Consider the following 126,728-nt stretch of genomic DNA (forward strand, 5'->3'; position numbering starts at 1 on the left):
CTACAAGTGCAGAGCACAGCACTGTATGGGTTACAGCAGGGAAAGTTAACTCCGTCTCAGCCAGACCCAGTACAATCTGAAACTCCATGTATCACTGGAACAAAAATAGCGAGTTTATTCTTGATTTGTTTATCAACATAACAGATGTGACATGGGAACACGCTTTTCCTTCCTTGGCTTAGATTACTTTCTCTTTCTTAGTATTGGCCACTCAAGCTAAGAATCATGGTCTATTTTATTCGAAGTAACAACTTGCATGACCACAATGAGGACTTAAGTGTATATTCATTGTGCATGAAAATTATATGTAGTCACATAAGCCAAAATGAAGTTTTACAGTTGCAAATTCTTAAGAATGTTTTTTATACTTCAAGTTCTATACAAGCACCACCACCCTCCCCACAAAATTATTAAATAAATAAATAAATAAATAAATAATAAAAAACAATCTGCTCCTTTAAATCACTTACATTGGTAAAAAAATATTAGCAAGGATATCTGCAATTACATAAAAGATAAAAGTACATACATCTCTTCCCTCCCACACCCATTATAAATGATGTTCCTGAGCAGTCAAAGCCTCTTCACAAGAAGTGGTAGAAAAGCTACACTTTCAATAGTCTTCTAGCAAGATCCAGTGAACAGAGAATTCCTGGAAAGACCATCTTGATTGGTCAGTTCTAAGTCCTGAGCTAGCTGGGGAAAAAAAATGGATAACTTTTTTCCTCCTATTCCAAATTCTACAACAAGTACAATTCAGCTAATATGAGAGCCTGTCCAAAAAAGAAAAGACAAATGTATTTTTAAATACAATTCTTTTTGACAAACAGACAGAGTTTGTCAGAGAAAATATCTTTTTTGTACAAGACCTTCCTTAATTCAAAATCAGCATCGTGCTTAATGCTTTCTAGACTTTTAAAAACTGAAATGATATATAATAATGAGAAAGACTACGGATCTCTGTGCGACATATAAAAATGTCAAAGCTGATATTTTGGTTTTGAAATAACAGCATGGTATCTTAGCATAAAGTTGGTGAGTCATCCACATGCTAAACATTTGGAAAGTCCAGATGCTCTTAGGATATTTGTTTTTAATAACAAGAAAGATTTGTTTTTCTTTAATTTTTGTTAGAAGAGGAGATGAGAATGATTCCTGCAGGTTCTGAACCTTGTTCACTGAGTTGTTAAGTATTTTTGAAGATATCCTGGGCACCTTTCATCATGACTTAAGCATGAGCTGAAGTCATGCTGAAGTCTGCATCCCAAGTGGATTTTTTTCACATTTGTTTTGACAGGAATGACATCAGCAGCCAGGTTGAAATAAAACAATTATTTTGCTGTACTTCCAATAGTATTGCTGCTTAATAATAGGGAGTTGTAACAATACCATTGTCCCTGGGGAGTGAATCTTCCGGTGTTACCTGCTACACTCTCACTTCAGTAGTCTGATTGATGATTTACTGCACACCTTTCACATTGGCAAAAGTATAATTGAAATATTGCGGGACTCATAGGTGTTAAGTTATTCAATTCTTGTTTTCACAGTTTACGCAATTAATATCAGAGATGCACAGATAATGAATGGTAAGGAATAAGATAAACTTGTTAACCTCGGTCCCCACACTGTACTTCTGTTACATTCATCATTAATTATTTCAGCCTTCATTAATTAGTTACTTGAAGCAGAAACATAACGTACAGTATTTCGAGTGTGCAGACTCAATACAAGTAGGCACAGCCTCATAGGACTGCACGCAAGGCATTACACAACCATTGCATGGCCTCCTCCAGCAACTCCAGGTCTACAGCTACGAATGTCATTATATTATGTTACATGGCTGGTATGTGACTAGCAATGCCAGGAAGATAAATAAATTTGTAACTGAAAGGATTATTTTTTTTTTGGTATTGTATTTACCATGGAAACTGTATTGCCTGTATAGTAAACCATTTCTTAGATTACAAGAAAGTAGAAAATAATCCAGGAGGAGGCATATTTTTGGTCGTATGGAAGCAGGACACAAGCTATCTAGCTTAATTATTCAGATGTGTTTTTCTCTCACTCATAGTTAAGCCTTGATTAACATTAACTTTTAAAATGGATGAAGGATGCTTTGTAATCATATCCTGGAGAAACACTTCAAATGGTATTTCAGGATTTACAGGTATTTTATACTATTTGGAGGACAAACTTACAGCACATTATGAGCTTGTTCGAATCCATTTCAAAAAATATAATGTACAAGTCTTTCAAACAACCTTCAGACTTTCTCAGATTACAAACAACTATTTTGGTTAACTCTCCAGGAGTTAACTCAGTCACCTATTTATTAGGAAGCCAAGCCAATGTTTTTTAAACTTACAGGAGATAAATTAACCATTTTTAGAAGCTTATCACCACTCACCTTTTGCATTACCAAATTAGCATTTTGGAAATCAATGCAGAAGAGATCACCACTTTTATATAGTATCATTAGACTCGACTCTTTGAATGCCAAAGATGAAATTGAAACCTTATCTGCCAGAATACAGTGTAAGTGATATCAGTATCTCCTCAGTACCCTTAGGATACAGTTAGAGGAAATTGTTTTCTCTGTTAAGTATGAAACACAGTAAAGGTTAAATTGGTTAGTGGCTTGAGGTGACACATTTTTCAGACGTTCTGGATGAGATCGCCCCTGAAATTCTATTCTAGAGGTCAAAGTCCTTCTTTTTTTTCCCTATGGTAAATAGGCAATGACTAACTGAAGCGCAAGGAGAACATACAGGTTTATTAGGTGTTTCACAACTATTTGGAAAATGTTAACAGTTCTACTTTAAGTGAGTTTGACTGTGGTTGAAGCCCATGAACAAACAGAGCCTGTAGTAATGCAGAGTGTGCTGTGAATGAATGCACTGAGGGGAGAACAGCGCTGGCTAAAACATAAGTGAACGTTTGTGATTCCAGCAGAGGAACTGCAGTCATCATTTAGTCAATGATGTTTATTATTAACTGCGAAGAATAAGCTTCAGGCAGCAGAGTGGGAAATCACTGTGGGTGCAGTAGAAGTAAATGAAGATTTTTGTCTGCTCAAGAGACCTTCTTATCTATTCAAAATAGATATTGATTTTTATCCTGAGTAGAATAAATTATATTAAATTCACTTTGGTTTCCTATAAACAACATAGCTGCTATGTAGTTCTATTCCTGTTCTGTATCAGCTTTTTATTACTCACAAACCGATATGCAAAATATCATTGATATAGGAAGTATAGAAATTATGAAAAAAAGAAAAAGAAAAAAAAATCCTGTTACTGCTAACAAAAGAAGATAAAAAATGGCCTGTCTTATGATGACACTGTCAAGAATTAACCACAATAGAAAGAAGTTGTGGGATGGTATCTTTTTGGGGTTTTTTTTTGCATCTTTGCTATGCCATCTGCAATTTATGTCCAGTCCATTCCACTAAGTCTTGGAGGGCTCCCCAAACAATTCTGTGGAGTAAAAGCAAACCTACAACAGCAATGGTTCACACTTTCCTTTAGTCTCTGTCCTTAGGAAGCATGAAAGTCAACTTGTGCCTGTACCTGGTTCAGAATCATTTTTCTTTTATGCTCCATTGTACTCTGAACAATTTCAGTTATAATATGATACATTTGCTCAAAGTCAAGGTGACATAAAACAGTAAGCTTGTTTCGTAACAGATAAATCTTGTCCACTGTAATGTCATATTAAAATTTTGGTCATCTACCTAAAGTTCAGGGACCTATTTAAATTGAAATGAACCACCTAATGAGACATTAATCTGTGGAGAATATCTATCAGGATCAAATATCATTCGAATGATTTTTTTGTTGTTGTTGTTATAGCAGCATTATTATTATAATGCTTTTACTACAAAGGTGATAGCATTATAGTTCAGCTTCACATTGACTAAGACAGCAGATATCAAAAAGTTGCACAAAAAAACACAGAAATGCAAAAAATGGTAAAGGTCAGCCTTAATTATCCTAAATATCTTAATTATGCATCTGAAATTTAAAGTGACCCGAAGTTGTAGGTTTATGTAAACAAATGTTTCACTGACAGGAGCCACAGTTTGCCACAGAGCGCATTAAGCATACCTTAAAGCAGATGGCTTTTCTAACTTGCACCCAGAATCATATGAGTCCTCACGCTGGCATGTGGTTCTCTCACAAAAGAATAAAGCTGGATATTTATACAAAACTTGGGAATTTCTTGCTGCCTACAGTCTCAGAACTCACAAGCTTTAGCAAGTCTTAATCTTTATACCAAACACATGATGACAATAAAAATATATCAGATGTTTCTTAAGCACGTGTTTGACAGGCACCATATGGGAAGTGGGCTCACCCATGTTCTCATTAACTTCAATGGGCGTTTTGGCCCTTGATTTCAATTGCAGCAGGACAGCCTGCCCTAACAAACGTGAGGAGTGCAGACACAGCACGTCCTTGGGACTTTGCTTGTTGGCGTAGACTGGTGCTAGGAAACAGTGACCTGCAAGTGATGTCAAAAGCAGAAACTGGAGGTTTCTAAGTCACTGCAGCTGCTAATGAAGAACCATTGAGCAGATACCAAGAGTAAGCAGTGTTAGCCTTCTGCAGACCCATCACACCTCACACAACGTGCCAGACTGGCAGCCGACTCCTGCCTGGTGATGAAATCTGCTGTGTCCCAGTTATGCAGCACAAAGCCAAGGTCTCCATTCCACTCTGACACACTGTGCCACTGCTGATCAGCTTGGTCTGTGGCTTGCTGACCAGCTGCTGGTTTCACAGAGCAGAAGTATAAGATATGTTAACCAGAAATGTGCCCGTGCACAAGGAATAGTCCTTGGAGTCACATGCAATGTCACATAGACCAAAAAGACCATGTGTACTGCAAATCACACAACCCATTCCTATGTTATCTCCCTCAGATGACAGAAAATTCAAACGGTCCTTTTTTCTCCTGAAACAGAAGTACAAAAGCTTGAGAAATTAGTATGCATAAAAAAGCATATCCCAGTTGTCTTTTGCCTAAAGGATATGTGGACAAGGATTTCAGTAAGAGAAAGGACAGAGGGCCAGGGAGCCCTTTTAACTCTGGGAAACCAAGACAGTCAAAACCTAAAGACACTAGAGATGTGTCCAAAAGTCTTCTGAGAGGTATCCCTTCATCCTTAGAATAACAGATTTGTTTCTCGGGCATAGAAAGGTGTCTTGCAATTCAAAGAGGACACTCTACCCTATCTAGTACACACCTGGACACTTGGACAGAGTGCCTGGCAGGCAGGTGGCTGTGTGGATGCCACCTCATCTGGAGCCACCCATTAAATACAACTGAGGTTTTCATGTTATTGAAGCAGAACTTTTTTTCTTTTTTTCCTTTTTTTTTTTTCTTTTTTTCAGGATGCACCAGTGTGCCAAGAACTCTGGATGCAAACATTCAAAATGTGCCTTTAAATGCCAGCTTTCATTCCATCCATCAAAACATTGCATATAAACAACTTCATGTTTTTTCAAGATGTATAGCTGCAGTAAGCAGAACTTATACAGTATGCCAGAAACAGCTCAAAGCAATGAGAACAAATGTGACAAAATATGTTTGGCATGAAAAACAAAGTCAAAGACTAGAGACCCTAACAGACCTACTCCTCTTACTAAGTGATTGTAGAACATAATTGCCTTATTTTATAAATTCTTCCAGGTATCAGAAACCTTCTTCCTTTCCAGCAATAGTGCTGTTGAGCATATAGCTGCTAAGCATGTCTTTGCCTTTAGTTTAGATTCTGAGAATTATTGCTCTAAATATGTTGGCTAAACTAAAAAGACTGTCATTTGTATAGGTACCTAGTTTTTCCTTACAGCTCCTAAAGAACAGTTCATTGAAAATATATTGGGATTCATTTTATCTTGAATTTCATGTGCTTAATCCTTGTGCTTAAACATTGTGTGCATATGATTGTATGGGAAGCTTAGCTTTTACTGAGGTCTGGAACTGGCCATGAAACAGTCATGTTTTGTTGTTGTTTTTTAAAGAAAAAAATGATTTTTTCCACTGCTGCTTATGTATTCCTGGGATTATACGAAACAGACAAGTCAACTGTATGGTCTCTAGCCAGTTCTGTGCAGGAAATATATTGGTGCAACAGAGGCAGAAGGGTTAGTAACAAAGGAACAGAATCTATAGCATTTTGAGAGAGCTGAGACAGCCACATTGACTTTCTGATACCTCCACTGGCTAGTTTATTTCCAGCTTCACCAGCTCAGGTTCTTAAAAGTTCAGCTTCTGCAACTAACTCCCCTCAACTTCCTGGCCTGTCCTTCTACAGTCCCCTGTTCTCAGTCCCATGTGAGAGTGATAGCTGGTGGGGGAAATTCTGGTCCACAGGCCGTTTAAGTCCTGCTGTATTGAACTCGCGTGATCCAAGGCACATGGGCCAGACTGGAACCATACTACGTTCTAGCCAGGTCTGCATTTTGAACAGTCATGGAGTAGCACACTGAGGGCAAGACACAGCAAACACAGCTTCTGCACATGTATGGTTGTCTGTGTCATGTGGCTTCAAGTCTGCAGCAGCAGAAAAGAAGAAAATCTTCAGCCGGATGGCAAACTTAGTGGGTAGCAGACAGGCAGTTACAGTGCAAAGGAGGTTTCTGGAAGGCTGCCAGCAAAATAACTCTGAGACTTCTTCCTGTGCATGTGCTCCGATTTGCTTCCCACAAGGCAGTACAAGCAGGGCTGGATTAAGAATGAGCAACAGTGAGTCACTAATCATTGCCAATTCACTGATAGTCATCAGAGCACCACTCCACGAGGACAACCTGGCACTGCCATTGATGCCTTTCTGTTGATGAGGGGATCCTTCACAGGATTGCAGGCAACTTCACTGCAAAAATCAGGTAGCTTTCCTTCAATGATGAAAGAGAGAAAGAAATAGAAAGAGCAAAAGAAAGAGCAAGAGTGAAAGAGTGGAAGAGGGAGAGAGAAAGAAAAAACAAATTAAGAGAGAAAGAAAAAACAAATAAAGAGAGAAAGAAAGAAAAAGGACTGGAGCTTTTTCTAGCCAAATACAATCCAATTATAACGAGTTCACTTTGTGTACCATCGATAAGGGAAGGAACAGTCTGTAATGTAACACATGCTGTATCTACTACTTAACAGCTCAAGATTTCTGGTTAGAGAGTCTTCTGATTTTTTGGGGGGAGGGGGTTGCTTTTCTTTTACTATAAGTGCATGATGAAAATACCTCAATTAAGTACTTTTTAACAGCCCCACAAAGAATTAACCACTCTTTTGAAACTGGTTTCCTGGGATCCTAGCCTTTTTCCGTGTTGAATTTAACATAAACTCTAGTCTCTCTGATGTCATCTACTAAACAGTGTCAGGCTGGGTCAATGCTTTAGTGAGAAACTTCCAAGAAAAATCTAAGAGCTGCAGTGACTCATTCTCTTCCCTCTGACTCAGTACTAAATTGCTCTCCCAGGATGCTCCTGGATGTGTTATCTTTCAGATGAGATACGAAACTCGGGTCCTGACCACATACAGGAAGAGGAGGAGATGTATGCTGCTTTTTTGCTACATACCCCATAGGCTTTGAACAGATATTCACTTTGAAAGAGGCTGGAGCAGATAAGACATTATCACTTCTACCTCAGCTGTTTGTTCCCACCTCTGCTGGAGGGTTTGCAGACAGAGGGATAGTGCAAATGGTCCTTAATCTACTTCAGCCAGAATGAGTTTAAAAAAAAAAAAAAAAAAAACAGGAGTAGATGGATCTTAGCTATCCCAGCTGACTTTGGCTAAGTCAGATAGAGAGAGCACTCGCAGTTCCTCCCACCAAGGGAGTCGAGGGCAGGATGACCGCCAGTGCTCCTGGGCTTTGATAACAGTGCAGAGCAGTGAAAGAGATGCTGAGAGGCATGTGTCTCTGGAGTCTCCTGGCTGCATCCCAGGAGAAAGATTCTATCATTTGCATTTATTTGCAATCTGCATCATGCCATTTGTGTCATTCCTTTGTGTGGCCAATCAGTGAGCAAGGAGTTGCCCTATCAACTAAATCAGTCTGTAACTAAATGGATCTAATTTTTGACTTGTCAGCCCATATGCCTTTCTACCCTACCATTTCTAATTTGTTTTTAACCTTCTTGTCTGTTGAGCCCTCACAACAAGTTTTGCTACAAACCTGACTTCCAGCTCAGACCTAGTGAGCATGATCACGGAACAACGTGGAGCTGGAGTCCAGTGAAGCTTCCACTTCACGTTTCCATATCTTTTCCTTAGAAACAAATAAGCAAATAAAAGAGCAATTCTTTCTCTCCAATGATCCCAGAGAAACTCAATAAACCTTTGGCCTTCAGAATTATGGAAAAATCCTCACAGTCATTTTACAAGTTAACTGATACCTTTAATCGCTGATAATTGGCTGGGGAAAAAAAAAATGGAATGTACTACCCAAGCCATGACAATAAGGTGGTGATGATAACAACGACTTTTCAACCTTTGTTAACTAATCATTGTACAGTGCTGCATATGGGAAGAAGGAAAAAAATCTAGCACATTCCAGAAGTTTTTTTCTGCTTGGGCAAGAATTATAATTCTTTTTGCCTCCTTAAAGTTTTACCAGGAACAGCAGTGCAAGGGGGACACCTTGGTTCCTAAAGGCTGCAGCGCTTTCCAGAGAAAAATGGATGAGATGAAAAGACACTTTTCTCAACAGTACATCTGAGACCAGTCTCTGCCCCACGAAGAAGCCAGAGTATCTATATACCCTGCCTTGTGTGACTCCTCAAGTAAGAAGAAAATAGACAGCAAGCCAATTTTTTGCAGGGTAACAATGCCTTTTGCACCTCTCCCAGCTCAAGCTTGGTACCTTTGGATGCTGCATTACTGCAATGAGTAATAAAGACTGTGTACTGCACATGATGATTCATTTCTTAAAGTCTGCCTGGAGCATTGAAATCTTTCATTAACTATGTGATATGCATTCAACAGATTAGCTAAATGATCTAAATATTATGTAATTAATCAGCAGAGTGCAGGATACCCCATTTGACGTTTCACTAGAAGCATTTAGGTGCTTGTACTTTATGGTCTTCTACAGGCAACCCAAAGCAAATATTCACAAAGTGAATAAAATATCTTGCTTAATTAAAACAGCTCTGATAAAACTCCTCATGTATCACATTACATCGGTTTGATGTCAAACAAAAGGCTGATGTGATATAATGGTATGCCACAGAAAACCATAGGTGCAAAATAATTGATCGTATCCAACGTAGAGTAATAGAAATATGTTTAGTTAAATACAGCTATACTATGTGGGTAGGCAGAGCCTTACTTCAGCTCAGTATTAAAGTAAGCTAATAGTGGCTTCACTGGTCTCCAAGGAGCTCAGGAAAAAAAAAAAAATAAAAAGAGTTTCATCTGTCTCTACTTTTTCTGAGTACACTTTTATGAATAATAGCCATTTAGGTTTGTTGAAAAAGATTGGTTCAGAAACCAAACATTTTTTTTTTCATTTTATGTTTTGCGAATCTTAAAAAAATAAACACACACACACACAAAACACTCAGACTAAAAATTAGATGTCTTTACATATTGAAGAAAAATATTTTGGCCCTTTTCATCTAATCTTTTGCTGAGATGATTCAGTGAATTTGACCAATTTTACTCTCACAGAAATTACCGTAGATGTTTTGTGTTACACACACACACAGATTAGTAGTACTTCCTCTCCTGCGTTGTGTTTGAGTGGTCTACTGCTACTTCAAAAAAAGGATAAAATTCCAAATGGTCATCATTATACAAGATTCAGACACTTTTTTTTTTTTTAAATAAAAAAGAGAAACAACATGAAAGATTTACTTTTCTCAAGGAGCAAGTGGTAGCCAGAATTTGCTGTTCCTATAACCCCCTGAGCCATGACCCACCACTCTGATATTAGTTATTTAAATGGCAGGAAGACCTGTAAATAGATTTTAGTTTCCAAAGGGAAGCAAATTCCTTCACAGTATTTTGTCCCCTTCATTACTGAAAGAGGAAAACACTTGCCTGCACTATCTTGTACTGGTGAGTACTTATGACAGCTTTTCAAATAACTGGCAACTAAAACATGCAGCTGGACAGATGACCAAGGAAAGAGGACTTATCCCTGAGAACACCTGAAGTCTTTGAGCCAAAGCCAGCTCACATAACAGTGACCAGAAGAAGTGATCAGCAAAAGAAGTAGAAAGGCCACAGGCTCCATGCGTCACTTCACTGTGCCAGAGGCCTGGAAGTCATACTGCCTGTGGCAGCCAAAAGAGGTGTCAGAGCCTGTGGTGTGGCAAGGATAGCCAAGAGGAGTGAGGTGGCAAAAGCAATAAGCCCATTTCACTAGATTTTCCATCCTTGCCTTGCTCCTTCCTCTGCTGAACACCCCAGTCTGATTGTCCTTCCTACTCACAGCATTTTTCAAACTTGCCTCAAACTCAGAAGCCATGACCAAGCCTGGGATGTGCGGTAGGAGCCATGGATGGGCATGTGTTCAATGAAGCCTTTCTGAAGGTGCATTTTCTGAACACATTTACAGACCCAACACCAAGAAAAGGACTCGGTTGCCAAAATGTAGATATCTATACTGTAAACATCCTAAACTGAGCTTTCAGTCTAGATGATCTTTTGAGTCAAGAGGGAGAAACAAGCACTTGCAGAGTGCAATTTATCTCATCTGAGAGGAAATAAGTAAAATAGGACACTTCCTTCCCTTGACTATAAAATGAGTAACATGTTTTGTTCAGAGTTGTCTACAATGTGGTTGTTTACAGTTAGGTGAGATGTTTCATACCGCCATTTAAGAAAGGAAGATAGCAGAGTCACATCGATTTCGGTTGTTGCATGTTGTAAAAATCATTGATGCTCATATTCTCTTTCCATCTGAATGACTACAATAGCATTTCTAAATGTTTTCTTGATCCTGTCCAATCTAAAACTTTCCACAGACAATTCACAATGGAGAGAACAAGACTGTAACTGCTAACATAGACAGGAAACTTGGCCATCAAACAATCAAAATATTCTCTGACATTTCTCCACCCATTTAAAGAAAAGTTACTTTCTAAATTTTCAGAATTGTTTTGTTTTGTTTTAAGCGTTTCTTAATGTCATATGTCTTTTTAAACTTTAACCTGATTATTCAATATTAGTTTATCACTTGGATCATCAGTCCATTAAGGTCATAACTTACTGCATTGGAATAATTCTTTTCACTCAATTTCATTATAATATTTAAGCTTTTGTTAAACAAGTACACTTTATAATGAAGAGAGTTGGTTGGCAGCTTGCAGGAGGCAATGAAATAGCAGGATTTTGCTGAAATATTATTTATAGTAAGTATTCTGGTGTTCCTTTGCTTTGTTCTTATCAGTAGGAACTACCAAAGACTATCTCTCATTACGAAAAGGCACATCTTTATGATAGTGCACTAAATTTAAATGTTTTTCTTATTATGATAATGCCTGAGGACAAAATAAGATTGGGTCCCCATTATTTGTATAGTGTCTAGCTAAATGGAGTGCTCAGAGTTTACAGTTCAAGCAGAAAATAAAAAAGAGAGGAAAAGTGTGTATTATGCAAGCACAGTCAGCAGCAATAGCAAACATCACGTTTTTCTTTCCTGCCTTCCTTCCTGCCTGCCTGCCTGCCTTCCTTCCTTGCTTCCTTCCATCTGTAGTAATAATAAAAGAAAATAAATGGAAATGCTGAAGGAAAGAAACAAAGGGGATATAGCATGTCAAGAAGGTAAAAGTGAGGTAAGGACTGGGAAGACAATAGAAGGGAAGTATGGATCATGTCACCAATCAGCAGGATGAGATCTCAGCAAGCATTTAATTTCTTTCTTCAGCTACTCCTAGAGCATGTTGTCGTATCTATGGTCCCCTGCCTTCATATTTCCATCAGAGGCTTTAGTGGGAGGGGAGGTTGTGAAGGCACCCCCCAAAACCCCACTGCCTCAGGTCCTGAAAGGAGTGCAAGTGGGTAACACTGCTCCTTTCCCACCTAATGGAGCAGTTGCTGATTTAATTGCTTCTGAGCAATTTCAGCAGGTTAAACGTAGGTATTTAACCAGGTGCCCGTTTGCAGGTTTGAGTACTTCAGCAAGCATAAATTAGCATATCTTTACTGACATTAATACTGACATTAACAAGATGGGACTGATTTACAGTCACTAAGCAGCTGCAGCTTTGTCTCCAAGTAGCCAGTAACACTCCCCTTTCTGTAGAATGAGGAAGCTTCTCTGCAAGAACTCATTCCGACGGCATTTGACAGGAAAGAATTGCTTTGGATGTTAACGGTTCTGGTTTGCATTCAGAGCTGCAGGAAGGCATGATTAAGCAAAGAGATATAGGATTTTTTCTATCCTTGATGTTCTACTGACTCTGTATGAAAGATGTAGGTGATGGGGTTACAATGTCCTCATTGTCATGCTAGTTCAAATTAATGAGATTTCAACTTTTTTCAGAGCATATGTCTCTTTTTTTTTTTCCCACACACATTATAGAAACAATAGCAATTCTCTTCTTCCACTTACCTCTCACCCTTCTTTTAGCACAGAAAAGAGTTGCAGCATCTCCCCACCCTCACGCTTATTCCAAAAGGTGAGGTATAATAACTGGCAGATTGCACAGAAAAATTGTCATTGTCAGAAAAAATGAAATGTTTTCAGAAACATTAGATGGTGAACCCCCAAAAGCAGCAAGCCACTTTTATTACAGTACGAGTGCAGCTTTTACAAGCATCTCCATGCTAATCTGCAGAGGTTGCTCAACATGGACCATGCAGCAATGCCTCTGGAAGGAGGTGAACACTGTTAGGCAAAGATTCTGTTCTTTTTATTATTATTATTATTATTATTTTATGGTGCAGGTATAAAGGTGTCTTATCTCTACATTACGGTAAAAACAAGGAATAATAAAGTTGTCTGGATGTGGAGATAAGACTATTAATATATGTATTACACTAACAGTAGCCCAACATGTTCCAGCAAATAATGATCTTTGTTCTTCCATAGCAGGAAAAAAAAAATGCAGAGCGGTCTCATACAGATATTATATTGCGTAGACAAACACGGTAACTTATTAAAAAAGACACGTCACCCATTGCTGTTGGTACTACACACACAAAAGCAACATGTAGAGACATTAAAGTTTTAAAACTCAAACACTCAAGGAGTCAGAAGGCAGAATAGTGATCCCTGAGAACCCCATCTCTGGAGGTGTTCAAGACCAGGTTAGATGAGGCCCTGAGCAACCTGATCTAGTGCATAGTATCCTTGCCTATGGCAGGGGGGGTGGAGTTAGATGGTCTTTAAGGTCCCTTTCAAGGGGGATCCTATTTTAAGGTCCCTGTGATTCTATGACGGGATCACACAGCATCTCTTGTTCTTCACACCTTGGAAGTATGTATACCACTCAGTACTTTTTGCAAGTCCTAGAGATAAGCTCAGGCCTGGCAGCATTAAAATCTGTGTCACTGTGTTTATTAAGCCACAGCAGTTTCCTCTCTCTCTGTACATTAACAGTTAGCATTTGGAAAACTCTTGACCACTGAGACCGTGTGTGAATCTGAAGAGAAATAAACTGAGGACTGCCACTGACAGCCTCTAATTCCTCTTTATTCATGACAATCATTGAGTTGTCATGCTTATGGAGAAGAGAGGTCTAACTATGAGTAAGTCAGAATCCACCTTACCCCTTTGTGCTGTCAGTTATCAGTCTAGTCCTTAATCATTTGGCACTTTTATCACAGCAGACATGAGTTCCTCTCACTTTGGAGTCCATTCAAGTTATCCAAGGGGGCTCAGTGCTATGGATGCACATGTGCTTCTCAGTCTCATATTGCTCCAGCTTTATCTCTGGTACTTGCAGACACATTCCATATGTGTGCACAAAGCAGGTCAGAGCAGACCTGTAACTGAAAACATTCAGTGTTTCACACATACCTCAAGCAGATCACTGCTTAGAGGTCTTGGCAGCCAGCCTGCTCTTTCCATGTCAGTCACACATCACACAGCTGCCTACGCTGCTGACATCTGCCACTCAGAAGTTGTCTTATCTCACTTCTGTGAGCTTGGCCAGTCACTGCAGAGCCTTAGCAAAGAGTGCTGCTTGAGCGAAGGCATTTGTGTTAATAGAAAATTCATGTATGGAGAAGTATTGTTCCCATACCAAGCTTTCATCATTAACGAGACAACATGACATTTCACAGCCTGTAACAAAATAGGTGCATAAGCATTTTGTTTTGTGGTCATTTCCTACAGCAATGTTGGAAAGCTCCATCAGTTCATTCAAAGGCTTTGCAAAATATTCCCCTATTGATTTAATCACAAAAAGGAAAGAGTTTTCTTTGAACACAAGTACCATTATCGTTGCCACTTTTTCAGCTATGATGAGCATTTGCTATTTGTATATATGTGTGCATGTTTATATATATATGTATGTATATATATATATATAAATTTGCTCCCTACATTTAGAATAAATCATTCCTGTAAGCTTGCATTCCTAAAGGGCATTTTTGCATATTTTAGGACACTTCTGCAATTAAAACTCCTGAATCATATAGAAATTATTGCTAGGATGCTGCAATTCATCAGTCAGTACTCACTCAACTGCATCCAGCATGCAAAGTGTTTGTGTTTTCTTGCTTAAATCATTGCATTATTTGGAATTTTTACAGCCCACATTAATCAAATCAACCTGTGCTCCCACAGAGTTTGAAACTGGACAGGACACTTCTATTAAGGACTGCCATTGCATTTAACTAATTGGGGTAAACAATGGAAACCTTTTATCACTATATAGTAATGTTTTCAAAGTACAATAAATGGATAGCATTATACAGCCACACCTAATTAGCAAGTACCAGCAGAGAATGAGACTGATGGTTTATAACAGACCACAACATTTTGCTTCATTAGAGGATCCTTGACTACCCAGCCCCGAGTGACAGGTGTTGAAGAATTAGTTTGTCCATCTGCACATCATTATTTTTTTAAGTGTTCATTACGGGGAAAAGAGCTTTCAGTGACCTGAAATATTATAAGCAGAGTTCTCACCTATCACTTTGCTAAGACCAAAGGGAAAATACTTATCTTCCAGGCTATCAGGGTGCGGTGTGATTACAGTTCAGACAATTCCATGGCATTATCAACAATGATGTCTCCTAATCTAGTAGTCTTAAGTCTCTCCCATGTACTTTATCTACCCCAGTGAAAAGTCAGTCTGTGATATTCCTTACCAACCACATCCGTATAGCCTGGCAGAGTGGAAGGGTTCCCTCTACTCAGGATGAATAAGCTGGGAAGTAGCTTCCCATTGGAATGAGACATGGAGGAGTCAGTTTGTAGAGCTTCATGGGCAGCCTTTGGAACTTTCTTCATGAAAGTTTACCAACTTTATTTTCAAATAGTATAAAATAATTCTTCCAAACACTAAGTGCAAGTTAAATCCTTTAAAATCATTTCCATCCATTACTGGAAGTGGTGGGGAAAATGACAACTGAGGATAAGGAAAAGGCTCAGATTCTCAATGCGTTCTCTATGTTTCTTTTTAATAGTCAGACCAGTTATCCTCAGGGCACTCAACCTTCTGAACTGGAAGCCTGGGATGGGGAGCAGAAGAAACTCCCACAGTTCAGGTGGAAACAGTTAGAGACCTGCTGCTCCACCTGGACTGTCACAAGTCCATGGGGCCAGATGGAATCCACCCGAGGGTGCTGAGGGAGTTGGCAGATGTGATTGCTGGGCCGCTTTCCATCATCTATCATCAGTCATGGTCATCCAGAAAGATCCCGGATGACTGGAGACTTGCTAATGTGACGCCCATCTATAAGAAGGGTTGTAAGGAAGACCAGGGGAACTACAGACCTGTCAGCCTGACCTTGGTGCCAGGGAAGGTTACGGAACAGATCACCTTGAGTGCAACCACACAGCATGTGCAAGACAACAAGGCCCAGCCAGCATGGGTTCATGAAAGGCAAGTCCTGCCTGACCAACCTCATCTCCTTCTATGACCAGGTGACCCCAGACTGGTGAATGAGGGAAAGGCTGTTGACGTAGTCTACCTAGACTTCAGCAAAGTCTTTGACAAGGTTTCTCATAGTATTCTCCTGGAGAAACTTGCAGCCCATGGCTTGGACAGGTATACCCTTTGCTGGGTTAAAAACTGTCTGGACGGCCGGACCCAGAGAGTGGTGGTGAATGAAGTGAAATCCAGCTGGCGACCAGTCACCAGTGGTGTTCCCCAGAGGTTGGTGTTGGGGCCCATCCTCTTTAATATCTTTATTGATGATTTGGATGAGTGAATTGAGTTCACCCTCAGTAAGTTTGCAGACGACACCAAGTTGGGGGGAAGTGTCGATCTGCCGGAAGATAAGAAGGCCCTGCAGAGGAACCTGGACAGTTTGGATCGATGGGCAGAGGCCAATGGGATGAGGTTCAACATGGCTAAGTGCCGGGTCCTGCACTTTGTCCACAACAACCCCATGCAACACTACAGGCTTGGGGCAGAGTGGCTGGAAAGCTGTGAAGAGGAAAAGGATCTGGGGGTGCTGATTGATGGCACACAATAGTGTGGCCAGCAGGACCAGGGAGGTGATCGTTCTGTTTTCTGCTCTGGTGAGGCCGCACCTCAAGTACTGTGTTCAGGTTTGGTCCCCTCAGTGCAAGAAAGACATCAAGGCCCTGGAGTGTGTCCAGAGAAGGGCTACGAAGCTGGTGAAGGGCTTGGAATACAAGTCCTATAAGGATCGGCTGAGGGAGCTGGGGTTGTTTAGTCTGGAGAAAAGGAGGCTCAGGGTAGACCTCATTGCTCTCTACAACTACCTGAAAGGAAGGTGTGTGGAGCTGAGAGTTGGCCTCTTCTTACAGATAACTAGTGATAGGACAAGAGAGAATGGCCTCAAGTTGCACCAGGAGACCAGGTTGGAAATTCGGAGAAATTTCTTCTCAGAAAGAGTGATTAGGCATTGGAATGAGTTGCCCAGGTGGAGTCACCGTCCCTGGGGATGTTTAATGAAAGGTTGGAAGTGGTACTCAGAGACATGGTTTAGTGGGTAATATTGGTGGTAGGGGTATGGTTGGGCCAGATGATCTTGGAAGTCTTTTCCAACCTTAATCATTCTATGACAAATGACTCCTGCTTTTTAGATCTATTTTAGATTCACTTACGGGACAAGACATAAAGCTAATGAATACCAGGCTGCTCTAGATCAGTACAGATGTGGAAATCCTGGGATGTCATCCAACCTCCCACTAGATCAGGTTGCCCAAAGCCCCATCCAGCCTGGCCTTGAACACCTCCAGAGATAGGGCATCCAAAGCTTCTCTGGGCAACCTGCTCCAATGCTTCACCACCCTCTTAGTAAAGAATTTCTTATTTTCTAATCTATATCTACTGTCTTTTAGTTTCAAATCATTTCTCCTTGTCCTATCACTACACTCCCTGACAAACACTCCCTCTCCAGTTTTCCCATAGGCCCCCTTTAGGTACTGGAATACCGCTGTAAGGTCTCCTCTAAGCCTTCTCTTCTCCAGGCTGAACAACACCAGCTCCCTTAGTTTCTCTTTACAGGAGAGGTGCGCCATGCCCCTGATCATCTTTGTGGCCCTCCTCTGGACTCGTTCTAACAGGTCCGTGTACTTCTTGGGATTGGGGCCCCAGGGCTGAACACAATACTTCAGGTAGAGTTTCATGAGAGCAGAGTAGATGGGGAGAATCACCTCCCTCAACCTGTTGACCATGTTTCTTTTGATGCAGCCCAGGACACGGTTGGCTTTCTGGTCTGCCAGTGCACATTGCTTGCTCATGTTGAGCTTCTTGTCAACTAACACCCCCAGGCCCTTCTCCTCAGGGCTGCTCTCAATCCATTCACCCCCCAGCCTGTATTTGTACTTGGGACTGTCCTGACACTGATGTAAGACCTTGCACTTGGCCTTGTTGAACCTCAAGAGGTTCGCACAGGCCCACATCTCAAGCCTGTCTAAGTCTGTCTGGATGACATCCCTTCCCTCCAGTGTGTTGACCACACCACACAGCTTGGTGTCATCGGCAAACTTGCTGAGACTGCACTCAATGTCACTGTCCATGTAACCAACAAAGATGTTAAACAGCACTGATCCCTGAGGGCCACCACACATTATTGATATCCACCTGGACATTGAGCCGTTGACTTCAACACTTTGAGTGTGATCATCCAGCCAATTCCTTACCCACTGAGCAGTCCATCCACTAAATCCATGCCTCTCCAATTTAGAAGCAAGGGTATCATGTGGGACAGTCATATGCTTTGAAGATAGCTTTATATAAGTACCAGGTATTATGCTTTTAGTTAATAGACAACTTGTATAACAGGTAACTGTGTTAAGCAAAAGAAACAAAATTAATTATTCTTTTTATTAAACCACCTTACTGAAAAACTTGACAAACCACATTTTATTAATATGACTATAAGAAATCTAAAATTCAACTGCAAAAATAATTGCTTTAGTGATATCAGCCATCTCAAAAACACAGGGCTATTTAAATCATCTAATCATCTTGTCATACTTTTCAAACTGGAGCATTAGTAGCTTGATCAAGAGTTTGAATGCAGCTGAGACCTTCAGCCCTGATTTAATCTGACTCCCTGATGACATTGAATGGAAACACATAAATCTTATTAGGCTTACAGTGATTTCCTTCAGTCATGAATTTAATAAAGCTGGTTGGTTTCTTTCAGTGTGCCAAAACCTGTAAAGTTCTAAAAGCTAAATAGCTTTCTATTAAGTAAACAGAAAGTCAGTATGAAGGAGTATTAAAGTACATTAAACAACACCAAGACTGGAACTTGAGGGATCATTTGCAAAACCCTGAACCCATTATGAAGTTCACTTTTTTGAAGGGAAATACTTATGTGTTGGCAATAATGTCCTGTTATCATAACTGAAAAGATATTTTGTATTAACTGTGCAAAGTTTGTTTAAGATTAGACTGTAGACCAACCAACACAATTGTGCACACCATTAGGAGAACAGACACACATATTATGTAGCCATCTGTGTTGCAGAAAATAGAAGAGGTAGTGCATTCAGTGATCCTGATTCATTCCAGTATAATGTGGGATGAGGTTTCCTTAGCTCCAGGTCCCTAGTGTCCATGTCTGCATAACTTAGAAGGCCTTGCAGAGATGCAAAATGCTAGCTCCAGCTGAGCTGAAATTTCATCATCTAAGGAAAACCATAGCTACCCTTTATGCAAGCATAGCAGTTAGGAGATAGAGAAGCTACATTTAAAATTATTTTCCCCTTAACCTTAGCAGAGAGTTGCTATGCATGTATCTGTGACCACTATATCAAGTAACAAAAGAAACTGATGCCTTTCTGCTGCTTTATCTGCTACTATCAAGGGTTCTGCTCTGGGACTTTCAACTGCAACTTAGGATTATAGTTGAGGTTACTTTCTGGAAAAAAAAATAAAAAAAAATACAGTAGCACAGGTTAAAGTTAAGGTTAAAGTTAATCTAAAATTCCTCACAAGAAATTATTGGAGGACTCATTTAATCCTCAGGTACCTCTTTGGAATCTCCACTGAAATCAGTCAAAGTGGTATGTCTGTCCTATAGTAGAGCTATATTCTTAGCTAAATACTGCTTTTATTTCCCAGAAGGGCAGCCACAAGGAAAAAATCCTTCAAAGTTCATGACCTCAGAAAAAAATGCCCGAGTCTGATAGATTTGCCATAGAAATATCTGACTCATTTGAATGGATGTTTTAGAGGAAGTTTTACCAAATCAGACACAGGATGCCCTGTGCAGTTTTCTTCACCACAAGTTGCTGGAGCCACTGTGGATCTAAGTGGGTAAATCCTATGATGTCTGTGATATTAGTCATACTAGAACATCCCTTCTGGACTTGGAATCTAGGAATTTCTTGTACTGCCATATGCCATATCCTATATTTTTTACACATTCACATGTAAATCTTTAATCAGATACCAGTTCTGTCCCTTTTCATGAAATGATAAAGAAGACACTGGAAAAATATAAGAGATGGTGTGCAACTTGCAAAGATGGACAAGAACCTGTCCCAGCCTAAAGCTATTTGAGCAGCAAATTTGTTTGCATTCTCACAGAAGGAAACAGAGCAAGTAGGAAATGAGGAGATGAAAGACAAGAATGTAAACAGACAGACCCATCCTAAACATTCAATATTTTCTTATCAACTATCTTAGAAGACAATTTCATTAGCAAACGTAAGTGAAAATATTCCTGTTATGAACAAAGCACTGCAAAAAATCCCTGTACTCTTAAGGAAGAAGATAAATTTGTGGGTGATAAAGATTTGAATTCAATAAAGAGTGCATTATATATGAATTTAAAATGACTGCTTATTTTGGAACATGGTTTATGAAATGTTGCAGACACCGAAGTGTATATAAAAGCATGGCTCCATTGGGGATACATGTTTTTGATGACCAGTGAATTTACTTTTTTTTTTTTTTTTTTTTCAAGTGAGGAAAAAAGACATGGCAAAAGCTGTCTACTAATATGGGTAAGATCTGATGAAAAATGTTGGCTGAAAAAATAAATGGAATTTTTTGAATGTCTAAACATTTTTAAAATTTTCATTCTGGTAAGTCTAAAATCTTTAATTTCTACACTTTCAAAATAATAAAAAGAAAAAACACATTAGATTAAAATAAGGAAAGAAATGTTAAAAGCCTTAAATAGCCCACAACTAAATGTCATTTTATTTCAGATTAAGCATTTTCTTTTCTTGGACTGATATGAAAATGAAGCAGCATAAGATTTTTTATTTATTTTTTTAATTCTGCAGAAATCAGAATTTCTCCTCGTGCAAAATTTCACTCTTCTCGTGCAAAATTTGTTTTGATTTGAACTGGCCTATTTTTATTTTTCAGTTATGGGGGTTCAATGTCTATAATAATTCATGACAGTAATTCTTATCACAAAATTGGCATTACAAGACAACAATAATTGAATAGCAAATTCAATATCTTTGAGTGTCTAAAGATTTAGGAAACTATATATTCTGTTCTCTCTTTCCTACTGAATGTTTTTCATGAAATGTAGAGATTTATTTGTTTTATTTACTGTTGTATAACATAAATGGGAAATGAGTAGCTCAGAAACTTCTTCAGACTCTTATCCTTTTTTAAAATATATGTATGTACTAGTTTCCATGATATGTTAAGCCCACTGCAATCATCCAGAACTAGTTGAATACTATTCCAAGATGCTCACAGTATAACTACCAAGAAGATGAGAATGAAAGGGAGGTGGAAAGAAGTGTGGCTTTAATGGGAAATTTAGTGATCATATAAAAATGAAAATATGTTTAAGTTACAGCGATATTGCATGGCCTACTTCACCATGTATATGTGTCTCAACATCTAGAATCAGTAAACAAGCATCGCTGACACACAGACATCAAAGAATGCAAGATGATATATAGGCAAATGTGTCTTCAAGTTAGTGCAAAGGAAATAAGAAAAATCTCATTTACTTATCTGCTGCGAGGATTATATGTGTTGTGCTGTTATATTAGAGAGCTATAGCCAGACTCAGGCCCACAGCTTCTCTGACACAGGTACAGTTTGACATACTGAGAAAAAAAAAATAGCCAGTAACTTAAATGGGAGATGCAATTTGGAACATGAACAGATACAGTGTCTCAGTGATTAACAGTTTACACCATATGCACATTATACACACACACACCATGTAAGCCTAAGGCCAGATCCTACTGCAGCAGCCGTGTGCATACCATCAGTCACCACACCATTTTATTCCCAAGGCATTTCACAAACTGTGCCCATCAGATCTGTGTGGGTAGTCCATGTGGAGGTGGTTCTTTTTCTTCCTAGTTATTGGTATGGCAACAGTTAGTTACATCTTAGTTGCATTCAGAAAAAAAAATGATAGAAATTCTTTGGCTGCATCACAAACAGGCAAAAAATGTAACAAATGTTAAAAAGTGTTTTTATCAGACCATTTTTAATTGGATAATAGCCTACTGCATTATGGCAGAGAACTATGTTTTTTCTTCTCAAATAGGTTTAACTGCTTGTTGACTATTGCCATCCACGCGACAGCAAAACAAATGTCAGCTTTGTACTACTGGATTTAGAGCTCCTGTTTGATAGATGAGGTTTACTTCACATGGATTGTTTCTTTAAGATTTATAGAAAAAGAAAATTAGAAAACTTCTCCCCCTTGAACTTTGACTCTTCTTGGAAACCATGGAAGAGAGCACCCAAGTCAACTAAAAGCCAAATTTCTGTTTCCTTCCCTCTTCAAGCACTGGTGATGGTGTATTAGGGCACATCGAAGAATTCCAATGGTATAAGAGGCAGAACACTTTTTGTTGGCTAGCAGTATCATAAAATCCTCACAAAGTCATAGCAGATATATGGTTCATTAGTAAGGTCTCAGAAAGAAGTGTGTTGTATGTCTCATTTCCTGTGCTCCTCAGAGATCTGTTCTCAAGCAGTCTTCTGGCTGTCCCAGTCTGAGACAACAAATTTAAACACAAGACCGCCATTAATTGTGATGGGACTGAAACAAACATCCGCAAACTCAGTAGAGCATTATACATCTGTGGAGATACAAATGTTATTATTGAGAGACAGCAATGCTAATTGTTTTCCAGTTATGCACTGATATCCACATGTTTAGTTTCCTTTCCTCGCCCAACTGGGTTTATCTACTTCCATCGAATAACACTTAGGAAAAACTGTCTGTTTTCCATTGATTACATCCTGAATCTTGAGATATATCTAAGAAGCATAAGCATGTATGTGTGTGTAAGACATTTAATTTAAGTCCCACAAGCTGTTCTCAAATTCCTTTCTTAAGAGCATTTCTATCTGCAAGTAACTGCCTTACTCTCTGATTCATTCTGTTAAACACATGTTGGCTAATCAAACTGTTGACTTTTATGATATGATTAAGGAAGCGGTTCCTTGTTATTTATGCCTAATAGCAATCTTTTTAGATGATACTGTAAAGTCTCCCCTCAGAATGAATCAGGATAGAGTGAGAAAAACACATATCTTCTGCAATGAAAATTCTTGTTCTGGAACAAGCTGTTTATAGTGCTATACTTCTTTTTAACTGTATGGCCTCCAGAAACAAAGACAAATTTATTGTCTTCTTCAGTAACATCCAATACTCCACATCACTGGGTATATTCCAGGCTAACTGATACTGTTCCTAGCATGACTTCTGTGTTGGAAAAGATATTTGATAGATGTTATTTCCTTGAAACGGTGCCAATCTGTTGCAGTCAAAATCATAATCAATAACATAATTAGTGTAATTCCCAAATTTTTCTAGCTAATCTTTCCAACCTATGTGAAAAAAATAATAATTTTTAGAGATATGTTCTTCAGCAGATCTGGAGTCTCAGAACATAAAAGCTCAAGTAAAGAATAATCTCGTATTTTTGTAAGGTGGGTATTGAAGCCTAGATAGGAGCAAACAGAGTAAATACAGACTAAATAAAGCTATGTTCAGAGAATACTTTATTTCTTACAGAACTCTTGATAATCTGTAGTTATAATAATAATTTCACTGATCATCTGTGGTGTTCTTCAAGCACGGTTTATATCATATTTGTTGAATATATCGTCGTTAATAGAAGACAGCAAAGAGAGTGGTTGGGGAGTGAACCAAAGAAGGCACTTACTCAGATGAGTGGAAATCAAAGGGGGATGACACTTCAGGTACGATTTTTCAGATTGTTAGATCCTTTACTACACATGGTAACATGCATATAATTTCATGGAATAAGAAAAAGCAATTGGGCCAAAAGGCATTGGTCATACAGGATGATGTCCATTGGGAAAAGTAAAGTGTTGGTAAGGTCTTTACATCCTTTTCACTCGGAAAAAAATGTCCCCTGTTTTCATGAACTTTAGTGACAGACCTGAGGAAGGTTTCTAAAGTGATTCAGAAAAGATGGTTGCTGAAATTCTTGTTTATGCAACCCAAAGGAAAATCTAAAACAGATTCACGTCTTATGTTGTTTATAAAGGTACTCTGAGGAGCTCTACATCTGATAATGGTATCATTTTCTTATGAGCTGTTTGAAAACAGCTTGAGATAGACATGAATCTGTTTTAGATATATATAGATTTATAAAATATTACTCCCTTATTCCTATTGAAACTATTCACTGATTGGTTTCTTGTAGATCTACCTGGGAAGCAAAATTTTGCTCCATGCAAAATTAATTTCTACTTCAAAGCAGGATGAAAAATTGGAGTATCAAAAAAAGTAGGACAAAAAACAATGGGAAGTGTCAAAATAAAATTGTCACACTGAAAAATTACCACACCTGTGATTGGAACAAGAGTTCCTGGGTAATTTGAGTTCTTTCTTGCTTGCTTTTTTTTTTTTTTCCTTGCTTGCTTTCTTTTTTAATTCAAATAATTATTTGGAACTGAAAAGTATCTTTATTTCAAACTGTCACCTTGAAATGAAGGGGACTTTGTTTTGATTACCCCAACTGAAAAGTAAAAAGTACACATTAAAATTGACATTTTCTCACAGACGGTTCTTATTTCAGCAAAACCACATTTTCCAAGAGGAAAATTGTTCATGTAAAAATATTTCAACCTGCTTTACTTACTTGCCAGGAAATATGAAGCTGTCTATAACCAGCATCTTACTAAATTTTTTCCAACATTAAAGTTATTACAGTTTTTCAGTCAAAGCTTTTAAATATTCTATTGACAAAGAGAATTTGGCCACAGAGCAGAGCAGTGCTTATTATAACACCAATGCACAGAAGTCAGCTAGCACACTCCATGGCTATTACATGTTCAATTACAGTGGCAAGTTCTAAGCATGAGTCAAACACAAATAAACCCAAGAGTTTAAATTTCTGCTTCTTTAAACATTCCAGATATAAAAGCATAATTTTCCATTTACTTCACCTCAGTCAACTGAGTTGAATGTGGTGGGATAATTAATCCACTCAAGGGTTTTACAAATATTTCAGTTGAGATATGGCTTTACTTCTTTGTGAATGCTGACTTACTTTCTAACAAAGATACAAGAAAAAAAGCAATTATAATCCAGTTGGCAGATGAGAATTAATATTTTTTAACAAAAATAAATAAACTAAAAATCGGAATGTAAATAACATACTTTACAAATGTTTAGTGTTACTTTATCAAGAAATGATACATGAACAACATGAACAAGATTGTTACACAGCCTTATTTGCAATAATTTTCTGGACACTTATTCTAATTGAGCAGAAATTGATGCTTTGGAATAGCTTCATATCCACACTGAGAAATTTTACAGATGTTAGTTTTCCATAAAGTGAAGTGAAGATCTTCTCTCTCTCTTTCTCTCCATCCCTCTTTCCCTCCCTCCCTCTCTCTTTCTCTCTCAAAACTCACCAATCTTTTCTAACCTGTACAGGATAGAAATACACATTTCAAAACCAAACTCTGACTTTTCTGGATAGAAATTCAAGTGTATTCTAGATTAAAAAGCTGCCATTTTTATATTTACATACAAAGTACATTTATATATGTTACTTACATACAACATACATTTATATTTACATACAACATTAAGCAAGGGCATCTCTCATAGTCCTTTTACATGTTTCATGCAGTCAGCATAATCACAATTAATGGGTCAATCAGTTATTCCTAGGAACAATATGTATGATGAAGTGAGGTCCTGCCTCAGGGAACATCTTAAAACATGTATTTTATGCAGAATAGGATATGAGGAAATGTTTTTCTCTCCAGAGAAACTAACTCTGAACCAATTCTTCCCACACATCTATCTAAATTCTCTCTCTGCTATGAAGTTATTAGTCTAACCTTTACAATGTGAATAGAGGAAGAGGTGATCTTTGTTGGACACCAATAATCAGCACAGACCTTTAATTTAAATTATGTGGAGACAAGCATAGAAATGGAGGCGTGAAGCAACATTAGAGGGTTAAGGTCAGTTAGTATCAACAGCATTCAATTTCTGCTTTTTATGAACTTCAAAAAATTGTGAACTTCACTGGTAAAAGGCTGGAAAAGCAATAGCAAGAAGTAAAGCATACGGGGGGGGGGGGGGGGGGGGGTTGCTGACTGGTTTCTTAATTGGAATAGAAATGCTTAGAACCCCAGAGTCTGGATCTTCAGTGGCACAACAACCAACGTAAATTTTAGATACAGGTGAAAGAATAAGTTGTCCATTATAATAGAGTCAGGCACAGTAAAATTGTTATTCAAGTTGTAGAAAGTCAGGTCTGCAGCTGCTACTAACAAGGAAGAGTCAGAGCGTGATCATCAACTGTGGCTGCAAACTTGAAAGAGCAGGAGAACCAGCAATAAGAAGTATTAATGGCATCTTTTCCAGGGAAAGCCAGACACCAGCAGAACAGACACTTTTTAACACTCCTTGTGTTACGAAAGGCACACTGACTTCTCCAGAGCTCTCCCCTGGCACCTTGCCTTCACTGCTTCACTGATAAGAAATGTCCATGTTTGGACATTCCCAAGGGCCACAACTCAGATTTTTGGCTTACACAGGAATGGCCTCTAAATATCCTTTTTGGTCTCCCTCAGTCTCAGACCATTTGGGGATTAACATCTCTGAAATAAATGTTTGCCCAAGGCTCCATAGGCTCTCAGAGGCAACAGACCCAGAAAGACACCTCTGCCTGTCTAGAATCAGAAGAGTGCATAAGGCTGTGTCTCAGTTTTCTTCATAACCCAACTCTCCAATTAAAATAGTTTCCTTAGGCAGAATCATGGGAACACGTGCTGTAGAAGCTGTCTATTCCTAATTTAACATTGCTTGGCTGTAAGGGGAATGGATTATAAATCTCTAATAACAGAGATTTGATTGTACTAAGAGCAGATTCCTAGCTGCCTTACACTGCTTGCAGAGTTTGGTGTGACTGGACATGAGGCCAGGGACCTGACCTTGGAGCAAACTGGAATATCATATAATCACCACTCTGTGTAGGTTCACTGCTTCTCTTCTGCCAGCTGTTTCACAAGCTTGACTGACTAAGGAGGTACTTTGTGATATAATATATTTTAAGGATATTGTACTCTGTCTTTCAAAGAATTTCATTGAATCACTTAGACTAACTCATATTTATATTACATATTTACAGGTCCCAGGCTATCATCTATCTGCCAACCAGTCTTCTTTTTAGAGATCACACTTTTCCTGTTGGAGTATAAACTGGTTTGCAGTTAATAAATAATGATTATTTTATAATAGAATTATTTACATAAATAGTTGTACAAAATATTTTTTTTAATATCTCAGACTTTCTTAGCTTTGAGCAACTAACTGAATATACCAAAGTAGAGTTTATCCACAACAAAAAGACAATCCTGGAAAAAAAAAAAAAAAAAAAAAAAAGATTACTCCAAAAAGCACACATGAACAACTCCAAAACATTCAGAAATATATTCAGAAATTAACAGCTTACAAAATTAACAGCTTAACAAAGTAGAATCAAATTAAATTTGCATTTCTTCCTACAATAAATAAATAAATTTTATTTTTTTAACTTCAAATTTTAATTTTAATATTCAAAGGTAATGAAGAAAAAGAAAAAAAATAAGATGAACCAAGATTATTATTAAGAATCATGCAGCATCAAAATTCAGTGTATTGCCACCTCAGTGGTTTATGATAAGGAATATTTTCTCTAGCAGCAATAGCAAAGGACCAAATAAAGTAGTTGTAGTTTGGATCTCATCATTAATTCCTCTGATTGTTAATTAAGTGTGCATAGACCATTTAAGTCTCTAGAAATCCCACTTATCTGAGGAGATGAAAGGACTTTATTGGACTTTATGAAAAGCCCACTTTCCTAACAACTGACTTGTTGCAAAATTACTAAAAATTGTTATGAAGCCTTTGCTTTAATTTATGAGCCCTTTATGCAAGCCCCTGCTTTAATTTATGAGACTAAGTTGAAGCACAAGAAGCAAACAGACAATGAACAATTGTGGACCTAGTCAAACTTAATGAACGTTGCAAGTCCTAGTTAAAATCATCAGTATTAAGAAGGACAGGATGTAGTGGAAGGAAATAAGGAGTGCATAAACTGAAGGAATCTCATTCTTCTATTAGCATTCATCATTTTCCTCTCACTATTATCAGCTACTTGTAGCCTCAAAATGGTTTATTATTATTATTGTTATTATTATTATTATTATTGGCAATTTAATGCCCTTCCCCAGGCACTAAAAAGAAATCAGAAATCTTAAGTGATTTCAGGACTAAACACTATGTGTTGAGCCACAGAGATGTCCTCCTCATGCAATCTGAGCTGTGTCACCTCTGCTGTTTTCCATATTCTCCAAAAGTGAAGCACAGATAGTAATGCCTGGAGTACCTGGGTCAATGTATTACTTAAGGGTGTTGTTGGCAGCCTCACACACGAAATTTATGAATCAGTTCTCTCTCCAAAAATCATGCTGTATTATTTTTTAATTATATATTTGCATTCTTCTTTCCCTCTCTTTCTGAGCCTTCAGGGTGAAACCATGGCTTGTTTTCAAATTTCTTTTTGAAAGAAGAAGGCTAGGAAGATTTGTTGTTCTTGTTGTTCTAAGAAAAGTTGAATATCCCAGTCATTCATTTTCAAGAATGACACTTCTAAGAAAACACATCCAATGTCACTCAGACCCATGATGAAATATTTACAATTGCCTTTGCTTTTACAGTAACACTAATTAGCTTCTGATGTCTCTTCTCACTTAGTCTTCCATTTCATTACCCCTGTGAGCTGAGATAGAGCTAGGAATAGGATTAAAATCCCTCTCTGTCCCCACATATCTCCTTTGTATAATTAGAAGGTATGCAGAGTAGAAATGACACATCAGTCAGCTAACTGTAATGACCGATATCTCTGATCACCAGTAGGCTACTGGACTTTCCCCAAATGATTCCTACTTGAATTACAGTATGTTGTTTCAAAAATAAAAAATATTTTAAAAATCTATAGAATATTTAAACATTTCTGATGAAGAATCCACCTTGATAAATGATTCTCATATCTAATTACCTTATAACATTTTTTATTATAAAAAAAATAAAATAATAAAATAATTCAAGATTGAATTTGTTCTACTTTAAATGTAGACAACGCATCTGCTAGACTGAAGACTGTTTTATTACCATATTTCTCTTTCTTCTAATCCTTTCACCCATTCTCAGTTTTCAGTACTTTTATTGAACTCTTGACACGTGAAATAGACACACTTTCAGTAGAGGTTGCCTTCATAAACACAGAGATGATAGAGTCTTCATGCTCATAAGCTTTGTTTCTACAGTTAAGACCTGTATCAGTGCTTTTATCTACTCTGTCACACTGGGAGTTCATCTTCGATGTATAGTTTTCCACTCAAGCAAAGGCTCCCCAAGGAGATCAAAGTCATCTCCAGTCATTCTAATCATTTCTGCTACTTTCAGTGCTCTTAAACACAATATGTTTCTACTAGAAATTATCTTTACTTTGAACAAAAGAATCAAAAGCAACAAAATCATGACAACAAAAGGTATCCTGTGGTGAAAAAGTGCATATACATAAAAAAAGCTTCTAAATTTTAAGTGTTATTTTGTCCAAACACTCATTTGCATAAGTGGTTAATCTAATCAATCAGTTTGTACATGCAATTGTAACCATGAACTTAGGTTGCACTGAATGCACATTTAAAAGGACATGGTGAAAATCTTCTGCATAGTTCTCCATAACAACTTTATTCATTTTTAAGGAAGAAGCCACAAAATGCTGTAACAAATGCAATTTTGTTACATTTCTATTCGGTTTGGGTAGCAGTCATTCTTCAAGCTGGGAAAGAAAAGATCACATTTTTTTGAATGCTTTGAATATTGAATGACATGACATATATCAGTAGAGAAACTCTACTGCACTGTAAAAACATATTAAGTAAGCATTTACCTACTACCTTGCTTAGATGCCAGTAGTCACATCAGTAGAGTAGCACAGAGCTCAACAAGTGACTCTTGACAAGATAATTAGATTATTCTGAGCTGTGCTTTAATGATTGGGTTTAAAAGAATAGGAGCAAATACTTCCTGAGGCAGATAGAAGAAAACCCATTCCATGACAATGTAGCAATTCACAGGACAACAAAATCGAAGGTGTTATAGATCAGCAGTAACGAGAAGTAGAAACTCAACTACAAACTAGGGTTTACTTAATCTCAGCAGGCCAACCGTTTGGGAAGAAGAGGATCTCCATATTACAGGTGGAAAAGAAATGGTCAACATGCATACTATCTTCTGTTTCCTTGATGAAAGTACGATGGACAGGAATGCAGAAAAGTTGTCAGGTTATCAACCCCTAACGTGGACAGCTGAAAGAGGAATTAAATGACTCCATGCTACAATGGGTAAATTCTTTTAGATATAGCTTTAAGAGGGTGAGAGGTGAAAAGGTTTTTTTTCAATGAGTTTTGAAACCAGAAGTTAGCATGTATGAACCCAAAGTACTCTAATGTAAATCCACATCTAAGGAATGGATTAAAAACCCTAAATTCAACTCTAGATATCATGTGTGTCTATGATAAATAGACATCTAGTTAATCATGAAAACTCTTTATAGGCAAAACAATCATTTCTATGCGTTTCTATATAGAATGAGGCACCATTTCTCCTTCAAGTGCACATAATATTGTAATACTAAGCATAAATAGGTATGATTCTCATCCAGAACTAGAGTAATTTAAAAGCAATGTTTTCATGGTAGGGCTATAACAAATGAAAACCTATGAATGATTAGCACAAGTTCTAAAAATGAATATGGTTTGATCAGCAAGGAAATTTCTATTGCAGATTCAATCTATGCATTTTGACTTTATAAAATAATGGAATTGAAACCTTTTCTATTAAAACAACAGATTTAGTTAAAGATTTTTTTTATAGTATAGAAACAGAGAATTCACAACCTGTGAGTCCAGAGTCTTCACAGCTAAACTGAAAACAGACTTGGGGGCCAAGCGGTCTGAACTATCTCACTATGCCACAAATTCATTGTGCAACCTTGAGCGTTTACTCTTTACGTTACTCTTAATGTTACTCTTACTTTTCTCAGTAGTGCAACTACCACATAAATATAGATGCTTGATCAGAGAGAAATTTCCTCCAAGAGAAAAAATAAAAAAGGTACAAATGAGTAAGGTTAGTTTTTGGTTTGGTTGTTGCTTTTTTCCTAAGAAAATTGGGGCATTCCACATGCTTATATGCCTTACATTTCTCAGTTGCCAGAGCGATCTGTGATTGAAGTGGTAACACAAGTAAATCAGAAGGGCTCTTAGAAGGTTTTGGAGTCTGGGAGCCATGAAGAAGGTCATGAGCAAATGAAAATTAAGCAACGTTGAATATCTTCTGTGCATTCATTGATTCCAGAACATCACTCTTCAAGACACCTTATTTTATTCCAAAATTACATGTCCAGATTGGTATAATTCTTCTGCTATGAACAGGGAGTTCCAGACTAGCTCCAGTGAAATACAAATAAATAAATAAATAAATAAATAAATAAAAAGTTCATGTTTGGTAAAGAGAACAGTAACTTTGCTGTTTTACCAGTTGTACTGGGTCTGGCTGAGATGGAGTTAACTTTCCCTGCTGCAACCCATACAGTGCTGTGCTCTGCACTTGTAGCTAGAACAGCATAAGTATCATACAAGTGTTTTGTCTACTGCTAAGCAGTGATGGCACAGCATCAGGACTCCCTCCAACCCTGCCAAAAGTCAGCAGGCTGGGGGTGGGCAAGAGGTTGAGAGGGGACACATACCTAAACCAGCCAAAGGGATATCCCATACCATGTGGTGTCACACTCAACAATAAAAGGTATTAAAAGGGAAGGAGCAGGGAGGGCTGGGTTCTCAGTATGAAAACCTCTGTCCTCCCAAACAACAGCTATGTGTATTGAGGTCCTGCTTCAGACCTGTGAGATCAGAGATGTGGTCAAGCATCACTCCTTGGTGGGAAGAAGGGAGTAATTTCTTTCCTCTCTGTCTGTGCTTCCACACAGATTTTGCTTGGTACCCCCCTCCTCCTTTTCTTTTCACTTTAGTTAAATTATTTAATTTTCCCTTAATAATAATTTTACCTCAATAATTATTTATCCTTTAATTAAATTATCCTTATCTAACCTGTGAATTGTTTTTTTCTTTCTTCTTCCCCTCCTCTTCTGAGGAAGGGGAGTGAGGGAGTGGTTGTGGTGGAGTTCAGCTGCCTAGCAAGGTAAAACAACCACACCAGTCTTTGCCTCTCTAATTTTATGTTTCCCAACTACTAGTAAATATCAGGAAATTTAACACATCACATATAATATTCATGAAAGTTCTCTGTGCATACTTATGCAATTAGTCTGTTCTCATACAAAGTCTTTTATGCACATGCAGTAAATGTGCATTTGCTCCATATCACATCTGCTGAACTCTCAAGAAATCCTTAAGAAAATGGGATCTGGTTTGTAAGGATGAGATTTTCCAAAATTAACTTTAATTGAAATGCACTTTTTTTTTAGCTTCATAATCACAGCTATAGCACAAATAATAGCAGAAGAGTCTCCCATTTTTCTTTTGCTTAAATAGGCCTGAATTTAAAGCTCAAGACAGTAAGTATGTTCATCCACAGAGAGTCATAAAATCACAAAATCACAGAACAATTCAAGTTGGAAAGGACCTCAGGAAGTCTTTAGTCCAATTTCTCTCTTAAACCAGAGACAGCTTTAAGATCAGACCAGATTGCTCAGAGCCTTATCCACCTGCGTCTTGGAAAGCTCTAAGCATGGAAACTACAACTTCTCTGGCCAGCCACTGCTTGACTGTCCTTATGGTATGGTATATGGAGAAAGTATTTATCAGGTAGGAGCCCCTCTTGTTTCAGTTTGTCCCCACGGTTTCTTGTCTACCCTTCTTCATACCTTATAGGTACTGGACAGCATGAGCGTGGAGGGCAGCTATTAGGTCCCCCTGAAACCTTCTTTTTCCCAGGCTGAAGCAGACTCAGTCTCTCAGTCTCCTCTCACAAGACAAGTGTACCAGCCCCAAATAACTTGGCACTGCTCTGCTGTTCTTGCTTAATTCACTGATGTTTTTCTTGTACTGGGAGGCCCCAAACTGGATGCAATATCTAGATGTGGTCTCATGAGTCTCAAGTGAAGGGGGATAATCAGTCTATTGATCTACTGTCCATACTTCTGTTAGCACAACCCAGGATGCTGCTGGTCCTCCTTGCAGCCAGGGCACACTGTTAGCTCATGTTCAACCCTCAACGGATTGAAGTTGCTGCATACATTTTAATGTCAGGCTGATATGTCTTCTTATATATGCCAAAATATATATGTAACTATGAAAATAAGTATGCATGCATAAGGTTTAAGGCACAGTTTTCCACCTTTCTGGTACTTGCAATATTCCTGCTTTTACCAGCATGAGCAGAGACAGTTCAGGTTCATGTAAAGCTAGGGACACACATGTAATAGGAAAGAGTTTCTGGTTGCATATCTTAACTAGCTGATATGAAACAGGATGGAGTTAGCAAATAAAACCAACTGTTCTTAGGCATGGGTAAGGGAGAAGGTAATTTCATCAGTAATAGGATTTTATTATTCCATTGGCTAGCAACAGATATCATCAACCAAGCTGGAAGCGATGAAAGCAAACATGATTTGGTGAAACCAGTGTCCATCTACCCCCTGTAGTTACAGTGTCAATCAGAGAATGGTTTTGTTGACCTTTCCTGTTGACCACTTAACATCCGATCACTCGCTGTTAACCCAGCCAAGTGATAACTTATCACAACATTTCTTTGTTCCTCTGGACTTGTACTTTAAGCAGGAGTGGTCAGATTCCCTTTTGGCACAGTTCCAATGAAATCAGCTATTAAGTGGGCTGAGGAATTTCTGTTTGCGTATTTAAGAGTAGTTGACATTTCTTAATAGCTCAAAATGCCGATCACTGGAGAAAGAAAGAAGAAAATCAGAAATGGGAATTATAGCTTTATATGAAACTCTAGTGCTCACACCTGTCTAGCACGGACAATATTAATGATGTTAACAGAAAAAAATAAACAAGGAAATCAGCATGAGAATCAGAGAAGAGAATGCTGGCTAAGAACAAGACAAGTATTGAACTACTGTTTATACATAGGCCATATGGTGTGGACATAAACAGTGCAAGCTTACTTTACTAGCATTATGCAGTCTGCAACCTCTTTCAGATAACTCCTGTCTGCCAAATGTGTTTCTTGTCTTTAGTACTGTACATTCTATAGACATGAAGCCTGCGTGCTTATATATACCGGAGTGAGATTCAGTAGACAGACTTTTCTTAACCATGCCCATTTTATGTGAGGAGTATCAGGAATATCTGAATTGTCTTAAAACAAAAACAAAAAACTCTTGCCACTTTTTTTTTAAATAAAAAATATACTTTTACTGAACTGTAATGTGTATTAAAGGCATAGATTTTATTCGGAAAAACAAACAAACAAACAAACAAACAAATAAGCCAAACAAACAAACAAAAAAAGCCCTGCAATTACAATGTAATCATTGCCAGACCTGATGCTTGCCATGGAATACAACTGCAGGGACACATTAAGATTTTTATCCGGTATTACTATACCTATGGATTTGAAAGTCTATGCCCAGCTATTTGGCAGCCTATCTTTGATCTCTAGACTTTTGTTACTAATTGGTTTTAATGGCTTCAGAAGACTCAAGGACTGCAGAATACTTTCAGGAGCAAATTACATGCCATCTCAGTCAAAATGTTGATAAATGTATAGATGATGATGAAATATCAATTGTTCTTAATGTAGCAAGCACCTGGCTTTAATTCTGCCATCTAATATATCTTTTTTGTCATTAGCCCATCTTTTACAGCTCGTTTTAACAGCATATTGATACTTTGTAAAATTAACATAATTTTAAGATGTTATTTTTTTCATTGGGTTGCTTGTACTATTTTCCAAGAGCTCTAGAAGCAGTGCAGATTTCTGCAAGAAGCCTTTTTTTTTTTTCTTTTTTTTTCAAATGACAACTCCTCTATAAATTCAACCTGTTTCTATTTCAGTCAATGAGTGTTATGCAAAGTTGCGCGGTTAAGGCCCTGTTGCAAAAATATGCTTTTTAGGCTGTCAGAGAGAGGTCCTATCCTCTGTTTACTGTGCTGGTCCCCATTAAGAATGAGAGGATAGTTCTAGCAGAGTGCCATATTACTCTCCCCACTGACAGGTTGACTAGATGCCTTCATCCTGGCTCTAGTAGTTGTACACTTGAAGGTGCCATGACAATCGGGTTTTCTCTGCTAGCAAGCAAATATTGAGGATCTAGTGAGGTTTTGTTCAGGCCAAACCCCCATAAATCAAAGCCAGTGTAGAAATACAGTTCTGTGAGACGAGCCCAGTACATACACACCCAAACCACTTCTATTCAGCCTTCTGGGAACAACCAACAAAGTTGTTAGTGACTTCAATGAGCATAAGAACAATCTGTGAATACTATTAGGATTTCCACAACGGCCTGTGACATTTTGTCCTGTTTCCTCATTTCCATTCCAGCTCCTGCCCCATTTGTTTCTAAATCACCAGCACATTGTTTGAAGAATTGTTATATCATCTGTTTCCAGGAAACTTTCTGAATTTTACATTACTTTTTACTCCTGTAATACACCATGGAGGGAGCTGAAATTCCTCCTTACAAGATACAGCCTTAACCACTAAACAGATGGTGAGGCACTTGTGCCAGAAAACTTAGGTTCCTCATAGTTTGAGGACCTCATCCACGTTATCCAGGTATACTCTTGTATTACTTATTTCATTCTGCTTTAAAGAATGCATGCCTTAGTATAGAGATTTAAGTCTACACTACATTTTAAGAGAGAAATTTCAAGATACATTTCTATTTCTTATATTGCTCCTTGTCCCCGTTATTTAAAGGTGGTGTCTTTATTTTCAGGTAGAGAAATGCTTGTAAGCAGCTGTATTATACTTACTGCCTAAAAGTACAAGTATGCTCTAAAGATGTAGTGACTCTTCCTGGTAAATAAGCTCCCAGATACTAACAGTATTCAGGGACAATTCTATACAGTTTACATTCTGTGATTGCAATTGTAAAGCATCTTTAGTCCCCTTTTCTGCTTAAAAATGCAGGGCCAAATCCTATTAATTCTCCAATAAAAGTACAGTAAGAGGTAAATGTTATTCTCATTTTCAGCATGTAGAACTCTACTTGTTATTATTCCAGTAGTTTAATCTCCTTTTTGACCCAAATCAGCAGTTATTCATTAAAACATTGGTTGTTTATGCCTCTGTTGATCTATACAACAGTTTCTGGTGCTGTACATAGAAACAACCTCACAAAACATTTGAGTTGATAATAACATAAATCCATATGCCCTAACAGACATTATATACTTGCAGCCTGTAACCAACGCAACAGAGTAAGTGCTGTCAGTTTCTAACCACAAGTCTTCATTTATATTTTTAGCTTTTTTTAGAAGACAGGAAAGGTGTGGCCAAAACTGATCAAACAGCATTTTATAGAAAAGAGTTCACACATCTGCAAAATGAATTCTCCGTCAGTGTGTGTTTTCTCTATTTTCTCCAGCACCAGAGCTCAAGAGTAAAGAAGCTATTAAAACTCCTGCGTTCTTTGTATCTTGATTTTCTTTTTCCTATCAGGATGCAATGCAGCCTTGTTTTCACGGTGTTCCTCCCACATAGAAACTCAGTTTCCTCTCCCCTCCTCCATTCTGCCCTGGTGAAGGCCATAACTCGTGGAATTTATGGCCGATGTTAGACATCACAGATCTCATTAAAATCAAGAAACTGTCCTAGGTTAAATATGACTTATTGTATACTGTTGTAGACAAAGGCATATTGGACTTTAAGAGGCCACTCAAACTCACTAATCTATATTAGATCTAGTCTCATTTCTTTCTTCATAGCTTTTATGATGACAAGTAAATCATGCCAGAGAAGAGAGTAATGCTCCCCCCAGTACAGATCAATTAGAAAGAGTTTATGCCAGTGAAATGTAACTGCTATAAATATAGTTTTCACATTCTTTTAACTCCAGCACTTTTTTCTGACCACTCTTTCCTCTGAAGTCTAAACAAAATGATATGATCTCTTCAGAAATGCACACAGTAATCAGAATTCCCCTTGCTATCACAATACATGGCTTACGATGTAACTCTGAGACCAGAGAAATAAAAAAGCAATTAATAAGATATTAGATCCCCAGAACTAACATGGAATAATGTGTGCTGGCTACAACATTTGAAAGATTCTCTGATTTATTTGTTTTCCCCAAACCTATCATTATTTAATTTGGCAATATGAGACAGTGTAAATCCAGTTTAATCAGCCAGTTTCCTATTGCTGAAAAGTAGCAGTTGGGCTGCTACATTAATTTCCATACCTTACTGCAGTCAGGGTGGTACAATTCACCTGCACACAAAAATGTTTTAACTCACCATTAATACTGGGGGGAAGGGTGGGGGGAGGGGGGAGTTTTCTTTTTCTTTTCTTTTTTTTTTTCCCCAATCAGCTGAAGAGAAACTAGAACTTCTCACCCCGTCATTGCAGAGGTATGAGTGCTGCTGTCAGACGTTTCAGGAAAGCATGAGAGGAAGAAAAGCTGAGCTGCTGAGTCTGCATGTTACAGGCAGTCAGAGAGGGTTAGCTCACCATGAAACTGCTCATTTTAAGAAACAGGCAAAAGATATCTCCCAGAAGTGTTAAACAAATAAACAAAAAGACATAATTAATGAACCAAGTGCTGAAAGACTAACAAACAAGCAAAGTAGGCACAAAAGGATGTTGGACAAAATAGATAGCTGGCTCAGTGTATGATACTTCAGGTCTCGTCCTGCCTTTCCATTTCCCCCTTCAAACACACACACCGAGTGGAAATAATGGTAGTGCTCTGCAGGGCATTAACTGCATCAGTTATTTAGTCCAGTGGAAAGACTGACCCAACAATCAATTCCCTCTTTGTCTGGATGCCCGGTTTTCTGCGTCTCTTGTGAAGGTTAATTCATTTATTGCCCATTTTTCCTGGCACAGAAAACCAAGGCTTCACTCAGCGTGACCTCTTCCTTTCCCTTCATTTTCTCAGGTCTGTTTACTGACACTATTGGCATTCAAACGCTGGGCTTCTCCTAGCACTGATTAACTGACTGGGGCCCTGGTGATGGATCCCAAAGCACGTGCTTTGATTCAGAGGCTGGAGGAACCCACTGGCAGCTCGGCGTCCCCGTATGCCTCCAGGAGTGAGGGCAGTGCAGGCGAGGCTCAGCCTTGCACAGTGGGAGGCTCACCCATCCACCCGGCAGCTGAACCTGGCAACCCTGGGCCGCTGCAGAGTCTGTTTTACAGCTCCTCGTTACACCCTCGATTTTTATGTATGGGCATAAAAGGCACAATGGAAAAACTCGCTCATGGAAAATTATGAAATAATTGCCTCACTCCATAGCCAGTCATTACCATGATAAACAAAATGAGCTGGAGATAGTAACTCACCTTTACTCTTTGTTTGATATACTAATATTCCATATGCCTTCTTTTCTTTGGAAACAGTATATACGATTTGCTTCTGATTCACTGCTAACCGATGCCAACTTACATCAGAATAGCTCCACTGACTTCAGGGTTGTTTTTCCAGTTTGCATCTGTACTTAGGTTTATTTTCTTTAAATTATTCTGATGCCTATCTATTCTTTGCAGCTAGTTATAAGAAGATTATTGCATGGATTCTGCCTGCAAAACAAATATATTTCCAGTGATAATCTAGGCCATTGTTTTTAATCCAGCTAGTTTCTGCCTGAAGCCTCTAACTTCTATCTGAACTCTAGTATCCCTATGAAAGAGAAAATCAATCTCCTTTGGTAAAATATTCTAATAGTTCATCAGGCTTGCTTAATGCCTATTTCTAGCTCAGATCTCTCTATCCTGGACACACTTATGTTTCTAGCCCCTTTTTCCTAGTTTATTTTACATCTGTTTTGAGGGTCACCAATAACAGCACAAGGGTGCTGCTGCAAATCCAGCCCAGAAGCACACAGATGCCGGACCAGCGCCTCAGCAATCTTGAGTGCCATCTGAAAAGGAGGATGGCAGAGAGGCTATGGTTATATAATTCTCAGTAACATGAGACTGAATCAGATTCAAACAGCATCCTTTTAGCAAGCAGATGATATCTGCCAGGACCGTTCATAGATAAGAGGTGGTTATATGCGATATGGCCATAATGTAGAATAGGTGTCTCCCTCCAGTGCTACAGGTGGTGTTTGATGGGCCAAAATCACCCTAGGCAAGGAGTGGAAGCAAGAAGAGTTCTGAGCAGGTGGCTACTGGAAGGTGCAAGACAGAGCCACCCTATGGTGTCTATCATACTTTTTTGGTATCATCTGGCATTGCCTTCATAGTAGATGTGTCTGGTGCCACCCCACACCCTCACTCCTCTGCGTGGCAGCTGGGACCACTTCAGCCTCGGCTGATGAGCAAAGTGTAGGCTTTATGTCTGCGCTGCGTCCACCGCCTGCTGAATCGCTGACTTGGCGTGTATCATGAAGTTTCCATTCCCATGAACTCGCAGGGTACCGATATCACTGAGAAGTGAAAAAGTGCTGATTTAATTCTCTCTCTTGTGATTTCATTAGAAGAAATGGGGAAGTAAGAGGGAGGCAGCCCCTCCCCTTTCCGCTGTCCTCCAGCAAGACCTGCTTGCCGGAGTGCTCCAAGCCACCCAACCGACCGGCAGTTGTGCCATTGTGCAAGCCCTGAGCTTCCAGCCAAGCAGCAGCAGTAGCCAGCAGCAACCTTGTGTCGCTCACTCTGTTGTAATGACCACAAGGAAGGATCTGACCCTGATTTGGGAACGTGAACGTGCAAGCAGGTCTTGCTCATGCTCACAATATTTCAAAATTTCAGCTCTAGGCAGCTTTAAGTTGTTCCTTCTCAGCATCCCTTCTGTGTCTCCCTAAACCCTGAGACAAATTAAAAGGTACTGATTTACTGAAAACAGGAAAATCGACCTAAAGAACTACACACACAAGTATTTTTCTCATTTAAATCACCAGAGTATGTTTCACCAGAGAACAAATTCAATGCAAACATTCAGAATAAGGCAGATTAAATGAGCTTCAAATGTTGATATCCTTAATGTTTACTATTAACACCTTAGTCCGTTGACCAGACCTAACATGATACTTGCACAGATTATTTATCAGACTATAACTGATTTAATTGAAAGCATTCACTGAGATCACTGGAGTCAGAAATCTGATATCACAAAACCCACGGCTTTTAAGCATCATTCACAATATCTGAATATATGTGTATTGTTCACATACACACAGATATACTCTTATCACACATCAATAAGTATTAAAGCTGTTACGAACTCCCGACTTCAACACTATGTGCAAAAAACCCACCTTGTTTAAAACCTAGAGGAAGCAGCATGCAGTGTAAACAAAGATGATGTTTAAGTATCAATATTTAATGAAAATGTAAAACCCGCCAAGCCAAGTCTCAGATCAATGTATTTTTTTCCAGCTAAAAGGGAGTTGCTATTCAGGTGCTGAGTAGCAAGTCTCAGATCTCAATCTTGTTCATTTTGGCTTCATGAACACATGGAAAAAAAGTGTTTTTAAGGTCTCTTCCACTATCATAATAGGGGAAAAAATAGGAATAAAATTGGCACTGACTAGTGAATTTAAACACATATATGAAAAAATTAATGTTTACGACATAGTTTCAAAAGAGAAGAGAAATCCTCTAATAAGTTAGATAACTGAAGAGATGGAGACAAAAAAAAAGGTCAAATAGAACTAGAAAACTTGAAGTGACCCTTTGTGTCTCTACACTCAATTTTCTTTTCTTTCCCTTCCTTCCTTCCTTCCTTCCTTCCTTCCTTCCTTCCTTCCTTCCTTCCTTCCTTCCTTCCTTCCTTCCTTCCTTCCTTTCTTTCTTTCTGCCTCTTTCTGCCTCTTTCAACTTTTGCATTCTTTAATGTCATTTCCTATGTTTGGAATCTTCCCACTCATTGTCAGCCAAGCATCTTTCTTTGCTTTCAAGCTCTTATTTAAAACCCACTACCTCACTGCACCTTTACTAAGTTACTCAGTTTTTGTTCACGCTTTCTGTTTCGTGAACTCTTTTCATGTTTTATGTTGTCCATAGCTGAACAAGGTTTCATTTTATTTATCTATTTATTTATTTTGCAAAGCATGGAAGAGCAAACCAGTTATTCTAGCTTCAGCCTTCTGTGATGCTTTGAGGATTTCTTGTGGAAGAATTCTGCACTCCTCACAGTAACTTCCTGGGTTACACCATCATGGCAATAAGGTAAGAAGGGAAGTGAACCAGTGCAAATTTTGACAGGTGCACCATTCATTCATCTAGACCTACTAGCAACCTTTTTTTTCCCCACTTCTTTTCCATTGTTTTCCAACAAGTCTGTTCCAGGATGGGCAAACTGACAGCTACCCTGTGGTCTTACCAAAGCCTTCACACAAGCTGTAAAAGGGATGGTTTTTGTTCTCTCCACACCCTTGTCTGTCTTCTACAACCATGTAAGGGAGAGCAAGATTTGCCTCTTTCTCTTCTTCCTTCCTCCTATCCATATTAAGTATTTTTACAACACAGCTGAGAAAATACCTACAATATGTTGCCAGAAATTAAATACTACTTTAGGATCCCACAAAGCATGCTTAGAACTTTTCTGTTTTCAATCACTCCACTAAATCTAGTCAGAAGACAAAAATACATAGAATAAGTGAAACAATGACACCATATATGGTGGTGGGAAGTTAGCAACAAATACAACTTGAAGAAAATTATTAAAAAAAAAAAGGAAGGAAAAAAGTCTACAGTACTTTGAACTTGGCAGAATAGCAACAGAAAAGGTCAGTGACAAATAATTTCTCTGTAGACTGCATCTCCATTTTTAGGAATGTTATACTAAAACTTGAAGAGAAATGCCAGTTGAAATGAACTGAGAGTTTCCCCAAGAATATCACTCAACAAGCAAAAATGAAGTCTAGTCGTGTCTACACTCTGATAATTCTATGGCAAAATATAGTTAGAAATGCATGGAAATAATTTACAGGAAACTAAAACTTAAAATAACATCAACAGATACATAGGTATTTAAAAATATGAAATATTCAGTAAAGGCAAGACAAAAACAAAGCAAACAGCAAAATAGACAGGCAATGTGTCACCAAAATAGCCAAGGGCCTTCATCAAGCTTTCTGTCCTTATCATTCTATGTTCAAATACATTTTTATGTCATGTAAGGTACAATGAAATACACCGTTAAGTTTTTTTTTCTTCAGTCTAGGAGAAGCAGAGTGGACCCACTGCACTCTGGCAGCGGTCTTAAATATATATAAGGCTGTATACCACTGGCAATACCTAAAATCTTGACTGACTCATCTCCCCTACTATCAGTAAAGTTGGGAGCCATAGCATAAACAGAGCACAGAAGGCCTCTAATGTTTTAAGCAGCGTTGATTAGGCCTGCGTAGACAACAATGTTTAAGATGCTGCTTGCTTTGTTTACCCCAAGGTTCTAAGTGAACAGCACCTGACCAGCAAACCAACTGTTAGCAGTAGTGGGACAGGTTTGCAGCATTATCCTGTGCAGATGAGACTTAGATCTCTAGAAATGTTTGACCTGTCTCACACGAGAAACGTCTGCTACAAAACTGGAGAAGAGTTAACAGATCTTTCCTTTATATCAGACTGCATCTTCTCTCAGTTTCATTTTGCTTTTGAATTAAGCAACTGAAAACCTATTTGTATAAACAGCACTGAAACGACCAACCCATCCCAAATAGTAGTTACTTAGTAGAATACTTATAAATAAATAAATAATAAAAGATCCTCTCCTATTTACAAGAACAGAAGAAAGCCAGTTCCACTTCTGGGAAATAAGGAACAAGGAAAATCTCATGTTCTTGGTGAGAAGAACTGATGAGTTAAAGAATTGACATAGACCAAGCAGAAGAAGACCTCCTGAGAGAAGAGTCACAATGAATGTTCAAGTATTCACTGAAGCTGATGGCATCTTGGATGTTTTCTCACTGTGCTTCCACAAAATGACCTTTTTTTTTTTTCTTCTTCTTCTTTTTTCATCAGAAGAGACTGCAAGAGTTCATTCAACCCAGAGCATCCTATTGATTATCCTCAGACTTTCACCAGGAAGTTGCAGGTTGAAAACCCCTACAGAAGGAAAACAGATTCATGTGTTCCATCTACCAGGTGAGAGATTTCACCATCAGGTTGATAGTTAAAGAGGGTTATTCCAGCAACACAGAGTTTGGGGTGGGTTTCCTCCAGCTGGCCGCAGCTGGAGAAAGAAAAATGTCACAAAACTCCTAAGCAAAAAAAAATTAAAGAGTGATGCAGTCACATAATCAAGACATAGATGCCTAATTAAAACATGTTCATATAACAAGACCTGAATATTAAGACTAGTTTTAAGTCCAATATGCTCTGCAAGAACAGGCCCGTAACAGAGGCATTTTCCACAGCTGAGGTGGATGGGTCCTGGCCCCATATATTTTGTCAGCCACCAAACCCTGTGAAGAACAGCAAACAAAGCTTCACGCTGTCCTTACCTAACCTAGAAAATCCATTTAAGTCAAGTTTCATTTTCTTTGCACTTCTATACTTGTCCTATTCAGTGATCTCAGCTATTGTGTTCATTCTGCCTCAAAGTTGTAAATACGGAGTATGTCCTCCCCCTCCAATATGTTCTCTCAGGCAAACCTTCATTTGGGAGTTCTTCCTCAACTTTCTTCTTCTGGATCCAGGCTTTAGGCTTTTTCTTTCCCACCATTAAATATGTATGTTACAGATATTTAACTTGAACCGGCATTGATCTGAAAGTAAGTTGTATCACACAGATGGATATAACATTGAAGAAACATACAGTTATCGTTAGATTTTTTTTACAATGTGACAAAGCTGTTGTTATTTTGTTATTGTATGTCCCATTTTACATATCAATTGATTTTTTACTGAATTTCATGTTCAAAGGAGCATTAGATTTGCTTTACCCTCCTGTGACTGGAGGAGGCTATGCAGTATGGGTGTATTGGCCCCAAACCTCTAAGGCTATTTTTCATGTTTAAGTGTTTGCATGTTTGAATTCTGACAACTTTCTTAAAGTTTTGTAAGACATTTCTTAAGGCACTTAACCTGCTGATATATTTCTTCTTGGGAATGATTCACAAGCAGACTTCAGGAATATGTCCTTGCCAGAGAAGACAGCCCAAGAACATAATCATTATTTTTCACCATCATAACCACTAATAAAGCGCTCAGCCTCGCACACTATCATGTAATCATGAGGAGATGCCATTGCCAACTTCCACATTGAGACCTCCATCATCTGGACAGAACCCAAGTGCTACTTTTCAGTTCGAGTGTTACTCAAATTACTGATAGAATATAGACCAACTATCTAACATTTGTCCTAAGAGTCAAACCTACGGTCCAGCTGTGTGTATGTAGGAACCAGTTCCATCCGCCACCATAATTTAGACATACCCTTTCTCAGAAAGAAATACACAATAAGTATGAGCAACTGCACTTCTGCATGACCTTTTCAAGCATACAGTTTCATTTACTCAAAGGAGGAAACAGAGATAGCCAGAGGTTGCTTTATAAGCAGCAGATCTAAATACAGGACTCCTAAGCCTATTCATCTTGAAAGCCCTGAGGGTCCAGCAGTCAGCAAGAAGATAGGAATATTTCCTCTTCCTTCAAGCAGCTCATGTAGACAATTTCCCCTTAACTAAGCTGTCAAAAATGAAAAATTGTACATATTTACTTTAGCTCCTTCTGTTCCAAACCTTTCAGTCCGTCTGTCAGACAATCTCCATCAGAAGACCACAAAACCCTGCTGGACAAATCTGTTGACCAAGTAATCTGTACAGTTCTACTTAATTTCATATCAGCTAACTCCTACTTCTATGACTATGATATTGCAGTCAGCTAAACAAACAAACCTATCCAGATAATTCCACTGAAATTTTAGTTCACAAAAAGAGTAGAACACCATGGGAAAACAATTTATGACTATACAACCATTACAGACAAAAATGGAGTTGTAGTCTGCAGCTGACTTGTATTTATTATATACCTTCTAACAGCAACAATATCAATCAACTACATATACCTAAATACCAAAATCATCACAAATATGAGTTCACATATTTGCACTTGAAAAACAAAGGCAGGGAAAAACAAACGAACAAACAAAAAAAAAACAATGCACACAGATATGCACACAAAAACAAGCAAACAAAAACCCAGGGACGTATATGACTATTGGAGACACTAACATAAAACGGGGATCCCAAAGGGAATTTCATAAGCCTGCAGATAGAGGAAGCAGCATATATGGTGCAGTGACAGTTCTCACAAAGGAGCACTGCTTATCCAATTTAGCTGTTCTATTGTACCTTGTAGGAAAACTGCCAATCAACCTTTCTTGCAAAATTGTAGGAAAGGTAGGAGAAGACACCCTTTTCCTGCAAAAGTAAAGAATGTGCACATCCAAGAGCTGCTTGCTCTTTTCCCAGAGAATTGATCCTAGTATGGCTGTGAAATAGCAACAATGTAGACAAATTTGGGAAGTGGCTAAAAACCAAGCACACAAGGTATCTTACTTTGCTTTGTAATCCCTGTATCCATATCAATAAGAATATATAATTTCAGAATAGGTTTAAAAAAGCATGTTTGCAAATACAGAGGTATCCTATTCAAGAATTAGGGATGCAAAACTCAGAATGAACCATATAATCCTCCAGATGAAAAATACAATGGTTTTGCCTCCCATGCTATCAATAAAAAAATGTTCAATTTTGTAAAATTATGTGTGAAGTTATTTTTAGCACATTGTGGTGAGAAATATTTTTCATTGTCACTGAACTATTGTTTCCATGGAAATTTTCCCACTAAACTCCTGTTTTATTTGCCCTTACACTGAAGGACATTTCTTATAATGTCTAGTTATGTAGTTCCAATGAATTCAGGAATCTCACTGAGTTCCCCAGTGGTTCCATGGACAGAGAAGGACAGAAGAAGCAAAAGAAAGTAGGAAGTGTAGGAGGATGGGCAGAAGGGAGAAAAGCAGGTAGAGAAGAAGAAAGGGAGGGAAAAAGGCCTTCTACTTCTGTACACATCTGATTAAACTCCATCTTTCCACCTCAGGAAAAAAAAAAAAAAAGTGAGCAGGGCACATGGGCAGTGGCTGAAAGAAAGCTCAGAACAAAGTAAGCAATGAGATCCTGAGATTCAATAAAATGCATAAATTAAAAGTGAAGCCTTAAAGACAGGGAGGGCACAGACAGATAGGATATATCGAGCAGTCCTTTACATAAAGGCTTGCACCCTTTCCTCCTTTATCTGTTTTTGTTTACTGAGCTTGTAGAATCACACAGGTTAACAACATCCTAAGTCTATGGGTTTCGCGTACCTGCTATGCCTTGAAGTGCTGTAGAGCAGAGAATGGTACTAGCGTGATTCAACAGCCTCAACACAGAGTCACGGCAAACAGAAGTCACGGATTCGTTTGTCATACTCCTTCCAAAAGTCAGGAGAAAAAAAAAATAATCCTTATCACAGCCTGAACTGTGTGGTAAGCATCCAAAAACCTGGCATTCACCAGGCTAAAAGAGGGGACTGCTGCTGGGGCATTGGAGTCTTTGCATGTCCAGGTCCATTGTCAGCCTGCACCTCCTGCAACTGAGATGCTGGGGCAAAGGCTGAAGCTGGTAGCTGGGAACATTTGTAATGCCTTAAAGCACTGGAATGTTAAACAGAAAACAACTGTATCAGGCCAGAGATACATCAGCTATGAAAGGATATATTTCCACATTTCTCTGTCTGCAAGTTGCTATTTTTTCAAGTGTTAAAAGCACCTCAGTCATTCAAACAGTGGCTTTCTTTCTTTTTATTTTTCAACCTGGGACCACTCAACAGACAAGACACTTAACTTAAGAAAAGTAATCTAAAAGGGTTCCCAATAAGTCATACAAGAACTTAGGCAGTTCAGAAAAATGACTGAGAAGGTATGTTTTTTTTTTTTTAATTAACAAGGAAATTAAATTAATCCAAGACAGTGTATCATAAAACAAATTATTTGAGAAGGGCTGTTTAAACTGGTAGTAGTATTTCACCAGTAAACAGTAAGTGCCATAAACTGCATTCAGTATAAATACTGAAGTCTCTTGAACAAGACTTTTTTTTTTCTTTTCTTTTCTCTATTTTAAATATATGATGAAAAGCAACAAGGACATTATTTGTGAGGAAATTATAATGTGTGCTGATTAGTTAAGCATGTAATAATGAGGCTATGAATTCCCAATATGCTGACAGAAATTTAGGTGTCTGAAAAAATATTGCAAAGATGTGGTTATGAGCTTTTCCTTCAGCTTCTTCTTTAATTTATTTTTTCCTATGATAACTGAACATATGGAGATTAATTTAAGTGTGGGAGTGACAGTGTGGTTGTCTAATTAATTGCCCTAGAAAATAAAAAATGTTTCTGCCTTACTCATAGGGGCCATTTGGCTGAAGTACTGCCTTGCATTACCAAAATCTGGATGTAATATTCAGTATTTGATGTAAAAAATGAACAAAAGGCAGAAAAACTTAGTTTAGAACCTGGCTTAGTCATTAGCCAGGATTCCATGCTGGAGCAGGTAAGCTGTGCTGTCACGTGTGTTGGTTACTGCTTGTCAGCTGCTAAAAACAATGAATGTGAATAGGGACAAGTGAAAGAATGACAAATTTATAAAAAAGCCAGTTGGTATGGTGAAATAGACATACAGGCAGCTTTCCTTCTGACCTTCAGCAGAGGAAGTTTTCAGTGTAGATAAGGCTATGGTTTGTTCCTCTTATATGCCTGAAATAGATACTGGATTCACATTTCAAAGATTTTGGGCTTTATGCTTTCTTAATTCTTATTTTTCCCTATCATCAATTTCCTAATAGCACAAACAATCTGGCAGATCTCTTTTATAGTTATCCTGCAGAGGCATAATTCTCATAGGTTTCTAATGGCTATGAAAGACAATTTCCCATTCAAGTCTTCAGAGGCAACACAATTTTTTCTTATGTGTTCGCTTTTTCCAACAGAATCACCCAAGAAATCAAATGTTTTGAAAGCTACAAGCCTGACATCAAACATCCAGAGTTCAAGAGAACACATATATGTGCATTGAATAAGAGCACAAAAGATTGCGATGAAAAAGCAAATAGTTTCACCTAAGAATTGGCAGCAATTCAGTGGACAAAAATAAAAGGATATAAGATAGCATAGAAACATTTTGTATGGGTAAAACATATTGTTTAATTGCAAGGTATTACTATCATTAAATAGGAAGTAGCAATTATATTAAACTATATTCATAAAATATATATCCCTGTTATTATCTTGTAGAATAAGATTTAATGAATGAACAATGTATGAAACGTGGAGTGTACTAAAGTATAATAAATATTTCTTTGTAGACTAGATTTATCTTTAAAAACAACGATTGTAAACTTTATTAAGGAAATCAGAATTTTAAATTTTAGACAACAAATTGATCTTATACATTGCTGATATACATTTTCTTTCACGATTTCATCTATTTCTCAAAGCAATATTAAACACATTGTTGGGATAAATATTAACTATGAAGGAAAGCAAATATCAGATAAGACAAGAATAAAATGCAGTTATATTTACCTCAGCTGTTTTCTGTAGACTATTAGAAGCTTGACTCTTCATCTTTATTCTGGATGAATAGTGCTTTATTAGACATCTACTAAGCCAGTACTACCCAGCACTTAGTGAATTACATTTTCTAAAAGTTGTTGCATTGACAGCCCATTAGAAGACCATCCCCTTTGTAGCCACTTTTTAGTTAACTTTTAAAAGTTAACATATTGTCTTATCAGTGTCATGTTATCAGTGAATGTTATTATCAGTGAATGTTATTTTAACTCATCTGTATTCTCATGAACCTTCAATATGTCTTCCACGATTTACACAAATACCACCTTTAACTCCTTGCACTTGATTTTAAAAACATGAAACTTGTCCTTTCTCAAGCAAACCTGATTATATTTCAAAATTATTTTGTCTTTTCAATCAGATAAATAACAATTAATGCATTGCATGTATCATACCATAGGAGAAGAATATAACGGAAACACCAACTGCTATAAATTATGCATCCTGTATTTAAATACATAAATAAAAATAGTATATAGGATCTTAATATCTTAACTGTTCTAAAATGGCTGTATTAATTAAACATATCCTGCAGCCATCAGCTGCAGTATTATGAACATTTGTTCATAATCTAGAGATAACGATGGAAAAGCAATCCAAAAATAGAGAATAAATAGACATTACCAGGAAGGAAGAAGTATTGTATAAGAAACATAGAGAAACCTCCTGAGTCACGTTTCAAAAATAAATAAATAAATAACTCCTTGGCTAAAGCCAAGCGGAAACAGACCATGTCACTGATGTTTATGTAGATTATGGTATAAAAATGCAAGATCTGTCCTAAACACTTAAAAAATAATTAAAAAAATCATAATTTAGATAAAATTAGATTTGTTGCACCTCTTATTTCACTGATGGTTCAAAACACAGGTAGTGGGAATACAGGTGAAAGCATCTTATATGATTAATTATTTGTGGTTTTGTGCTCAAATAGTTCTTGATTCCTGTAGACCAGTACAGTACACCTAAAGACATCCCTGAAAAACAGGAGAAGGGTAAGTTGCACCAGCCCATGAAAGAATACCTACAGAGGCTTATGTTTGAGATCAATTCCTTCTCTGATTTCTCCTTACTCTGAGCAATTCAAAAATGTCTACTATAATAAGCCAACATATACTGTGTGGGAGGGATGTGGGGAACCGGGACCTTTTTGACTTTTTTCCTTTCTTTCTTCTTCCCTCCTATCACCTCTTGAAAGAGGTAAACAATAAGCACAGTACTTTGTCCTTTCCTCACGGTTGCCACAGGTAAAATCTGGGAAGGCTGAACAACAAAATAATTTGGACCTGCCCAGTGATTTCTATTGCAAAAATACTTGCTGATTCTTGTAACCCTGCTGAAAATGCCACACATTATGAAGCTTCAGATCAGATATTTCTCTGATGTATTTCAGGAGTGCAATAAAGTTGAAATATATTAAGAAAAAAACATTCCTTAGTCTTATAACAATGGAAAATAAGTGCACATGTTTAAATTTTCAAGGGAACAGGCTGGAGTTCTGGCAAATGCTTTTTAATATTGCAAATGGAAAACAATGACTATACTGAGATACAGAAACTCCCTCATACAATGCAAGCAATATATTTCCTTTTCATGAGTTCCTTTAGGCAATTTGTGTCCTAAACCTGCAAAGGCATGCACAAGTTTAACGTAATCTACATACACGTTTCTATTTGGAACTTGCAAAATAAATTAAGAATCCTCATCTATTATAGGTAGGATATTTATATTATATTCACTGTTCCCTCTCACATTATTTTACTTACTTTTGTATAGTCTCAACCATAAAAACAAATATAAGAATTGGTGGAACACACTGAAGGAGGAAATAGGACTGTTGTAGTACGCTATTAAAAACACCTACCCCTCAACCACAAAGCAAAAAAAAATTTGAGAAAAAGCTAAAAATGAGCTGTGTTCTTTCCTATCTCGGTATTATGTCAACAAAGAAAACCCCCACACACCAAAAGTGTTGCACTATGGGATAAGAGTAATGTAGCTCCCTTTCTGAATTTTCTGGCATTATGGGCTTAAGAGAGGTACTTTATCTTAGCTTTACTTGTCTGCCAACTTAATGTTTCATGTAGCTTTTTTATCTAATTTAGAGAAGAGGAAAAGACCGGGGTCAAAAAATAAAACAAAACACCTTCTCTGTATAACAATACCTGTTTTTTAGTTTTTTTTTCTTTTTTTTTTAGAGGCCTTAATTAACTTTTCATGTTTTTATTTCTCATGTTTTTATGTTTTATGTCCATTATTTTCCACTTGAGTTGTTTTTTTTTGTTTGTTTGTTTTTTAAAGAACAAAGTTTTACATGGTTCTCATATAATGTCCTCATATAGACCCCTGCTAAATTTTTTCTAAAATGCATTTTTACTTGTCTTCTTAGCAACAATTAAATTGGATGGTGATATGTATGAGGCCAGGAGCATTAATGAGGAAAGTAACACGTAAGTGTTAGGTAACAAGATGGATTTTCTAATGCCAACAAAATTTACAGACACTTCACTGTTGGTTTATCATTTTTAAAGTTTTATTATTTTTCCTAAATGTAATACTGGTTTGGAGCATTAGCTGGATATATTTTTAGATCATAATTTCCTTTTAAAGCAAGTTCTCTTTGTGTTTATTTTTGCATTTATTTATTTAAAAAAAAAAAAGAACAAAAATCTATTTTTGAAGGGGATTCTTGACACTTTTCTGAGTGCTAGTATTTCACTGCACTTTGGCAGAGCACCACAGACTTCAATAAAACCACATAGAGTTGGGAGGCAGACAAACATACAGTGATTAGAAGGATCAGAGATGATGTCTCACTGTCACTGACGTCCCAGAGCCATTTTCAAAACAGGCTGTGGTAGTGTCGGCATTTCCACATCACATCACAAATCTTATCCTTAACAAACCCCGTACACTATGTCCAGTATGGGACCCGCATTCATTTTCTTCCCATGTCTGGCTGGTCCAACTACAAAGTATACAATATCATGGGAGTTCAGTCTAAACCAAATCAGTCAGAATCACAACCTTCCAGCTCAATGGAACTGAAGCCAGCAGCTGTGTCCTGCAAGCCTTCCACGTGTGAACATCCTTTTCCTCACAGATAGCTCCACAAGAATCAAACATACTACACTCATGTCAAGACATACTTCATTCATGTCATTACTCAAGATCATGTCATTTACCTCATAAGGACTATTCACTTCAATTCAAGTTTCAGTGCTTTATTAAAAGTTGCTAGCAAAAGTTGCATTAATTAAAAATCACTGGCAATCGATTATTTTACAAAGCTGTCCCTCCTAATGCTGTTTTTTTTTTTTCTTTTTTTCTTTTGTCTTTTCTGCATATGTTGTCCAGTTCATTGACCACTTAAAAGTAATGGCTGGTAGATTAGGAGGATCCATAAAACCATGCAGCCTGAAAGAGAGGTTCAGCTCACTTAACCATTGTTAACCTTCTGTGAGTTAGAAACTAAAATTTCAACTATTCACTTTTGTTTTAATTAAATATTCATTAATTAATTAAAATAAATCAAAAGAAAAATAAAAGAATTAAAAGAAAATTAAAAGAATTAAAAGAAAAATAACTGTTAAACTTAGACTGGCACATAGTGCTTTCTGGAGGTTGCAACTTCTCACTGTTGACTATAAAGGAATCTGCAGTTACTAGTACAAATCTAGACGTGTCCATTTTAGATGTCTATGTGAGGACATGCGATTCCCACCCAACTGACAAGGGAAGAAATACCACATAACACTGGCCTAAATGTCGCAAATTAATCATCTGATGCATAAGATCTCTGTGATGTCCTTGGGTTTTGTTCTGTTTTTTTTGTTTGTTTGTTTGTTTTGTTTTGTTTGGCAGGAATTGTGAGAAACGTGTAACTTGGAAAAAAAATACTTAAACGGGAAAAAAAAAGGGGGAAGGATGGAGTACATGACAGGAAAAGAGGCAAAGGAAGAGGAAGAGGAAAAAAAAAAAGAAGAGCAAGTTATGTAAGGGATCAAAGGAGGTGGAAGAGTGTGGTTCATGGAACAGGGCCGGGAATGTCCTACAGAAAGATCTCTAGAAAATCCCAAATACCTACCTCATCTGTTTCTGAAACTGCCCTATGTGATTGAGCCCCTGATTGGTTCACCTTTGCATTTTGCCCCACATTCAGCAGACAAGTATAAATACGTGGATCACCTCCATTATAAAACAAAAGTTTCCCCTCTACTACTCTGTATCCAGAGCAGATGATGGAGAGAGGTGACTCTAGCTGAGCTTGATTTAAATCTCCCATGCCCCAGTTCCATTACAAGTGTTTCTGCAGCTACCTGTAGAGCAAGCATTCCTGCAGAGACTGATTCATAAGAGTAAGTAAATAACATCAGATTCAATGTATAGAGCCAAAACATGCACAAATGTGCTAGAATAGGAAAGACCGTTACATATGCTGTCAAGGACATGTCATACATTTACTACTAAATGTAGTCCCATAGATCAGCCACGGGTACCCCAGTGAACTGCTCTCAGTTGGCTTGCAATTCAAAACCCCTGCTAGGACTTGAGGCCTTGAATGTGAAAAGCACTGAGAGCTGACCACACAGTGAAAGGGACTTGGTTGTGTTTAACATCAAGCTGAAATAAACACAAAAGATAAATAAGACTTTTATGGGATTAATTTTTAAATCCCTTTCAGTTATCCAAGGTATTTTTAGTAACCTAGGTGCGTCAGTTTTAGCAATTAGTAAGCATGTGCAACTTTTACTGAATCCAGTCAGAAATGAAGATAATAAATCTGTCAGTGTTTGGACTGCTACCATGTACAAAACATTTTTGTATCTTTTAATCCACTTCTGCCCTAAACCAAATTGCCTTTACTGCTGCATAACATGTCGCAAACTGAAAATAACCTACAGCGGTCCTATTACTAGATGTGTCCGTAACATGATGTATTTAAACCCTGGTGGTTCAATACAAGGCTTCCATGTTATCTAATTGACAAAAGGGAATTTAGAGGAAAATGCTATCGATTTTTGTTCTACTAATACATAACAGAAATATAGCTAATATCACAGAACTCATTTAATTTTCCTCTGTTTCATGAGCTAATAAGGAACACTAAATTATTTGCAAAAGTTTGTTCCTTCTCACCTTTTCCTTCATAGCTGTAGAACTACCTGATAATAGAGACAATGCCCCAGTCAAGACTTTCCTATTGTTATTGCCCATCATCTAATTCTCTAAGCGTACTGGTTTTATGCAGTAATATAAGCATCTTATGTAATGATTTTACTATAATTTACACTACTACGTAGCATGATTAATATTAAGGGTTTAATACTATGTATATCTCATATCCACACTTCTGCACAAATATCCAAATTTAGATCTTGATGCAGATAATCTTTAGATCTGCAATTCATAGTCTGGAAACAATTATTTCCGAATAAGGCTCATAAGGCTTGTGTCCAAAGTTTTAAACTATATGCGTAAGATAGGTCATTATTAATATTTTTTTTAAATGTCATTTTAGGCTGGTGGTATGTTTTTGCTAGCATCTTAAAAACAGCCAAGATGATTTAGAGCTGTATCCGGTCAACAAAGAAAACAAATAATTTATTCAAATATGTTCCGGTCATTGTTTATCACTTGAATGATTAAATCTTGATTAAGGTAGTGGGAATAAGGTGGTGCATTTTTTCTGATACTCTTCCTTGAAGGAAATTCAGAATGGGAGCTATTAGCTCTAATGACTCTTAAATGTTTCAAAACCATCTTGAACAATCGCCAAGGGGCAGAAATGCTAATGTTTGCTGAAGGAACCCAAGGCTTAACTGAATTATCTATTTTCTTATCCAAAGGACTTTGAAGAAGCATTTCTAAGAGACAATTTATTGTTCTACTCAAGACAATTACCCAGCACTGATGAGAGAGAGGAGGGGCTATATTTACTCTTCCTAAAACTAATTTCTGTGAGTCAGGAGCGTGACTCAGACTGGTCAGTGATGTTGATGTTAGCCTCAGAGAGAGTTTGGTTACCAGTGTTGCTTCTTATCTTTGGGGGGAGCGGGAAGGGAAAAATAAACAAAATACTTGTCATTTGATCACAGAGCAGCATATCACAACATTGCAATTTATGAAACAGATACTCAGTCAGCGTGAATTGGAATGGGCCCACAACATCAGTGAACTCAATGGAGCCTCACAAACTAACATCAGCTGACCATAAGCTCTTAAAGATAAGACCATGGCTTATAAAGCAACACATCTTAAAGCATCCACAATAGGAAAAATCAAAGGAACTAATGTTTTCTGTTTCAGAGTGGCATTGTACATACCATGAACGCCCCAAAAGCACTTTTGCACCTTGTTAACAGCAATGGATCTTCCCACGTTTTGCGTCATGAGATGACAGGAGAGCTGCCTGACAAATTCGTATCCATACCAAGGACAGGCACAGAGGTAGGTGATGGCTAATAGCTCCAGGGAGATGGGTTACAGCAGTGTGATTTTTAACCAATCTTCCTAGTCAATTGGACCAAAATGCTTCCAGGATACACCTTACTCAGGACTTTTGCCATTCTTTAGGAATTCAAGCACGAAGTGAGAAGTGTTTTGCCACTGGGGAGAAAGCAAGGAGGAACACTCCAAATTGGGGAAGCGCTATATAGGAAAGTCCTGGGAGTGGAGGTGGCTGGGTGGTCACTGTATGTATTTTTGCACTCTGCTAGCAGATAATTTGCAGAACACATTCATCGACCAGATATTTATCACTTTCTAAGAGGCAGCCATGGTCACCCTGTCTCATCATATCCATGCCTCTTTTTTTTTTTTTTTTAAATGTTTTATCATGAAAGGTGTCCCAAACTTGTTCTTTTCTGCTCTTTATAGTAGTGTAAAGCATGGTTATCCTGCTCTGCTCTCTTTTTTCTTCTCTCTAATGCCTGGTCCAAGTCCTTTAATGGGCCAGATCGCAGGATTTTATGCTTTGTTATTTTGATTCTTTGCATGTAGATGTTGCACCTTTGTTCTCAAGATGTCTTTCTTCACCCTCTGGTCTGGGGCCATAATGCTGCTGTGTTGTGGCAGCACCTGGAAAGAACACGTAAAGAAGAAACAGTTAATGTATAAAGTTCAGTTTATACTTTCTGATATATTTCAGATATCAGATACACGAAGAAGAGATTTGCGCAATAGCTCTTCCTTCTCACATTCCTTTGTTTACTTGCTTTATCTTTTGCCCTCCTGATCACCCACTTAAAGAAAAATATCTGAAATGTTGTGAGGGAAATGGAATAGAGCACAAAGCTTCAAGTATTTTGAGTTATATGTTTTTGCAGCAGGAAAACCATGATGCATAGTTCCTGAATAGTCAAGAGAAAGAACTGTGAGCTGATAAGCACGCAAATGTCAGCAGATAGGCCTCTTTCCTAAGTGAGGGGTAATGGTGATTTCAGGATGAATTGTGTGCTTTGCTCTTGTTTCACAAGGTCATTACTAGGCTGTACCGGCTGATGGTAGAGCAATTTGGCTATGGTGCCACCAAAAAGATGAAAGAAAGGGCAATTGTTTGCTAACGTTATCGTTGCCTCATCTTTTGGGCAAAAGGCTGCTGGGGCTGCTCCGAGGCGGAATGCTGGGAGGATGCAGCGCAGCCTCAGGGGCAGTTCGTGAGGAGCAGCCATGCAGCAAGACAGGGCACAAACAGACTGACAGACAGACAGACGTCTGCCAACCACCAGCTGGCCCAGAGAGCAGCCAGACCTGCAGACCCGAGTGAATGACTTCCACTCATTCCTGCATTGACGCAGCTTGAACAGGATCAGCTCTAGCAGGGTGGTCAGGAAAGTGGTTTCAAAACCGAATTGAGTTTAGATCCATGCACAAAGTCCCTGTGTTCTCTTATCTTCTTGTTCTGGGTCAAGCCCATTATGCAATTTTGCCCAAAGGCCCCTAGTTTGTAAAAAACAGCAAGATGGTCACTCAGACCTTGTCTGCCATACTCATATTTGACCAAGTATTGCAACGATTCAAATACACCAGTTCACGTTTTTTGTGTTAAAACTCTAATAATTAGATCAGATTCAGGCAACCCATTTAAATTCTCCATGACACATTTTCTGCCTCTGTAAAAATGTATGATATCGTTGGAGGGTTGGTCACAGAATGAGTTGAGCTATTGTCATTGATTTGTCAAGTCTGGCCTTTCCAAATTCCCTGCAAACCACGCTGAATTTTCCTGAAATGGTAATGTTTCCTCAAAAGTTAAATGAAATATTTCCAGAAATATTCCTTTGTGCATCTTGGTTTTGCTTGCTTTATATGATTGGTGACCTAAATTACATGAAATGTTTTCTGTTTCTCAATTACATGCCTTAACCTTTAGAAATAAGACGAGTGCCTACTTACTTACAAAAAATCGTGAAGAATACTGTAGCTTGAGGATCAAATTTAAAAACATTTTGAAATTCCAGGGGAGAAGATTCTGCAGAGCCAGAAGAAATTTCTTCTTACTTTCAACCAATGTGTTTATGTTTTTATATTGTCCTCATACATCATAACATGAGGAACATTAAATAATTATTTTGTGCCATGAAAAATATGTCCACTCGGAGCATTCTACTACAACAGCATCACAAAAAAAATGAATGTTGATATATATCCCTCTGACCATCGCTTCCTTCCCTCAAAGACAACCACGGGGAGTTATTCCCATCTGGTAGGTGAAGAACTGAAGCATAGGCTACTTAGCTTCCCTGAAGAGAAAAGGAAGCAGGTACAGACACGTACCCAAACTGCAATGCGTTAAGCACATCATCTCCTTCTTAGCTGTACCAAAGCTAATTTTGTCTGCCCGAGAGCTGGCAGATATGACAGATCTGTGCACAACACCTCTTGTCAAGCTGTATGGAGAAATGCAGCTCCAAGCGCCGGGGGAAGCCTCGCCGAGCGCCAGCGATCCGTGCCGAGGAGGGTGCTGAACTGCGGGCAGAATGCACGAGGATCCGGCTCGCGTGCGCTCACAGAGCCCTCGTCTCCTCCTGGGGAGAAGCACAAGAACGAGTCTCAGCAGAGCAGCCTGCAGTGTTGCTCACCTCGGTATTTTGATTTTTTCAATCGACCTCTAGATATGTGGAGGTAAGGCGGTATTTTTAGCAACATCCCAAACGGGCAGGAGCCAATTACTGCTCACGGTCTCTCTGACTGCCTCACTTGAGCAAGGAGGGAGATGTGGCAGGGACTCAGGTAGGGAAGAGGGGGAGGACGAGGCACGGTAACAACGCCGTTAGGGCTATTGATTTCTCTGCCGGCGCTGCGGGCTGCTCAGCACTGACTTCGCCCTGCCGCCTGAACTCCCTCGGCTCCGCGGCACCCGGGGGCTGCAGAAAGGAGCGCTGGGTGAGGCGGGTCCCTCTGCCTCGCTGCCCCGGCAGCACGACGGGCGGGGAGCCGGCGGTATTCGCGGCCGGCGGCGGGGCCTGGCAGCACTCGGCCCGGTGAGGCGCCCAGCGGCGATGCTGTGTCAGAGGGGACGGGACTACAGCTGCCTGACGCGTGGAGGGGGTCGGGAGGTGCGGGTGCTGCACTGAAGCAATCACGCTTGTTTTTTTTCTCCCCCGTCCCCCCCCAGTCCTGCCCCGGCCCCCTCCGGCCGGGCAGGGCGGCGAGCAGCGGGCCGCTAGGGCGCCTCGCGCGGTCACCCCCCCCCCACCCCCAGCGGCCCTCCCGGGCCGGGGCCACCCCCAGGCCCGCCGCGCGCGGCCGGCGGGCGCGCACACGCGGCCAGGCGCGCACACGCAGACGCGCGCGGCCGCCCGGCCCCGCCCCGCGGGAGCCGCCGGTGGCAAAGTCACCGTCCCGCGGAGCCCGCCGGCCTCCATCGAACGCCGCGGCCCCGCCCCGCGACGTCATGGAAACAAGCGCGTCACCCCGCCGCCAGCCAGTAGCGGCGCGGCGGGGGCGTGGCCACCGCACCTCGCCCCGCCTCCTCCTCCTCCTCCCCCCCCCCCCCCGTTGAAGGCGCCGCGCCGCGGGCCCCCCCCCCCCCCCCCTCCCCGCGCGTCACGTGACCGGCGGCGGGCACCGGCGGCCGCGGGGCGGGGCGGGGGCGGTGGCAGCGGCGGGTGAGCGCGGGGAGGGAGGGGAGGGAGGGGAGGGAGGGGGGCGGCCGGGGGGCGGTCGCACCGCACCGCACAGTACCGCATCGCCCCGCCCCGCCCCGCCCCGCCCCGCCCGGCGGCGCCCGGCTCCCGTAACGGTCGCGGTGCGGGGCTGGGGCTCTCCGCGGCGCTGCCCGGGGCGTGCGGCAGGAGGCGGGCGGCCGGGGAGAGAGAGAGAGAGGAGAGCGGAGCAGAGCAGAGGAGAGCGGCCGGCGGGAGGCGACCCGCGGCTCCTGCCGGTGAGGAGGCGACGGGGGCGGGGCGGGCGGTGCGCGCCCCCCCTCCCCTTCCTTCCCCTTCCCCTTCCTCCGCCCCCGCCTCCCCCGGCGCCCTCTCCCCGCCGCGGCTCGGTCCCCGCTCCGCGCTCCCCCCGCCCCCTTCCCCTCCCCCCGCGGCCGCAGGGCGGGGGCGGCCGCGGGCAGGGCGGGGAGCGCGGGGACCTTGTGCGCTCGGCGGGCGGCGGCGGCGGCACCGGCAGCAGCGGCGGCACCGCCGGCAGCAGCAGGTTCACGGGCGCCTCGCCTCGTCCCGGCCGGCGGGGGCGGCCCCGCGGCGCCGAGGTAAGCGCGGTGGCGGCGGGGGGCGCCGCGCCTCCGCCCCGCCCCGCTCCGCTCCGCTCCTTCCCTCCCGCCCCGCTCCGCTCCGCACAGGCGCGGCGGCGGCAGGTGCAGGCGCTCGGCGGGGCCGCTCCGCCGCGGGGGGCTGCGGGCCGCCTCCGAGCCTCCTTCCCTGCGAGCCTCCCGCCGCAGCCGGTAACCGGAGCGCGCACCTCCAGCCGGGGCGCGCCGTGACCTTGAGGGCAGCGGATGCGGGGCTGCGGCGCGGCGGCAGCGCTGCCCCCCGGGGCCGCCCCCCGGTCGCCGCGTGCTGCGCGGCCCCGATGCAGCCGCACCGGCATCACCCCCCCGGCCGCTGGGCACCGCGGGCCCGGCATCCGCCGACCGGGGCCGGGATGCGGCTGGCGGAGCCGCCGGGGCGCTGTGGATCGGGAGTCTGAACGCGCGTCTAAACGCGCCCGCTCCGCTTCACTTCGTGAATTTTTTTTTCCGCGGGGGAGAGGGGGATGCTCGACACCGAGAGCGTTCCGGTGTCGTTTCGGCACCCCCGGCACGGGGACCCCCCCGGCAGTGGTCTGTCCGTGCGGGCGGTCGGCTCCGCTCCTCGGGGTGCAGCCGGCGGCGACCCCCCCCCGCCCCGCGCCGCGGCCGTGGGGGCGCGTTGGCAGCGGCGGCGCCCGGTCGGGGGCGAGGGGCCGGGTGGGCATCCAGGGCACGGCCCCCAGCCCGTCCCCCCTCGGGGTCCCGAGCCGGGGGGAGCCTGGAGACGTGTCGGGCATCGCCAGCAATCTGCGGTCCGCACTTACCTGCTGCGGGAGCAGTGCGGCGCAGCGCGCCCAAAGCTGCCGCATCCCCTAAATGCTCCTGGATCCCAGTGAGCTCGGGTCGGAACGGCATTTTTAGGTGGTTAAAAAGGGCTCGCCTAGGTAACTCGCCAACCTTTGGCTCATCATATAATGTATGAGAAGGTGGTAGCGCTGGCCGTAGCGGATGGGATTTTTATTTTTCCCTGTTTGTTTGAGCTTTTCGAGGATTTGTTCCAAACACCACAAATAGTGAATTCCAGCAGAAGTAAACTTGTGTATCTTTAAACTATTGACTCTGTTGGCAGGAATAGCTTCCAACGTACTAGAGCTTTAATACTTATGGCATAATGAATGGAAACTCTCTTCGTGTCAGTGGAAAAAGTGGTCACTGAATTCAGTCAGAGGAAAAAAAAAAAAAGCTCGTACACTTAAATGTAAAATTTCTGTTCTGGAAGAACGTTGTTGGGTTGTTCCGTGTATTGCAGTTCTCTCTGTTCGTTATGGTAACCCACCCAGGTTGGGTTATTTGGAGAAAACAAGGGTCCTGTGTTACACGCAGGCGCTTGCAGGTTTTTTCGGTCGGTATTGCTACCTTGGTGCTGAATTGCAACGTTACTTGTTCAGGTCCTTCAAAAGAGAACGCTGCTTGTGATGTGGGAAATTAAAACGATACAAGGCAAAAGTAATTTTTCTGTCAGCGTGGCCGTGCTCTGCATGCATGCAGTGACTCAGTACTGCATATTAAGCAGGCGTGTTTGGGAATTTCAGGCGCAGACCAGACGAGTGTCACTTCAGCATGGGTTCAACTACAGGTCTTGGTTCCTTACAGACTTGCGTTGCATACAGATAATGGTATAAGCAAAGGATCCCCACCTGCACTGTATGAAGTCAACTAATAATCTGTGACTGATTCTACCAATTAAAATGCTCTGCTGCCTAATGCTGGAATCTCATTTAGAAAGTGACTCTTTTCATGGACCGCAATACAGAACCTCTGTCAGCTGTTGGAGTTGTGACCCTTTAAACCGTGTTGTGGAAGCTTAACAGGAAGCGCGGACAGGCTTGTAAATATCTTGCAGCTCACAGTCATAAGGGTCTAGTAATTACTTCTTTTTTTAAAAAAAAAAACAAAACTGCTTGAGATTGTTCAGAGAAGAATATGATAAAATGGAAACAGTCATAAAATGAAGATAGTAAGGAGGAAAAGAAATATATCCGATGAAGCAATATCAAAAAATGATGCTTTGGAAGACTTGACTTTGCCAATGTTTAAGATTTTAGAGCTGGGAACTCAATATTAACTGACGAGTTCAAAATGGACTTGGCAGAGCAATCAATAACATGCTGTAGCAAGCAAGTCTCCTTTGACATAAGGGTGGACAAGATAACCTAAAGTATCTTCTAACTCAAATTTCTTCCATTAAGGTAGACTAAATATTAATGGCACCGAGCATTCTTTACCACTGAAATGTGACCTCAGTGATGTCTTTCAGTGTTTGAACTGTTTATTTTAATATACATTCTCTTCCATTTTTTAAGGGAAAATAATGCCAGTGCAGCAAGGATGCATACTGTGTTCAAAGTCAGCTCTCAGTTAGCAAAATTTTATCTAATGCAGATTAATGAGCAGCCGTGATTAGCCGAGGGCACACCAATGTAAATTTTATTTTTGAGGAATAAGGAAGACTACTTCAATCTATAGCAGGTTATTTTGGTACAGAAACACATGCTTACTTTCCTCCAAAAGGATCGATGAAATTGTAATCATGTTCTTAAATTTATGCTCTTAAGTATTCCTAACTTCTTCTAAAATGAATAATAAGGAAGAAACCCAAACTTGTTAAAAGCTGCTGTTGAGGAGATAGTGATCTTTTTTTTTTTTTTTGAGTATCTTAATTAAAAATTAGATAAAATCTAGGTATTGCAGTATTGTCTAAAAAGCTAAGATTAGCTCTTCTTCCTAGCTTGCTGTAGTGCAGGCAGCAGTCTCAAGTAGGTTTATTTTTTGTATTCAACCTGTTTTTCTTGAAGATACCATTTTTGTTTCTCATTAAGAAGTTAACAGATTGTCTGCTGTGCTCCTTGTTCTTCAAAAGTAATACTGTTGACTGTTTAAAAAAAAGAAGTGAAGCTATGATGATTTATGTAGAGGAAGAGTATTTCTCACATGCGCTAATGATTAGTTACTAATCTAGCTGAAAACGGCTGGTCTTCAGGTTTGGATTTCTGTACTATTAAATTACTAATTTTGTTACTAATGTTGCTTTTTCCCTAACTTTGGCTCCAAATAGTGGATAAGATCGTGTTCATTGATCGTACGGCAGAGCGATAAAAAGTAAGGATCTGACTTGATGAAAACCCCACCAAATGTTCGTATTCACCTGTAAAGAGTAGAAATGTGCCCAGCGTCTCTGAAAGGGGGCGCATGCATCCAGAAGATAGAAGCAATAATGATAATTAGTGTAGAAGGATGCTAGATGGGAGGAATTTCTGGGAGCTACCATGTACAATGAAATCAACAGGCAGAAAATTAGACAGACCCACTGTTGTACCTTTCCAGACTGAATGTGGATTCAACACAAATACATGGAAACGTCCAGTTCCTATTTTATTTCTAAACTATCAAGCTTTCAAATGCAGTTTATAGAAATGAGTTTCTAGCTTTCATGATAGGTTTCGTTTGATATGAACAGTAAATTTGAGGGATCTGCCTGTTCAAGCTATTCATATTCCAGTAAACATTATGAAAGTGATTTCTGCTGCCACTTATAAATCTTATTCTAAATGACAGATGACAGCGGGAGGTGTTATTAGTTTAATTTTGGTGAATTGCAAAGTAGGCATGAGGCTTTCTCGGTTGGTATTTCGAAGGTCTGGTGGGAGAAGAAATGTAAAGAAAATGTAGGAGGTGTTTTTAGGAAAAAAAAAAAAGCCAGAAATGGCTCTAAAAATAAATCCAAATTCTCTTTCTCCAATAATAGATAAGATGCAAGCACATGTTACAAGACAAATAACATCTGCCCTGTCTTGGGGATGCATGGGGGAGAATGGATTGAGGGAAGAAGATACACCCTTCTGTTAGTGCTGTTGCCAACTGCAGTGCGCAGTTAAGGAGCGTGTAGATAAATTTTGAGGATGACAGGGTTGATGAGCTTTGCTGCTGGTCACAAAGTCTGGGTCGTTTCGCCATTAAAAGCATGATTGGTGTCTTCTCAGCACAAGAGGGTAATGTTGGTTTATTGATGGCATTTTCTTTTTTTTTTTTTCATTCTGCTGTGGAAAAGAAACCCAAGTAAGTTCTTGCATGACCTTTCACTTACAGTTAACTTCAGTGGTCTACGTGTCTCAGTCTTTCAATATTGCGTACAAGCTGGATGCTGCCTTCGTTCCCAATGAGCACAGGAAACATCACGTTCTCAAAACGCACTTCTGTGGAGCCTATCGCTTGTAATCTGCTACCCTTACTTGTGCCCTTATATTCACAGAAAGATAAGGTGGCAGTAGGGAATACAACACTATTAGGTTCTGACCACTTGGTGTACAGTGTCTGGACTATGAAGAAGAGGCCTGAGATGCACCATGCTCTGAATTAGTTGGTAGTGGCAACCCCCTTCTCAGGGCAGACAGGGTGATTCAGCCACTCTTTTATTGGTTGTAACAGAGGTACTGAGGTACTAACATGCCAGCTCCTGTTCTTACCCCTGCCATCAGAGTGTTTATCGATATGGTGATAGGCACTGTACATAAAAATACACGCAGGCTACAGTTACTTTAAGCAGCCGTCCAACTTCCTGGGATTTAACCTAGGATTCACAGTGTTCTCTTTCTGACTCTCATGTCTTTAAACTGAAATTTTGGTATTTATTTTAAGGTTCGGAGTCCGAGGTGATCTTGATCATCTTTAAAGTATGTGTACCAGTGAAAAAAGATTGAATGCCCTTTACCCTGGAGTTATAGATGTGCCTTATAAAAAGGTCACACAGCCTTTTTAACATATTATTTGATAACTGACTATCTTGTCTGCATGGCTTTTTCAAGATTGCTGCTGTATGTATGCAAACAAATGTGTTGCTTGTGGTTTCTACTATGGCTTCCTGAGCAACTGCATTTCTAATGAAATCAAGACTTCTTGGGTATTGCACGATAAGATTTCTCAAAAAAATAAAAAATAAATAAAAAACCAACAACACGTAAAACCAAAAAACACACCCACAAAAAACACCCACAACCAAAACTCACCACCACCAAAAAGAAAAGCAACAGTGCATGATAAAATAAGTTTCATCTGCAAAGCCAATCACAATATGTATCTGGCTTTGAAACAAATTAAAAACAACTGATACCTCCTTCTGGTGAAAGGTAGAAGATCAGAGACATCAGCTGTGCACGATGGAATTTTTCTACTATCAAAAGGAATAGCCAGAGTGCTCTGCTCTTAATTGGTGTAAAGAGCTTAGCAACTAGCAGTTAAGAAGTCTTGTGGCTACTGCAAACTTTTTTAGGAAACCCTGTAGAATATAATAAAATGTTAGGAGGATGGCCACTGTGACTCTTCAGAAGTTTAGAGAACACTTACGTGGTAAGTGTTCCAAGAAATGAGTCTGTCAAGTCCTAAACAAAATACTTGCTGATCATTTCTGTTAAGATGATTGGTTACTTTTATTTTTTCTTTTATTATTCTGGAGCTACAGCATCCTTGTATCATGGCCTTTTCCAGCTGCTGTGTTGATCATCGTAATCAGAGACTGTGAGGACAGTCAGACAACCATTTCTGTTCTCTCCTCTTTAGCCTGTCACCATGAGTAGAAAGTTTGGTGGGGTGGCTGAGGTGGTCGCGTGGCTGCCTTTGTTTCCACCCCGTTCTGAGCTGCTCTATACTTCTCATTTGTGCTGTTTGTGCTACACTGACCCTTTGGCTCACTGCACCAGTAGTTCGTGTGCTGGACAATCCTAGTGCACAAAATAGGCTCCCCATGGTATGAGGTGAGAGGCACGGCTCACAGGAGGGAAGCAGTGTATTTGGATAGCTGCTGTGCGAATGTTCTTCCTTGTGTAGCTGTCAGGTGAAACTGCTTGCTAGAAAGTAGTAACCTTTTCACATAAAAGGGCCTGAAGTTACTGTTCCAATAGCAGGTTGGAAAGTAGTTGGAGTGCCAGCCATGAACTAATGGCTTTCCAGAAAAGATTCTTTGGATCTATCCATAAACATCATTGCCCTAGGTAAAATATTAAAGAATATTGCAACCCATTTGCTATATGCCTCGGTGGTTTCTGATGCTGTAGAGGAAATGAGGAACTGCTTGTCATACTGTGCACCCAGGCTTGCTTTCTGAAGCTTTGCTTAGATAAGATGGAGTGGATAGAAGCAAGAAATGGGTAGAAAACATGGCAGGTATGGTTAGCCCTTAAGTTATCTGAGAAAGGGTGGTATTTTCGCATCTCTCCTGGCTATTTAGATACAGTAGAGTCTAAAGCAGAAGCTTAATATGCACGTTGAGCAGGAGTTTTTTCACTTCCCTATAGGTGCTATTGGTATTACTGTTGAGTCACTTTGTGCTTAAATTGTTTCACATTGCTTGGGTCTGCCAATTTTGTCCTTCACATGGGAACGAAGCTGGTACAAAACTTTGAAGTCTATGGATGATAATGCAAATCAATACTTAAATCAGTGTAGTATCTAGCAACCTCACCCTGGTGAGTTTGTGTGAAACATAAAATAATTTAATCTGACTAGCAGTGTCTGGGCCAAACAGCTTTCAAATATATACATATGTATATATATTTGGGAAGATGGAGACTGACAGCTGGAGAGGGTAGGGAAGGCTTTCCACCACTGGTAACACACTAATTCCAGTTGTCTTTCTTATGCTTTATTAACAACTCAGATCACTTCACCTTGTGTTCACCTACTTCAGCTCTGAAATCCATGTAGTTGTGACAGCTTCACATCCTGCAATGAGTTTGCTTTGCATAGTGAAATGCCTCAACGTCTTCATGAAGTCCTGTTTCAGCAGTGTGTTTTGATAGCAGGTGCATCTCGCTATGGTGACTGCAGATATAGGGGCTCGTTTCTGAACTGAATCTATACATCTAAAGTGAAGTTCATAGTAAAACTCTCAATTATCTAAAATTTGAGAGAAGCATGGTCTATTGCTTTTTTTTTTTCTTTATGTCTGGTTTCTGTTAGTGGAAGCATTCGTAGTGGAGCTGCCCATAAAATGGAGATGGCTTCTCAAAGCACACACCAGTGTACAGGAGCCTTCTGAAATAGTGCATAGCCATTTGAATAGTGCATAAAGTTATCTGAGTATGAAATAACAGTGTATAAAGCTGTGGCATGGATGTCATCTGCTTGTGAGTGAGCAGTTTGTGTGGATTTCTTTCCATTATCCAGTAATGGCACTACCGACTCTGGACAGCAGCTTCGAGAACCACCTTCCAAAAATTCCTCAGAAAAGGTTGTGTGGATTGTCCTGACTATGTGAAGTTTGACATCCTAAAGCTACAGTGTGAACTTTAGCTACTTCAAAGCTCAGGAAATCAGTTCACCAGATGGAACAATACAATAGGTGGAGGGTATTAGTTTTTGTTTTCTGTAGAGATAGTGCAGTAGCATTTTAATTGGTGGACTGATCAATCCAAAAACTGAATTGCTGAATTTGTATGGACCTGCAGTTTTATATTCTCATTCTATTGCTGAATATAAAGCTAAAGAAATGAATATGGAGAATAAAGCTATATTATTAATCTTGGTCAAAATGCTTTGAACTGCCCAAAGTAAATACAGTGTAATTTGGTCATAAAATAGGCCTGTTTTGAGCTTCTGATAGGTGTTGCCGAAGGTGCCTCCTGAACACGATTGAGCTGACAAAATAAAAACACTACTGTAAAGCTTTTTTCTTCCCTGCAGTGGTTCAGCATAGCTGGAAATGGTGATGTGTGTCCAGTATGGGGCTGAAGTAGCAGCAGGGCTGCTGGGTAATCCAGATCCCCCTGGGTGAAAGCAGACAAAGTTGGAGCTGTCCTGGGCCATGCCCATGTCAAGTGCCTGCCTTGCTGCAGTGGAGCAGTGCAGATCTGAAGGAGTAGACTGTCCTGGTGGTGTAACACATCTGCCTTGAGAAGCTCAGCAAAGCCACGCATGATGCCCTGCACCTTGGGTGCAGCTGCTCCATGTGGCAGTTCAGGTCAAGGGCCCTCTGGTTAGGGAGGAGGTCTGTGGGAAAGGTTTCGGGCATCTTGGGCACGATCCTATCCCATACCTAAAGGGGACCTACAAGAAAGCTGGGGAGGGCCTGTTCACAGTGAGTGTAGTGATAGGACAAAGGGTAATGGTTTTAAACTAAAAGAGGGGAAATTGAGATTAGGTGTAAGGAGGAAATTCTTCGCTCATAGGGTGGTGAGGCACTGGAACGGGTTGCCCAGAGAAGCTGTGGATGCCCCATCCCTGGAGGTGTTCAAGGCCAGGCTGGATGGGGCTTTGGGCAGCCTGGTCCGGTGGGAGGTGTCCCTTCCCATGGCAGGGGGGTCGTAATTAGATGGCCTTTAAGGTCCCTTCCAGTCCAAAGCATTCTTTGATCTTGCCAGACAAGTGGGTTTGAGTTGGCAGAGTGCTTGTGTGCTGGTGAGGGCTAACCTGCCTTGGGCTGTCTTAGCCAGGGTGTGGTCTGTGGGCGCAGAAAAAAGGTGATTGCCCTCAGTGTGCTCGCAGGCAGCATCCAAAATGGTGTCATGTTTTGCATGTCTCTGACAAACAAGAGGCCAGGAGAGGGTCAGCAATCCACTTAGGGGTCTGTGGTGGTAAGTGAGGAGAAGCTGAGAAAGGTGGCTGTGCTCCTCCTGGAAAGCAGAAGGATTGGGGGGGGGGGGGGGGGACCCTGGATTACCACTGGTCTTCAGTGGGGTGTTATAGAGAAAGTGCAGTAGTGCAGTCTCTTTTTTTTTTTTTTTTTTTTTTTGGCCAGGGTGAGCATGTGGGTGAAGAGAAGAGCTTCTGTGGTTGTCTTGTGCTGTTGAGGTTTGTGCTGCCCTCCTGGGAGGGGGCAGCCCCCACCAGCATGTTGACCTTCAGAAGGAGCCGCATGCATTGCTTCTGTCTTCTTGTCACTAATTCTCATCTAGGTCTGTTCCCTGACCTTGTGGTCAGGTGAGCATTAGAGCCAGCACACGCCAGGGCACAGGGCTATACCTTCTGGCAGTAGCCTGCATTCAGATATTCCTAAACTAACTGTGAAACCACATCCTTACTCTCACATGTGCTTGCTTTTACATGGTAATGTATCTGCTCGATATGCTAATTCAGCGAGCTGGCTGCCGTTAACATTGGTAGCGCAATCCTTGCCCCTTACATAACCACCTCAACAACTGAAACCAGTCACTCCAGGCCTCTTTTGCTGCTGAGCAGACATAAGCACTTCCAAGATGAGATTCATGTGACTATTTTAGATTGTGTCCTAGATAGCTTCTGCTGAAAGATTAAATTCAGCTCTAATTTATCCATTTCCTATTTAAAAGGGAAAAAAAAAAAAAGCAGCCTGGGGTTCATACTTCAGATAGAATTGTTACCGTTTGTTCAGGTGGATCTCACACATGGTGGTAAGAACATAAACTTTTAACATGTGTAATTCAAATAACAGACATCAGTGCATCTCTCCCTTTGGTGAAAGGAAAGTAGGACGGCGAAGGGCAAAACTTAAGAGTTGTCTTCTAAAAACTAAAATTTTCATGTGCTAAATGCTGTCTATTACTAATTAAGTACTAAATTTAAGAGAGTGATTAATACTGGAATCAGTAGTTGTTCAGCAGTATACTAAATATAAGGTGTTAAGCATTTCAAGTTAAAAACTGAGATAACAGTAAACCTCTACAGATACTTAAATATAGCTGCTGTGATTTTAAAATGTAAAATTCTCTGGAATTCGCTGTAGATACTTATCCAAGAAGAAAAGTACTCCATACATACCAATGTTTTAAGTTTTTTTCAGAGCTTTTTGTGTACCCCATATATTTCATAAATGGATTACGTTGTATGTTACTGATTAGAAGGCCAGTCTGAGTCATGCAAATGTAAAGGGTATTATAAACACCAAGATGTGCTACTACTAGGGTTTTAGGAGTAATACAGAAGCTTGAGGTGAAGTACACTCAGCTGTCAGTGAGATAGTCTTCAGTCCCTTCAAGTCTTCCCTTTTCTAATTTGTGTCTCTTTTTTAAGGTACTAAATATTATTAAAGATGGTATTACTTCGGAGCTTAATGAGACACCAGTTGCAAGTTGAACTACAGTTGTTGTATTATGTTAAACAAATAAATTGCTATGTGAACATGAATTTGTGGCATTAACATTGCTTATACCAGCTGTCTGACTTCATAGTCATAAATTCAGTAACGTCTTTTGAAAAACAGCTTTTCTGAGAGTATAGTTTCACATTTGCTTGACTTAAACAGGTTCTGCGTAGCTCTCTCTCCTGTTTTGAACTGGCACTGGTATGAGCTTATCAGTGTAGTGAGCGTGGTTATAGATCCAGTCTGCCTGAAACCTACATTTGTCCTGTATTGATCAGCTTCCTAATCAAACTTGTTCTGCATCTGCCAAAGCTCTCCACTTTCACAAGAGATGGCATTAATTTGGGGAATGAGAGGATAATCAGGGTGGTTGGGACGCGTCTTGGTCCTTGGACATCACCTTGCGTGTGACAGAAGAGGCAGCGATTTTTGTGCTGCTACATAAAGTGTGCTGTGCATCCTGACCCCAATCCTGGGAATGGGATAGAGAGAGCAAAAAGGAAGTGGTGCTTGAGCCCTGAATTTTGAAAGCAAAACTATGACGTGGTCCTCACCCATGCAGGAGAGGAACTGGAGTCAGCTGTACGGTATTTAACCTTAAGTTCTGTAAGAGAGGAACCCAGTTGGCCCACTCTGACTTACTCATTTAACAAATCTATAAAGGAAAAATGAAGCTGAGAAGTGGACACTTCCCATCTGTAGGAAATGGGGAACAGAAGCAGCCATCTAATTTACTAATTTCTACTACTTTTCTATTTTTAAAACCTGAAACAAGTGAACGCTCAATTCCATTTCTCTAGGGGCATTCTTCTTCTTGGGTAAGGTAGTGATTAAAGTCTAATGATTGAAGCTGTCAAAGCTTCTTAAACTTGATGAGAAGTTTAAAAAGACTGAAATTTACTTTCTTTGGGGGTGGAGAGTGTTTTGCTGCTTTTTTTTATATAAACTTTTGAGACTAAACAATTCATCAGATTCATGTGAGCTTTTCATATGCTAACGTATAAATAGTGAAGGTTAGATAAAACCACCCAATGAAATATGATGAATGCTTAAGATTGGCCTAGAGCTCCTGAGATGGCAAAAAGCTATCAATCTGTCTTCTTAAAGCCTATTCCTCTTTCAAGCCATTTCCACAGCAGCTGCTGTGTCAACACCATTCAGTCATAATTGCCAACTCCACAGCAGGCTGATCAATGGAAATGCTAAATAGAGCAGCAGAGCTCTTGCTTCAGAGGATGTGGAAAACCAGATTTGCAGCTAGGTGCGTGCCTTTGGGAACTCCAGCAGGAAGGCTGAGCCTCTTGTTGTGTTCCAGCCCTAGAGGTGCCCTGCCTTCCTGGCCGCTCTGCTAGAGAGTCATCTTGAAGTCTGAGTTTTTCTGCTCTGAGATCCAAGTGTGCTGCTCTTTATGATATGAAACCAGCAGGGTTTAGACCTTCCATAAATGAGAAATGGCAGAATCTATACTGTTGACCAGCTGAAACTGTAGGTACGTATTTTGACACGTTAAGGTATCAGACTTAGGGTACTGGTCATTACTGTTAGAGTTGCTCCTGACACTGTCAGATGCAAGTCTTTGAGACATCAGTGTTAGTTGGGGATTGAAAACAAAACACCAGCTCTGCTGGCCATTGACATGTGGGTCTGTGAAAGCCAGAGGAAGTTCTTGTCTTGCTTTAAACTAACTGCATTATGTTTACTGGCTCAGTTCTCTTAGTGCTTTCTCACAAGGTATCTCTTCTACAGCTGATTAGTAAAATGATGTCTGTACTCCCTCTGCTGGCTCTGCAAAAATAACTTTACTCAGACCAAATAGCTGAGTAGTACCTCTCAAATAACCGTATGCAAAATGCTGACTTATGAACAGCTTACTGTATGGAAGAGGGGTTTTCCTGAAAAATGGGTCAACAAATAGTTACTGAAAGCTAATCAGGTGTCTCAGATGCTATCTCCTGCTATAATGGTAAACACTGGTGTTGTATATACCTTTGTAATTGTAGTATGGTCTGTTTTTGTGTGTCATTGATTGGATGGGGCTATGCAAGCCAAGATACTAAATACTTATACACCTAGACATATATTTGATCCCTATTTTTATTTTTCACAATTGTTGTACACTATGTGTACATAAATAATATCTGGAAGCCTCACATGGGGGAGGGAGCAACTTATATCCTTCCATGAAGTACAGTGCTCTGTATGTTTGTTTGTTTATCCTCAGACTATTTATTTGTTCCCATGAGATACCAGATACTCAGCCAGGGTGAAAGAAAGGAGTTCAAGGAGTTCAAGACCTTGAACAAGGTCTCAGTGTATATATCATGAACACAGTGAAAGCGGTTGCTCTTGAAAGTCATGGACATCTTCATGTGCCAGTCCAATCTATTCTGCTTTCTTGTTTTTCTGATGTTTTGACTATCACATGATCGTTCTGGTTGTTTTTACTTTCTGGAATTTGAGGGTGGTGTGACAGTTTTGGAGGACTGAGGGAATAAACTTCCCTACTATACTAATCAGTAACTGTTCTGAAGCTGGACAAATGGCATAAGAAGCAAGATTGCCTTTTAGCATTTGTTCAGGATATCTCTGAACAAGAACCCCTGAGCCTTACAATGAGGAGAGTCTGGCTTCTTGTTGCTGAGTCTGAGGATGTATTCTGGCTTTTCATGCCCGCAAGGTACATTTCCTGGAAAGTAGAGAGTCTTTTGTCCAGGCGTTTGGTAGTGTAATTCATGACTGTCAAATGCTTCAGAGCTGGGAGACTACTGTGCAAACCTGATTTAAGAATTCATTGCAGTCAAACGTTCTGGCTCTTCCAGTTAGACATCTCTTTTGGTATACCTGGGGCTGTCTGTAGTTACCTTTAGGCACTGTTATACTTGAAAGGGACTGCTTGGCTCTGTGACAGCAGGCAATTGCTTTGGCTTTCACACAGTTAGAGCAAGTCTTCTTGTAGTGACTGTTCACTCTACCATATAATATCCTGCTCTTCCAGTTTTTCCCTTTGGGCATGCTATTGTGGGTTTAGGTCCTAGAGTTTAGCCCTGTGACTTGGATATCTACCACTTACGATCAGAATTTAGAGTTTCATGGTCATGCTGAGTCACCTTTGGTTTATTATACAAAGATGTGTTTTAATAATGCTCATGTTAACAAGTAAACCACAACTTGCTGACCTGCATAATACAGGCCATAAAGTTTAACTGAATGCCTTGCCTTGAACCCAAGTCTTGTCAAGCAAGAGCAGCTGAGAAGTCTCAATGCACAAGGAAATGCTTCGTTTTTCTAGGAAAGCCTAGCATGGTTTTGACTTGGAGGAATCTGAGACTTCTCAAAATGGCTTAAAATAATAAATTATCTTAAAATAGCTAGCTTTAAGATTTTTTTCAGCAATTTTACTGTGAGGAAATGAAATATTTGAAAATAGTTGCTAAGTGAAATTTTTTTTTTTTTGGACAGCTAATGTCTTATTTTAATTATAGTTGCTCAACAAAAAGGTAGTGTTTTAGTAAGCACCTGCTTCTTTGAGTTCTAAGGAAGAAAGCTGTCTCAAAAGCTAGGCTGTGTTAATCGCATGCATGAGGCACCATGCATCAAACTAGGTTCTGGTCTCGACAGACAGCTGTGTACCTGTCTAAAATTGTTCCTTTGCATTTAGTTTGAGTCTGTTCTCTGGCTGTATAGTGTTTGAGAACATTGCCCAATTCCTTTACTTGGATAACTGCTCTGAACTGTGTACAAACAGCAGTAAAATTAGATATTTTTCCACCCTTGCTCCCCCCCTCAAAAAAAAAACAAAAAAACACCATTAAAAAACCCCAAACCACCAAATAATTTCATGCTGCTTTGCTGAGAGGGAAGGATTCCAGTAGGAATGGATACACATGCAAAACTGCCTCCTGTAGCAGGAGTAACTCTGTAGCACACTGAGAATGGTTTGCTATTAGATAGGCTAGAGAAAGACCTGCATGTTTGCTGCTGGTATGAGTCTACAGGTGCAAGGTACAGAAGTGCACTTAAGCATTCAGTGTAAACAGGTTTGTTCCGAAGGTGAGCTGGAAGCATTGTTTATAGGTTGTGCTGCTAAAGCTGTGAATGCTAAACACGAAGGATATTCATGATCCTGTTGGTATAAACAGAGGCCTGTTTTTAAGTACTCCTTTGCTTCAGAAAAGAAGGAAACAGCAGTATTTTAAAATATTGGAAGTAGAGTGAAGCTAGGAATTAAACTAAACATAGATACCATGGTAGAAGTTAGGTTTCAAACCTGCTTGACACAGTGTACAGACCTGAATGTGCACATAACTTAAATGAGCTAAGTCATAGTATAACTTCAAAATGAGGCACATGGTTGGTAACATGTGGGGCTCCTCAGTAAGAAGTTTCAGTTCTTTCTGAGCAGTGTTTGCTCGCCTGCCTACAGTGAACTTCAATTTGAAATGTCCTGTGAAGGCTAGCAGACTTCATACTTGCGCAATTCTTTTTCAAAATCTTGTCTACCTCAGGTTGTTTTTTGGAAACGCTTCTAGAATGATTCTTAATTAGGTTTTCAGACATGGCCACTTCTTGTGCTTTCTTTAACTCTATTTCCAAAAAAAAAAAAAAAAGTCGCTCTTAATGGACTGAAGTAATTTATTTTTTTGGAAAAACGGTCTTAGCATGACTGCTTCCTAGCAACCTATTTTCTCCCTTGCAAATGGAGACACTGCCCTCTGTCCTTCAAGTTAGAGGCTTTTGAAGGTGCTGAGAAGCCAGTGGTGTCCTGGGAGGAAGGCAGGAACACAGGAGGCTGGTTGGGAAATGTAGTGGAGCACCGGGCGGCAGTGGGAAGACTTAACATGCATTTGCCAAAATTAACTCTGGAAGTACCAAGTCCCTAAGGGCAGGAGCTTATGGCAACTCATGTTACAACTGCTGTGTTATGGTGCTGTATCATTCTTGTTTTGTGATACTTTGATGCCCTCCTCAATCATTTCCCTCTGTGGGGAAAGTCATTTCCCTGGGTCTCACTGCAGACTGGAGGAGGTTCTCAGCTTCTACACACCTGTGTGCTGCAGTAAGGGAAGCTTAGGAGCTGCGAGGGTTAGATAAAAATGTAATTTAGCTTCTGGCTTTTCAGAGCTGGTCTGTGTGCCACAGCTTATTGTATGGGAAAAGAAACTCATGGTGAGCTGAGGTGTGCTGCGGTCAGGCTGGGAATTGCGGTGGCTTTCCAAGGAAGTTCACTGGAATCTGAGAGCTGGGCATACAGATGTGGTTCTTGGAAGCATTTGTGCCTTCATCAGTGGCCAGCTGGAGTTAGTCTAACATGTAAACTTTTGCAGGTTGCTAGAAGTAAAGCACTTGGAGGACTGATACTGTCCTTCCCAATTCCCTTTCTTCAGATACACTCTTATGCTACTGCTGGAAATAATCTGACTGCAAACGTTGCAGAACATTACTGTGCACCACTGCAAACTAAACTCTCATGGGAAGTAGCTGTATGTAGAAGGAACAGAACAGGTCTGACGCAGCTGAGTCAGTGATGATCTGTAGCCTTTATAGATGAGTAGGCTCTTGGCCCTTAGGGTAAGCTGCAGCTGAGCTAATCATGCTAGGCTCCCGATTCAGATGTCCTTTTTCGTTGAGAGCTATAACTACCTGTACTGAACTACCACCTAGGAATTACTGCTGCAGGTTCAGAGCTGCCTTAGCGTGAGACTGGTGCTTCGGTGTGGGCATCGATGGCAGATATGCTGTAGGCACTGAGACTGCTGCCTCTCGGCCCTCTTTCCAAAGGCTTTAAGCTTCAGTTGAGATGGGACTGAGGGAAGCAAATGTCCAGTCCTCAGCATTGAAGAGGCCCCACTGGTTGTCCAGAAGCGTTTCAAGGCATGGCCTTTCCCTGCTTGAAGCATTGTAAACATTGTACTGGAGCTAAGCAGGCACCAGTTCACTTCCTCATCTGAATGCCTGCTCTTATTTACTAATCTATATGAGCTGCTGTTTGACAGTAGCTATGAACTTCAAGCGGTGTCTGGCCTTGGTGGCAAAGTGATGTATCATATGATTTGTTTAGTGGCATGTCACTTTGTCTCAAATAGCAGAGGCAAAACCAACCTTTCTTTAATGGAGATAAATGTTATCTTAAAGGTGGCAGCAACATAATAATTCTATGAAGGAGCTGCTCCCAGTAGTAGTAGCTGATTCGTATGTCCATCCCTTAAGGTTAGTGTATCTACGTGGCCTTTATGACTTCTACAAATAAATCGTCTGCTGGAAAAACTTCTGAGGAATCTGTTGTGGTAACTTGTTTGGCTAGTAGTAGAAACTTTAAATATTTTTGGCTTTGTTTTGTTGCTGTGGAAAAAATGCTTTTTGGATAGCTGCTTTCTGCAGGCTGCAAGTATCCCAAATTTAGACTGAAAAGGACTGTAATATATGCCTACAGTAAGTTAGTGTGATGATGGAGGCTTGGGAACATGCATGGTGCTTTTTTTGGATCTTTTTTTTTTTCCCTCTTCGGATCCAGAGGAGATGATCCTGTTGCTGGAAAAAATAAAAATATAAAATAAGTAAATCTTAAAGATCATGAAAGTGGTGGCGCTAGAGTGGAGAGAAGTCAAGAGTGGTAAAGGACAAGGTGCCAAAACTGCTTGAAGTGCTGGGTGTCCCCTGGCAGATGGATTTAGTGCAGGACCAAAACAAGGCTGAGTCACAGTGAAAGAGGAGTAAAAAGGCACACAAGAAGTTACCGTGCTAAGCCTTGTATTAATGTGGCGGCAGGATTTTGCATAGTTTATTACTCATTAATAGTGTTGCCAGCTAATGTAGGTTTTCCCTGTGTGAAAAGATAAGGATAGTAGAAATAATAAGGACAGAAGGTGAAAGTTGGTAGAGCTTTTAGTGCTAAAGAAGGAGAGCTGTCTCTGTGGGTGTAAGCCTTACCCTCGGTGTTGTAGCACAGTTGTACCTTTGGTCATCTGAGGATGGTGACAAGCTTGCTACTTGGCTTGTTAGACCTCGTAAATTGCTCTGATGGGAATTGCAGCTTTGTGCATCTTATTTACCAACAGTGTTTATATACCCCCTGCCCACGTTGAAGAAATGAACTCTGCCGAAGTAATTCTGTCCGTATATTTAATGATGGACCAGTAATTGTCACACAACTCTTAGAGACCACAAGGCATTTAATTCATCATTGTTCTGTGGACACATACCAATAGCTATATTGCAGTAACGCTTCATTGCATGGAGGGGCTGGGATAGTGGTGGTGAAGCCAACCCTGCATAAATGAGAGAGTTGTTTAAAAGTAGCTGAAAGAGCAGGATAGCGCAGGCAGCATGAGAATTTAGCCTTTAAATAGCCGTCAGGCTCTAGAAAGACCAAAAAGTATAGTCGTGAGAAAAGAGCATTTCTGAAACTGGAGAAGTGCCCTAAGGATAAAGCAGTATGCAATGTCACTAAATGGTAAAACATACCAGGTAATGCAATGAGACTTAACTTATTGAAGCTACTTCTTAAACTGTACCAGAAGGGGAAAGCCTGCTAGAATGGCTTAATGAGCTAAGCTCTCAAAATTTATCCAAATAGCTAAAGGGATGCTCAGTGTAACCATAATGAAGTTCGCAAAAGATTCCACAGTGTTACTTCTGCAAAGCCATAAAGTGGATTCTCACATTCAAATGTTGGAGGAAAAAAAAAAGGGGGAGGGGGAGGACCCACCTCCATCAGGAGCAGCAAACTTGTGCAGTAATTCATGAAGAGCTACATAAAAATCATAACTGGTCTACCCTTGAATTAACAAACTTTGTTTCCTTGGCAATAGGAGACGGCAAATGTAATAGCTTTTGAAAAGGGTTTTCTCACAACTCTTCAGCCAGTTTTTCTGGTGTATTTCTTGCAGGCAGGGATTAATATGGCATACAGGGGAGCCTAGCATTTTTCAAAAAGTAAGCTTTAAGAGTAAGGGTAAGGATGAACTGTTCGTGTATTTCCAAAAGGCTTTTGAAAAATCTCGAGATGAAAGCTCTTGAACTGGCATGTTACAGGACAACAGGAAAGCTTCTTAAATGTGGGCTGCAAGAGAACAAAACAAATATTCCACTTGGCATTAGTGTCTGCTCATTGAGATAGGTCACCAGAGCTGGGCTTTTTGTTTTGGTTGTGCTTTTATATTTTTAGTTCCAAACCATCACTTAAGAGGGGTGTGGGAGAATGATGGTTTTGAGGATTATGAATGGCCATTTGCTATATAAATCTGGCTGTTTCTATATAGTTCTTACAGTTCAATTATCATATAGAAGAATATTTATTTCTACTGTTTTTACACAGCAGTAAGCTAGTCCAAGGTAGCAAAAAAGTCTTCAGACTTTTCCAAATTAATTGTACTGCCCTAATTGAAAGGAGTCAGTCATACACAGAGTGACTTTATGGGAGTAATTAGGTTTAATCTCATTAGGTATAAATATTTCCCAGTACTCCTAGGACTAATCTAAAATTTCACTCTGGGTTTCCTGAACATAGAAGGAATCAGGTGGGTAGCTCAGGGCTTTTGGCCCCTCTTTGTATGTAACCATACCAGGAAGTATGGTTACAATCAAAAAGCCACAGCTCTACTTAAGTGGATTTAATATTCTTCTAGAAGAAGAAAAGGGGTGTGCATATCAAGGTGAAAGGAGAAACGTCTTGTTCTGGCTGAAATGCTACATACAATTTAACTTGCCCATGTTTTAATATAAATGGGGGCATCGTGCTCTGAAATGAGGAATGATAATTTCTGGTGTTAGGAACTCCTCCAAGATGACTTCAGCTTCAGAGCAGAGAAATTTTCACCTTTGCTGCTTACTGTCTTATGAGAAGGGAAGAAAATCATTGCTCAAACGGAATAAAGCTGTCATAGTGGTATGCACGTATAGTGTTGTGGGAAATAGAAGGTGGAAGTAAAAATAGAGGTAACGTCAGAATTGTGTGTTTAGCTGAGAATGTATTGGAAGTAGGTTTAGGCAGCAAAAAACAGACTCGGAGTGGGGGGTTAAAATAAATAATAATCGCTCAAGAAAAGTAATATACCTGTGGGAATAACTGTTATGAGGAATTCACAGCCTGTTTTGCTCTGAGTCATGATTATTGTCAGAATGGACCAGCTGGATGCGTTTCCTACAGACATGTGCTAACCTTTAAATACAACAAGTAACTAAAATCCAGGACTCCAGTTCCAGCTCTGTTGGATGAAGTTTGGCACAGTTTCCGTCTCACTTTCCTTTTACTTGAAACTTGGCTGCGTGTAGCACTGTCATGGGCTCAGGATATGCCTCATTTAACACATGCCTGACAGGTTTTGTGACTGGAATGCGTCTTGTAGTTTGGGAATGCGAGCAAGCTCTGTTGTAATCTAATGATGCATAATTTTAATTAGCACAATGTCATATGTTACCTTCTCTTTTATAGAAAAAGTTCTGCTTCTTGTGCTGTAATTTTTGCCAGTGCTGTTTGGGTAAACCCAGAAAAGTATAGTAAGTCGTTCGTGAGGCTATTAATCTGTATATATGTCAGTGAATGACTTTACTGGCCCCCTGCTATCCCTCCCCCCCCGACTTTTAGGGCTATATATTAAGTTATTAACATGACAGACCTGTTAATAGAACTTAGATGACAGCACAATTATCCTGAATAAACATTTTTAGCCTGGACTATGCAGGATTAAGAGACTTTAAATCCTCAGTCATCTATTTCAGGGCCTGATGGATCTGACCTAAAGTACGAGATTGGGCATTAGGCAAGCAAACTTATTTTTTTTCAATTTCATTTTTAAACTCCAGTAGATGGGAATCCTGTGATATCCCACGTCTGCCTTCAGCCATCAGCTGTCTTAGTCCAAATTTTGGCAGCTCTGCTCATCTCAAGTTATCTGAGGAAGCTGACGCACACAGTAAATGCATCTTAGGTACTTGAACACACTAGAAATAATGCCTGATGGGACAAAGTCATATCTAGAGGTTAAAACTTATTTCATGTGGGATTATAGTCTTAACTTGGAATTACGTGGCATTATAAACACTCCTGTCAAATGTAGCCTTTTTGTTTTTGTTTGATGTCACTGCAGAGCAAAAAGGAGCTGAGATCATTAGAAGACAGTACTGACAAGGATGCTTCAGGTCCTGTGGGTCAAACAGGGAAAAAGCCCTTTGAGTGTTGGTCAGGGTGGTGGACTGCAGGAGGCCCCTTGACGTATTTGGAATAATTTTTGTTTCCAGAAAAAGCAATTGAGTAGTTAAAAACTCAACTCTTCTGAATGTGTTAGGGGCATGAAGTGTTACCAGTGTGGAAAGAAGTATTTGGCATCTCATGGATGACTCAGCATCGTAACATGAAGTAGGAAAATAGGAACACCTAGTGTTTTAAATACCTGGAACACTGGATGCTTTCTGTAATTTGACAGGCTGATGACGGCATTGACTTTATTCTCTAGGGCTTCCCAGTATGTCTCAGTCTGTTGTTCTTTGGAAACGTCTGTATGTTTTTCTAAAGGCCTGCTTGTTTGACCAGTCTCTCCTTACTTCTATGTAGTTTTCTTGTTAAAGTCAAAATACCTTCAGAAAGCTAGTGATTAGTTTAGGCTTTTGATAAAACAGCTCATCTGCTAAGACTACTCCATACAGTACTTTCCAGTCTCATTTCTTAATCCAGCTGTCATTGTAGTTGGGGACAACTTGCTTCATGACTGTGGAAGTGCCAGGGCTTGGAAGAGGCATGGCAGTGCAGTTTGGCCTGGTGTTATAAAACCATGTCCGCTTGCTTGCTGGGCTCCTTGCAGAGGCTGCAGAGTGAGCTGCTTTGTAGGAGAAGGTCATGTTGTTTGTGCTGTGCATGACCATTAATACAAAGGAAAACTCAGCAGCTCGATGTTTATGGTAAAGGGATTGAAATCCACCATTACTAGTTGCCTAATGACTCACCTTTATGACTGTTACAGCTTTCTCTTACTGCCCTGGAAATAGGGAGGGAAAGATGTGGGAGTCCTTTGCCTGAAAATTGCTAATTTGTCCTGCTGAATTTACGTCAGGCTACTGAAGACCTAATTTGTTAGGTGTCATTTCAATAAGAACTAGTTTGGGGTCTTAAAGCAAATCAAACTATGTTAGATGAAATGGCTGCTACAGAGATCATGGTCACGGTAGTCACCAGTAGTCCTTTAGGTAAATCGTAAATACCAGTGTTTACATCCACTGCAGAGTCTGGAATGGCAGCCAGTTTTATTTCAGCTAAGTACATCTGCCTCCCAGGAGATTAAGCTTCAGAACAAAATAAAATTTCTCTTAGAAAACTCAGCAAAATTCAGAACCCTTGATTAATTTACTGCTTAGAAGACAGGAGCTGTAATAAACAAAACTTGTCAGAACAATGCTGCTAGGCACACGTAGGGCTGGAAGGTGATGTGTTTAAAAACTCCGTGTTGTTGAGCATCTCCTGTGGCTGTGCACTCGCGCTTAGCTCTTCCATCTTCCTTCAGCTGCCCCTTCAGAAGCCAGGCTCTGAGACGCCTACGCCAGAACAGCAGCAGCGTGCCACGAAGCGACTTGACTCCTCTACACGTTCGCTTACGCATGTTTTAACCTGCAGGATCGTGACCTGTAACTGCCTGCTATTCTTTATGAGACTCTCATTTAATTCGCAGTTGCTTGCATTTACTGTGAAGCAGGTGATGAATTTCTGTAGTATTCCAAGCTGGTGGAAGGGTCTGTCTCTTTAAAACAGAAAACTGACCCTCCAGAGCAGAAGACCTCAGACTTTCAGCATGCTCTCCAGGTCAATTTATTACAATTACTTTCCAGTATAATAATACTATGGACAACTTTTTCCTCCCCTCCCTAATCATGCAATAGCTTGAGGCTATGGAACATACCCAATACTGTGGATTTCAACCTAACGTATGTGAAGGCATATTATATTTTTTCAGTGTTTTGAAAGCACTTTTATAAAACATTAGAAACAGATTAAAATGGTACAACAACTGAAACATATGGGGACAGTTCTTATCACTGCAGCCTCTTGGTATGTAGATCTGTCCGGTCTTCATTGAACTAATTAGATTAAACAAAGGCTTTCCTGAGATAATCACTTTGCAAGCCTTTTCCTATATTACAGCAACCAGCTTTACTCTGTTGTTGAAGGTCAAATGCTAGTACCAGCTAATGCTTAAAGTCTGAATGCATAGTGTTCAAGCAGATGAATAAATAAATTGAGTAGCACAGGATATGTAATTGTCGAAGCTTTGACTCTTGAGATTTTGCTGGAGTTTTTAAGATTTAATTTTCTTAATGCATATTAAAATGTTTCCTGCAGATTGGTTACTCCTTGAAGCCAGTATTAAATGTGAATTAAATAACTGGAAAGGTTTGGGTAGGTCTTTATTGGTGTCTTAGGTCCTGTGTGTCCTGGCAATAGTGATTATGCTACATCGGACTTCTGCTGTTCACATTTTCATTGTGTGTTGCCACTTCAAACTATTACTGCAAGGTGGCTTTAATTTTAACAAATGTGGAAGAAGGATTATTGCTTGCTTCCAAATACAGGGTTTAGTATTGCTTCTGCCTGTCAAGGACTACTTGTAGAGACCCTTTCTGAAACATGCTCAACTTTCAGGGCTGTCTCGATAGCAGTTGTTTTGTTTTGTTTTTTCCTATTTTCATGTTTTCTATTTAGGGTGTTAAAACACTGCGCGGAACATTACAGCTTCTTCTACTGCTTGGTCAACGCACCGTGTTCTGGTGGCACCTGATAGAGTTATAGGCTATGGGCTCATCATGCTTTGGTAAACATCTCCCCACACAGGCTTTTGAGTTTGCCTTTTCTGATCCGACTGCAGAGGCTCACGAGGCGATGCAACCTGCAGCACTGGTGAAAATATCAAACCTTTGGTTCAATGATTTTTGAATTATTGTCTTCGTCTCGTAACAAAGCATACTGGTGTTATTCAACATCAGATTGATTTGGGTATGGAGTTCAGGATGCTGTACTCCTGGTAGGCACCCACAATGACATTACGTATCAGTGAAGCTGCTACAGTCGGAGAACCCTGGAGTCTTTTCAGAGAGACTTGCACGAGTATCTGAATCCTGCCTACAACGGTATCGACTTTTTCCATCAGGTGCCTCTTCAAGTGCAGGAGTTTTAGTCATCTGAGTGTGACAGACAATACCTCTACAGTTACTGGTAGTCCAAGTGATAAGGAGACAAGGTTGATGTGCCGAATGGAAGACTGACTTCTCCCTCGTTACCACCTGGTGCACAGCTTTCAGCTGGACAGTGACATACCTTCAGCTGAATTAAACTTTAAATAAGCTGCAACTTCAGTAATGGCTTGCAAGTGACTGGTAGTTCTGATAACTGTTACCTGATTTTAAAATTTGGCATATTAGCAGATTGGAAGTTTAGGGTGAATTGCTTCAGAGCTATAACTCTATAATGCTTTGGAGCTCTTGCTCAAATAAGGTCTCAAATGGCTGTTGCAAGAATTTGGAACTGGAACACTGATCAAAACAAAATAATCTGATACTGGGAAAGATAAATATTATTAGATGACCTGTGTGGCTTAAGAAATACACTTTCTTTTGGTACTGGAGTTTCAGTGTTTATAGTTTCATTATGCATTGCCACTTTCTTGTTACAGTGGACTGTTGGAACTTGCTGTAACAGGAAACAATTGAATGTTGCAAGGCTTGGCATCGAGCCTCATAAAGGATATTTCTTAAAGACATTTGTAGTGAGATTTTTTCAGTAGAAATCAGCAAAGAAACTAGGTTAAGATACACATCCATTCTGTACTCATGTGCTTTTATATTGTCTGTTGAAATACCTGGTAAAAATGGGCTACTGGAGCAGATTCTTTCTGATCCGATTTGGTGTAACAGTTACTGATGTTTACAAAGGTTTTATGATTTGGAGAACTGGTCTTGCTCAGCATTCAGGATTTAAAGAGTCTGTTCCTCTGAATTTTCCAGAGCTACTTCTGAGCAGGGTCATACAGAGTTGTCTGTAATGTTACTAAAACTGATTTGCAGAACTGCGCTGTTCTTGTAGTATTAATGTAAGTTCTTGGAGCTGTGTGGGAACCCTAAGGATCGGATCTGTTGATATGTTAGAACATCGCTGAGGTACTTCAGAATACCGAAAGGGCTTCTCAGGTGTAACCTGTTAGCAATATGTAATCACTACATTATTACGTCGTAGTGAAAATGGATCTAGATGTAACAAAAATGATAGAGTGGAGTATGAAGCATAGTATGAGCTACTGATTAAGCGATATTATTGCTCTTCTGATGACTACGCATGGAAACAAGTCTTGGCATGGCTCATCAGTACTCCATTGCAAAGTTTTTTCAGTAGGAAGTTAGCAATGACTACAGCTGTAGCTTTTCCTAACCTCATATCTGTACTTGGATTTGGGAGTATTTGGGCCTAAAGTGCAGAGCTACTGTGAGAGGCTTGAGCTGAGCTTTTCTTAAGGCTGGCCAGCTTTAATTAAATTTGAATTAATTTTGATTGTAATTAGTTGTGGGGCATTCTGCTTGGTCTATTCTTGCACAATTAGCAGCTGCTGCATCTACTCCATAGCTATACAAACTCATTTGCCTGATCTGCTTCTTATTATGCTGTCACAGCTTGTGATCAGATGCCAACTGATAAATCCTAGGCTCCCAGTTGGCCAACAGCATCTAGCTTTTGGCCTTTAGTTAAAGATGTGGTGTGGCTTTAAAGAGCACTCTTTCATACATGAGCTTACATGAGTTTCTTTACTTACAGGGTACTGTAGTAGAACTTGTTAGAGTCAGCTGAAGAATACTTGTTAATCAAATCAGTGCATCCTAGAATGCAGGTTAACACCATTGAAATGGGCTCTTAAACTACTGTAGTAGTTTTTTTTTTTTCATGCAACATGGAGAAAGCTATCAAGGTGTGAACTGAAATTTTTAATTTATTTAACCTGTTGGTATTCTGGGATGTGGAAGTTTTATGCGTATGAATATTGATTGCTTTATGCTTTTTATCTCTCTCCAGAAAGCAGCCATATCTGGTCTTTTCTCAGGATTTTCCAGTGATAGGACTAGAAGAACAGCTGTAGTAGTGACACTGTCACTCCTGCATCTTTCAGTATCAATGGCTGTCTTCAGTGCAAATGCAGTGCTGTGCCTGGGTGCTCAAAGTGGTAGATCAGCTACGGATGTAGCCTATTGTTTCCAGAGCAGAGAACCGAGACTCTGCTGCAACACTGACCTTAAATTTCTGGTAATCAGGTGCTTACACCTAGACATGAACACAGTAGTTGAGCCAAACAGTCCTCTGACCTGGCAGGGCAATAGTCAGAATTATTTTCTTTCCGATGTGACTCTACCTTTGCAAAGCAATATAGTCTGGTAACTGCTTGCCTTTGCTAGGCAATGACTACATGAGGTGGTAAGCACTCAGTACAACAATACCAGAGTTTCTAGATGAGTTCCACTAGATTTGAATGCTTCTTATGGCGTGATGGGGGTGGCAAAGGGACATATGGCACCTTGTGGTCTTGTTGAGCTGGAAGTGCCCAGGTTATTTTTTTCATTTGAGGCTGGCAGCCTTAATGTTTCACAGGTGAATATATGGTTACTTGTGCTCACCCTGCCATGTTGATTAAGCTGACCTATGTGATCAGACTCCTGTCTTTTCTGCACACAGCAGATCTTTATATAGGCATGAAGAGTTTGTGCATTCACTGTTCTGTTAAGTGGATACATGTGTATGTGAAAGAAGCATCAGCCGAGTGGGGAAAAAAACAGTGCCTGTGCAGGTTGAGAGTCCTGTGGGTTGGGGTTAATTTCTCAGCTACAGTGCTCTCTTAATCAGATGGAAGAGCTGACCTTAGTCTCCTATATCCCTTCTGTAGGAGGTGCAATTCGTTGTGCAATTCGTTGCTCTATGCAAATAATAAAATGCAGATGCTGTGGGAGGCTTTGGCTGATGAAATGGGCTGGAGTGGGGTGCTAAAACTGTTTGGACGTGAAAATGTACTAAGACCTAGGTCTGTCTGATATAATATACTTAGTTACACTACAAATGTAGTTCCTGCGCTGATTAGCTTTGTGTTGAAACTGTTTTCCTTGAGGACTGCAGAAATGAGTTCATGCGAATGCACAAAAAGCTTGCTCATCTCGAACTCCGAGGCTTCCTGGTATGTTGGAAATAATTTGGAATTTCTAATTTGAGTATATTCTTACCACGTGTGGCGCCCATGGTGGATTTTCCAAACTCCATTTTCTTGGTAACTGACTTACTCCAAGGTGTTTATAAAGGTTTCCTGTTGATGATGAACCACAGGGATGTACCAAGTAGAATTCAAGACTTAAAGGCTACAACTCTTCTTAGAAGTTCTAAAGTATAATAATGCAAGGTTATTTTGGGACTGGAAACATCCATTTTATGCCTTGTCACTTTGCCAGCTGAATACGGACTAAAAATATGATAGGAAATACGAAGAACTTGTTGTTGGGCAGAAAAAGGTTCTGTAATCTCAATACAAAAAAGATTGTCTTACAATGTGCTATGTAACTGAAGGTGTGTTTGTTCTTTCCCCAGATTGTACCTGTCATTTGGCTTGGAGAGCACAGCTCGCCATGGGACGGCCTCAACGATATCTCTCCAGAAGGGGTCTCTTACTTGGGTGATGTGTCTGCTGTCCTGACTGTCTTCATACCCAAAGGATTTATTTTCCTTTTGGAAATATTTTAAATTGAAATCTTGTTCCTTACTGGAAACTGTGTACACTAAAGACTGCAAGCATCATGGGTGATATGGCAAACAACTCGGTTGCATATACTGGTGTAAAAAATGCTGTCAAAGAAGCTAATCATGGAGATTTTGGAGTCACTCTTGCAGAGCTCCGTTCTCTTATGGAACTTCGAGCTACAGATGCACTGCATAAAATACAGGAATGCTATGGAGATGTACAGGGCATCTGTACAAAATTGAAAACTTCACCAAATGAAGGTAAGTCAATTTTCACACTACTATTGAGGAAATTCCACTTATGAAAAACTTGAGTCAAGTAAGCTATTTCTAAAAAAATAAAGTTTATAAAGATATTTTATTATTATAGTAACTGTCTCTAACTCCTGTAAGACAGGATGATACTTCAGTGATAATAAATAAGCAAGGGTTTTCAGCTTGCCTAACTGCGTGCACCATTTTGAACTAGCGGCAAAATTGCACTTAGGAGGGAACTTTGATGTAGGAATCCAGATATGAAATGAAATAGCAATACAACATAGCAATGTTTTTTTAAAACTTGGTGTGAATGTTTTGTGAATTGTTCATGTGACCTGTAGTTCACAATTTAGATTATGCTGTTGTAGAACACGAGGTTTTAATAATCTAATGGAGGGCTTATTAATATGTTGTTAATTGTGCTTTGCTACCCACTTCTTGTATTCCTTAATGCAGCAGTTTTCAAACTGGTGTCGTCTGTTTTGTTACTGCACTGAAGTGAACTCATAATAGCCATATCTAACTTACAAGTCTGCCTTAGATCAAGTGAGAATTGCAGCAATACACAACTGTTGATACAGCTTTAGGCACTAAGACATACTGTGACCATTGGGAGAAGGTATGCAAAGTGATCATGCAATCTCTAGAAATAAGCATCTTCAGAGAAGTTTTTGCCATTTCAGGCTCAGTGCCGTTCTGTGAATGTGACTATAAATGTAACAAGTCTCCTTCCTGAGAGCCTTGCAGAAGTTTTCCTTAAGATCTAGTCATCTCTTCCAGTTGAAAGGAAAGCTGTGAGCTTTAATTTGTGAAAGATAGGTTCAAGTTATTTGCTTGAGATAATTTGAAGTCCTGCTGTTGCTTGTGGCTGATACCAAGTACCAAAGTCAAGATACTGGCAAATTCTGGTGTCTCAGCATTTAAGTGCTTCCCTGGCTCTTAACCAGCTTCATGTTGGTGGCAGTGAAGTACCTTGAGAGCTGTACTTTCTGTTCTTCAGAAATGCTATGGAAATGTTTGTCTCCTTGGCTCAAGCACAGCCTACTAATGCTGTAAGGTACCTCTTGGTACATCAGCATGTAGCATGTTTTGGCTTGATCTGCTTTTGAAGCCGGACGCGTTACATTCAGACTCCCGAAATGATTTCAGAAGGTCAGCTGGCTTCCTCTTGCCAAACAGCAGGTAGCCAGCTCATACGCCTGACCTGCTGGTAGACCAGTTCTAGGCTGAAGAAGAAACCTCTAAAACCTGAGGAGTGCAAACTTTGTTTCTTGGCTTCAACTTAGTGCACACGCACAAAGCACTGCTGTGTGCAAGAAGCATAACATCGCTTGGGTAAGAGCAGCAGTCTCCTAGCACCCCATTGACCTGCTGAATAGCATTGAAAGGCAATTTCTCTTCTCAGTGGAAAAAATCCATAGTACTCTACAAAGAGTACCTGAACTGAGGGGGAAATCCAGTTCTGCAGTGGTCTGTGAGGTTTAAGGCCCATTATTACTGCAAGCTAGAGGAGCATGTGATTGTAGACGAACAGGATGAACTAAGCACCACATGCCTAGTGTACTGCAGGGTTTACTTTGTTCATGTCCCATAAAGTAACTGTCAGATTAATGCATGGGAATCATGAGTGAGAATATACTAAAAACAGAATAGTTAGATGCCCTTTCCCACAGATTGAATCTGCTGTACCTGAGGACTGTGTGACCAAGGCCTTTCCTTTTTAAGATCTTGACATTTATATGTATTTAACTGATTACAGTACAGTACAATTGCTAACTAGATAAAAGATAAAAGCCTTTTCTGATGTGTGACAGCAGCTCATAAACGCAGCAAGGCTTCAATAGTCAAACTTGATAATTAGCTCAGAAAAGATTGAGTTATAGAATAGTGTCTTCTGCAAAGATGCTGTTTTTGTTCTAAATCACTACATGAATTTTTAGAGAACAAGATTTTTAATAAGGCAAACGAATTTCTCATGGAGGTGTTGGTGTAGAATTAATGTAGGAGAACTAGGTCTCTGGTCAAATTCAAGTTGTAAATATAGAAACAGAAAGTTCTAATGGAGAAAATCTATGCAGGACTATGAAGGCTGCTTAGGAGATGGACTCAATGGTCTTTGTTGGTCCCTTCCAACTCAGGATATTCTGATTTTGTTCTGTGCAATTTATTGTACTTGTTATAATTCTCTGAAGTCTTGAGTGTACATCTGCAAGGCCCTATGGCATTTCTTCCCATTCAGAACGTCTCTGTATGATAGGAAATGCTGACTTGCATAACTGCCAGTAGCTTCACAGCTAAAGTACATGTAGTTTTGAAATATTACACAGTGAACAAGTTCAGTTTGTGTAATTTCTTGCTTTGGAGTTCTTGACAATGTAGACAGTATCTCCTTTCAGACCTACCTGACATAAAATGAGAAATGGGAACTGTCCTTTGCCAGTATTATTAGAAAAGACACTTTTTTACTCCTTAGTATTTAACACTTATGTCCTTTGTATGTGTACAAGTTCATATAACTGTGAATAAATGAATGTTTGACACATCTGTAATAGCAAAATCCCATGTGTTCTGGGGCGGTGGACCACCATCGGTTTTTCCATAGATCTACATCATTTTGATTTTCTTGTAGTTTCTGCTTCTAGATTTCTAATAAATTTTTATATAAAGCTTCAGCTAGGCCCTTCCCCAATATTTTTCAAATTTAAACCCAAATAAAAGAAATTACCCTAGTTAAAATACGTAATGAATAATGTAGTGCAGTAGTTCAGACCTTGGGCCTGTAGACTGTGAACTATGAAATTACTAACCTTGTGGTAAATACAGCAGGTTCAGTAGCTGCTCACAGTTGCTTATGGTGAATACTAAAAATCCAAATGCTATTTATCTTCGCTAGGTGTATTTACTAGTCTTTGTTTAGTGATGCTGATAGTAGCTTAACTTTATATAGCTTTGTTAGAAAATGCTTTTCGTTCTTCGGAGACTTTTACTGTATACTTCTGATATTGTGCCTCCTGTGAAGGGAGGAGGAAAATGGTATCACTGACATCATGTAAATGATCTTCTAAACACTGCCGTACTAAAAAGAAGAGATAAATAGTATCTCTGGTAAAACAGAAATATGGTGCAGCCTTTTGGAATGGCCAAACTATCCAGAGTTTCTCCAGATACCCTCATATAGCTTAATTTTGAAAATGGTCTTGCTGTGCTCTTAGTTTTAGAGAGAAGGTAAGCACCTCAAAGCTTGAACTTAAAAAAGCATAGTGTTACAGCTGACCAGTAAAATTGTGCCTGTGTTAAACCTCCAAAGCTGTGAGTTCAAGGTGAATGTAACAGTGCTGGAATAAACCTAACTTACTGTATAAACCAAGAGTATGTTTAAATCTGTTTGATTTTGAAATGATCCACAGATAATATTTCTGCTTTTCAGTTAGGTGATTACATAGTAGCTTTTGCATTTAAAACTGAGCTTTGCAGTTCAGTAGTCTTTGCAAAGTGTCTTGAAATACCATGTAATGGTTCTGTTAGAAACGCTAAATACTTCACTTAATATGAAAACCAGTTTCACACTTGTTGATTACCTAGCATGTTTTAATCCCTTATTCCCAAGCAGCTGGGTTGACGGTTTTCTTAAAAGCAGTTTTTCAGTAGTTGTCTTTATGTAGGTACTGATGATGATAAAGCTTGGGATGATAGGGTTGAAGTATCCGGAGTTCTGCTCTGAACACATCCAGAAATTTGGCCATACTGCCTTCAAAAGGAAGCTAGTGGTATATATTTAAAATTGTTGTGAAGGGTTAGGCAGGTGGAAATTGTTGAGGTAAAGGTGTACTTATGAAAGACCTTGAGTCCATGACCTTGCACTGAATATACTTGGACTTGGTATTCCTTTATTTTTAAGGACTCAGCTAACTGTTCTAACTGTTGAAACACATTAAGTGTTTTCTAGTGAATGCCCCTCACTCTTAACCGCTGGTGTCCCTTAAGGGCGGTGCAAGAGTTGAGGCAGTGAAGAGGATTCAGAAAGAAATACACCACCTTAGAAAGAAGGCAGGTGAAAGAAAAGCAGAAAGAAAGCTGAGGTGAAAAACCATAAGGACCACTTGCGCAGTGCCCAAGACAAACTCTGTCTGTGTCAGAAGGGGTGTCAAGAGACTGAAGCTTCAGAACAGCCATAGGCTGCTGCCCGGGTGGAGGCAGCACTGTGAGGTGGCTCCTCTCTCCTCGTCATGCCCAGAGAGCTTTGCCAGACTTTCACAGCATTTTATAATTAAACAGTACATAATATAAATACTACGGATGCTGTATTTATCACACAATATTTTATAAATTAGACACATTGTGTTAGAATTAGAACTGTGGGAGCCTAGGATGCTGTCTCTGAATACCCAACCCCTACCAGGGGAACCAGAGCTGGCATCCCAGCCAGCGGCCATCCCAAATCTGCGTGGTGCTGCTCGGCCTCTACAGCAGTGACTGCTAACAATCTCATCTTCTAAACCTGTTTGCTTTGTACAAGAATGTCTGTTACTGTTACTCTGCTGCCATGCCATGTTATGTGCAAGTCAGTATACTTTAATTTTAATTTATATTGGCAAATTGTGAATTATGAAATATAGCAAGTCTGGTTTAAGGATGATTCTTATGTAATTATACTTGATAGATGTCTCTTTGTTATTGTTTCCAAAAATATGGAGTGGCACTTGACCCCGTGAATGGGGAATATCAATCATTTCTAGCATGAAGGTGAAATGCAAATGAGTGTCACTAACTTTGTCTTCTTATTAAATAGGTTTAAGTGGAAATCCAGCAGATATAGAAAGGAGAGAAGCAGTTTTTGGGAAGAACTTTATACCTCCTAAAAAGCCAAAAACTTTTCTTCAGTTAGTATGGGAAGCACTACAGGATGTTACACTAATTATATTAGAAATTGCAGCTGTAGTATCCTTGGGCCTTTCTTTTTACCAGCCTCCAGGAGGGAATGAAGCATGTAAGTAAATATTTGAAAAAGTAGTTATCTACCTATGTTACACTACTGATTCCTATGGTCCAGCATGCTTACACTGTAAATATGATGGGAGATAAGTCTGGAAACACAGCTGATTGTTTCTTATTAAGACAACAATGCTAAAATTCTACCTTGACTTAAAAAGGCAAGACTTCCTTGCTCATGATCTGGGCTGATTCTAACCAAAGCAATGGTAAAGGCGAAGTGCAAGTAGCAGGATCTATGTCCTGTTTTAGACTAGTCAAGCTTCTGTGCAACTATACTTGTATCTTTGCCTCAAATATTTAAGCAATTTGAGTTGTCAGTACTTTCTCTGGGGAGTCAGCATGTCTTACCTTTTCCTTGATTTGCAATATGACACTGGTAACTTTCCACTTTAAGAAACAAAGATATGTTTATAGTTTGAAACAGAAGGTGAAGGGATCTGGCCTTTGTTAAACCAAATGCTTGCAGTTGTATGTGGTTTATTAAGAGAAAGATAAAGTAGGAAATGTTGACAAAGCAGAAGGTAGATAACCAGTTGTCCAATCTGGCCATCTTATCATCAATCATTTAACAAGATAATATGGACCAGGTAACTTTGTATCAATTTCTCTTATGCTCAAGGGAGCAGGGATGTAAATTCTAGGTGCTTTAACTTCATTGAGCTGCTCTATCTTTCAGGTTCTATAGCTTCTTTGTGTATTACCATTACTGAAAATGAATGTAAAATTGTGACAAAAGCTGGCAAAGAAAATGTTTAGCAATCTCTAGTAGTTTCTTCTGTTTGGGAAAACATTTTTAATGAAATAACTATGTAAACTTAAATCTCTAAAACTTGTTTTCTACAGTATGTGGATCAGTAAATGTTGGTGAAGAGGAGGAAGAATCTGAAGCAGGCTGGATTGAAGGAGCAGCAATCCTCCTGTCTGTAGTTTGTGTGGTATTAGTAACAGCTTTCAACGATTGGAGTAAAGAGAAACAATTTCGGGGATTGCAGAGCCGTATTGAACAAGAACAGAAATTCACGGTCATCAGAGGTGGCCAAGTCATCCAGATACCAGTAGCTGACATAATTGTTGGAGATATTGCACAAGTGAAATACGGTAAACATACTTTTAAAGTTGAAGTTTTATTTTATTTGTAAAGAAGGATCCGAAGTCAACACGCCTAATCATCTTTTGTAGGTGATCTTTTGCCAGCTGATGGTATACTCATTCAAGGAAATGACCTCAAAATTGATGAAAGCTCGCTGACTGGAGAATCTGATCATGTTAAGAAGTCTCTGGACAGGGATCCTATGCTGCTTTCAGGTGTGTAGCATTTGACAATTCTCGAAGAAAGTGGTTAGTTTTCTATGGGGACTGGCTGTTTTAAATTATGAGATCAAAATCTAGTGAACTGGACCATATCTAGGCTGCTTCCTAGAAGTATCCAGAAACAGCGCAACTTCATCAAAACCTGGTCGAAGTGAAGTAACAGTTGCCTAAAGCTGAACAACAATTTGTGTGTTTGCTTATGGCTTTATTTTCCAGGTAGTTTTGGCATGTATATTATTATGTTTTAAGAGCTCTATATGCATAATCTTATGATTCTGTAAGTGTGAAGTTTGAGAATGGATTTCCTTTGTGGTCTGCATACAACTGTTTAAGTTTCAGTGGAAAACCTGATACCCTCTTCCAGGTACACATGTGATGGAAGGCTCTGGGAGGATGGTTGTTACTGCTGTAGGTGTGAACTCTCAGACTGGAATCATCTTTACCTTACTCGGGGCTGGAGGAGATGAAGAAGAGAAGGAGAAAGAAAAAGAGAAGAAGGACAAGAAAAGTAGGCATAATAATCTTAATTTGCTGGAAAAGGAGGGGTGAAATTCTAAATATTATTGGATGCAAAAGTGTTCTAGTCATCTGGAGCCAGAAATCTTAAAACTCATTCTTTCAGTAGGTTTCACAGAAGAAAGGTCCAGTAACCTGAAATGTATACCACTACTAAAAACTCTTGCCATGTGGATTTTTAATTAAATTTCAGATCTCATTGATAAATTAGAGGTTGGAAAGTTTATAACTCTTAGCCACCCTTACATGAGAAAGCAGTTTAATAATTTATACATGGTAACTTCAAAGTACACTCACATCTCATAACAAATACTTCTTTACAGCAAAGACGTTATCAACAATAAACCAACCTAATGAGCATCTAGTTCTGATTTTGACAGTGTTTTGTCTGGTGAGTTCTTGAATGGAAAAAGTCTTACCTGAAGCAGAAAAGTTTGTATCATTGATAGCACTGAGCTTGTGGGTATCTTAAACGTATATGACCTATAAAGGTGAGCAGGCAGTTTTTTGTGCAAGCCCTTTTTTTCCAGAGCTGAAGATCTGAAAGCTGTACTCAAGACAAAAACCTAATGGTGCTTTCCTGTAAACTTCCTATTTGGAAGGATGAGGACATTGTAACCCAGAGCATTTTAGAGCCTTTCAGTGAAGTGTGAAACAGGATATCTTTTGTATTTTGAAGCGTTTGAGCAGCTAGAATTATAGTCACTTATCTAAGCCATAACCTTTATCCTGCTTAAGAATCAAAGCTTAGAAATGTTAACTGGTGATGTTTTGATGCTAGCTCTCACATGGCGTGTTCAGGACTGAACTTGATCACCGCTGAATTTCTGTTGAAATTGTTGTGAGATTAACTGGATGGGACGGAGTCTGTGAAGGTTCCTGGTGGGGAAATGTACTATTTCCCCAAAGGAACAGGAAAACAGTAATGGGAAGCCATGCAGAAATGTGTTTAGAAATCTCAGTGGCCTTCAAGTGGCAGTTGTTGGAATGTGTGTGCTCTGTGCAGGGGTTGACATTGAATTGTGCTTTTTCGCTTGTTGGCCTAACCTACAGACGTTTCTATCCCTTCTTGAAACTTGCTTTGAGTTCAGCATTAGATTCAAGCTCAAGTGGGATAGCTTAAGAGTAGAAGCTGACTTGCAGCACCAAAGGAGATTGGTATAGAGCAGTTCCATCTTTTATTCTTCTCTGACAGAGGAAGGAGAAAGAAGCAAGCAAAAGTGCTAGCTACTACAGGAGAAACGGTGAAGATCATAGCTTTTTTAATATTCTGCTAGTATGTAAGCAGAAGTCTCTTTGACAAGTAGTGTTTTGGTGTATCCTTGGGCCTGAAAACCTGTTTTATTTTTTCCCTTTGCCTCCTGAGATAAGCAACTTCCTCTTTCCCTTAAGTTATGTGCCTGATAAGATTCTCCTTGGTAAAATTCAGGTTAAAGTAAATTAGCTTCTCTGAACGTTAAGGAGATTAAAGCGGCTATTTTTAGTTGGCTGTGTATGGCTTGGTTCAGAGTGAAAGCATACGTATGTGCAGGGAGTTAGAAGTAACTCAAGTGTAGAACTTTGTTCTTGTAGGAGAAAAGAGAACTGGGAGAGAACAAATACGAAATTAGCAGATAATGATGACTTCTTAAGAAGTCTGAAGTGACATCTGGAGAAGATTAACGTACTTTTTTTCCTCCTCAGCTGTTCTGAGGATGCTTGGGGGGAAAATTTTATATGTATCAAATCAGACTATGTCTACAGTAATAGTGCATTGGAGGTATTAAATGTCATGCAAAGACAGGCTGCTTGACAACTTGATTTTCTTCTAGCTGAGTTCTATTCTGATTTTTTCTAGCTCCCATACACTTCAGTCTACATACTCTTAAGGCAGAAGATAAAATGAAATAGCAGTGAGACTGAAAAAATCTGTGTTTTGTTCTATGTTCTTCCATTTTGTTCTTTCGTTTCAAGCTATTGCTAGTAGTAATTATAGCTTAGCTTTAGCTTTCGTTAGGTAGGAGAAAAGCTGTCAGTTTGTCTTTTGCCAAGATAATATCTAAACCTTCTTACCTGAAAACCCAGTCAAAAAAAAAAGGTAGTGACCTTATAATAAGCTACATGTGATGCATAGTTTTAGTTGCATTTAATATTTAATTCATAAATTTCATTCATGAATTTATTTCATTATTCTAATGTCCTTCTTGATCTCTTGCTGATCTCCATTTCTGAACAGAGGTAGGAATGATATTTTGTCAGGAACGTGAAATATTCTCCTTGTGCTTTAATATTGGTATGTTGCCAACAGATTATGTTCATGCTTGCGTAAATAGGGTTAGCATAGATCCAGTAATCCAGCGCTGTGCCTCCATTAAGCTTTGGTGTGGATTTATAAATATTTTATATTACAGTAACTTCTGCAGTGTTGTGCAAAAGCACTGATTCTGGAAGTGGAATCTGATCTTACAGTTCGTTACAGTAGTCAGGTACAGTTGACAGTGCTGAAAGAACAGAGCAAGACTGAGGCCACCAGAATCCCTTTAGTGTTACAAATCTCTTTCTCAGAAAAGGTTTAAGAATCTTTCCTCACTACCTGCTTCAATTAAATACACTTCCATAGGACAGCTGTCTGGCCAGGCAAGGCCTTCTGCTGTGTTTCTATTTACTTGGTTATAAATGTCTATATCAGTAATTTGTGCAAATTTGACTATGGTAGGATAATACTACAGCAGTCTTGTATGGGAAAAGTCCAAAACAGTGATGTGAGTTGCTTTTGTGAGTTAACTAAGACTTTAAGGGTAAGTTATAAGTCAGCCTTCTGTCTCCCAGGTTGTTTTACACTTTCTGAAATGCAATCACTTGTCTCAACAGATATTAATGTATCTATTATATAAACCTTAACACCGAGTTGGACTCTGCACAGCCAATTTAAAACAACTTTCCCTCTTTGACAGGTAAAAAACAAGATGGAGCTGTTGAGAACCGTAACAAAGGTAAATGCAGTTTCTGTGATCCTTTCTCATAAGTCCTTATTTTCTGAGTGTATACAATGAATACATACTTTACTATGAAAATGCTTATTGTATCCTGATATTCCAAGTAATTATGCTAAACATAGCATAAGTGAATCTTCTGAAAACAAATGCTTAAATGAACTCGGCAGTCTTAAGTAAACATTGCTGAAGTCTCCTTCTCTAGTATCTGGATATCTTGTTTAAATATTCAAGGATAGTATGGCATCTCTGGGTAACAGGTACTACACAATACATATGTTCAGCTGGGCCTGATATGTAATCAAGCTTTGTAAGTGCTATTGATTTCAGGGACTCCAGAATGGCTAAATTTTATTTGCTTATAACTTCAAGCTAAAGCCCAGGATGGTGCAGCCATGGAAATGCAACCACTGAAGAGTGAGGATGGTGCGGATGGAGATGAGAAAGACAAGAAGAGAGCAAATTTGCCAAAGAAAGAAAAATCTGTTCTCCAAGGCAAACTTACAAAGCTAGCTGTTCAGATTGGCAAAGCAGGTATGCCTTACCATTGTCTTCTTTTTGCTGATGTCACACTTCTGAATAAAGTAGTAACATGCATAGTTCATGAGGAGATAAGCTAGTCAAGGCTAGCTGCTGAAGTGTAAAATTCCGATGCATATAAGTGTGCTGATGGCTTCTGAGACTGCATAATGTTGGTGACCTTTTTAATTTTGTCTTTATTTAAATATATTCAGGCTTTAAAGTATCAGCTCCTAGGACAGACAATTCCAACTTGATAACATTGGACAACTGTTATAAAAGATGTTTTTAGGTAAACATAGCTTTTAGTGATGCACCTAGAGAAAAATAAGTTGACGTAAGTCTGTGGAAAATGTGGTAGAGCTGACTAGACTATCGCTGGTATTTCAAAAGGCTTAGGAATTTCCACTTAATACATGCTTCACTGCTAAGTAATAAAAATTTTATTGACTTGCTGCTATCCTTTAGTTTGTTACTTTTCTTTCAGCTGTTTCATCAAACATTTGATAAACTGTTGCTTATAAAAGATAAGCTAAAATAACAACGAAGCTCAGTGTGAATTTTAGGCTTTGTTATCTAGTATGTAAAAGTTTAGTTACTTTATTTCAGGATTTATTTTGGTGCATGTGAACCTAATGAGGTTCAACATGTCTAAGAGCAAGGTGCTGCACCTGGGTTGGGGCAATCCCGGATGTAAGTACAGACTGGGAGAAAAAGTCATTGAGAGCAGTCCTGCAGAGAAGGACTTGGGGGTTCTGGTGGATGAAAAGCTTGACATGAGCCAGCAGTGTGTGCTTGCAGTCTAGAAGGCCAACTACATCCTGGGCTGCATCACCAGAGGAGTGGCCAGCAGGTCAAGGGAGGTGATGGCCCCCTCTCCCTCTGCTCTGCCCTCGTTAGGCCTCTCTGGGATTGCTGTGTCCAGGTCTGGGGCCCCCAACGCAAGAAAGATGGTGATCTGTTAGAGTGGGTCCAGAGGATGGCCACAAAGATGATCAAAGGGCTGGAGCACCTCTCTTATGAAGAAAGGGTGAGACAGCTGGGGCTGTTCAGCCTGGAGAAGAGAAGGCTCCAGAGAGACTTTATTGCAGCTTTTCAGTACTTAAAGGAAGCTTATAGAAAAAGTTGAGAGCAACTTTTTGCTCAGTCAGATAATGACAGAACAAGGGGGAATGGTTTTAAACTAAAAGAGGGGAGATTTAGATTAGAGGTTAGGAGGAAATTTTTCACTCAGAGGGTGGTGAGGCACTAGCACAAGCTGCCCAGAGAAGCTGTGGATGCCCCATCCCTGGGGCATCCCTGGATGCCCCAACCCGAGCCATTCTATGCTTCTGTGTTGAGTTGTTGAAAGAGTTAAAAAAAAAGAAAGAAGTTAAAAGGAACTTCTTGAAGTCTTGTAGTCCAACCCCCAGCTCAAAAAGAGCAAGTTAAAGCATCTGTGTCATAAGATAGCTATGGAGCAAAGAGCAATTAAAAATTTTTAGCTTTAGCACTTCATAGTTTGTATAGCAATGATAATTTTTCATTGAAAGCCAAATAAAGCTTCAATAATGGTTAGTGTAATATGTTATTCTTCTCAAATAACCTCTTGACATTTTTTTTTGTTTTTGAAATAGCTCTTTTCCTTTTTTTGTACCTCTTAACCTATTCTAATTCCCCACATACCCTTAATGCTCATCAACTTAATGCATGCGTTTTTCTGTCCTGCTTCTTTGGGTGGTGCAAACACTGACGTATTTGTCTACAAAAAGCTGACACTTCTGTGATTTCTGTTGCTTTATTTCAGCCAGGTCCATTTTTTCTCCATTTTGCTGTGGTATCTTAAATGTGCCACAGAGCTTGTTAGCAGTAGTTCTAATTTGTCTTCCCAATTATTCCTATTTCACTGAACATTGTTTACCTGCCATATTTAATTCCAGCTTCAGCAGAAAGTACGGTGTGAATAGTTACCCAGTTACCCTCTCTCTGTGCTGAGTAAGTCATCAGTATAGTCATGGAAGGCCTATTGAACTCTTTCAATTATTATGCTGTTTAGTCAATTTACTTTACATACCGCTCTCTCCCATTCATAATTAGATCTACGCTTTTCAATTAAGTGAAAAGAAAAACAAGATTTTAGAGGCTTTTAAGTGAAATTCATGAGGAAGTACTTGCACTGAAAGTTGGTATGTCTCTGAGAACTACCTCTGAACTGTAACTTCTGCAAAGGCAGGAGTATTTGCACTTAGCCAGAATCTGTACGGTCAAATATTTAAAAATTTCTAAAATCTGTTTGTTCTCTTTTTAAAAAGGCTTGTTGATGTCTGCAATCACGGTCATTATCCTTGTGTTGTATTTTGTAATTGATACCTTCTGGGTTCAGAAGCGACCTTGGCTTGCTGAATGTACACCAATTTATATTCAGTACTTTGTGAAGTTCTTCATTATTGGAGTTACAGTCTTGGTGGTGGCAGTACCAGAAGGTCTTCCACTTGCAGTCACTATATCGCTGGCTTATTCTGTTAAGGTAAGTGGATAGGGAGCAGATTTGAGAGATAGGTGGGTGTAGTCATCAGCTGTGAAATCTCACTTAAGATATGCTGCATCAGATACACCCAACAGACTGAGGAGAAACTTGCTTTTCTTGCTTCACTGAACTGCGTAAGAAGTCTTTCGCAGTATTTTTCTTAATCTCCAAATGAGTACTAACATGAATGCCGAGCAGTGACGGCCTGTTGTTGCCAACTAATGATAAATGCTTTTAGCTGTTAACATTCTAGCATTAGCATGCTAGAATTGGATAAGTTAGTTTGTTATTTACAAATTCTTCTGTCAATGCGTACTTTTACCTCACCAGCATGTTAAGCAACTACTGCAAAAGCTTCCAGATGCAGTCTCCTTGAGGGATGAATATTGTAGAAAATAAGCTGTATAATAAGCAGCTAGCTATGTTTTTTTAACTCATGGACTTTGTTCCTTAACATATCTTACTGCTTCAGCAAGCTGGGCCTGGTTATTGATCAGAAAATCTCATTGTAGAGACAGTAACTGTGTAGGATGTGTTCTAAAACTGAGTAACATAAAGTACTAACTACTAGTGTCTTTGTGATTGTGTTACTTGAAATTACTCTGCATCTTAAAGGTTAAAACTCTCCCCAAACCTGTTAAGTAAAGATTTTTAAGCAATGCTAGACCTGTGAAACTTGTGTAGTCCTCACTCTCTTAGCTGAAAAATTAGGCTCTTAGTTTGTACGTGATGTGAAGTTTGACACTAGCATCCTTGAAAATATGTCATATGGCATTATAAGTCTGTGGCATAATTTACTTGTTCCTTCTAACAAGCAAAAAACAACAGACTCGAGCCAATGAACAGAGCAGAGCCTACCTTGGAAAATATATTTTAATATTGTATTGGTAATGCTCAGTCTGTACCTCTGCTCTATTTCTAAATATCAACATAAAATACTTCCTCATAAGTCTGTGACTGGTATCAGTCTGCCATGCAGATGTGGAAGAATAAGTTCCTATGTTTAGGAACCTTGTTCAAAATGGAGGAAATCCTTACAGCAGCCATCCAGATAAAGCTGAGTGCATTCTGCGACTGCTCTCTTGAGTCTGGACACCCTAAATGAAAATTTCTGAAACATGAACCGGTGGTTAAGGATAACTGAACTGCTTTTATTTTTGTAGAAAATGATGAAGGATAATAACTTGGTGAGACATCTGGATGCATGTGAAACAATGGGTAATGCAACAGCTATTTGCTCAGATAAAACGGGAACATTGACCATGAACAGGATGACAGTGGTCCAAGCCTACATCAATGAAAAACATTACAAAAAAATTCCAGAACCAGAAGCTATTCCAGAGAAGATTATGGGTTACCTTGTCACAGGGATTTCTGTTAATTGTGCTTACACTTCCAAAATACTGGTAAGTAGATTTTTTCATTCTAACCAAATAACTAAACATCTTCCTCAAAAGGTGAAAAGTGGTGCCTACATGATAGTCAGTAATTAAATGTTTGTGGCAGAAAGCTGTGTAAAGTGTGTTGTATGCAGGGTGAATAGCTCAACAGTTCATTTGAGGCTGAACTTCAGAAATGGTTTTCTACTGATGATTCAAAGATACAATCTCAGGAAACTAACTTCCTTGTAAGTTCGTAAGTGTGTCTAAATTTGTTTTTATAAGGAGGGCAGTTTACCATATTTGGAGAACAAATAGTTTGATTTGGGAGCTACTTCAAAGCAGACATGTAAGGGTAGCATAAGCTTATGTAGAAAGTAATGCAAAAATGCAAGTCCGGATGATGCACTTGATGGATTTTTTTCAGATACTACTAATATGAATTTGTAGGCTTTGGAATTGTAACACCTTTCCTAATAGCTTGAGACTTCCAAAATATTTTGGAATAAACAGAATAATGGACTGTTATGCATTACAGGGACTCAAATACTTAACACTGTATCTGTCTCTTCACAAATCCCTCTGATACACAGACAATACTCAAATCTCCCTTGTGTGCATCATATTTTCTGCAACACCAGAAAACACTTCAGCTTCCATGCTGAAGTCATTCCAACATGTTAAATAATTTAGTTTGTTTCAAGGCAATAAATATACTAAGTAGGTTTTATTTTTTTAAAATAATTACACTTCAAGATTTAGTAGAATTCTCCACTATGAATGCTTTCTACTTGAACAGAAGTAAAACCAAGTGACAAAAGTCACTTTTCAGCCTATAAGGATGGTAACTCCACAAGAATTTTCTTGCTAGCAGTACCTAAGGGGATATATCAAGATCACAAGCACCTATTTCTTTGGAATGAGGCTGAAATACTGATCAGTTGTAGCATGTGAGAAGTTTCACAGTCTATTTCTTAAGGAACCTTTTATAGGAAGAAAAAGTAGCTGTTTATAAGCTCACCCAGTCCCTTAGTTGGGTGTTCCAGTCCATTCATCTTCGTGGCCTATTGCTGGACTTGCCTCGAGTATGCTCATCTCTCTTGTACTGGGGAGCATGTTAAACTGAACAATTTAGAAGTGTGAGTTTTCAGTACTGTGAAAACATGAGATCTTGTGGATCTGAACAATGAAAACGGATTACTGCCTTATGATTATTGTAGTTGTGATCTAGCTATTTGAGGCTTGTCAGGCTAAGTACTTCAGCCTCTTTTGCTACAAACTACAGTGCTATGTTACAGCTATATACAGAAATATCTTCAGAAAAAATACTCCTTTTAGCACTAGTCTGTGCGTATCCCACATTACTGAGATAACAACTTGTGCTGGTATAAAAGGACTGGATACTGAAAAGAGTTCAGAAACAAGTTAAATAGGCCACAGCCTGGAAAACAGAACTTGTAATGAGACTTAAGAAGCTTAAAGACAGTTTCTCCAGTAGAAGGCTAACAGGTGATTTGACGTATTCTAAGACATTGAGGAAGAGCTGTTACAAGAGAAGATACTTTAGTTTAGCAGAAATAATGGCGTTTAGTATGTTTTAATCAGTTTCCTTAAACTTATCTATGTGTTTATTTTGCAAAACAATTATTCAGGGATCTACTACATTCAAGTGATCCAGGCAGATATTTCAAGCAATGGGAAACTCTAAAAAGAAAGGTCATCTCTGGATTTGATACAAACTTCATGGTGATTTTTTGAGCCTAAGAAATAGATTGCAGAAGTCACTTATAAAGGTCAGCAGTATGATCTTGTGACCTATGAATTTATAGATTAATCGTTGCAAGAGTAAAACTTCTACATCCCAGAGCTGAGCTTGGACTTAACCTTCCTTGTGTTCTAAATGCTGTACTTCAGTGGTTCATAAGTTAACCTCCTCATCAGTGAAGGTTCTTGTTCTTCTTGCAGCCTCCTGAAAAAGAAGGTGGCCTACCACGTCATGTTGGAAATAAAACTGAATGTGCCTTGCTGGGATTGCTCTTGGATTTAAAACGTGATTATCAGGATGTAAGAAATGAGATACCAGAAGAGAAGTTGCACAAAGTGTACACCTTCAACTCTGTTAGAAAATCTATGAGTACTGTGTTAAAAAACTCTGATGGCAGTTTCCGGATATTCAGTAAAGGTGCCTCTGAGATAGTTCTTAAAAAGTAAGAACAACTACTATTATACTTTGGCACTTCTAATTCGGCTAAATGTTGTGGTAGGCTGAGAGTCTGTAAACTGCTAAACAACATTATGCCATAGACTGCAAATCATTTCTGTAGCTCTGTTCGTGAACAAGTGCAACAGTCCTGTACCCCTGGGATAGCTGCTAGCTCCCTGGCTTCTCTCCCTCAGTTATTTGACTTTATACAGTGAGGTGTGCCGGTAGCATTTGGGTTACTTTAATTCTAGCCCACTAAAAAGTGTAAAGCAGAAGTACAGCTGGTCATCTTTCATTTTAACATGTAAACTCTGCACAGATAAAGGAAAGTGTTTGATTAGCACTATTCTCTAGTTACTAAACCATTTTAGTTTTAAGTTGGTAAAAATACTCACCCATGTTCCAGGAAAGTCCTGACAGCTGATCCACTTAAAAATCTGGGTAGGGTTTGTGACTTTGCAAAATTGATCACTTTAAGATTACTTTGAGATTAAAAAGACTGTGTAAATTTGTGCCAAAGTTGATTACTGTAACAGAAGATTGAACTTGACCAAGAGAGTGATTTTTTTTTTTAATGTGACAAAGCAAGTTGTTTCCTTATGCATCAGTAGAGGCTTTTTGTTCTAGTGATTAGACTATTAGTAAGCAATGTGTCACCACTGGGACAAACCTTAAAGTGTGAAAAGGCTGTGGTAACTCCTAAACAGGTGAGAAGGCATGCATGCATGCTGTAGTCTAGAAACAGCAGTTGTAGCCAGTCTGTTTTTAGTCTTAACTTCATACTGTTTGTGTGAGTGTAGCACATAAGATTGTGTTCTTTAGTTCAGCTTAATTTTTTGCTTGCAGACAGCCCCCAAAACCACTGCTTAGGGATGTACTAATACACTAAAGAGAAAAGATGAAATTTTTCCTTCTCCATCAATTACGTGCTGACAACAAAAAGTCAGTCTTTCAAGGACTCCAGTTCCTTTTGATACAGAATTTAGATTTAGATGTGAATTACTATATAGCTAAATTTTAACCCAATCTTCATCAGTGAGTAACTATGCCTTTTTTTGCCTTACTTCTACCTTGTTGAATAACCGAACTGTAGAAGATGCTAGAATTCATTCAGTCCCGACTCCTGTGGTCCATTTAGGTTCACAACTGAGATATAAATAATAATGGTATCTAGGAAAGAACAAGAAAACCTAGACTGATTTAGATAATATTGGCATACTGTAATCCCAAAGCTATTTGAGCAGCACTGTCTAAGAAAGTCTTAGCATCCTAAGCCATTTTCTTTACCTTCTGCCTATACTGTGCAAGAAGTTAATCACAGAGCTGGTAACATGGTTTGTCAGCTGTGCTGCTCATTCTCTACTATCACATGTATGACTATTGAGCACTGAAAGTTTAAGTGTGTGTGTGTGTGTGTATATATATATATATACACATACATATATATAAAAAAAAATGTATTAAAAGATACAAAGGAGTTGCTAGTAAGGGTAGAAAAATGCTGCAAAAATTTTAAAGCACAATAGTTTTTTCCTCTTTCCTTACAATCATGTCTCAAGTCAAATCTTTGAAGTGAGTTTCAATTAAACCTTTATATAAAACTTACTGGTTTCCGTGCGTTCATCTTGGAATGCTTTGAAATCATTGCAAGCCCTATGATTAGAGTTAATGCAAGATATACTTAGTGGTTGCTGACATTTGAGCAGATAACCAAAATCAAGGACAGACTTCAAATTTCAGTTATGATAAATAGCAAGAAATATAAAGGAACTGCTTCATCTTTATTTCCTGGCTGCGGTGGAAACTTTGTATGTATTGCACCTGGGAATTTCCTAAACCACTGGACTAAAATACTTGTATGTAACAGTAGTTGTCTGTCAGATCTGCCAGATGTTTTTAAAGTGTCATAAATTCTTACTTTTTTCAGTGCCACATCAGTACTGATTGGTGAAACAAGTGCTTATGGCATTGCGTTATGGCAAAACTTTAGTAAGGATACAGATGAACAAAGTTACATTTATTGTTAAATGCACTTGTTACTGTTATATTCGTGGCATCAATATAAGCTCTCTATGAAAGCAGTGGCATCTATGGCATGAAGAAATAAACTAAAAGCGTGAGTTGAAATGCTTGAATATGTTATTTCGAGTCTAGCCTCTTAAACTTTTCAGTCAGTTTTAACTATTTGTTTTTAATTTAATGCTCCACATTAAGAACTCTATGCCAAATGGTCTGAATTTGAAATGTACATTTTGATATTTTTTGTTTTTAGAGTAGTAAGGTTTACACCGAATGTTAGGATTGGTTCATCATACCATCAGAGTTTGGTTTTAGTGCTGTAAGCTTATTGCTTACAGCTGTTGAAGCATCATGTGCATGTTCTGGAAGTTCATTGTACTTCTGTGATGATTGCAGCTGTTAACAAGGTGGGACAATTTGCTGGGAAAACTTGAAACTAGATTAACTGACTCCAACAGCGTAGGCACTACATTGATGTACAGTACAGAAATGGTTACTTCTAGGAGGCAACTAGTGTTTCGTTTCCTCAATTCAGGGGACATTATTTTCATCCCAGGACAGCCAGCCATCTCAGTTAACGTTCTGCAGATGGTATGTTTTACAATTAGGAAGAGATTAAGTGCATATGGAGGAGATTACCTTAGAGTTGCTGCTATTGTGTATTTTTTTTCTTGTGTGTGAGAGAGTCTAGTGAAAACAAAACTTGTGGAAACTTACTGGAGTTGGCTAACAAGCCATTTTCCACAACAAACTGAACTTTGGTAAACATCTGATAACTACTTAAACTTTCCTTTTCAGGTGCTTCAAAATACTGAGTGCTAATGGAGAACCAAAGGTATTCAGACCTAGGGACCGAGATGATATCGTAAAAACTGTAATTGAGCCGATGGCTTCTGAAGGACTCAGAACCATTTGTCTAGCGTTCAGAGACTTCCCAGCTGGGGAACCAGAGCCGGAATGGGACAATGAGAACGACATTGTTACTGGTCTGACGTGCATTGCTGTTGTTGGGATTGAAGATCCAGTGAGACCTGAGGTAGGATCACTGAGTGAACTGCAGTGACTATTAAAGCAGATCCTGATTCATGCAAAGAGTACAAGAAACTGAATTGCTATTGCATGTCTTAAGAATAGTTAATAGATGAAAATCTAATTTATTGGGGGGAAAAGTTAATGGAGCTACAAAAGCAGATTAAAACTTCTTAACGTCACTTATGCTGTGTTACTGAAGCTCTGTACAAACTAATGACTTAAGGCGCTTACTAAGCAGTGTGTCAGTAGATGGAACAGCTAGTGTGGTTTTTTAACCGCTAGGAATATTAAGAATATGGGTTAGGATCATATTTAGCCATTGTGTTTGCTGCCAGCTTCTCATGGGAAGGAAGGTTTGTGATCTGAGAAGTGAGCTAAGGAACTCTGCTTGTTGTTGAGGTCTATGGAGAGCAGTAATTCTCAATAGTGAAAACTATAATGCTGCATGTAAATGGGACTCCTTTTTGATCCACATTACTGTCACTTGACACGGGCTGATGTGTGAATTGTATTTTATTTTACATAATCATAAATGTAAAGCCAGTATTTGGTACCTTTTTGCTACTACTACACCCTATAGTATATGGGGTTTGTGTGTGATATTTTTGAAGGCTGCAGTAGATGAAAAATGAAGAGGGTAAATAAACGGGGGGGGCAGGGTGAGGGGAAGGCAACAAAACAAAAAAGAACCACCCTTTGCCAGAATAGCCATTTATATGTTTTTCAGGAAAAGAATTAAGGTGACTGAACTTTTTTAAATGTTCCATAACAACGGTATTGATTTTTAAAATAAGAGTTATCCTCGTTTGAGCTAAAGACAATTCATTCACGTGTCTATATTTCTTTAGTGACTGTATAGTCCAACTCTGTCATTTTTTTTGCATATAGGTACCTGATGCAATAAAAAAATGTCAGCGTGCAGGCATAACTGTGCGTATGGTCACTGGTGATAACATTAACACTGCTCGTGCTATTGCATTAAAATGTGGTATTCTGAATCCTGGTGAAGATTTTCTGTGTTTGGAGGGCAAAGATTTTAACAGGAGAATACGCAATGAAAAAGGAGAGGTAAGCACACTGACTACTTAAGTTAGATCAGCAGCTGTTTTGTTAAGGCACATAACTGCAAAATATAACCTCTTTTTGCAGATAGAGCAAGAGCGAATAGATAAAATTTGGCCAAAGCTTCGTGTTCTTGCAAGATCATCTCCTACTGACAAACACACTCTAGTAAAAGGTAAATAAAAACCATTTGAGCTTCTAGATTTTCTTTTCTAGAAACAGAACTTTCCTTAGGATTTTGAATAGTGGGAAACGCCAATGAGTGTATATTCATTTGCCAGCTGATTTATTTCCTAAGCATGGGGGGAGCGGGGGAACCAGCACAATTTTTGGTTCTGAGGAACATAATGGATTTCTCTTTCAGCTTCAATTTTTGTTGTCTGTTTTGAACTATTGACACTGAGACGTCATTTTATTTTAGGTATAATTGACAGCACTGTCTTTGATCAGAGGCAAGTTGTAGCAGTAACTGGTGATGGTACCAACGATGGTCCAGCACTGAAGAAGGCAGATGTTGGATTTGCCATGGTATGACTTTTTTTTTCCTTCAGTATTTTGAGTGCTATTTTGATAAAACAGTTTATCTAATCACTTTGAAGAAGATTGAATAACCTGGCTTATTTCCTGTGCTAATATACAACTAAATTAAGGGTGTTGACTTCTCTCACATTTAATACTGATTAGTTTTTCTTGTTCCTCACTCTTCTAACTTAACCTTCTCTTTATTTGATTAAAAATGTCTTTGTGGCATTTGCCATTGAATAAAGCTTACACTGCAAATCCCCAGTCATTTGTAAATCAAAACCTTTTTCAAAGCAAAGACTTGTTGCAAAATATAGCACAAAAATTTCTGATACTGAAGATTCCTGCAATGAGATCTGTTCAGCATATGGCAGAATGACTTAGGTGGTAAATAGCATACTGTGTTGATGTTCAGTAAAGTTTATACACGATATGAAATGAGCTTATTCGTCTGTTTTCCATAAAATGATGCAGAAGAACAGGGAAATTAGGATGAAAGAGTCCCAGTTGATGTTTAAAATTACTTTGGAGGCTGTACTATGATACCTCTAGTACAACTGAAATAGCAGCATTTTGTGGCAGCCTAGGATCTTCATTTGTCTGAACGGCACCTCAGACTACTCTGCTTTCTCAATTTAAATTCTCAAACACTCTTTGAAATGGGAACCAAACCAAGTCTTAACAGAGCTCATGAAAATTAAGCAGAATGTTTTAGCCTAAATTTACCTTGTGTTAAACACTTGTTACAGAGTCCTAAGCAGTCTATGGTAGCTAAGGGAATTGCATTGTCATTTTGCTCTTCCTGGGATGACCTGAAGGAATTAGGAGGCAAAACATCAAAACATCAGTTCTCTATCAGATAATAAATGATCTTTAAGAAGACACAAAAATGTTAATACTTGAATCTCTCTCCCAGAGTCAGGGGTTGTTGTGTGTTAGTTTGATTAGTTGTTTGTTTTTTTGAGATGTCTTTACTTTGTTGTGGCTTATGTATTTGTTCTTACTGATGCAATTGTCTACATGGTACTAAATATTTGATAAATTACAGCTATAAAGGTGGTCCCTGCAAAACCTTATCACTGTCAACCATAGAATGGAATCATAAAGTCACAAAACGGCTTGGGTTGGAAGGGACCTTAAAGACCATCTAACTTCACTCCCCAGCCCCCCTGCCATGGGCATGGACACTTCCCACCAGACCAGGCTGCCCAAAGCCTCATCCAGCCTGGCCTTGAGCACTTCCAGGGGTGGGGCGTCCACAACTTCTCTGGGCAGCCTGTGCCAGGGCCTCACCACCCTCTGTGGTAAAAAGTAGCCTCCTAACATCTAAAATAAATGTCCCCTTTTAGTTTAAAACCATTCCACCTTGTCTTGTCATTATCTACCTGAGTAAGAAGTCACTCTTCAAGTGACTTTCCGCATTGAATTTGAGTTAAAATTCCTCATTCTGCTTTATAAATCTGGATTAAAATTTATGAAAATAAACTAGCATATATTGATTTTCCATTATATACAGAGCCTTAGAATACTTGCCTTGCCTGGAGTAGATTTAGCCTATCAATTAAAAACCCTTTAAGGGCTAATACTAGACAGGCTCATACCTTAAATATTGTAGGCTTCAGCTGTCTTCTAGCTACTTCAAAGCACTTTAAGATGCTTTCAAGCTTTTTCTTGCCTCAAGATTCCTCTTCAGCCTTAAGCTGACAAAGTACAATCTGGTGCTAGTCGGTCATGTTAGTCTTTAAAGGCTCGTCATTAAGCTTTTGAACTGGGGACGTGGTGGTGGTGTGGTGGTGAGATGGGACGGATACCTGAAGACCACACTTTTACTACAACGTGCAGATGTACTGAATTAGATATTAATCTAGTGGGAAACAATCAAGAGAAGGAAAAGCTTCCATGCAATTTTCAGAGTATTTTCAAAAGCATACCTTACAAATTTATGCATGAAATGTTTTCTACACTGTAACAGTCTTGTTAGGATAAATGTGTTTTCTGCTATTGTATACAGCTGCTGTAGTTGGTGCTGTTGGGGATGCCATCTATGTTCATCTCTTTTCTTTTTATAAGAAAAACAACGAAAAATGCCACCAAAATAAACTCCGCACCAACACATCATCTCTAACTGATTATCTAAATATCACTTAAAATATCTACTACATACTATTTGAAGGCATCTTTTAAATTGTACACATAGCTGTGCAGATGACTTAATTAGCAAAATAATGATCATTAAATTTCTTGTTGTTACTGTCTATGGTATTTCAAAAAGCCATCCTTGAAGTAGGTGTTACGTGTAATACGCAACTTAAACTTTTTAAATAGTCTTAGGAAATTCCAGTTGCTCAAAACCTAACAATGTCATTGCATTGCAATGTCACATGCAGTGATAACGTGTCTTGCTGGTCAATGTCAATACGTTTCTGCAAAAGGTTTTTGGCGATGTGTATTGCTCCACCATGTAGATACACACGTATTGCCCTACTGCTTGGGATCCATATAGCAAACTCAGGAGATGGACTAACCTGTAGTGCTGCACCATCTGGTGGTCTTTAACTTGAACAGGGGGAACTTGCACAGTGTCTTTTTCTTGTCAACTTGAGATTTGTTTATTACTAAGGTCTGTATACTTTAAATGACTTTATAATTTTTCATTCTCCAGTAGAACTTAGAAGCAAATCTTGCTTCAGTAGAGCTTTGGGTTGCTTACATTAAAGTAATCCAAAAGACATTGTGCATCAAAGTGCATGCCAAAATGCTGACCAAAGATATAATTGCTTCTACTATATACAACAGTGCATCCTGTTACATTTCATAATGTTTCTCTTTATCTACCAGGGAATTGCTGGAACAGATGTAGCTAAAGAAGCTTCTGATATTATCCTTACGGATGACAACTTCACAAGTATTGTTAAAGCAGTTATGTGGGGACGAAACGTGTATGACAGCATTTCAAAATTTCTTCAGTTCCAGCTTACAGTCAATGTAGTAGCAGTAATTGTTGCTTTTACAGGAGCATGCATAACACAGGTATGTACTGGTGGTGGGTAGTTTCAACTAAAAACGTTGTAAATATCACGACTGACTCAAATGAATTCAAACTCAGTTGTATAATAGTCCAAAGAATGTAATGATCTTCAAAACATGGCAATGTCTTATAATAAACACCTTTAATAGCTGCAGTTTGTTCACTTACACTGGAGGGTTTACATATCTATCTTTATAGGATTCTCCACTTAAAGCTGTGCAGATGCTGTGGGTAAATCTCATAATGGACACATTAGCCTCTCTTGCCCTGGCAACAGAGCCACCGACTGAAGCTCTTCTGTTGCGAAAGCCTTATGGTAGAAACAAACCTCTGATTTCCCGCACAATGATGAAGAATATCTTGGGTCACGCATTCTATCAACTGGTAGTGGTCTTTACACTCCTGTTTGCTGGTAAGGATACTTAGACTTACAGAGTTATGATAAAAGTTCTATAGAGATGAAGTCTTAAAACCTAGTTGTTTTTTACTCTACTGCATGTTCTGTGTGTGTGTGAAGTCACCAACTTAAGCTGCTGATAAATGTCTTTTATACACAGGTGAGAAAATTTTTGATATCGATAGTGGAAGAAATGCACCTCTGCATGCCCCTCCTTCAGAACATTATACTATTGTATTTAATACATTTGTGATGATGCAGCTGTTTAATGAAATTAATGCCCGAAAAATTCATGGCGAAAGAAATGTTTTTGAAGGGATCTTTAACAATGCTATCTTCTGTGCTATTGTTTTGGGGACGTTTGTTGTGCAGGTAAGTAACTTCTTGCTTACCCTGGAAATGCTAACCACCTAGGCATTTCATTTCTACAATGTGAAAAATCACCAGTCAAACACACTATAAAACACTTAGAAGTCCTGCTTGACATGGTCTTCAGGTAAGACCTCTTTGAAATTGTCAAAATTGAAGTGTAGAATTACTTGTATTTAGTCTTTTTGTTTTCTAGTCCTTCAATTTGATCTTGGTGTTCTAGTCTCTTAAAATGTAAAGAAGCTGTATCTTCCTCAATAGAAATCTGTTATCTGTATGGATAATATTGCTTTAGGTCTTATTTACACTGATGACTAGTGACCTTTAGTTGGTGCATCTAGGCAGATTTGTAAGAGCTGGTTAGTTAAATCTCTCTTTACAAACAAGATGAATTATTATCTGAAATTGATCAGGTCAACACACTGAGAAACAAAAAGTCAAAGTTTAATTTAAAGAAATAGTTTACACAAGATAGCTTCACCTTCTCATTAGCATTAACCTTTAATTCATTCATACCAATGTAGTGAAATAACCAACAAAACAATATTACATTTTAATGATTAACAAAATATAATTTTGACTTATATTATTTTAGACTTAAGATACATCACACAACTTAAACTACTTCTTAGCCTTTGAATTCCACAAAGTTGACCAAATATATAGCAGTTCAAGCAGTGCAAGTATATGCACCTCTACTTCATGTAAAACTGATTCACTTACTTTCCCAGTTTCAGACTTGTTCAGGTGGCACTTCCCCAGAAGTCACTTTTTTTTTTAGGCTGGCAAATGCAGCAGAATATTATTTTCCAACAAATCCAAATATGTAGAAAATGTTCCTGCCTACAACTGTGTTCCTTTCATAAACCTAATGGACAGATGCCTTCCCAAATAAGCAACTCTTGAGTTGTCTTACTATTTTATTCCGTGTTAATAAAATAAATTACTCTTGGGCTTTCGAGTTGTCAGGAGTCTTACTTAGCGGTCAGTACTGTTTCCTTTTGACGTTTGCCCTGCTACTTGAAAGTTTATTCTCCAGGGCAGAGTTCCATGCATATTAGTCTTATGCAGTGGGGATACCTTGCTCATTAGGGCCTGTACAGATTGTTGTAATAAGTCAGAAGGAGCTCATTTAACTCTTTTGTTTGAGGTCTTGACCACACTTCCCCCAGGGATTTACTACATTAAGTCATCATAAGACTTGTGTTAACAGAAGTTCATTCAGATCAGTTCATTCAACTTTCAGATGGTTGTTCATTTGATAAATATGCACTGTAAATTCGTAGCATTAAATATTTGCTGTAAATGTCATATGAAGAGGGAAGACTGTAAGCACAAAGAAGTAACCAACAGGGTTTTCTTGAGTGTACCATTTGAAGAATAACTAAATAGTTCTTGAAAAACTGAAAAGCAAGAGAAGATTGTTCATGTTTGGAAACAGTTCCAACAGCTGAGACAGAAGTAGTACATTCTTAATGAGATGGTAAATACTATGTTCTAAAGCAACGTTTTCTGTAACAATCTTTTATTACGGAATTTTCTAGTAACAGATCACTGATCTATGTTCAATAATACTGCTCTTCACAGATAATTATTGTGCAGTTTGGTGGAAAGCCTTTTAGTTGCTCAGAACTCTCAATTGAACAGTGGCTGTGGTCTGTTTTCCTGGGCATGGGAACGCTACTCTGGGGCCAGGTAAACTAGCTTTTTTTCAAAATGTCAACTATTTACTTGTGTTTGTTTGTATTTTCCATGTAAAGCATTTTATCTTAAGTACTCATATCTTTCAATGGGACTACATGAATTTGTGGAGATTAACAGTAAATACTGCATAAAATAGTCTAGGTCAATAGCTAGCAAGTCCGTAGTTGGTTATTCCTTACTCTGACAAGGCTGATGAGTTATAATTCCTAACTAGATGCTATGTCCAGTTTATGCTCAGTAACTTTTAACTAGGAGTACCTGTAGTAACTACTTAAACAAGAAATTGTCTTCAGCCAGATAAGTACTAGAAGAACTTCTGTAAGAATACAGATACAATTAGCATGCTAATGTTTCAATATATTTAACTTGGTGTTGAATGGTTTTCTTGATGACTCAGGACTGTTATACTTGCTAGTATTTTGGTATTTTAGGACTTCCTGGAATAGCAAAAAACACAGCAAAACTCAAAACAGTTTTCTCTTTAATCTTCTCCAGTTGCACAATTATGAAGCATAACTAAGCTACTGCATCTTTTTCTTGTATTTCAGTACTATTGCATGCACAACAATAATTGTAAGCAGCAAGCTTATTTACACAAAACTTCAGAGCTACATAGTTTGTCATTATTTAAGGACATAGTTGTATAAATTTTTCATACCACTTGAAGAGTTTTCCAGGATAGTTTCTTCCATTCCATTTTGTAAAGAACACTTCAATTTTCGTATGAAATTGGCAGGATTAATTTTAGTTGTGAATACATACAGAAGTGCATATTTTAAAAGTGGCTATGAGACTTTAAAGTAAGTTCTTGGAAAATGTATCATTTTAAAAAATTAAAATCAAATACTCACTCTGAGGTTTACAGGTAGTCTAGAAGAGAGAACTGAGATGGCTTGAAATACCTTTGATCCAAATTGTCTTGCAGGGGCTGCAGTTCATGCTGCTGTAGCATTTCATTAAAGCAAAAGATTTTTGACTTTCTGAGAACAGTAGAAACTGAAGTGTAAGCTGGGAGCGTTCACAGTAGCCACGTCAGTATGAAGGACGGTTTATTTTGCTTTTGGAGTAGTCTTTTTCTTCTGCAGCTGCTGAAATGGTCTTCTAGGTTTATGCTCAAGGAAAACAGGTTGGGAACTGACGTGGATCTACTAGATGGGATGTATCAAAAGATGACTCCCCTTCACTACATAGTTCAACAGAATAGCCCTGAAGGTGGGGATGAAAAGGAAAGCTGGAACATACATAGCTTTTATTTATCTTAAGCTAGATGAATTAGTTTAAATTAATTAGCAATTTAATAAAAACAAATAGCAATTTAATCATTTGGTATAAGGGTTTTGAAACATCACTCACCTTGCAAGTGGTATTTTCCAGGTGTCAAAGGAATGCATGCCTGTTCTGTATCTCTGAATAAGCTGTGGCTACTTCTAAGTAAATGTAGTTCCTCTCATATGAGGCAACACATCATGCTTATCAAAGTGAAGAAGATCTGAAAGCTCTTGATACTAGTACAGTCTACAGAATTAATGGCTTTTCCTAAGTTTGGTACTGTTCCTTTGTGGCATGGTCAAGTAATTATAAAGTGGAGTCTTTGTCCCTACTAAGGTTGAAGTTTTCTAGGTTTGTAGTCTTACAGTTTAATTTCACACCTCAGTTGAGGTGCCGTGGAAACACACAGCTTTGCAACTATTCAGCTGGAGTGATGGCTCTATGTTGATGCACTTAACCTGTGTATATCTTTATCTTTTTGCCCTTTTTTCCAACTTTGCTAATTGTATGCAGGATTGTATGTTAAGGCTTGCGTCTGTTAGTATGTTTATTATTTTTTTCCCCTTAAAATAATAATCCTGTTTCGTAATTTTCATTCACTGTTAGTTGATTTCAACAATTCCAACCAGCCGCCTGAAATTCCTTAAGGAAGCTGGTCATGGAACACAAAAGGAAGAGATTCCTGAGGAAGAGCTAGCAGAAGATGTGGAGGAGATTGATCATGCGGAGAGAGAATTACGTCGTGGTCAGATCTTGTGGTTTAGGGGCCTAAACAGGATACAAACTCAGGTATGGTCTTGGAGAAGGTAGGACACAGTGGGTGTTATGAGGGAAATCACTCCTCTCCATCCCCGGTCCTTTAAGTGGCAGTTCTAAATGGTGTGGCTGAGACTCTCAAGAGGGGTTATGGGTGAATGTATAATCCCTCAGGGTTCTCTGTTTTCTTCAGCTCTAAATGCAACTCTTACCTGTGTATCTGCTGTATTAAAAAGAAAAGTGCCTTTCTTCTTTACTTTTTGTGTGTTATAGATGGGATGCTCCTTCTCTCTCTCTCTCTCTCTCTCTCTCTCTCTCTCTCTCTCTCTCTCTCTCTTTCTCTCTCTTTCTCTGAGCAAGCTGTCACAATCTCTGATTCCTTGCAGATGGATGTAGTGAATGCTTTCCAGAGTGGAAGTACCATTCAGGGGGCTCTAAGGCGGCAACCCTCCATCGCCAGCCAGCACCATGATGTAACAAATATTTCTACCCCTACACATGTAGTGTTTTCCTCTACTACTGCTTCTACTACTGTGGGGTGTGAGTGTGTGTTCCTAAAGTGCATGAAATTAACATTTCCTGATTCACATACCTAACGTTTCTCATTTTCTCCTTAGTACTTAAAATCATCGTTCAGGCTTTTCATAGAGCTTTTCCACAAAGTGGAGTCCTCAAGACTTTTTTTTTCTTAGAGGGCTGAGAACAGGTGGAACAATTGCAACAAAAGAGTTTCATGTTAAAGCTGTGAGCCTGCACATCCTGTGCCTTCATCCATTTGTGTATAGAGGGATATTTAAGATAAAAATAGGAAAACTGTTGTAAATTTTCGAGTATATGCCTCTTAGGGTGACTTATGTTGAATAAGTGAATTAAGTGTATAATCGTAGAACTAGGTCTACTAAGTAGTTGTCTTGCACTCCATATAGCACAAATAATACATTAAAAGGTAAACAAACTGATGGAAAAGCAATGCTATTTTGAAAATATGAATGTAGTTAGAACATGGAGCACTAAATGCATTTTCTTTGTAGCCTGTGAGGAACTTCTGAATCTCTGCTTTTGTTGGACTTTTTTTACTGAATAACACAACTTTCTCAACATCAGGATTCAGGTGGCGAAACAAGGCTTCTTAAGCGCGTACAAGTCAGAAGAAACATTTATTTAGCTAATCTAAAAAGGAAAAAATATTTAGGCACTCAGTGGTAAAACTTTCATTCACGTTTGAAGGATTTCTTTTCCTTTCTAGGTTCTTCTGGCAGCAGTTCATAAGCCATCAGTGACAGTACAGTTCTTGTCTCACCTTAATTCTGCCCTGTTGATACTGTGATCTAAGTGGCATTTTAGTTTCAGCCTTTCTGTCTGTAGAGGCTAAAAACTTAACTGCTCATGTATGTAGGCTTAAATTATGGATTCTCTTAAATTATGGATTCTGAAGATGTGTAACAGTTAGATATTAGCTATTAGTATTCAACTATTGTTGAAAGTTTTCCATCGTAGTTATATATTATACATTTAACTTCATTCTCTAATTTCCTATAGAATGGTTAAATAATCGTTTTTTAAAATAACTTTGAGAAAGCTTCTTTTCCCCTCCTGCTTTTTAAGATTTCAGATTACCAGGTGGATGAAGACCCTTAATTTAAGGAGCTGCCTTAATTGTTCTCTTCTGATTTTTTTCGGCTTGGCCAGAATTTGTGCTAGTTTGCACAAGCTAACCTGTTCTCCATTGGTGACAGATATTTTCCTACTTTGCAGCAGTATTGAGAAGCTCAGCTCACAGACTTGCATGCCTGAAAAACACAAAATGAAAAGTAGATTTACCAGTAAGGATGTGCAGAATTGCATCTCCTACTTAAAATGCTAATGAGTAACCTGTATCCCAAACTACACTCAAGAAAATTAATTAGACATTCAGAATTCTCTAGAGAGCAACTTCACGCCATGCTGTCATTTGAGCAGAATCTAATGGGCACTGCAGCATCTCATTACATCAAATGACCAATGCTGGTACAAAGCTACAGTAGTGCAGAAGCAGTTTTTGAGTCTCACTGAGAAGTACAGCCTTCTGCTACACCCTCCAGGAGAACATCTTTTGATAAGTAATGTATATTAATGGGAAGCAGATGTGTTACTTCATTTTTCTCTTTTTTTGGAGCTGTTTGCTGGAAGACAGTTCAGATGTTCCTGTGAAGTGAGGTTGCTGCTCTAAGCAGCCATCTGGCCAGGAGGATTTGGAGTGCTTACTGCATTCCTTGCTATTCTGGTACTAATATGAGAAAGGCCTGATGACAGTATAAATTATACATAACAAATTGTCTTGTTTGCTCCTCACCTATGATATTTATTTATAGTTAGCTTTCTTGTCTAATTATCTTTAGTAGCTAAAAATAAAACCTTTTTTTTTTACCTTTTATTACTTAAAATGCTGTTTATCTGATTTCTGCCTTCATGGCTGACTTTCTAAGGGTCCTGGGTTCACAGGAGTGTCCAGATTAGTCTTGATTCACATGCACGGAAATAGCTTTATTGTGGATATGTTTATATTCCTATGATAATTACAGCTGTCCTGTTAAGCTAAAAACTGTTTTCCATTACTGCTTATGTTCTAACTCACCATCTGTAAGCAATGAAAAACTATTCCCATGAGGCAATCATATTTCATTTTGCCACAGAAATTGGTGGTGGGATGCAACATGCCAAATAAAGGAATTGCAAACTTTCAGTTTGGCATTGTCACTGCTGATTCTCTTGGAAAGTGCCAAGACAGCTTATGCAGCATGCTGGACTTGTTTAAAGCTCATGTAACATGCAAACTCCTTAGGAGCATGCTCAATTTTTTTTTCATGTGATGAATAGTAAAGTATTAGATGCTGCTGTAACATTTTACTTCTCAAGCACATCAACACTATTTCTTGTCATCCCTTTATTGAAAGTTGCATGTCCTCCCTGTCACCTCCCAGTGATTTCCACTGTCATTGGGTCTCAGCTGTATACCTACAGTATAAAAATGGGGACTTTATAGGTTTTTAGTAAAATTCTTAGTGGAAATGGGGGTTGGGGGGAGGGGGAACAATGTTATTTCTAGAGGTCAAAGAAAGTGGTCAGAATCTGTCACATGTAGTGCTTCTCTGGTAACAAACTTGACACACTGCTTTTGGGGAGTCCTTTTCTGTGTTTACTAAAAGGGTGTTTGGTGTATCTTAACTCCTTTGAAGTCAATGTTCCTGACCTGCTCAACCTTCCAGCTTCATTCCTTCACCTGGAATTGCTTTATGTTTACTATAAAGGAACTCAGTGCATCTTGTATGGAAGCAGTAGTCCTGATAAACTCCCGTGCTTGAAACAAGTCACCTTGGATGTGCAAAAAAAAGTTGTCTTAAATTAAAAGTCTTCTTAAATTTTGACTTACTGTTTTGCAACAGTAAGCTATTCTTGTTCACTAGAAAATTTTGCTCTGTTTCTTATTGTACAACACAGGAGCTTTGGATTGAAACTACTTCCCTGAAGACTTACTTGGATTGCTTAGAGATGTTGAGCATTGAATAGGCTACTAACAGAAGGGGACGCTGAACTGTATTTTGATGAAAGTTAGACAAAGGGCTCATTGACTTCTGATTAACTATATGCATATAAATTCAAGAATAAATACTGAAATTCTGTAGTTGGTCAGGGAAACATGGAACATAGGAGGAGAAGAGGTGTGTGGCAGATGATTTCATCCTTCAGATGACAATTTGAAAAACATAAGTTGAAGTCAACTTGGACATGCACAATTTGCAAAATGAAGTTGTACTTCACTATATCCAATTTCACATCCAATTCCATTCTGAAATGTTTGTTTATGAATTCTGTAAACTCAGTATTCTAATCTGAAAAATGTTAGTTAAGCAGTGAAAAAACTTCAGCCTGGGAATTTTGTCCGTGAATTCAATGGAAATTGAAAACTCAAGTAAGCTAAGGCTGATCACCTGCTTCTCTGATACTTTGTGCTACTTGAGTAGTGTTTTCAAAGCTAGAACCTGTCATGGCTACATTTTAAGTGTACAATACAATATTCAGGTTCCTAGTTCTGGTATTAAGCTTCCAAATCATTATTAAGAAACTTTCTCTAGTGTGATAGATGGGTATATACTCGAATATTTACAGCTGTTACAGTGGTATCCTTTTTTGCATGACTTCATAAACGTCTGGTCATTGTGACATTGGCTTACACGTGCTTGGCTTTTTCATAGTCAGTTGACATCCTAATTCCTAGCATGAGAATTAGTAACCCTTTTACCCTCTAACTTATTTTCAGCCCCATTCTCCCTTTCTGCCCCCATTCCCCCCCCCCCCCCCCCGTATTCAATAAAACTCACTGAAATTTATTTAATTTGTGAATAAATAAATAATTGTTGGCCTCACTTGAAAAATGCTTAGCCCATGTTAAGTAATTGAACAATTCTAGTGCCATGTCTGAATTTTTAGGCCCTTCAGCTTCTTGCAGTACTTTCACAATTTTTATTCCTATTGTATAGACTGGCAGTGCTCTACTGAAATGCTCTTCATTTTACAGTTTATTGCAAGTTCCACTGCATCACATGTAAATTCGATTCACTCATGTCTAGCTGTTTGTGGATTCAAACTCATAAGAACCATACCATTAACAGTAAATCTGCAGCGTTTTAACAACCTTTTTTCTTTGTTTACAGATCCGAGTGGTGAATGCATTTCGTAGTTCCTTGTATGAGGGGCTAGAGAAACCTGAGACACGAAGCTCAATTCACAATTTTATGACGCATCCTGAGTTTAGAATAGAAGACTCCGAGCCTCATATTCCCCTTATTGATGATACTGATGCTGAAGATGATGCTCCAACAAAACGCAACTCTACTCCCCCACCCTCTCCCAATAAAAATAACAATGCGGTTGACAGTGGAATTCACCTTACAACAGACATGAACAAGTCTGCTACCTCTTCATCCCCAGGGAGCCCGCTACATAGTTTGGAAACATCACTCTGATTGTAAGCTGAATGTTAACACACTAGCTGCATTGTAAAGAAATTGAAACTGGGTCTCTTCACGCATTATGATGGACAAGATGATATTCTTGTCTTGGACTTCAACAGAAGACACACTTGTACGAATGTAGATTTATTTTTTTAAAAAAAAGCTTTCTGCCAGACTGGAGGGTGCTTTTCTGGGGGTGGGAGTAATAATGAACTCTGACAGATGAACAGTAACTCAGCATAAGTGACCTGTGGATCATCTGTTGTACTTAAGAATGGTCCTGAACAGTGTGTTAGCAGAGCTTTAGTTTATCTTGATCCTTTTTTGAGGGGAAGGCTGGGAAGGGCAAGGAGGCCCTGGATTGTTGAATTGATACTTTAATTTCTGCTGTTGGCTGTTAATAATTTGGATTATTTATGTTTATAAATGATACAGATCTGTTTACAAGGTTTGTAGATACTTTTTGTTCCTGTTCATAGATGGGAAGCTTCCTTATAAATGATGCAGAGAAAAAAAAAAAAAAAAACTAGTCCTTCAAATACTGCTGTATTTTCAGGAAAAGGGTGTTTCTATTGAAACTGTACTAAATTTTGCCTGCAATTTACCTTGTTAAATATTGTAGATAAATTGCTAATACTAATAGCCAAATAGATAACACTAATGCTTTGTAAAAACATGAGCAGTGGTGTTCTAATGAAGTTATGGCCTCTGTCCTAATTAGTTTCTTAAATACATTTACTACTTAATGGTTTTGAAACAACTGTTTAATTTTTAAAAATTTTGAGAAACTTACTGAATAACTTTTGTTCAGAACTTAGTAGGATTGTTTAATGCAGGACATCAATATGTGATGGAACTTGCTTGAAATATTTCTGTTATCTCGGGCAAAATGGATTAAATCAAAATACATCAGAATCTTAGTCCTTTGTTTTTGTCTAAACATGTTAGTTTAGTGCTGTCTTGGTGAACTGTGAGTGGAACTGTGATTTTTTTCTAATCTATAGAATCCTTCATGCAGCATGAGGGCTGTTGGCATTTTGAAAGGTTGTTAGTGGGTAGCATACATGTTCTCCTTTTTGTTTTTGAAACTTGTTTGTAAACATGAATAAATCTGCCCTTTTGTTAAAATAAAATTGCAGCAATGGTTTATTACAGATTTTTTTTTCCTCAGCTCCTTCACGGGAAACATTGGAAAGTACTCTTTTGTATTACTGGTTAACTTTAAATTACAGTTTCAAGATGGTAACAGCCCCACTAAAGCAGTACTTTGGGTAAATGGAATCATGGTGGCTGCCTCATAATGAATGTAAGCTTAAGGTACTCAGAAGTCTTCAATGAGCCCAAAAAGTACTTGGAAATGAACAGGTCTGGCTGAAATTCTAAGATGTACTCTGAGTACTGCATAACGACTATATTCCTGACCACCTAAATGAAGGAGAAGAAGAACTGACTGATAGCACCAGTGAAAGTATGTTTTTCACGTTCATGTACCAAAACGGACCTGTTAGTGATAGACTGAAAAAGACATGGTCTGCCTCATCTGGATTCTTGAAACAGTTAAGGATGGTGGAGCAGTACTTGACCTGGTACTTCCCATGTCTTCTAGGTCCATTACTGTTCAGAAGAGCATGAATTTCATACTGTTTTTCTTTTGACAGCTCTGTGTTCTTAAACATAGCATTTCTATAGGTGTTTTTTTCCAGAATAATTCAGACATTTGGAGAATTTTAAAGGGGTCCCTTGAAAGGAATTAAATTGGTAATGAGGGAGGAGATAACACTAGAGCAAACTGCAGAAATGAGCAGGTTAGGAAGATGAGCTCGAGCATCTTTCCCCTTGCGGTGGGATATCTTCATGCTTGGGTTTGTTCTTCAATGGCTAATGTTGGACATAGAGCACTGTATCCCACTGCCAACCATTCAGTCTTTTCTGTTGTACCTAGGTGAATACACTGAATTTGAGGCAGAGGGGGTAGGGGGGGATTGCACTTGACACTTTGTATAATAACTTCTCCCACCTTTCTAGCACTTCCCTCGCTTCAGATTTCTTCAGAGTGCTTGGTGGAGTAATTCTTTTTTTATGTAAGCTGTTTTTTTCTTCCCCTCCTACAAAAGTCAGACAAACATTGGCTTAAAATGCGGGAAGTTTATCCATAAAGTACACTACCATGTGAGAAGATTCAGTGCATCATAACTTCATTCGAAAACGTACTTTATTTTTTCTATCTTCTAGTTGTGTTCATGACTGCATTGTATCATTTTTTTGGGAATAAATTCTACACTTAAGCCTTCTGGAGGGACACGGGAGTTGAATGTAGGCTTTGTACATCAGTGGTCCCTCTTGATTCTGTTAATACCAGTGTGCTGTTCTTATAGGAAGTGTAAGTGAAAACTAAATAAGGAAAAGTTGTTGGGGGGGGGGGAGTATGCTTTCTTTGTGATCTCAAGAAATCATAACATGTTGCCTAGATTATGAAATGGTTATCACTAAGCTAATGAGGCCTTCATTGCCTTTCTGGTTGTAAGGTTTACTTGTCTTTCTTGTAACTGAAATAAATAAATGTGCTGTTCATCTCAGTCTGTATGGGGACTGAAATTCTTGAATGTCAGTACAGTACTAATTTAAAACTGAAATGCATGCTAATTCTATAAAAACAGCTCTTATGGCAATGACTTTAAGCTCGTTCCTTTTCAAGAAGTTACAGTATACATAGTATTATGATCAAGCAATACCAGCTTTAACCTAAATGCAGTTCTAGGCTGACTTCTGTTTGAATTCAGTGCCTTGGGTAGGATATCTGATACACTTTGGTATAAGACAAAAAGTAGGACACCTAATCTTGGTTTTGGGGGAAGGGGAGTGAAAAGTTAACTGTTATAAAGAGGATTTATTTTTTCTGTATTGGTCTTAACAGGAAGAGGAAAGTGCTGCATCATGGAATATTCTGAAGAGAATAATGGATACAAATGCCATAATGCCAAACCAATGATTGGGGTCTGTAGCAAATGTGAGCATTCAAAAATGAACTGACACTCCCAGGGATTTTTTTTTTTGAACAATAGGAAGCTTTCCAGTACATTTCAAAGTGAACAAACAAATGTAATATTCATAAAAGGATAACTAATGTATGTCTGACTGTATTGGGAAGTTGTTGCAGAGGCCTTATGTTCAGCTTCTGCAGGGTTCAGATCATATTAAGCCTTGTAGAAATTAAAGTAGAATGTTTTAATGTCAGTTCTGCTTTTATGATGCAAAATGCTTGGTTCTAAAGAGCTGCTTTTTCCACCCCTTCCCCAAGCAGTGCATATCTTCTGATCCTACAGATTCCAAGCCCTCACTGAAATACCTTAACTTTGTTGGATGAGCCTGACCACCATGGAGAGTCCAGCTCTGACTTAAAGTTATCTTCAGATGGAACTGGTCTGCTTATTCAGGGCCATGTCATGAAAATTTCTGGGTCAGAGTCAAGAGCCTGAGTGCTGCTCCTGCTTACCTTCTCCCCTGGACTGTATACAGAACTAACCACCTTCTTCAGGAGACTGCAGCATCCATCCAGGAGTTGGCTTACACGATGTCTAATCCAAAAGCCTCCAACAGGTACTACTTGCCCTCTTTGTTCAAAGTAAGACCTAAGATGAGGATTTGATTATGGGACGGGTTTAAATACCTGAGAGAATGCAGCATGAAATAGGTAACTCACTAGGGAGTGACAACACCATTCTAGTTACAATGCATAAAAATACAGTAAGAGGTACTTATGCTGCAAATCTGGCAAAGCAGGGACTGTTCATCAGTAGGGTAAACAAACTAGATATGGCTCCTATGCTTTTAGTAACTTTATAGCATTAATATATATTATCATATAATAACGAGAAGAGTGACGTGGTTTGTCCAAAATACTAAGAACTGCAAAGAAGCAAGCAGATTTCTATTGCCCTCTGTGGAGGAAGCAAGGTACTATGTTCTGTGTCCACATACAATTTTATGGCCACTTCATAGTTTGTTAATCTTATGGATGTATTCTTAGTGTGCATAAGGATGCCCAGTATTGTAGAAGATAGATGATAATTTGTTTTCAGCCATTCAAGATTTAGTGAATTCCTCTAATACCCTGCTCTACTGTTAAACTCATCCAACAAGTCTCCTTTTATATTTAAAAAATACATATATATTTTAAACGTTAGCCTGAAAAAGGTTCCTTGGCATGCCCCTGCTGTGGAAGATGGTAGGAATTCAAGCTTGATAGGATACTAGCAAAGGGATTTCTGGAAATTGAGCTTTTGATTTAAGTGTGTGCTTAAGAATACTGAAACATCACCTGACGTCTCAAATTCTGGTGTTCTGACAAGGGACAGTCCAACCAGAAAACAGTAGTTGCTCACTGAAATGCAAGTATGTATTCTGTAACCCTTTGATTCATCATAAAGCTAGCAATATCTAACAGTATTCTGACATCTTCATCTGCTTCCCTAAGATGCCTCTCTTCCAGGATGTGAAGCTGAAGTATGCTGAAAGGCTGTAAGTACAATCACAATCACACAGAAAAGCCTTCTATGGCTTCCTCCTCCTCAGCAAAGGCACGATCTTAACTTTGCTCTGATAGTTGATAAGGCACAAAGTGAGTACTAGTGTTTCCTATTTAAAGCTTTCAGTCACCATGAGTGATACTTGGCATTAGCATGGTTTTGGAATACACGCTGAGAGGATGTTTTTTCCATCCTTGTCTAGAAAGGAGGACATAGGAATGAGTAGGTATTTTTTTCACTATATGAAAGTGAACAGAATGATCTAACTTCCTGGGCAGAAGCCCTTTGCAGAATCTGTGAGATCATTATAGATGTACTGTATCTGAATATGCACGTTGTTCAAAAGCACTGAAGTTATTTGCTTAAAGGAGCTTGTGTCACTTTAAAAGGATATAATGACTTCAAAAGAATCAAATTCCACTGAGTTTACTGCCTTTCTGTATGCAAGCAGAATTAAGTAACTGTTAAACAGTTAGCCTACCCAAGTATTAAAAATAATTGCATCCTTTTTTACTTGGATATAACACATTATAAACAAACTGAAAACTGTGATAAGTCCTAAGCTTAGGAACAGAGACATGCCTTTAACCTAGTCAGCAAACCTGAGTTCAAAATTAAAGTGAAGTTTCCTTCAGGCAGCATTCATTCCCTCTAGTTCAGTTATTCTAGTCTACTGTATTTCTAGACTTACTGGAAATGTAGACAAATTTTGTTGCAGAACGACTCAAAATAGAAAATGGGAGTGGTTGTTTTTATTTTTCTGGTTGTTAATAGTATTAAGGGTTTCTACAGAAACAGAGCATATAGCTCAAATGCTTCTAAATTTTGTGTAAATAACCTCCTAAAAATTCTGATTACAATTAAAAACAACAACAAACAAAACCCCCTACAAATAAACACCAGAAGATGCATCCGTTATTTTTAACAATTTCAGTTTTACAAATACAGCTTTAAATTGACATTTTCCCTCTTCTCCAGATTGGTTTCTCTTTGTAGGTACAAAGCATCTTTAGTTTTAACCTAAGTTTGTCTCAACATCTCCTGAAGGTAAGCAGCTATTTGGCTGATGTTTGTGGGGAAATGAAGAGCTCGCTTTGAATGCTGTGCTAAGCAGATATTGCATATTGTATTGTGCTACAATTTTAGGGGGAACCTGCAAAATTATCAAATGAAAACGTTCAGATTCTTGTCATAAGACTTGTCAAAGGATACATGAATACATAGATTGCTTAAAATAGGGAGCTTGGAATTGCTATTTTAGTGTGAAGATCTAGGACTTAGTTTCTGAACAATACTTTTTTAGATGAGATGGTACATCTTTACTCCCTGGCCGTGTGCATGGGCCTCAGTATTCTTTCTGACATCTTTTCTGACATATAACAGTCTAATTCATTGAGGACTAGGATAACACTGCTATTAAACTAGCATTTTAAAATCATAGTTAAAAAATAAAAAAATAAAAAAAAAAAAGCCAGAACATTTTCTGTAGTATCTTAATTTCCAAAAAGATGAGTAATTCCTAGCTTTTTTTCCTTCTACCAAATCATCTAGACCATAGTAATTCATCTAGTAGTAATGTTGACATGACCTAAAACCTGGTATCTTATCCCTTTCTCCTGCTCCCCCTTCATGGCCCTCCTCTGGATTCACGCTAAAAGGTCCACATCTTTCTTTTGCTGGGGGCCCCAGACCTGGACACAGAACTCCAGGTAGGGCCTCATGAGGGCAGAGTAGAGGAGAACAATCACCTCGCTCGGCCTGCTGGCCACTCCTCTGTTGATTCAGCCCAGGATGCAGTTGACCTTCTGGGCTGCAAGCACGCACTGCTGGCTCATGCCAAGCTTTTCATCCACCAGAACTCCCAAGTCATTCTCTGCAGGGCTGCTCTCAATAACTTCTTCTCCCAGTCTGTACTCATGTTCAGGATTGCCCTGGCCCAGGTGCAGCACCTGGCACTTGGACTTGCTGATCTCATGTGCTTCACATGGGC

General features: G+C 39.3%; 2 protein-coding genes across 13 annotated transcripts; one reads left to right on the forward strand and one right to left on the reverse strand.

Moving 5' to 3' along the window:
• Positions 1–52,079: 52,079 nt before the first annotated feature.
• Positions 52,080–58,957, reverse strand: LOC308191386 (uncharacterized protein). Of its 4 annotated transcripts, none has more exons than XR_013947931.1 (4): positions 58,655–58,957; positions 57,650–57,900; positions 55,198–55,951; positions 52,080–52,288 (listed from the first exon to the last, which is right to left on the reverse strand). XR_013947931.1 is itself a non-coding variant. In XM_080583700.1 (3 exons), the coding sequence occupies exons 1-3, from the start codon at positions 58,738–58,740 to the stop codon at positions 55,851–55,853; spliced, it is 438 nt and encodes a 145-aa protein (XP_080439826.1). In that variant the 5' UTR covers positions 58,741–58,957; the 3' UTR covers positions 52,080–55,850. The 4 variants fall into 4 exon arrangements, 2 of the variants coding, with proteins under 2 accessions (XP_080439826.1, XP_080439827.1); XR_013947932.1 differs by having other exon boundaries at positions 57,752–57,900; positions 58,655–58,890; XM_080583700.1 differs by having other exon boundaries at positions 52,080–55,951.
• ATP2B1 (ATPase plasma membrane Ca2+ transporting 1) lies at positions 57,854–121,345 on the forward strand. Of its 9 annotated transcripts, none has more exons than XM_080581491.1 (22): positions 58,076–58,105; positions 86,258–86,668; positions 91,455–91,652; positions 92,501–92,755; positions 92,837–92,962; positions 93,333–93,476; positions 96,418–96,456; positions 96,829–96,990; positions 99,267–99,481; positions 100,645–100,887; positions 102,826–103,067; positions 105,881–106,118; positions 107,003–107,182; positions 107,264–107,351; positions 107,598–107,704; positions 110,537–110,728; positions 110,925–111,138; positions 111,284–111,495; positions 113,080–113,187; positions 115,072–115,254; positions 115,608–115,761; positions 119,913–121,345. In XM_080581491.1, the coding sequence occupies exons 2-22, from the start codon at positions 86,464–86,466 to the stop codon at positions 119,936–119,938; spliced, it is 3,531 nt and encodes a 1,176-aa protein (XP_080437617.1). In that variant the 5' UTR covers positions 58,076–58,105; positions 86,258–86,463; the 3' UTR covers positions 119,939–121,345. The 9 variants fall into 9 exon arrangements, with proteins under 9 accessions (XP_080437612.1, XP_080437617.1, XP_080437618.1 ...); XM_080581492.1 differs by lacking the exon at positions 58,076–58,105 and adding an exon at positions 59,071–59,258 and having other exon boundaries at positions 115,608–115,694; XM_080581488.1 differs by lacking the exon at positions 58,076–58,105 and adding an exon at positions 59,072–59,258.
• Positions 121,346–126,728: the final 5,383 nt, after the last annotated feature.

The sequence above is a fragment of the Anser brachyrhynchus genome (genome assembly GCF_964034855.1).
Source record: "Anser brachyrhynchus genome assembly, chromosome: 1".
In the NCBI taxonomy this organism is placed as follows: domain Eukaryota; kingdom Metazoa; phylum Chordata; class Aves; order Anseriformes; family Anatidae; genus Anser; species Anser brachyrhynchus.

Bases quoted from the DNA above. Each gene is read 5' to 3' on its own strand.
- LOC308191386 (XM_080583700.1), bottom strand. From the start codon at position 58,740: ATGGAGGCCGGCGGGCTCCGCGGGACGGTGACTTTGCCACCGGCGGCT. The intron at 57,901-58,654 runs GTGCGCGCCTGG...GCTTCTCCCCAG, and splicing joins GCGGCCGCGCGCGTCTGCGT to GAGGAGACGAGGGCTCTGTG. The intron at 55,952-57,649 runs GTACGTGTCTGT...TGTTCTTTCCAG, and splicing joins CTTAACGCATTGCAGTTTGG to GTGCTGCCACAACACAGCAG.
- ATP2B1 (XM_080581492.1), top strand. From the start codon at position 86,464: ATGGGTGATATGGCAAACAACTCGGTTGCATATACTGGTGTAAAAAAT. The intron at 107,352-107,597 runs GTAAATAAAAAC...ATTTTATTTTAG, and splicing joins CAAACACACTCTAGTAAAAG to GTATAATTGACAGCACTGTC. The intron at 111,496-113,079 runs GTAAGTAACTTC...TGCTCTTCACAG, and splicing joins TGGGGACGTTTGTTGTGCAG to ATAATTATTGTGCAGTTTGG.